The 144,179-nt window shown below is 38.3% G+C and overlaps 1 protein-coding gene across 1 annotated transcript; it reads left to right on the forward strand.

Annotated features, from left to right (window-relative positions):
* The first annotated feature begins 38,519 nt into the window (after positions 1-38,519).
* Positions 38,520-121,082, forward strand: bmp7b (bone morphogenetic protein 7b). The gene is made up of 7 exons (XM_073822847.1): positions 38,520-39,237; positions 97,305-97,497; positions 108,525-108,673; positions 112,375-112,578; positions 116,999-117,075; positions 118,787-118,897; positions 120,539-121,082. The coding sequence occupies exons 1-7, from the start codon at positions 38,838-38,840 to the stop codon at positions 120,686-120,688; spliced, it is 1,284 nt and encodes a 427-aa protein (XP_073678948.1). The 5' UTR covers positions 38,520-38,837; the 3' UTR covers positions 120,689-121,082.
* The last annotated feature ends 23,097 nt before the right edge of the window (positions 121,083-144,179 follow it).

A 144,179-nucleotide genomic window follows, 5' to 3' on the forward strand; every position in this document is an offset into this window, starting at 1 on the left:
TGGCCCCTAAAACAGATTCACCGCGATGACGACCTCTGAAGTGAGATATAAGATTGTTAATACTTGACGGCTTTTTACCTCCTCTTGGAATCCTTGCTAAACGTGTTGCAAATGGCAGTAGCATTGTCCTCCTCTGTCACCGTGAAAAACTTCCAGACCTGCGAAGGCGATGATGACGACAGATGATGATGACGTATTAAACGCGACAAAGGCCGAGAGTCACCGCAGTTTACAGCTGCAGTCACTTGACTCGGAAAGCAGATGAATCTCAGATAAACCAGACTGATTGATTGATTTACCGGCAAGAGTACTTTATCGGAATGGGTTTCATTTATTTATCGGAGCAATAAAAATGACGTAATTTTTACCCATATCGGTCGATAATTTATCTGTCCGATAAATATCGTGCATCCCTAGTTATAATAAATGTATTAATAGAGCTGTTGTGATAATCATTATTATTTGTGTCTTTTTTGTTTTATTTTACAGAACAACAGTAAACTTTTATTTTTATTTTAGCGGAAACCCGCAAGACGACCTCGCTACCACTTTTTGCTGACAGCAGCAGATTTATGAATGATTCTCATCAGCACATTTCCTTCGCACTTTGGACTTTAAACCCTAGTTAACGAACTTGTACAGCGCTGTCAGAATAAATGCAATTTGTGCGTGTATTAGACAACACAACGTTCTGTAGTTTATTTACTAATGGCTTAAGGCCATTTCGCGATTTCAGTCATCATACAGTAACCAGCAACAACCACCCCTTTCTCTTCTCATGGAAGACATGCGATGCGATACTAAACAGTCTTGCTCTGTTGGTGCTTGTAATGATTTTTGCGTCTTTCTTGGACAGTTTTAAATGCTTCCACACTGCCGACATGTTTGCTGCATTACTGCACGCCTCTATTTGATTGCGTCACGTCAATGTTCAGTATAATTTATTTGGCCTTTTCGCTTGGATTGTTAGTAGGGATGCACCGAATGTTCGGCAGCCCAAATTATTCAGCCGAAAATAACAAAAAAATATTGCGGTGTTCGGCTGAATAATTTCGGTTGCCGAACATTCGGTGCATCCCTACTAACAATCCTATAATGGATATGAATTATAGAAATGTGATAGTATGTTATAAACCAGGTTAAAGAAATGGATTTTTAATCTAGATTTACATTGACACAACAACACTAGGTAGATTGTTCCAGAGTTAAGTATGAAAAGGATCTGCTGTCCACAGTTGATTTTGATATTCTAGGTACACTGGTGGCCAAAATTATTAGAACACTAGTATTTCCACCAGCTAAAGAATGGTTTTAAACCAGTACGTGTCAGTAGAAAATATCTGTTTACATTTCAAAATATTAATTTTGCCATTAATTGTAATAATCCAGTAAGTTTCTTTTTTGTCTGACAACAGCCAGTGCTCCACACAGAGATCTGGGCCCGTATTCACAAAACATATTAAAGGAATAGTTCACTTTCAGTACAAAAATTTACAGATAATGTACTAACCCCCTTGTCATCCAAGATGTTTATGTCTTTCTTTCTTCAGTCGTAAGGAAATTATGTTTTTTGAGGAAGACATTTCAGGATTTCTCTCCATATAATGGACTTCTATGGTGCCCCGAGTTTGAACTTCCAAATAGCAGCTTCAAAGGGCTCTAAACGATCACAGCCTAAAATAAGGGTCTTATCTAGCAAAACGATGGGTTATTTTCTTTAAAAAAAATAGAATTTATATACTTTTTAACCTCAAATTCTCGTCTTGTCTAGCTCGGCAAGACGAGCGTTTGAGATTATAAATGATATAAGTTGTAAATGTTATTAGAAAATAACCCATCGTTTCGCTAGATAAGACCCTTCTTTCCTCGGCTGGGATCATTTAGAGCCCTTTGAAGCTGCATTTAAACTGCATTTTGGAAGTTCAAACTCGGGGGCACCATAGAAGTCCATTATATGGAGAGAAATCCTGAAATGTTTTCCTCAAAAAACACCATTTCTTTACGACTGAAGAAAGAAAGACATGAACATCTTGGATGACAAGGGGGTTAGTACATTATCTGTAATTTTTTGTTCTGAAAGTGAACTACTCCTTTAAGGCTGAAAGTAGCTCATAACTTGCCGATTTGGGAGAAAATCTTAAAAATAATTGGCATGTCACTCCTAAATTTAGGACTCCTAAATTTTTGCTCTAAGAGTATTTCTTAAAGCATTTTAGAGCTAAAAGCTCCTAAAGCTGTGAAAAGTTAGGAGGAGTGACCAAATCACAAACTATACTCCTTGCTGAAAAAAATAATACAACATTACAGAAATTCTACAAATACCATTACAAGCATTACAAACCATTAATTTTTAACCATTAAAACCATTAAAAAATGATTTCCTGTAGTGTGTTTTGGGTCATGTTCCATTAGGATTTAGTGCTTTTAACAAGCCAACAATAGAAGGTGACCAATTACCAGTAGAGACCAACAGGCATCATTACAGTTACCATTAAAGTGAGTACAATTTCCATTATAACCAGTAAAACCACAAAAAAATCTGTGATGGTTTCTATTTATTTTTTTTGAGCAAGGCTAAAATGGCTGTCGTCAGCAAACTGCCTTGGAACATAAACATTTTAGAAACACGCTGCATTTATTTGCACATGTTTTCCTATGCATCTTTTTTGGTTTCGGAGGTTATCTCAACTCCAAATTTTTGCCTTTGATTATATCCTTGTTTTCATTAACAAGTTGGGGAAGAAGCTGTTCTTGCATCCAGTTTGGTTTTCTTTTACGTTTGCATGTCTTACTATCAACCATGATTTTTCTCCTATGTTAAGTAAAAGGCTGTTTATATGCATATCCTCTATTTTTTTTGACAATTTGCTGAACATATACACAACCGGTCAAAAGTTATGCTCATCAGTGCTGCATTTATTTAATAAAAAAACCTGTAATATTGCAAAATGTTATTACAATATAAACTAATGGTTTCTATTGTTATATACTTTAAAATTTCATTTATTCCTGTGATGCAAAGCTGAATTTTCATCAGCCATTACTTCAGTCTGAAGTGTCACGTGATCCTTCAGAAATCATTCTAATATACTGATTTATTATTAGAATGGTCTATATTGGATTACATATTGCAACAGTTGCCCTGCAAAGTATTTATTTAGAAATTGTGATATTTTTTCAGGATCCACTTTGATGGATAAAAAGCTTAAAAGAACAGCATTTATTCAAAATATAAATATTTTCTAACAATGTAAGTATCTGCTATCACTTTTTATCAATTTAACACACCCTTGGTGAATAAAATTTCTTTCAAAAAAAAAAAAAAAAGAAGAAAAATTTACTGACCCCAAACTTTTGACCGGTAGTGTATTTGTTTAATTAGTGACACTTAGCTTGCATTTTAAAATCTTTATACCTTTAAACCTTAAACCTTTAGTTGAATATGGCAACGTAATATTGTGCTCTACAATATTTCTCTATCAGAAACCAATCACTGTGTGCATTGTTAGTAAGCATGCTGACATCATCCATAGCAACGAGGTCAACCTCGCCCTTACTCTTAGCTAAAGACTTCTTTCTATTCCTTAGTAAAAGTTTGTCTCAGCTGCTTTGCTAATAGGTTTTATAAGAAAACTCTTAGCTTTTATTTAGGAGAACTTTTAGTGGTAAGATCAAATGTTTTGTGAATACATGCCCTGATCTCATCATCGTTCAGTCTGTCTGGAATGACATGAAGAAACAGAACAAACTGAGACTGACTAAATCTAGAAGAACATCTCAAAAATGCTTCAAAGAGTCCTACCTGCAAAGCTACAGTACTGATAAAAGATGTAGGCACTTGTCCAAAAATGCTGTAAAATTATGATGCTGTCAAAATAATTTCATAAATAGATTTTCTTTATCAATTAACTTCTGTTAGCTGAATTAAATCAACATTTGGTGCGACCATCTGTGCATTTAAAGCATTAAGTGCACTTGCCTTTGCCTTAAGTGCACTTAGTTTTTCAGGTGGCTTTGCAGGTAGGTCTCTTGAAGCAAGTCAAGTCTGTCTCAGTTTGTTCTGTTTCTTCATGCCATTCCAGACAGACTGGATGATGATGATGAGATCAGATCTCTGCAGAGCACTGGCTGTTGTCAGACTCATTGTGCAAACAAAAATCTCAGTGGATTATTACAATTATTGCAAAATGAATGTAGTTAAAAAAAAAAAAAAATCTTATTCTAACATAAAAGTTGTGTTTTGGGCCATTATGCTTTGGCACAGTATCTGTCAAATGAACTGAAACCGAAAGCACAATATGGCTTAATCCCTTCATCAAGTTCTTGCCTTTCAATGCAAAGCGTGATCAGTTCATGATCCGGTGTTTTTCGCGCCTCAGAACGGCTCAGTTCATAGTGAATGCAGTGAACTCGTTTAATGCATGTGCTGAGTTTAGCATGCGTTTGAGAACGCAACGGTCACCAGTTATGCTTTATTTTTGATTACAAAAAAAATGATTACAGCATTTTTACTAGATTTGTAGTGAGACTTATTTTTGTAAGCCTGTTTTCACTGAAGCTGGAGTTTTCAGATTAAAATAAAAGCTCTACTGCCATTTCCATCAAAATAAAAGCGTAAAAGTGCAGTATGAATTGCTGACAGCAAGCGGTTTAAATGGGTAATGTTACTGGTGTCCAAATTCAAAATATCTCAATGTAATATACCTATGAAATATTCATTTTTATTTATTTTACAGTGCAATTGTTTTACAATATATGGCTATTACTGTTTTAGGAATAACAATAATATAAAATTGTTGTTGTTGTTATTATTATATTCTAATTTGTTTGGCTTCCTAAAGCACCAGTGTGAATGTAATTTAGACTGAGACAGTATACCACAAATAAAAAGAGGGTTGAGTCTCCTTTAAAGTTCAGGTATAAGTCAATTCGTGCTGACCTTTTTCTGACTTAAGTTTTCTTATCTATGAACATGGATTGGAGCTCTTAATTTTGAACTCTCAAAGTGCATTTGAATAATTTAACTTTAAAATGAACAACATTTACATTTTTTCCAAGTCTTCATTTGTCTTTTTAAAATATCACAATATCATATTGTGAGCTTAATTTTGAGGTATTATCATATTGTGAGATTTTGATTCCGTTACATCTCTATTAAATATATGTATACTTATTACACTGCTTTTAGACATAAAATATTGTTTGAGTTTAAACTAATCGGTTTAGGAAAAAAAATGGTTAATAAAAAGGTAAAACTGTATTTAAAAACTTAAAAGGTTGGTCTTGGCCCACTTTCAAATGAACTCTGGTGCAGTTCGACCGATATATAAATGCAATTCAGACTAAAAACATCAAAACGTCATGCAATTTTGGCGTAAAAGAGTGTTGAGCCCTCTTTAAAGTTCAGGTACAACTCAGTTTGCGCTGACCTTTTTCTGACTTAAGTTTTCTCATCTAAGAACATGGATTGGAGCTCTTAATTTTGAATTCTCAAAGTGCATTAAATTGAATAATTTAACTTTAAAATGGACAACATTTAAATTTTTTCCAAGTCTTTATTTGTCTTATTAAAAATATCGCAATAAATATCATATTGTGAGCTTCATATTTAGGTATTATCGTATCGTGAGATTTTGATTCCATTACATCCCTATTAAATATCCCAGCCAACACACCCATGTGGGGCCCAAACGGGCTGCAAATGGGCTGATATCCGGGGCCCACCTGGGCAACCCAACTGGGAACCCAGCTAATTTTGGCCGCGGTTTCCGTGGTGGCCCCACATGTGTTAGCCCAGATGGGTTGATGATGGGCTCTTGATGGGCTCCATGTCGGGCCCATATGGGAAAATCTAGGTAGCACCCATTTAGGGCCTACAGGAGTCTGCCCACATGGGTTGATGATGGGCTCTTGATGGGCTCCATATCGGGCCCATATGGGTAACCTAGGTAGCACCCATTTAGGGTCTACAGGAGTCTGCCCACATGGGTTGATGATGGGCTCTTGATGGGCTCCATATCGGGCCCACATGGGTAACCTAGGTAGCACCCATTTAGGGTCTACAGGAGTCTGCCCACATGGGTTGATGATGGGCTCTTGATGGGCTCCATATCGGGCCCACATGGGTAACCTAGGTAGCACCCATTTAGGGCCTACAGGAGTCTGCCCACATGGGTTGATGATGGGACACAGATAGGTCATATCTAGGGCTCTTATGGGCCACAACGGGTATATATATATATATGGGCTACCATATTTGTCTTTTTGGGTTACCTTATTTTACAGTAAACCCCTAAATACAAACATATGTAATCAATGAACAGAAACCATTACTTCATGCTTTACTTTATTAATAGAATATTTATTAACATATGTGTATTAACAGACAAGTATCAAAAGTAAAAGCTTTTGACAAACTTTATATTTCACAAACAAAACAAAAGTGCAAGAGTGCAGTTTTTCAGTCCTCTGTCAGAAAATTCTATATTTCACAAACAAAAACAAAAGTGCAGTTTTTCAGCCCTCTGTCAGAAAATTCTATATTTCACAAACAAAAACAAAAGTGCAGAATCTCAGTCCTCTGTTGTCGCTCTCCCAACGGCCCTTTGAAAAGAGAAAATAAATAAATCAACCATTTTTCAACTTTTGCAATTCCTTTTCACAGTTCAAACAGATGCGACAGGTTAGTCTTTGGCTATTTGCCGATACCGATATCAATCTGATATTTTTATTTTATTCTTTAACTAATACTAATAACAATAAATTATATATAAGCACTTTGCTTACTAGCCACCTAAAAACATCTCACTCAAATGGTGAACAAATACTTCTCCAATATAGTCCACAACAAGAGTTGATAATTAAAGACTGCAACCTTTTATTCAGAAGAACTTAAGATGAGTTTGGTACTTGTTTCTGAATGATTTTAACATTTATTTGCTATATTTCAGATCAATATATTTGTTTTCCTTAAAATTTGAATTAACTTTAACTTTATTCCAATGCAATATGATGAATGATGGGACCACCGTATACTGTTTAAATAGGGTTGGATAAATATTTTTTGCTTTTAAACAGTGTGTGTGATTTTGGTTGGGTGACAGTTGTAGGTAAGCCTACAGTTTGACAAGAGTTTATAGTTTGACAAAAGCACAATGTTGTGTTTACACAAATATAAGTAGGCTAAACACTTTTTTACAGTTTTAATGATAATGACTTTTACCCATCTTGCTCTCCACCACGTGCCCTCGCTGTACGGTTTCCTCCCCTGTCCCTGGCACCAATTAGCCACTTTGACACTGCCTTTTCAGCATCTCTTCTATTAATCTGGTTTGTAAGGGCATTTTTTTTCAAGCTTCCTGTAAAATAGATAAAGAGCATTAGAGTGAGATTAAATTCCTTATTTGAGCCCTTGCAACTAAGCAGAAATCTCCACCATGTTAATTTTCAGGTAATACAATAATGGTATTGGTCGGATATAATATTCTGTCATACACAACATTTTTGTTGCAAAAGTTTATTAAACAAACAAGGAACTGGTTCTGTACCTGTACCTGAAAACTACAGTTAATTTAATCTAAATTTGTAACTTTTGTCCAATTGTATTTACCTATGCTTGTAACTAGTGTATTTTTACTTATTTTATTTGTAGTACCTCACTTGTATTTAATAATGATTACCTTTATTATTTATTATAAACCATGAGTTGTGTGATTGCTACACCACTAATTAACAGTTACTTATCACTGAATTGGCAGTATACCTGGTCCATATTGTCATAATTAAGGTATTCTCTATCCAGGTATGGACAATTATTTGCATACAATCAAAATGATTTATGAAGAACTCAACTCTACAAAATAACCTTTGTTTGCACATTAATATGTTTAAACAGCGAGTAAACATACCATATACAACCTCAAACAGTTTGAGCCCCCGAAACTCTCGCTTTCCATGGCGGCCAAAAAAAATTGTACTCTCTTGATAGGGAGTGGTCTAAAAGGAAGGCCATCATTCTTCTGGTGGCTTCATCCAATGTTCTTCCTCCAATTTCTGCCACCACGCCAACCTAAAGAAAAATAAGATTATCATAATGGGAATTAATTACGATTATCATCGGAAGTAGTAATCTACTATTTGCATAGTGTATCGAGTACCTAAATACAACTCTGTTTTTCATAATTCCCAGGGAACACTCCCATAATACATGCAGTTGCCTCTCTAACAGATGTTTTATACTTGTACTTGAGTTATTAGCAAAAAAGCTACAGTACTGTGCAAACGTCTTATGCCACCATTATTGTATGGTATAATGACCATATGCTAATTGTGGTAAGTATTTAGTGTGACCTCCCCTTACACTTGAGCAATTGATGGGATCATGAATAAGGAAAAGTACAGACAGGTTTCAATTTATAATGCCATTCCTTCTGGAAAGTGCCATATTGGGAATGTTTTTATTTTTTCAGCATGATAACAATTCCAAGTACACTGCTAATACGGTGAAATCATATTTGAAGAGAAAAACAGCTTATCTGAATTTATAGAGGCAGTATGGGGTCAACTAGACAGGAAAAATAAAATACGGCCTAAATCTAAAGATGAACTCTGGGAAGTGCAGTAAGCAGCCGAGGTAAAATAAATATGTCAGACGATTACTTCAGAAAACTTAAGGACAGTCCCCCCAAAAGAGGTGTGAGATGTGCTCAATGCAAAGAGAGATTACACAAAATACTGACTTTTGCCTGAAGAAGCCTTTTTGTTATTATTTTGTGTACATATTTCCTGTACTTTCTGTACATATTTCCTATACTTTCTGCATCTTAATAAAGAAACCGAAAAATAAATGTGGGTGGTAATTAAAACTTTGCTAAAACAACTAAGCTTGTGGTGGCCTAAGACTTTTGTATAGTACTGTATGTGCAAAAACATTAACGATCAGCCCAGTAAATTTGTTAAATGGTCATATTAGAACATACCACTTGTTTGTGGAAGGTGGGGTCTGCCAATTTTTGCTCCATTTCAGCAACATCCGAGACTGTCCTAACAATAACATAAAAAAAATAAGAATGTTATAATATCGTACAGATCGCTTTGGTCATGGCGCCAGAAATATGGCGCGATCTGGGGGAATTCGAAATTCTAAAGTGACAAGAAGCTTTTGGATAACATCGTGTTTTGAAAACAATGTATTTTAATTAACATTTATATTGTGAAATGTAACTTTCTTACCTTGACTTAGCCTTGACTACGAAGACAGCGAGAATCTTCCAAATCTCCTCCCGAAAATTACAGCAGAGAGTGAGTGAGACTGAGTCGCGGGCGCGAAATAGACCTTTCTCACCACTTCCGTATTTTGCACCGGAAATACGTAATTGCTGTGTAAACCTATTTCGGCCCCGGTATGCCGGTAACCAAACAACGTGAAAAACGCTTAACGTGGCTTAATGTATGTAAAAAACGACCAGGAAACCCCAAGTTTCTGTCAAACCTTACGTGGAACAAACATTAACTACTATCAAAAGAACGAGCCCTTATTCCACAGATAAGTGAATTATATCACGTTAAGCGTTTTCTCCCCCATAGAAGCCCATTATAAGGAAACAGCTTAACGTGGTTTAACGTACCTCAACAGCGACCAGGGAAGACCAAACTTCTGTTACATTTTACTTATAATAAATACTTTCTGCTCTCAAAAGAAAGAGCTCTTATTCAGCATATAAAGTGATCGCCCCCCATAGAAGTCCATTATAACAAACTTTTATCAAACAAGCTTTTTCCTTAATGGAGTTCTATAGGGAGAAAACGCTTAACACAATATAATTCACTTTATATGATGAATGAGATCTCATTCGTTTGACAGCAGCAAGTACTTTTATATAAGTATTTTTTGACAGAAATTTGTTTTTTTCCCAGTCGTTGTTAAGATACGTTAAACCACGTTAAGCTGTTTCCTTATGGGTTTCTATGGGGACGCTTATCGTGATATTATTAACTTTATATGCTGAATAAGAGCTCATTCTTTTGACAGCAGAAAGTGTTTATTATAAGTAAAATTTTAAGCCACGTTAAGCTTTTTTTTTTGTATAATGGACTTCTATGGGGGGCGATCACTTTATATTATGAATAAGAGCTTGTTCTTTTGAGAGCAGCAAGTGTTTATTATAAGTGAAATTTACCATAAATTTGGTCTTCTCTGGTCGCTGTTGAGGTAACATAAGTTAAACCACGTTAAGCAGTTAAGGGTTAAGTGTCTGTACCTGTAGGTGTCTTTTTGTAACTGTTTTAATTATATTGTGAGTAAAAGTGTGCATACTTTTGACTGCACCACTATGACAGTATCTGCAGGGTCTTGATCCTTTTAATTGGCAGAAAATTGGTTAAAATGGCAATTGTGCTGGCATTTGTATAGATAAAAGTTATTTCAAAGGTGCATATGTGTGTACTATCTATAAAAAAAAAACCTTTGGGTTGGACTGTTTGCACTTCCTCTGTAAAATGAATTAGTCCTCAAGTGTAGCCCATTTTCAACCCATGCACTCATTTCCCATTAGTGAACCACCTAGGCCCCACAAAGGGAGCCCAACTGGGTTTGCCCATGTAGGACTTACTCAGTTGACCCAAGTGGGCCCCAGATAAGATGCCCATGTCCACTCTGTACCCCTGTAGCCCATTTGTAACCCATATGGGCCCCAGATAAGAAGCCCCTTTTGAGCCCATGTCCATCTGTACCCCTGTAGCCCATTTGTAACCCATATGGGCCCCAGATAAGAAGCCCCTTTTGAGCCCATGTCCATCTGTACCCCTGTAGCCCATTTGTAACCCATATGGGCCCCAGATAAGAAGCCCCTTTTGAGCCCATGTCCATCTGTACCCCTGTAGCCCATTTGTAACCCATATGGGCCCCAAATAAGAAGCCCCTTTTGAGCCCATGTCCATCTGTACCCCTGTAGCCCATTTGTAACCCATATGGGACCCAGATAAGAAGCCCATTTTGAGCCCATGTCCATCTGTACCCCTGTAGCCCATTTGTAACCCATATGGGCCCCAGATAAGAAGCCCCTTTTGAGCCCATGTCCATCTGTACCCCTGTAGCCCATTTGTAACCCATATGGGCCCCAGATAAGAAGCCCCTTTTGAGCCCATGTCCATCTGTACCCCTGTAGCCCATTTGTAACCCATATGGGCCCCAAATAAGAAGCCCCTTTTGAGCCCATGTCCATCTGTACCCCTGTAGCCCATTTGTAACCCATATGGGCCCCAGATAAGAAGCCCATTTTGAGCCCATGTCCATCTGTACCCCTGTAGCCCATTTGTAACCCATATGGGCCCCAGATAAGAAGCCCCTTTTGAGCCCATGTCCATCTGTACCCCTGTAGCCCATTTGTAACCCATATGGGCCCCAGATAAGAAGCCCATTTTGAGCCCATGCCCACTCTGTACCCGTGTCGCCCATTTGTAACCCATATGGGCCCCACATAAACGTGTTGGCTGGGATATGTATACTTCTTACACAGCTATTAGACATGAAATATTGATTCAATTTCAAACTAATCAGTTTAGGAAAAAACGTCTAGGTTACGAAGGTAACCCTCGTTCCCTGAAGGAGGGAACGGAGACGTTACATATGGGAACTCGCTTGAGAGTCCAATCATCTCTGAGCCTTATTCAAAAGGCCAATGAAAATTGGCGAGTGGCATTTGCATGCCAAGCCACGCCCCGTACATACGGGTATATAAGATGGTGGCATGCAGCCAGTCATTCAGGTTTTTGCTGAGTTTTTTGTCAATGCGACGCCAGGGTCGTGGCAGGGGATGTAACACTACGACGTTACATATGGGAACAGACCCTATGGAACAGGCCACGACCCTGAAGCTGCGTTATGCACAACCTCACAGGGATGCCAGATTTACTGAAGCATGGGTTGGGTTGGGTTGGGTTGGGTTGGGTTGGGGGGGGGGGGGGCGGAGCACATGAGATCTTTACATGTGGAAATGAGAATAATTCAATGTATCCATAAAGCTTTTAGGGATACATGAGGGAAAAAGCGGTCTTCTCTGCTAGAAAAAAAAAATCTTGAAAATTATAGCCACAACCTGCGGGGCGAAGGAGACCCAGGCAGGATCACAGTCAGGGACTACTCCGCATCTAGGCCTGACTGCGGGGCATGGAGGACCCAGGGTTCACCGGAGGGAACATACTGGGAAATGGCGCACGGATCCACGTGGGAATGGCGCAGCAAGCCGACACCAGCCATCCTCCCGCTCACCTGAAGTCTTTATGATAAGACACGGGAGGACACGGCCTCTACGCAGAGGTTGTAGAACCTAGCGAAGGTATTAGGTGTCGCCCAGCCCGCAGCTCTACAGATATCTGCTAGTGAGGCGCCATGAGCCAACGCATAGAATGAGGCAACATTCCTAGTGGAGTGGGCATGAACACCTAAGGGGCATGGCTCTCCCTGTTATAGGTAAGACAGGGAGATGGCTTCTACCACCCAATGCGCAAACCTCTGTTTGGAGAAAGCATTCCCTTTCTGCTGACCTCCGAAGCAGACAAAGAGCTGCTCAGTGCGTCTGAAGTGCCGAGTACGGTCTACGTATATATGCAGAGCACGAACAGGGCACAGCAGCGCAGAAGCTGGGCAATTGATGTGCCATTGCAGTCGAGGTCCTGACCAGGAGCCTGATGCTGCTTGCCCGTTGCATACAGCACCCCAACCCGTGGTGGAGGCATCCGTGTAAACCACGACGTGCCTGGACACCTGTCCCAGCGGCACTCCGGCCCGAAGGAAGGCAGGGTCTGACCAGGGGCTGAATAGGCGGTGACACTGCGGGGAAACGCCAATCCGGAGTGTGCCACGTTGCCATACCCGTCTCGGGACTCGATCGTGTAACCAGCGCTGAAGCGGTCTCATATGAAGCAAGCCGAGCGGCGTAACCGCGGCCGCAGCTGCCATATGCCCCAGGAGCATCTGAATCGATTTGAGAGGGACTGCACGACGCGCGCTCGTTCGTGAGGCGGGCTGCGCTTCGTCGTGAGCATCTTGAACAGCAGCCTGAGAAGGGACCGATTCAGAGCTCTGAGATCCAGGATGGGTCTTAACCCACCGCTCTTTTTGGGCACAATGAAGTAGGGACTGTAAAACCCTGACTTCATCTCGGCTGGAGGGACAGGCTCGATTGCATCCTTCGCCAGTAGGACTGCAACCTCCGCACGCAGGACAGCAGCATGTGTGTTCGAATGGACAGAAGTGAAGAGGACGCCTGGCAAACTGAATTGCATAGCCGAGACGTACCGTCCGTATCAACCACCGCGAAGGGCTGGGAAGCTGAAGCCAGGCTCCCAGCCGATTCGCCAGGGGTATCAAGGGAACGTTGACCAACGTGACCGCGGTGGGGCAGCCTGGGGGGAGAAGGGGAAGGGGACTGATCCCAGAAGGAGAAATGTTCTGGAGAAAAGTCTGACTGCCATAAGCAGTGCTTACCTTCTTCCCTGGTTCCCGCGCTGGCGATATCAGTCTCTGAGTTCGGTTTCGAGGAGTGAAAGTGCTGCTCGAAAGGGGAACTCGGGGCTGAGGCCCCAGAGGTGAGGAAATTAGCTCTTTCTGTGAGATGTTTGAGTACACAGAGGCTCCCAGCCCTCCACCGGGAGTGGGGACGCTGATATCAATGTCCCCTGAAGAGCAATCTCCGTCACCTCTGGGTTGCCCGCGTCAGGGACGTTTCGCAGCTTTCTTGTGTGTGTTTTTGGCCGGTCCCTGAGACGCGGGTGGCGCCGCTCTCCTGCGGCCAGCTCTGCGCCGGGCTGCCAGCCTGGCTTCATGAACCTCGGCAGGTGTAGGAGCTGTAGGTGTTTTTGGAGCCGCAGGGGGGGCGCCCTCGGCGATGGGCAGGCAGAGGCTGGGCCACCGGCGGCGGGATGGTAGCTTCGCGGCGAGGCAGGATGTGTTTGATGGCCTCCGTCTGCTTCTGGACTGCCGAGAACTGCTGGACAAATTCCTCGACAGTGTCGCCGAATAGGCCGCTCTGGGAGATGGGAGCGTCGAGAAAGCGGGCTTTGTCAGTGTCTGCCATCTGCTCCATATTGAGCCATAGATGTCGCTCCTGGACCATGGCCGTGGACATCACCTGACCAAGAGACCGCGCCGTGACCTTCGACACACGAAGGGCGACGTTGGTGGTGGCGCGGAGTTCCTGCATCACGTCTTGGTCAGGACCACCCTTGTGCAGTTGTTTTAGCGCCTGCGCTTGATAGACTTGAAGAGTGGCCATGGCGTGCAAGGTTGAGGCAACCTGTCCAGTGGCGCGGTAAACGCGGCCCGCAAGAACGGACGAGCGCTTACAAGCCCTGGACGGGAGATGCAGCTGATCCTGCCAGGTGGCAGCGCCGCCCGGGCATAGATGCACCGCGACAGTGCACTCAACCTGGGGAATCGACTCATATCCCCGGGTGGCATCAAGGGTGGCGAGGGGAGAGGAGCTGGAGCGCAGGCGAGATGAAAATGGTGCCCGCCATGTTTTAATCAGCTCCTCGTGCACCTCCGTAAAGAATGGCACGGGGGGGTCGGGGTGTTGGTGGCACGGCGGTGCCGCGGCAGCCCTCCCCAGGAACCAGTCATCCAGCCTAGAGGGATCGGCCGGAGGTGCCTGAGGTACCTCCAAACCAATCCCCCTGGCGGCCCGGAGGAGCATAGCCGAGAGTTCGGCATCAACCTCAGATGGAGCAGTGACCACAGCGGGGCGCTGGCCCGCCAAGATGTCAGCCTCACCCTCAGACTCTCCCTCTGATGCTGCGACGGACATCTCTTCCTCCTGTAGAGTGCCAAAGGAGATGCTCAGCCCGGCTTGTGGGGAAGCGTACTGCTCTGGCAGTTCAACGGGGTCACGCTGAAGTGCAGATGGTCGCAGGGCTTTGGGGGCCGGAGGCACGTTCTGCACGGTGACTCGTAAGTCCCCCTCATGTCTCGCCACGACGGCCGAAAAGCATTGACGGCTTAACGACATGCAGCGGGACGACGAGGGGAGCCGCCTTGCGTAAGAACAGCGATTTTTCAGCGTGACCATGGTCATGCGTTCGCAGTGAACGCACAAACCATCCGTGAATGCTGCCTCAGCATGTTCTCGGCCCAGACATGTAAGGCAGCGTTCATGTCCGTCCTGGGAGGTGAGGAAACTGCCACATCCAGTAGCGCACGGCCGGAAAACCATTCTGAAAAGAACATCTTACACAGCCATGAGAAATTGCTATTTTAGTCCCGGTCTGCCCAGGGAGGAAACCGCGGCACACTGTGCACTCAGTGGGGCTTGCTCGCTGTAGAGCAGGAGGCTTTTTATGGCCGTGAAAACTGCCGCCCGCGGGATCCCGCTGGCGGCTGCCAAAACACTATTTTTGATGTTTGCTCTTTTCGATCGGCAGCACGCCAGCGGGGGAGATAGCAAACTTGCAGGAACGTAGTATTTCTTAGTTGTAGCGGCTTGAGCATGGAGGCTCCGAAGCAAAAATCTGAATGACTGGCTGCATGCCGCCATCTTTGCAATCTGGCCTGAGCATCCTAGGCTTGACTGAGACCTGGGTTCGTCCAGAAGACTCAGCAACCCCAGCCGCTCTGTCTAATAACTCCTCCTTCTCTCACACCCTTCGTCAGACTGGGCGGTGTGGCGGTACTGGTTGCTCATTTCTAACAACTGGAAATACTCAACCCATTCTCCTCTATGCAATTATAACTCATTCGAATCTCATTCAATCACTGTAACATCTCCTATCAAACTCCATGTTGTGGTAATTTACCACCCTCCTAGTCAACTTGGCATCTTCTTAGAAGAGCTGGATGGGCTACTGTCCTCATTTCCAGAGGATGGCAGCCCACTTCTAGTCTAGGGGACTTTAACATTCACCTTGACAAACCCTATGCTGCAGACTTCCATTCACTCCTAGCTTCATTTGATCTAAAACGCATTATCACTACATACACCCATAAATCTGGCAACCAACTTGATCTCATTTACACACACAATTGTAGTACAGACAACATCTCGGTCAAACCCCTATACATCTCTGACCACTTCTTCATTACACTTAACCTACATCTTGCTACTTGTGCGCCCCCAACCCCTCTACCTGTTACTTTTAGACGAAACTTACGCTCTCTCTCACCCTCCCACCTTTCTTCTTTAGTATCCTCCTCTCTTCCCTCAACCCACTTCTCATCCCTGGATACTAATGCAGCAACCGACACCTTATGCTCCACTCTTACCTCTTGTCTAGATGATATATGCCCTCTCTCCTCCAGGCCAGCATGGGCTGCTCCTTCGAACCCTTGGTTAACTGATGTTCTTCGTGAGCATCGGTCTAAACTTAGAGCAGCCGAGAGAAAATGGCTCAAATCTAAGGATCCATCTGACTTGAGTACGTATCAGTCTCTGCTTTCATCTTTCTCAACCCAAGTCCATACTGCCAAATCTTCATACTTCCACAACAAGATCAACAATGCTCCGGACACACGCAACCTTTTCAAAACTTTTAATTCACTGCTCTGTCCCCCTCCACCACCTCCCACCACTTCTATAACAGCTGAAGATTTTGCCACATTCTTTACAGACAAAACTACATCTATCAGTAATAAGTTCTCAGCTCCACACACACAGGAACTAAAACTGACCACACCCATGGCTGAAACTCCCCTCTTCTCCTTCCGTCCCCATTCTGAGGCAGAAGTAACCAAACTTCTCCTCTCCAGCCGTCCGAAAACATGTCCTTTCGATCCTATCCCCTCACACCTTCTCCAAGCAATCTCTCCTACAATCCTACCAGCGCTCACACACATCTTCAACACATCTCTTCTCACAGGCACTTTCCCCACTACATTTAAGCAGGCCCGGGTAACCCCACTGCTCAAAAAACCTACACTTAACACTTCATTCATAGACAACTACAGACCTGTCTCTCTCCTTCCATTCATAGCAAAAACATTGGTACGAGCTGTTTTCAACCAGCTATCTTTATTTCTCTATTGGATGCTAACCAGTCAGGGTTCAGGAGTGGCCATTCAACTGAGACTGCGCTACTGTCTGTCACTGAAGCCTTGCGGACTGCAAAAGCTGATTCCAAATCATCATTGCTCATCTTGCTGGACCTATCTGCAGCTTTTGACATGGTGAATCATCAGATCCTCCTGTCCACCCTCTCATCGCTGGGTATCACAGGGACTTCACTTCGCTGGTTCAAATCCTACCTCTCTGGTAGGTCTTTCAGGGTGGCCTGGGAGGGGAGGTATCCAAAACTCATCAACTGGTCACTGGGGTTCCTCAGGGATCAGTTCTTGGACCCCTCCTCTTCTCCATATATACCACATCTCTGGGCCCCATCATACAGGCGCATGGCTTCTCCTACCATTGCTATGCTGATGACACACAGCTCTATCTTTCATTCAAACCAGATGATCCATCAGTTGCTGCACGGATCTCAGGCTGCCTGGCGGGTATCTCTGCATGGATGAAGGAACTCCATCTACAGCTCAGTCTAGCTAAGACTGAGCTCCTTGTCTTTCCTGCCACTCCAACTTTACAACATGACTTCTCCATCCAGTTAGGTTCATCAACAATTACCCCATCGACTTCAGCCAGAAATCTTGGTGTAATCTTTGATGACCAATTGACTTTTAAAGACCACATAGCTAAAACTGCTCGATCCTGCAGGTTTGCATTGCACAACATCAGAAAGATCAGGTCCTTCCTAACAGAGCATGCTGCACAACTCCTCGTCCAGGCCCTGGTCATCTGCAGGCTGGACTACTGCAATGCTCTTTTAGCCGGTCTTCCAGCATGTACAATCAGGCCTTTACAAATGATTCAGAATGCAGCAGCACGGCTGGTCTTCAATGAGCCCAAGAAGGCCCATGTCACACCTCTCTTCATATCCCTGCACTGGCTACCGGTTACGGCTCGCATCAAATTCAAGACACTGATGCTGGCATATAGGACAGCCACCGGCTCATCACCTGCTTACCTCCATTCACTACTACGCATCTACACTCCCTCCAGAAATCTGAGATCCTCTCAAATGCCACTCGCCAATTTTCATTGGCCTTTTGAATAAGGCTCAGAGATGATTGGACTCTCAAGCGAGTTCCCATATGTAATGTCATAGTGAAATGACTGAAGGGGAACTGGTTAATCAAAGGGAAAATCTTATTTAAAAAAAAACTTAAAAGGTGGGTCTCAGCCCACTTCTAAATGAACTCTGGTGCGGCTCGACCGATATATGAATGTAATACAGACTAAAAACATTTAAACATCATGCAATTTTTGCATGAAAGAGTGTTGAGCCCTCTTTAAAGTTCAGGTACAAGTCAATTCACTGACCTTTTTCTGACTTAAGTTTTCTTACCTAAGAACATGAATTGGAGCTCTTAATTTTGAACTCTCAAAGTGCATTAGATTGAATAATTTAACTTTAAAATGGGCAACATTTACATTTACAAGTCTTCATTTGTCTTATTAAAAATATTGCAATATCATATCATGAGCTTCATATTGGGGTATTATCGTGAGATTTTGATTCTATTACATCCCTATTAAATATATGTATACTTCTTACACAGCTTTTAAACATAAAATTTTGATTTGATTTGAGTTCAAACTAATCGGTTTAGAAAAAAAAAAAAGGTTAATAAAAAGGTCAAATCTTATTTAAAAACTTAAAGGTTGGTCTTGGCCCACTTCCAAATGCGGTTTGACCAACATATGAATGTAGTATGGACTAAAAACATATAAACATCTAAAATCAAGTCCATTACACACACCTGAGTATTTAGGTAATAACAAGGACAATAAACTGGTTAATTGATTAAGCACTCTTTTTTTTTATTAATTTGATAAATGCTTTTAAAAAGCAACAAAAATAAGGAATGATACAACATAATGTAAGCAATTTGTCAGCAATGTTTAAAGTATTGCAAAACAAAGTAGGCTAGAAAGAGATAAAAGTGCAGAGTTCAGACACAAGAACGAGTATACAAAGTCCAAATGGTTTTGTAGAAACTGTCAAAGCATCAAAGCATGGGAAACTAAAGATCAGAGGCCTAATGCAGTAACATACAAACACATGAGCGGAAACAAGAATCCCTCCAAGCTTTCAAACAGCTGCCCGAGTGGCCATCTTGCACAAATATGTAAAGCACACGGCAGAAATGCAACACTCCAGTCGTTGCATGTGAGAAACCCAAAGGACAGAGATCTGAAGCCCCGTTTTTTTTTTTCTTCTTTCCGCTTTTTACAGCTGTGTCTCATATGTTCGCGCGGCCTCTCGCTGTGTCAGCTTTGCTATCGCTCAGTTCCCACCTGGCCGCCAGTGTTTTAACAGCCTGCCGTGATGCTGGGTGCTCACACCCGGGTGTCCCGAAAATCTAGACAGGACGTAGACTAGATCTAGACTCAACCCTCCCCAAATCTTCACTGCTTCATTTGAGGGTCAGTTTACCCTGAACGAGTTTTACTGTATCCTTCACAGGGCCGCCCCACTGTTTCCCATCCCGCTGCCTTCAAAAGGCCGCCCCCCGCCTTGAACCAGACAACATGCGAAATAAATATTACTCTGACCCATGTCTCCAACTCTTGGTGCCAGAGTCAAACAGAGCGAGTGAAAAGGGGGGAAAAAAGAAGAGAAGCTTCAGAAGGCCTTTGAGGTGGTGTGGGATAGTGTGAATGCAAACGTACGTGTCAGCTTTTTCAGACTGGAATTAGCACGTCTTTTGATTTCAGCGTCATGCTCCAACCTGCAGGAGCTAAAATGATTATAACTTAGGCGGACGGATTCAACGGATTTTGAAAAAAATTAATGCTGTATTCAACAAGGATAAAGTAAGTGACAGTGAAGACATTTATAATGTTACACAAGATTTCGGTTTAAATAAAGGCTGTTCTATTAAACTTTCTATTCATCAAAAGTACTAAAAAACTCAACATATCAGTTTCTACAAACTGTTTTCAACATTAGCTTATTAGAATGATTTCTGAAGGATCATGTGACAATGAAAACTGGAGTAATGATACTGGAAATTCAGCTTTGCATCACAGTAATGAATTAAATGTTAAAATGTATTCAAATAGCCACCTGTTGGTCAAGAGTAATAACCGTTCATTAACTATTAATTATGAAATTTCCAAAAATGTTAATAACTGTAGATTTCATTAGCCTATTGTAATGAAACTGGTCATGCGACAACATAGATACCAATTATGCCACAGTTGGCCAAACTTGCTGTCCACCATTTTGATTTATGTTGAAAACCTATTTTTTTTAACTCGTCCTAGACTGTTCATCTGATATTCACCAAAATCGAGCCAGATCGTCTTCAGACTGTGCTGACAGAAAGTTACGGATTTCATGTTGATAGATGAAACCGTTTTCGTACATCTACAAATTTAAGGCATGATGCCAAAATGCCAAATAGAAAACAGTTATTTTAAATCACAAAAAATAAACTACCAGTCAAAAGATTTTTGATGTTTTTTAAAGAAGTCTCTTCTGCTCACTAAGCCTGCATTAATTTGATCCAAAGTACGCAAAAGAGTAAAATTTAGATTTTTTTATTATTTAAAATAACTTTTAAAAAATATATATTTTAAATGTAATTTATTCCTGTGATTTTAAAGCTGAATTTTTATTATCATTACTCCAGTCACATGATCCTTCAGAAATCATTCTAATATTTTGATTTGCTACTCTAAAAACATTTATTATTATCATTATTATGTAATATTATTATATTTGATGAATAGAAAGTTCATACGAACAGCATTTGTCTGAAATAGAAATCTATTGTAACATGATAAATATCTTTATCATCAGTTTTGATCAATTTAAAGCATCCTTGCTAAATAAAAGTATTAATTTCTGTAATTGGATCTTTCTATCAATTAAAGAATCCTGAAAAAATGTACTTGGAAAAAAACTGTTTTTAATATTGATAATAATAATAATAAAAATAAATGTGTCTTGAACAGCAAATCAGAATATTAGAATGATTTCTAAAGGATCATGTGACACTGAAGATTGGAGTAACGCTGCTGAAAATTCAACTTTAATCACAGAAATAAATTACATTTTATTATATATTTAAATAGAACACAGTTATTTAAAATAGTAAAAAATATTTAAAGATTCTACTGTTTTTGTTGTTCTTTGGATCAAATAAATGTAGGCTTGGTGAGCAGAATAAACTTTTTTTAAAAACATTAAAAATCTTTTGACTGGTATTTCACAAAATTACTGTTTTTAATGTATCTTTTTTATATTATTAATATGTATTTTTGCTGCGGCTCTGTGGCAGAGTTTCACAATGACTGTGGAAAAACTGCCTTTCTTTCTTCACTTGATTACCCAAATTTATATCACTCAACAGTTTGCAGTGTGGTTTGAGCTTGTTTAGACTGAGCAGGACTGTGACCTTTTTTTATCTTGCTTTTAAGACATGGTGCAATGTCAGTCCTCCATAGTGTGTAAACAATCAGGAAAGCTTCATTTTTGTTTCTTGTGATGAGGGTGGCTAAGTTACCCAGCACTGTCAGGAAAATGCTTTGCAACAAGAAGTAATCACTTTTGTATTTCTCCTCTAATCTCATTCACATGTTCATTTAGAAAAGTTGTATACAATCCCCAGCTAAATACAGTTGAAGTCAAAAGTTTACATACACCTAGGAGAATCTGCAAAATGTTAATTATTCTACCAAAATAAGAGGGATCATACAAAATGCATGTTATTTTTAATTTAGTGCTTACCTGAATAACAAATTCCACATAAAAGACGTTTATGTGATCTTCAAATTTCAAAAGTTTTCACCCCCTGGCTCTTAATGCATTGTGTTTCTTTCTGGAGCATCAGTGAGCGTTTGAACCTTCTGTAATAGTTGCATATGAGTCCCTCAGTTGTCCTCAGTGTGAAAAGATGGATCTCAAAATCATAGTCATTGTTCAAAAGGGTTCAAATACACAAAATTGCTAAAAAAAAAAAAAAAAAACCTGAAGAATTTGTGTGACCTGAAGGTTTTTTCAAAAGAACAGTGGGCAGTTTAACTGGGACTCATCTTGTTTTTGCCTGTGTTTTTCAAGCTTGCATGTCTTTTGGTCAAGTGACATGCAACAACCAGTACTATTTAAATGAAATAAAACCTGGTGTGAAACCATGTTTTTCTCTCTTTTGGACCTTGGCAGTAAAGTAACCATCATTACCACTTTCATTGTACTGAAAAGAGCTGCTCTGAAGTTCGGCCAAACCATTTCCTTTTGTGTTTCACACAACAAAGAAAACTTGTAGTTTACTCACAGTGATAGTTTATTTTTCTACTAATCTTTGTTTGTGTTTATCTGAAGAAGGAAAGTCATATACAGAGGTTGGACAAAATAATGTGAACACCTAGCAAAGGGGCAATATTTCTTTATTAAGTTGTTTCACCACTATTTTCCTTTGATAAAGCTTGCAGTTTTCTTAGAATAGGTTCATACAACTTTCAAATGATTTTTAGGAAAATATTGTGTATAAAAACAACTGCCAGTTGCTTTTACAGATGTTGGAGTAGGGAATCTGTTTCTCACTCAATTCTCTAAATCTGCCCAAAGCTGTTTGATAATATCAAGTCAGGTGACTATCAGATGATTTGTCTGGTCAGGGCAGATATTAAAGTTCATCTTGATGCTCCAGCTGTCCAGGTTTTTTGATCATGACTCCATTATTTATTTTAGTATTAGTGTCTGCCCTTACGAAACATGCTTTTTATATTACTCAGAAATATACTTCAAATGATATCTAAGTATACTGTACTTGACTTATACTTAGAAAAATTATATTTGAGTTATACTTGTGCTCTGAGAATCTGTGTTTTCAGTGTTTTACGCAAAGGCCGCTATTAGTATTTCCAAAACACAAGTGAAGAGGAAACTGAAACAACAGATGCTTCCACATGTAATCTAACACAATCATCTGAACGGTATAGGGCCTTGAAAATCTAGATTCCGAAAGAAAAGTTTATTATGAACTAGAATCTAAAATTGTCATGATCTGGGCTGGGGGTTTTCCCTCAGCCACCTGAGGTCACTGTTTCCCTTCATCTTGCACTGCACTTCCCTGATTGTCTACACCTGTCTTGTTGTCTTTGATTATGACACTCGTTTCCTCCACAGCTGTTCACTATCACCACAGACTTTATAATCTCCACTCTCCCACCACTCTTGTGAGTCTGCATTGTTTCCTGTAACCTGTCTTCATGTGTCTTTAAGTCTGTCTGTGTGCTCCCGGATCCTGATCTTGACCGTGTTTCAGTTCTGTTTATTTTTATATTATATTCAAGTTGTGTTGTGCCGTGTTGGCCTTTTGTTTGTGTTTTGTTTGTTTATTTATATTAAAACTCCTTCCCTGCATTTGGACCCAGATCTCCCTTCTTACACGTGACAGAATGCAGACTCCACAAATGGGTCCAGCAGGGAGGAATCTTTCTTTTGAGGAGGCGTCGGCTGCTCGTTTTGAGGTCATCTACGCTTACCTGGCCGAGATGGATGCCCTTAATGCTGAGGCGGCGCGGAAGCGCCCCTACTATAGGGCGAGGGCGGAGGCGTTTTTTCGAGAGAGGGCGTCCGCTCAATCTGTTCCGGACGCAGCCGTGACCGTGCTCTCTGTTCCGGAAGCGCCTGTGGCCTCGCTCCCGGTTCCTGACACGACGGTTACCGCTATCTCTGCACCTGACGCGCCGGAGACCAAGACCTCTGCTCCTGACGCGGCGGTGACCGCGCTCTCTGTTCCTGACGCGGCGGTGACCGCACTCTCTGTTCCTGACGCGGCGATGACCGCGCTCCCTGTTCCTGACGCAGCGGTGACCGCTCTCTCTGTTCCGGACGCGGCGGTGACAGCTCTCTCTGTTCATGATGAGGCGATGACCGCTCTCTCTGTTCCTGACGCAGCGGTGACCGCTCTCTCTGTTCCGGACGCGGCGGTGACAGCTCTCTCTGTTCATGATGAGGCGATGACCGCTCTCTCTGTTCCTGACGCGGCGGTGACCGCACTCTCTGTTCCTGACGCGGCGGTGACCGCGCTCCCTTTTCCTGACGCAGCGGTGACCGCTCTCTCTGTTCCGGACGCGGCGGTGACAGCTCTCTCTGTTCATGATGAGGCGATGACCGCTCTCTCTGTTCCTGATGCGGCGGTTGACCGCTCTCTCTGTTCCTGACGCGGCGGTGACCGCACTCTCTGTTCCGGACGCGGCGGTGACCGCTCTCTCTGTTCCTGACGCGGCGGTGACCGCTCTCTCTGTTCCTGACGCGGCGGTGACCGCGCTCTCTGTTCCTGACGCGGCGGTGACCGCTCTCTCTGTTCCGGACGCGGCGGTGACCGCTCTCTCTCTTCCTGACGCGGCGGTGACCGCGCTCTCTGTTCCTGACGCGGCGGTGACCGCGCTCGCTGTTCCGGACGCGGCGGTGACCCCTCTCTCTGTTCCTGACGCGGCGGTGACCGCTCTCTCTGTTCCTGACGCGGCGGTGACCGCTCTCTCTGTTCCTGACGCGGCGGTGACCGCGCTCGCTGTTCCGGACGCGGCGGTGACCCCTCTCTCTGTTCCTGACGCGGCGGTGACCCCTCTCTCTGTTCCTGACGCGGCGGTGACCGCGCTCGCTGTTCCGGACGCGGCGGTGACCCCTCTCTCTGTTCCTGACGCGGCGGTGACCGCTCTCTCTGTTCCTGACGCGGCGGTGACCGCGCTCTCTGTTCCTGACGCGGCGGTGACCGCGCTCTCTGTTCCTGACGCGGCGGTGACCGCTCTCTCTGTTCCTGACGCGGCGGTGACCGCGCTCTCTGTTCCTGACGCGGCGGTGACCGCTCTCTCTGTTCCTGACGTGGCGGTGACCGCTCTCTCTGTTCCGGACGCGGCGGTGACCGCTCTCTCTGTTCCTGACGCGGCGGTGACCGCTCTCTCTGTTCCGGACGCGGCGGTGACCGCTCTCTCTGTTCCGGACGCGGCGGCGACCGCTATCTCCGTTAATGACGCGACAGTGACCGCTCACTCTGTTCCAGAAGCGGCAGCGACCGCTATCCCGGTTCCCGAAGCGGCGGCGACTGCTATCTCCGTTCCTGACGCGGCAGTGACCGCTCGCTCTGTGCCCGAGGCGGCGGCGTTCGCTATCTCTGTTCCTGAAGCGGCGGCGACCGCTATCTCCGTTCTAGACGCGGCAGTGACCGCTCACTCTGTTCCAGAAGCGCCGGCGACCGCTATCTCTGTTCCCGATGCGGCGGCGTCCGCTATCTCCGTTCCTGACGCGGCAGTGAACGCTCGCTCTGTGCCCGAGGCGGCGGCGTCCGCTATCTCTGTTCCCGAAGCGGCTATGACCACGCACTCTGTGCCAGGGGCGGCGGTGCCCGCTAGCGTTCCTCTGGCGGCGAGGCCAGCTCGCCATCCCTCCCCCTGATTCGCCTTCCCCCGTTCCTCCTCCCTCCAGACTTATGGAACGTCTGGGAGCCGTTCCGTAGGGAGGGGGTTCTGTCATGATCTGGGCTGGGGGTTTTCCCTCAGCCACCTGAGGTCACTGTTTCCCTTCATCTTGCACTGCACTTCCCTGATTGTCTACACCTGTCTTGTTGTCTTTGATTATGACACTCGTTTCCTCCACAGCTGTTCACTATCACCACAGACTTTATAATCTCCACTCTCCCACCACTCTTGTGAGTCTGCATTGTTTCCTGTAACCTGTCTTCGTGTGTCTTCAAGTCTGTCTGTGTGTTCCCGGATCCTGATCTTGACCGTGTTTCAGTTCTGTTTATTTTTATATTATATTCAAGTTGTGTTGTGCCGTGTTGGCCTTTTGTTTGTGTTTTGTTTGTTTATTTATATTAAAACTCCTTCCCTGCATTTGGACCCAGATCTCCCTTCTTACACGTGACAAAAATCATATTGAGATATCTTTAATACTTCTTGAGTTATAGGAACGCAAACTTTGGAAAAAACACTTAGACAGGTATGTTCTATGCAAATTGTTTTGATAGAGGGAAACAAGATACAATTCTAACTTCAACATTATTTATTCTTTAGTCATTGTTCTTTCAATAAAATAAGTATTGGCTGTATACAAAGTGACCAACATTTGGTTTCCAACCACTGAAAATGGCTAGTATTCAACAATCTGGACACAGGACCTCATTGAGATCACCATATCTCTGGGCCTGAATTATGTAGGGCCTTGAAAATGTATATTTTAAAAGAAAGGTTTATTATAAACCAGAATCTAAAATCATATTGAGATATCTTTAATACTTCTTGAGTTATAGGCACGCAGACTTTGGAAAAAGCAGGTATGTTCTATGCAAATTGTTTTGAAAGAGGGAAACAAGACACAGTTCTAACTTCAACATTATTTATTCTTTAGACATTGGTCTTTTAATAAAATAAGTATCGGCTATATACAAAGTGACCAGCATTTGGTCTTCAACCACTGAAAATGTGTAATATTCAACAATATGGACACAGAGCCTCATTGAAATCACCATATCTCTGGGACTGAACGATGTAGGGCCTTGAAAAGATTCCAAAAGAAAAGTTTATTATGAACTAGAATCTAAAATCATATCACTCACTTCTTGAGTTAAAAGCACACAAACTTTGGAAAAAGCACTCAGACAGATATTTTCAATGCAGTTTTTTGACAGAAGGAAACCAGATACATTTCTAGTTTTAACATTATTTGTTTTTCAGACGTTACCCTTTTAAATAAAAAAAAAAGAAGCATCATGTTTTTGCAAAATGACCCACATTTGGTTTTTGACCATTGAAAATGTGTAAAATTTACTCTTGGAGTCATATTACAATATCTCTGTGTTTGAGTCCAGGTTCCTGAGAAACTTTTCTTTTGGCATCATGTTTAACGCCCTTTGTGGTTTAATCCTAGAGATGTCAACATTTGAACTCTTTGAACTCTTGGTAGCTTCAGAAGCTGTTAAAATTAACAAAATCTCTTCTTCCAAATATCCCTGAAACTGACTCAAATATAGAATCTTATGAATAGACTAGAGACCAAGATAATGTGCCTCAACTTGACCATTTCAGCGCATGTTTGCTCTCAGACAGGTATGATCTATGCAAATTGTTTTGATAGAGGGAAACAAGAAACAATTCTAACTTCAACATTATCTATTCTTTGGTCATTGTTCTTGTAATAAAATATGTATTGGCTGTATACAAAGTGACCAACATTTAGTGTTCAACCATTGAAAATGGGTAAAATTCAACAATCTGGACACGGAGCCTCAGTGAGATCACTATATCTCTGGGACTGAATGATGTAGGGCCTTAAAAAATGTAGATTCCGAAAGAAAAGTTTATTATGAACTAGAATCTAAAATCATATTGAGATATCTATAATACTTCTTGAGTTATAGGCACGCAAACTTTGGAAAAAGCACTCAAGACAGGTCCATGTACGTTTTATTCATTTCATTTTCAATTTGAAACGAAATAAGCAGAAATAAGAAAACGGCTCATTAATTCGTTTTTTCATTTGTTCACAAAACGAAAAAACAAGATTTCGGCTCGATTTTTCGTTTTTTGATTCACGGGTAGAAAACGGATAAAGGACTTCGTTTTCAAAATTCGTTTTCCACCTGTGGGCGGTCACGAGACGCCCCTTTACGCCGATTGGTCAACCAAATCTGGACCGTTGACGCCTTCCATTGTTCATTCAACAAAATAAATAACCATTATTTATTTATTTTCATTCTTTATTTTCATTCTAATTGCAGTCTTTAAAACAACGAACGTATAAGGGCAATAACATTAATTGCATCAAAATATAATAAAATAAGACACTTAAAAATAATAAAATAGAAAAAACAATAAAAAAACTCACATGTGCATATTTTGTACAAATAGTTTTACAAACACAACAATTTAAGCTTTCAAATAATTTAAAGCTTGTGTCACGTTGTTTATTGTAAGATGTAAAAATAAGATGATTTTTTTTTTCAATAAAATTACGGCTTTCTTCTGTTCAACCTAACTCGTTTCACAGAAATATTTATTTCATAGTTATTAATCTGCACCCAGCATGTTTTATTTTGCTGTATGGTTTATAATCTGAGAATCATGCGCAAAGAAGAACAGATATTCAGTCAAGTGTGTAAATGCACAGCAGTCATAACTTTTCTTTTAGACATTATACTCAGTTTTGTACAAGCGATGGTAAGTGCAAATACTGTAATGCAAATTTACGTAAGGTTACGTAAGGAATTAAATTTTTATTGTAGGCTATATCATAGCCACGGGAACGTTTCATTTCGCCAGGATTTAAGTTATTATAAGTGTGCACAGCCTTGATGCTTAAATAAAATGTTGATATTAGCAAGACAAAAAAATGAAGCTTAGGCTTGCAAAGTCGGTGTTTCACGGTGTTCGGCCATCCACCGATTAAATTAATTGTCCACCCCCCACCTTTCGTTTTTTTATAAAAATGTTATAAAGAAATATTTTTTTTATAGAAATAATATCAATGTAGTTATACAATACAATTGTCCACTTCATACAGCATAAGCAACAGCGCAAGAGACGAGTGATTCAGCGAGATGACTGACACGACGATTAAGATAAATAAAACGCTCTAAAAACCCTGGGATAAATAAAACGTTCCTGTGGCTATATACCTACATATTATGCACCTATATATTTTTTCTTATTTAACAAAAGTTCACTTTGCGCTCTTGTGCTCCTGCCTCCGCTATGGTCCTGTCAATCATCTCGCTGTTGCTCCTGATGTATTTGAAGCAGACGATTGTCTGTTGTCCCGCTGAACTACCTTGATATTATTTCTATAAAAAAAAAAAATCTATATAATATTTTAATAAAAAACGACGGTGGGCAGTAATTTAATCGTTAAATGGCCGAACACCGTGAAAAGCGACTTTTTAAAGCGTTTCTTTTATCTAGCTGATATCAACATTTAACTTAACCATCAAGGCTGTGCACACTTATAGTAACTTAAATCCTGGCGAAATTAAACATTCATGTGGCTGATATACAGTGCAGTAAAAAATTAAATTCTAAAAAAGTTATGACTGCTGTGCATTTACACACTTGACTGAACACTGATCTGTTCTTCTTTGCGCTGTCTGTACCGCAGATACTCAGATTTAAAATCAGTCAGCAAAATAAAACATGCTGGATGCAGATTAATATTTGTGAAATAAATATTTGTGAAACGAGTTAGGTTGAACACAAGAAAGCCCAGTCAGAGGACTATCATCTTGTTGACTCTCATTTTAATAGAAACAGCCAGGTATGCAATCCTTAAAAGAATCAAGAAATAACGCGACACAAGCTGTAAATTATTTTAAAGCAGTAAATCTATTGTTTCAATAATTTACAGTATTTGTATTTCTTGTGTACATGTGATTTTCTAATTGCTTTTCCAATGTTATTATTATTACAATGTTTTTAGTTATATTGTATTATATTTTGATGTAATTAATGTAATTGCACTTGTATGTTTGTTGTTTTAAAGGCTGCAAAAGAATGAAAATAAATAAATAATAGTCTTTTATTTTGTTGAACAAACAATGGATGGCGTCACCGATCCAGATTTGGTGGACCAATCGGCGTAAAAGGCCGTCTCGCGACCGCCCACATGTGGAAAACGAATTTTGAAGTCGTTTATCCGTTTTCTACCCGTGAATCAGAAAAACGAAAAATTGAGCCGAAATCTCGTTTTTTTGTTTTGTGAACAAATGAAAAATAAAAAACGAATAAATGAGCCGTTTTCTTATTGCTGCTTATTTCATTTCAAATTGAAAATGAAATGAATAAAACGTACACGGACCAAGACAGGTATGTTCTATGCAAATTGTTTTGAAAGAGGGAAACAAGATACAATTCTAACTTCAACATTATTTATTCTTTAGACATTGTTCTTTCAATAAAATAAGAATCGGCTGTATACAAAGTGACTAACATTTGGTTTTCAACCACTGAAAATGGGTCATATTTAACAATCTGGACACGGAGCCTCATTGAGAGCACTATATCTCTGGGACTGAATGATGTAGGGCCTTGAAAATGTAGAATCCGAAAGAAAAGTTTGTTATGAACTAGAATCTAAAATCATATTGAGATATCTTTAATACTTCTTGAGTTATAGGCACGCCAACTTTGGAAAAAGCACTCAGACAGGTATGTTCAATGCAGTTTTTTTGACCAAAGGAAATTTTAAGAGAATAATCATTTTTACTTTCAACATTATTTGTTTTTCAGACGTTCCCCTTTAAAAAAAAAGAAGCATCATGTTTTTGCAAAATGACTCACATTTAGTTTTTGAAGATTGAAAATGTGTACAATTCAACATTTTTTTTGAAGTCATATAGAGCCATAGTGCCTTTAAAATGAAGACACCAGAAGGAACGTTTGTTAAGACACAATGTCTAAAAGGGCATTACGATATTTTAAATACTTCTTGCGTTACTAAGATGCAAAACCTTGGAGATAAAAACTTGAAAAGTGCTGTTTCCCCATTTTTGAATGGTCACCATTGGCATATAATGCAACAAACATTGCTAAAGTCAACAGATTTTTCTAACAGACCTATCAATCTCTCTGGAAAAACAACATTATGATGCTGCCAGTTTTCCAAAGTCATTTTTACCCCCTCATAATTTGGCTCTGAATCTCAGGTGAAAATGCCATTTGACTCTACAAAATAGTGGATTACTCAGTAAATATTCATCCAGGAAATTTAATATTTTGTCTTTCATCACTATACATGTTGATCTTTCTTCATAAAAAATAATAGCACAATCAAAAATTTGAGTTACTTTGTCCAAGCGCTGTATATCCCTTTAAGTGTTATTCAGCAAATGAGTGGCGGTGCCCTTTCAAGCACATGCATAAACACTCATGCATTGTTTTTCTTGTTTCCCCATCTCCTTTCCGTAAATGCCTGGCTTTTGTGTACATTCCCTGCTAATAAAAGTTTGTTTTCAAGAGGCTGAGTGAGGCTAAAAGAGAGATTGTACTTGAAAGAGAGAGTCATTGGGAGATCTCAGGGTGCTGTTCTGCTTAACTTCCCCCGGTCAAAAGCTCCTCAGTGTGGCTATCCAGGCCGGCAAATCAGCCTGTGCCCGCTGTTTACTGTGCCGGTCACAAGGGCCACCAGAGCTGGAACAAAGGGGGGTCTGTTCCTATTGTCCTTCCCCAGAATGACAGCTCTCTGTTGGGCTGAAAGACAGACCGGGGGGCCCTGGCTCCCACATACAAGGACATAAGACAGTTTTAACCGAAACCATGTCATTCTCTTTTAAACTCTCAATCAGACACTGCCTCAATGTAAACACCTGCGGCCATTCGCTGATTCTATCCGATGGAGGCGGAAAGCGATGTTTACATGGTTCAAGCTACTACTAAGAGGCATTTAACACTGATCGAGGTATAAACGGATATTCTGGATTAACTGCATTTATTTTCATTGCAAATCAAAGGACTGAAAGTATTCCTAAATGAACACAATAAGGGGCGTAAAACAAAGACTGACTTCCTCTCCATCCATCTTCCCAAACCCTAAATCAAAGCAGCTGCTGTTCACATCTGGGACTGCCCTGTTCCCTTGGTGCTGAAGGCACTTTAATGAGAGTACCTGACACCTGTGCTCAAGGCAAAGCTGTTTATGAAAACAATATCTCTGGCTCAGTCATGGCTCTTGACTGTTCAGAGCGTCTGGAGGTTAAAGTGTCGGGGTGACAGAATAAACAGCTCAGGTGAGCTTCAGAAGCTTCATGTTAACTGAGTGTTTAAGAGGTGCTGAGCTGTAAGGGGCAGGTGGGATTGGCCTCACACAACAGCTGTCCGCCATCTGAGTCCCTACATCTGGCTGTTTTAGTCATTATGAGCATTTATATATCACAAAGGAGTTCTCTGTACCTTCATTGTTTCTCATCAATGAGATTAAATGGAGACCAGTAATTGCAATCATTTTGTGCTTTGTTGCTTTTGATATAACAGCTCAGCTTTCAAATTCTGTCAATTTTATCACAACATACAAATTATAAATGTGTTTTTCCTCTTCATTTCAAGTTTATAGCAATATATAAAAGTAAAGGAACTACAAAAGGCATGGGTATAGCCTAATTTAATGAAAAGGATGTCCCATTATTGTAATCGGAAAGATGATTCAATCACATGCCGCTTAAACTGAAGCAAACACAGTGATCTGTCACGCCACATTAAAGAGTATCACTATAAAACTGACAGATTATGCTGAGATTTATAATTCCAGGTGCTCCCAATCTGGACCATTTGCATGCACAATAATATACCCTCAAAATAGTAGGCTATAACTTTAATCTTGTAATTTCTACTAATTAATTCTCGAAACATTTTGACTTTATTCTCGTAATATTTTGACTTTATTCTCGTAATATTTTGACTTTATTCTCGTAGTATTTTGACTTTATTCTAGTAGTATTTTGACTTTATTCTTGTAGTATTTTGACTTTATTCTAGTAGTATTTTGACTTTATTCTAGTAGTATTTTGACTTTATTCTCATAGTATTTTGACTTTATTCTTGTAGTATTTTGACTTTATTCTCGTAGTATTATGACATTATTCTTGTAGTATTTTGACTTTATTCTAGTAGTATTTTGACTTTATTCTTGTAGTATTTTGACTTTATTCTCATAGTATTTTGACTTTATTCGTGTAGTATTTTGACTTTATTCTCATAGTATTTTGACTTTATTCTCGTAGTATTTTGACTTTATTCTTGTAGTATTTTGACTTTATTCTAGTAGTATTTTGACTTTATTCTTGTAGTATTTTGACTTTATTCTCATAGTATTTTGACTTTATTCTTGTAGTATTTTGACTTTATTCTCGTAGTATTTTGACTTTATTCTTGTAGTATTTTGACTTTATTCTCGTAGTATTTTGACTTTATTCTTGTAGTATTTTGACTTTATTCTAGTAGTATTTTGACTTTATTCTTGTAGTATTTTGACTTTATTCTTGTAGTATTTTGACTTTATTCTCGTAGTATTTTGACTTTATTCTAGTAGTATTTTGACTTTATTCTTGTAGTATTTTGACTTTATTCTCATAGTATTTTGACTTTATTCTTGTAGTATTTTGACTTTAATCTCGTAATATTTTGACTTTATTCTAGTAGTATTTTGACTTTATTCTAGTAGTATTTTGACTTTATTCTAGTAGTATTTTGACTTTATTCTCATAGTATTTTGACTTTATTCTCGTAGTATTTTGACTTTATTCTTGTAGTATTTTGACTTTATTCTCGTAGTATTTTGACTTTATTCTTGTAGTATTTTGACTTTATTCTCGTAGTATTTTGACTTTATTCTAGTAGTATTTTGACTTTATTCTTGTAGTATTTTGACTTTATTCTCATAGTATTTTGACTTTATTCTTGTAGTATTTTGACTTTAATCTCGTAATATTTTGACTTTATTCTAGTAGTATTTTGACTTTATTCTAGTAGTATTTTGACTTTATTCTAGTAGTATTTTGACTTTATTCTCATAGTATTTTGACTTTATTCTCGTAGTATTTTGACTTTATTCTTGTAGTATTTTGACTTTATTCTCATAGTATTTTGACTTTATTCTCGTAGTATTTTGACTTTATTCTTGTAGTATTTTGACTTTATTCTCGTAGTATTTTGACTTTATTCTTGTAGTATTTTGACTTTATTCTCGTAGTATTTTGACTTTATTCTAGTAGTATTTTGACTTTATTCTTGTAGTATTTTGACTTTATTCTCATAGTATTTTGACTTTATTCTTGTAGTATTTTGACTTTAATCTCGTAATATTTTGACTTTATTCTAGTAGTATTTTGACTTTATTCTAGTAGTATTTTGACTTTATTCTAGTAGTATTTTGACTTTATTCTCATAGTATTTTGACTTTATTCTCGTAGTATTTTGACTTTATTCTTGTAGTATTTTGACTTTATTCTCGTAGTATTTTGACTTTATTCTTGTAGTATTTTGACTTTATTCTCATAGTATTTTGACTTTATTCTTGTAGTATTTCGACTTTATTCTTGTAGTATTTTGACTTTATTCTCGTATTTTGACTTTATTCTTGTAGTATTTTGACTTTATTCTCGTAGTATTTTGACTTTATTCTTGTAGTATTTTGACTTTATTCTCGTATTTTGACTTTATTCTTGTAGTATTTTGACTTTATTCTAGTAGTATTTTGACTTTATTCTCGTAGTATTTTGACTTTATTCTCGTAGTATTTTGACTTTATTCTCGTAGTATTTTGACTTTATTCTCGTAGTATTTTGACTTTATTCTCGTAGTATTTTGACTTTATTCTCGTAGTATTTTGACTTTATTCTCGTAGTATTTTGACTTTATTCTCGTAGTATTTTGACTTTATTCTCGTAGTATTTTGACTTTATTCTCGTAGTATTTTGACTTTATTCTCGTAGTATTTTGACTTTATTCTCGTAGTATTTTGACTTTATTCTCGTAGTATTTTGACTTTATTCTCGTAGTATTTTGACTTTATTCTCGTAGTATTTTGACTTTATTCTTGTAGTATTTTGACTTTATTCTTGTAGTATTTTGACTTTATTCTCGTAGTATTTTGACTTTATTCTTGTAGTATTTTGACTTTATTCTCGTAGTATTTTGACCAGTGGCGGCTGCTGACAAATATCTCTGGGGGGGCAACTGTTCCGATTTTGGCAAAGATAACCGCTTTAATGGGTAAAATTATGATAAAATTCAGATAGCCAACTTTACAGCATTACATTACATTGTTTGATTTGGTTTCCCTGTTCCTAGATGGCAACATCAGGCATGAATTGTACAAACTGTACAGTATTTTGAATAGCTATATTAAATTTATCGCAATGGTCTCAAATACACTGAAACACTTCCACCATGGCCATCAAGAGACACATTGTCATCAACTAGTTAGCCCTCTAAGAGTAAAAAAAAAAAAAAAAAAAAAAAAAGCCATACTGCTTTACAATTAAAGACTTTTTATTTCTCATATTAAAACTGTAATTAATCAAATCTTTCCAGAACATATTCAGTATAAATTTGGCTGCCAATATGCAATCAATACAACTATTTAAAATTCAACATTTGGAGAATACAACATATAACATACAAGGCCGTAACCAGGGTTTGAAAATTACTGAGGTGTTAAGAATTGTGCTATAATAACACCCACAAATGCACTACATATAGCCTAAACTTCAAAATAGACAGACATGTAGATGATTGTGAAAGATTTTTTTATTCAGTATAATGTTTTACATGGAAAGTTCGTTTTTTTTAGCTGAGGGAATTATAACAAGTTATAAAAATAACGTTAGAATAATGACACTGACATAAAACTAACGTTCAACTTTCCACTTTATAAACGTCCCAAAGTGTCACACTAAATTGGACAAACGAGTCAAAAAACACGTATAATAGGTGGATCTGGCAACAAACGGAGGCTGCACCCGCGCTCTCACTCAACGCGTTCTCAAGCCCCGATCACTGCAGCTTCTTGCAGCAACATGAATTGCAAACACTCATGTGATATGAGGTGGTTTAAACGGCTAAATAATCATTCAAAGAGCTTGACATTTTATTTTTGAATATAAAAAAATGACCGAGGTCCGGACCACGGTGACCTCATAGCTGGCTACGACCGTGATAACATAAACAATTCACCATTTAATAACACACATCACTTGTATTGAAATTTTGCTCGCCTCTCTTTTAAGCAGGCAAAGTGATCAATTACCCTCTCATTAAAATCAGGCATGTTCCTGACAAGTTCCCTCTCCATTGAAAGCATGGCCAATGCATTCAGACGTCTCGCTACACGCGTGCGTGCTGTACATCTTCGAGCACGCATCAGTGCGTATTACGAAATCACGTTGGGGCGAGCCCTCCCGGTGCCCATTGAAATGCATTGTAGGGTTCAAAATTAAAAAAAAAAAATCTCACAATATAACTCTATGAGACCGGCTGGGGCGATTTTTAATCTGACTGAGATCGCCCCAAGGGGGCGGGGTTTTAGGTTGGAAAGTGACATTCAGGCTGTTGATTGTACAGTAGTATGCAGACTAGGACCAGCAAAATAAGAGTCTTTTTCTCCTCTCTTTTTTCGTGTGGCTCAAGGAGGGCGATGCACTATCGCCCACCATGGGCCAGCCGCCCCTGATTTTGACTTTATTCTCGTAGTATTTTGACTTTATTCTCGTAGTATTTTGACTTTATTCTTGTAGTATTTTGACTTTATTCTTGTAGTATTTTGACTTTATTCTTGTAGTATTTTGACTTTATTCTAGTAGTATTTTGACTTTATTCTTGTAGTATTTTGACTTTATTCTCGTAGTATTTTGACTTTATTCTAGTAGTATTTTGACTTTATTCTAGTAGTATTTTGACTTTATTCTTGTAGTATTTAGACTTTATTCTTGTAATATTTTGACTTTATTCTCATAGTATTTCAACTTTACTCTAGTAATATTTCGACTTTATTCTCATAAATTAGACTTTATTCTCGAAATATTACAACTTTAATCTCATACTTGTAATTTTTTTTTTTTTTTTTTTTTTTTTTTTTTTTTACGTGGCTCTAAAACACCATCGTACATAAATTAACTATAGTGTCCTGCACCCACTATTAAAAAAAATATAAAAAATTATATCTGATGTCTGAATAATTTTTGGTTTGACTGTACATCCATGTGTCACAGGTTGGGACTTGGTTCTATGCATTGACTGTTGGTTGGATTTTGTGGGAATTTTTGTTGCAAATTTGGGAATTTTATCATTAAATTTAATGACAAATTTTAATAATGTGTTGTGACAAGGAGCTATTTTAGTGATATTTAATGATGATTTTTTTGTGATAAGCAGACAAGGAATAAATAAATAAATAAAATAGGCAGACATGCTGTCATTTGTAACATTTTTCTCTGTTCTCTAGTTATCATGTCACATGTAAATATAGCTAAAATCAAGTTATGCGTATGGTCATTTTGTCAGATAATGTCTGAATTTTAAAGGGCTAGATCACCCAAAATGAAAATCCAGTCAATAATTACTCATCCTCATGTCATTTCCAAACCCGTAAGACCTTTGTTTATCTTTGGAACACAAATTAAATTACGAGAGCTTTCTGACCCTGCATAGACAGCAATGCAACTGACATGTGCACAGAGAAAACAAAAATAACTTTTTTTCAATACTTTTTCCTGCGTCAGCAACACCACGCGCATACGTTGTGATATTCTCGTAAACACTCGACAAAGACTGACACGGAAGGTTTTTTTTTGTGCACAAAAAAAGTATTATCATAGCTTCATATAATCAAGGTTCAACCATGGACTATTTTAACGATGTCCTTACTACCTTTCTAGGCCTTGAACGTGTCAGTTGCGTTGCTGTCTATGCAAGGTCAGAAAGCTCTTGGGTTTCATCAAAAATATCTTAATTTTTGTTCTGAAGATGAACAAAGGTCTAACGGGTTTGGAACGACATGAGGATGAGTAATTAATGACAGAATTTTCATTTCTGGGTGAACTACCCCTTTAAGTGTCATTTCACTGGAGGGTCCAGTTATGACAGTTATGACATGCAATTTGCATTCCATGCCAGGTTTAACATCATAAAGAGACAATATTTAAAGCAAAACTTCTGCTACAACAGTCCTAATACTTAAATAATCAATGTTGCTGTAGTGTCATCAATAAACCATTCAAATGTAAATCTCCACTAGTCCAGTTTGTTTTAGAATATATGAATAAGGTGTTCCCAAGCTGTAAAGGCATGTATATGCTGTCTAACAAGTGTGCAAATTATTCAGTAGCTTTTAGCCTATAGTCAACTTTTTTAAAGGAATTTCTGTTGAGGTTTATCTTTAAACCGTTTTATCAGTTCTTGCTTTCCTTGGGAATGGAACCCATGACCTTTACTTTACTTGCGGCATGCTCTGTTTAAACTACAGGAAGGGATTTTGAAAAGTTGCGATATATTGAGCTGTGTGAATCTACATGAAAGTGATTAATAATAATAATAATAAAACAGCTAGTGGGGCTACTGTTTCTACATGGTTCTTCTACAATAGTGTTTGGTCAAATCAATCAACGCGCAATACCACTTTAGTTTTGTTTAATCTACTTACACGTTTGAAACTCAGGGTCAGACAAACCTCCCATAATTTACAGCCAGCGTGTAACTAATGTTTTCTCCATGCTTTTGAGATGCTCTGATTGTAATCTCTACCCTCAGGTAGGATCTCCAGCACTACAGATAATAACAGCGGTATAATTCACTCTCCTTGACATGTTGCAATATCTTTACACAGCGAGACGCGCGTCAGGGCAACATGTTGTCGCCGCAGGTGCATTTCTGAAAACGGGCATCCATGAAGCGCGTAAGCTGCCTCCACCCATCATTACAGTTCAGCGACAAGCATCTTCGGAGATAACCCGACGGCCCTGCCGTTATCAGTCGCCTGCGTTGTTCTCATACCTCCCACTCTCTGCTTTGTTAGCGGAGTTTATGCGGCTCCGCTTCGCTCCTCCTCCTCCTCCAGTTCTATTCGGAATCCGCATCGCGCTCTGTGCGTCTACAGGTTGAGGAGCGCTCTAAAAGCGCAAAGGATTGACTTCAAACAAACGCAACAGGTTACAAGTGCGTTAATGAATCCGAGAGCGTTCTCGAGTGGGCGACAGGTGGGAACAAAATAACTAGTTATACCAGAGAGATAACGTTTCAGTCATCACCTATTTGGATTGGCTCATTTATAGCCTATTTGTGTGAAACTCTGCGCGAAAGTTCATCATGGTTTCGTTGCTGGATTTAAGCGCTCTTGTTCTGTTGCTCGTTTGGGGATATTGCGTCCTGGCAGACACGGTCTTTACAAACTTTACTCTGGACAACGAGGTCCACTCTAGCTTCATCCACCGGCGCTTGAAGAGCCAGGAGCGCCGGGAGATGCAGCGGGAGATCCTGTCAATCCTCGGGTTACCGCACCGGCCGCGGCCGCACCTCCACGGCAAGCACAACGCTGCGCCGATGTTCATGCTGGATCTGTACAATGCCATGTCCACTGAGGGAGACGAGGAGGGCTTCTCGTACCCGTACAAGCCCGTTTTCACCACTCAGGGACCGCCAATCGCGACTCTTCAGGACAACAACTTTCTGAACGACGCGGACATGGTCATGAGTTTTGTTAATCTAGGTAAGATGGTCACGCGTGGCACTGACAGCTCTAGGATGTCAAATGGCACATTTTGACCCTTTTTACGTTGCAAAGTGAAACTTTACCCACATATGATGTTTATATTGAAACCAATGCGACCCTGGACCGCGAAACCAGTCATAAGAGTACATTTTTGGAAATTGAAAGATGGAAAATAAGCGTCCCATTGATGTATGGTTTGTTAGGATAGGACAATATTTGGCCAAGATACAACTATTGGAAAATCTGGAATCTGAAGGTGCAAAAAATATAAATATTGAGAAAAATCGTCTTTAAAGTTGTCCAAATGAAGTTCTTAGCAATGCATATTACTAATCAAGAATTAAGTTTGAATATATTTACGGTAGGAAATGTTCAAGATATATTAATGAAACATCTTAATATGCTAATGATTTTTGACATAAAAAATGATAATTATGACCCATACAATGCATTTTCGGCTATTGGTACAAATATACCTTTGCTACTTAAGACTGGTTTTGTGGTCCAAGGCCATATATTATATTAAATCCATAAATTATTGTTTAGAATGCATGCACACTCTTATTTGCTCATAAAATGACAATTAAATATTAATGGAGTCACATAACTTACGTGAAAAGAAGCACTCAAGAACAATTTTGACAAAAATGTCCATTTAATGAACTTTATTACTCTGTTGATTCTGATTGGTCAACTCATTAGTGAAAAATCTTTGTTTATAAAACGAATAGTTCTGGGTTTTGCTTCTGATTGGTCAACACAGCCATCCAGCTGTGTTATTTTCCACAATCTATTGAAACAGCTGTGAGGCGAAACACCTGTTCACCAATCACAGTGTTTTATTGTATTTTGTTGAGGCCCCTTCATGAATTTGCTTCGTTCTAATAACAAGTTGTGTCTTCTGTATTTTTATGTTCGTACCGTTTGATAAATTCAATCAGACTATGCTACGCATATACTTGCTGACGGAAAATGACATCCTTGAGGTTGTTAAGCCACATTGTACTCTACCATTGAGAACATTAAATGGGTCAAAACTTAGCAAAACAACATTTTTGGGTCAGATTTGATTGATAGTTTTACAAAAAACAATTACATGCCTAACTGTGCTTTTTAGTGTTTGTTTAGACGTTCTTGACAATGTCACAAAGTCTGGTTCCAATAGCAAAACTGATGTGGTTTGTTTTGGAGGACAAACAGCGGCTAATAAAAGTGTGAAACATCACGACGGGGTTACGTTTCTATTATATCTGATAGTCAGTTCAAATACAAGTCAAAACTCAGATTGATCCTCTGTCTCTTCATGTTTTGGCATCGACAGGAAGGACCTGCCACAGAAATCAGATAATAACAGGGCTGAGTGAATAATAACTGGCCGGAGAATGGGGATTTTTTCCCCCCTGAGAGTCTTAGATGTTTCATTTGTTCCCAGGCCAAATAGCACGCATAGTTCTCTCCTTCATTGTTTGTTTGATTTTATTAGGCCACTTATCTGCGCAAAGTCTTAACCTCGGCGTGATTTCCAAGCCCCTAATGCTGGTGAGCGCAAACCTGTGTGTTTTGAGCAGTGATAATAAAGCGCTGTCGCATTCCCAAGCGTCTGCTGTCTCAGCGCCAGCTGTGTCCTCTGCTAATGTTCAGGTGTTCAGAGCTGGCTGTCTGGGAGCTCAACGGTCTCTTTATCTTCAGTTTTTTTTTCTCCACAGTAATGATATCAGCTGACAGAGGCACAAGTGTTTTGCTAAGTGCAAAGTACGTCTCATGACTCGTTCGCTTAACTGTGGTGAGAAAGCCTACGGGGCCGTTCACATAAATGACCCTTAACTATGGAAACCAGTAACATTTATTGTTGCTACTGTAAAAACCATGATACATAATATATACATGTCAGTTTGATTAATGCCTTTTCTAAAGCAGCTGCGGTTCACTGCTTTATTATAAAAACAATAAGTGTAACAACTCTGGTATTTTGGCAACACGTCTTGTATGAACGCTCCCAGGTCACCTTTCAAGTAGCTTTTAGTCATCCACCTTCACCTCCACCTAAGGTGTAATCGACGACACCGCCTAACTTTGCCTGTCTGCGTGTTTCATAAGAACCTGACTTGTCTTATCTGCAGGCCTGTTAGTTTCCTCATTAAGGCGTCATCATCTGCACGCAAGCACAACACTGCCATGCAAAGTGTGATTTATTGTCTGATAAGAGCAATTATGTTGTTAAGGGTGTGATTTGTATCGCTGCTTATTGGTAAGATGGGTTGGATGTGATAGTTATGTGGTGATCTGAATTCTTCTGAAGCTATAAAACCTTTATGATGTTTCAAACCTGTATGACTTTCTTTCTCATGCGGAGACAAAAGTAGAAACTTGTCCTTCAGGGTGAGAATTGCATTTTTGGCTGAACTGGCCCTTTAAATACTGATCAAGAATTACAAACAAATTTTTGTGATTACAGTGATTAATCTGAGAAAGGTTAATGTGTGTGTGTGTGTGTGTGTGTGTGTGTGTGTGTGTGTGTGTGTTTGTAAGTATGACTACAGACAGGGAGGTGACAGAGTTTCTTATTCTGAAATGTGTAATTATCCAGAGGACGGCTGTATTGTGCCTATTTTGGACAAGCACTGACACAGATGGATTTGACCACAGAGGCTCGCATGAATCAAGGGCCTCGCTCTCTCTCTTTCTGCTCTGCTTTCGCTCTTCCCGCCAGCTTTAAATGAAACAACCTGCTGTACGCGCCCTATTCGACCAAGCTGAAGTGGCACAGCACACCTTTTATATTAAACACAGCGTCAACAGAGACTTTCTCCTTGGCATTTTGCAGGAAGAATGTGCAGATAGGTGTATATGTTTACTTAATTTTCACCGGGGTGGCTACATAGTTGCTATATTGCATTAGGCCCACGGATGCCATACGATACGAGGGTTTTGCTTTCTTCTGTGAATCTGCGATCCATAAACCCGACAGTTAATCATAACAAAGATGTTTTACATAAGCAAAATGAACGCAAGGAAAACAAAAAGAGTTCACACAGAAACCATATGCGAATCCAATAACATCTAAAGAGTTTTTAGTGTTAGTGTTTACTGGAATATGTTTTTCCGCCAAATCCTTTCAAATTAAGAAATGCCTAATTATGTTTCCAATGGCTTTTTTGACTTTTAGAGATCATTTTGGTGAAGAAAAGCTCATTCAGGTGTAGCTTTCAAAGTTGAAATCGTAAAAGCCAATTTTCGAATCAAAAAACATTCTTCATAAACCATTTTCCTAAAAATGCTGCTTTATGAGTCTAATCTCTGAATGTTTGGAAAAGTACACTGATTCATCTAGAGATTTTTTTTTTTAAAGTGAGTGATTTACAATTATGAACAGATTCTTTTTTTCAGAAGCAATGGAAGAGTAAATATCTGTGTCCTTGCTATTTTAGGATCAAGCGATTCAGTGGCTGGCACCGTTTTTGTATGAATGTCATCATGTCTAGAGATCTAGAACAGATTCAAATTGTTAAGAGATAAATGAACAGATATTTAATCCTTCTGTTCTGTTGAGGTCAATTTTTTTTTTTTTCCAAAATGCTCAAAATACTGGCTAAACAATTTATTTCTTCTTGAAATTTGGTGAATATTTCTAATTTAGGGTCATGAATGTTCATGCAAAGTTTCAGCGCATAGATATGTTTTGGAAAGGCCCTTGGTTGCCATGCGAATTGCTTAAAAGCAGCACTTTGAAAAATGCTGAAAAGTCAAGTAAAAGACTGAGAAACTTTATTGTTGCTTGTCAAACACAAAAATATAAAATACATGAGAATTTATAAAATGTCAGACTCTAAGTTTACTTGGAAAGGAGATGAGCAATACATTTGTAACTGTATTTACTAATCTTCATTAACGTTAGTTAACGGAAATACAGTTGTTCATTGTTTGTTCATGTTAGTTCACGCTGCATTAACTAATGTTAACAAGATTTTAATAATGTATTAGTAAATGTTGAAATTAACATTAACAAAGATTAATAAATGCTGTATAAGTGCAGTTCATTATTAGTTCATGTTAACTAATGTGGTTAACTAATGTTAACTAAAGAACCTTATTGTAAAGTGTGACCAATCATTCAAGAAAAGTTCACTTTATCTAGTTGATTTTCAAAGTCAAAAAATTGGTCAAAGGATGTTTTTGGTTGTTTAGTTTGCAGCACTGAAACAGTGTAAGAAACCAATGCTATTCCATGGCCAGTGCATTTGTATTTTATGAGGTGACTACGCTACCAGTCAAAAGTTTAGACACACTTCCCCATCAAAGAGAACGGAGTCCAAACGTGAAGTGTGTCTAAACTTTTGACTGGTAGTGTATGTAAAATAATAATAATAATTCGACCTGACTTGTATAATTTTGTAGGATTTCTGCAATGGTTAAGTTTAGGGGTGGGGTTAGGTGTGGTCCTTTGTACAAATTCCTAAGAATTCCTCGTGAAATATGTACGATTTTTCACAAATCGAATGGATTTATATGATTGAGGTCTAACGAATTCATACGAATTAGCCACCTTGTCAAATATGTCCGAAATACTGTAAGATTGGGTTGGAGAAACCCATTTTACCCTCAGAAGGGTTTGAAGAACAGACAAAACAAAAAGGCAGTACCAATAGCAATAAAAACCATAAACCAAGTACAAATAATGCAAGATACTATACTTGTGGTTTTTTGCACCTAATAGTCACTACAAGCAGTCATGAAAAAAGCTAATTTTGGATGTAAAAATACAGTATGTCGGTCAAATTGTAATATTTTATATTTTATATTCTTGTTTTGTGTTTTTACATAAATCCTTAGTAGTTTTTAGACTGCTTATTTTTGGGAAATCAACCTTTTGCCAAGAGAAATGTTGCTTTGTGAGGCCAATCTCTGAATCTTTTGAAAAATACACAGGTCCATCTGAAGCATTTTAAGAACAAGTGATTTACAATTATAAACATATCTTGTTTTTCAGAAGGAATGGACGTGTCTGCATTGTTTCTTTGCTTCCTTAGTACCAAGCCATTCAGTGACTGGCAGTGTTTTTGTATGAACGTCATCATGGCTAGTGATCTAGAACAGATTCAAGTTGTTTAGAGATAACTGAACAGATATTCAACCCTACTGTTGTGTCTGGGTCAATTTGACCCACACTTGGGGCCACATTTACTAACAGCATGCACTAGTGCAACCCTTCTTTTGGCATTAAAATAGTACTGTCAAGATTTACTAAAGACATGCAGTGAAGAATTAGCCTGAAAAGGCAAGGACACAGTTATTTTGGTGCCTGACCTCATTGAATATGCATTTGTAGGACTTTCACTTTCAGACGCAAAATGTATGGGTATTTGTGGAATTATTTAACACCCCAAAAAGCATGTCTTAAGGCAGGCAGTAATTTGTGCTGCTCTTGGTAAATTGCGCTGATCATTATAGAAATGATCTGGCTGCATCTGTGTTCATTAAAGTGCGCATTGTCAGTATATCACACAGAGGGATGGAATTGCGCTCTAACGCAAATTTGCCCTGTTTAGTAAATCTGGCCCTAAACTGCTCAAAATACTGGCTAAATGTATTTTTTCTTGACGTTTTATAAATATTTCTCATTTAGGGTCATGAATGTGCATGCAAAGTTTCAGCACATGTTTGTCGTTTGGAAAGGCTGTACAAAAAAAAAATTGACCTCCATTGGTTTCCATTTGAATTGCTAAAAAGCAACACTATGAAAATTCTGATAAAAAGCTCAAAACCTGTTTTTGCTTGTCAAACTCTAAAATATAAAATACATGAGAATGTATAAAATATAAGACTTCTGTTTACTTGAAACAGAGACTTGTCTTTTGAAAAATCCATTGAAAATTTGCTTTTTCTGTATCTACTTGACTTTCAAAGTAAAAAAAAAAACCCTGTCCAATTATGTTCTTGGTTAAGTTTGCAGCACTGAAAATGTGTGAGAAACTAACGCTATCTCACAACCAATTTATTAGTATTTATGAGGTGGCTAAATTGTACAAATCCATACAACCTCATTTGTCCAATGTTGTACAATTTCTGTAGAATTTTAGATGCAGGGTTTGGTTTAGTCCTTCGTATGAATTCCTACAAATGTTCCACCTTGTAAAATACACATAATTTTTCACAAATCGCATGAATTCATACTATGAGATGGGGTTGAAGGAACCTATTTTTAACCTTTTAACCTACTAAAATATCTTTACAGTACAAAAAGATAAAGAACTGCATTAAAAAATTTGCTAATTTTGACCCATACAGTGTATTTTTGGCTATTTCTGCAAATATACCCGTGCTACTTAATACTGGTGCACCTCAGTGTTCAAATAGTCATGAAAAAACACCTAAAATGCAGTATGTGAGTCAAATTGACCCGTAACACAATAGAAATAACAATAAAAATAGAATGGAATTATTACATTTGTCTAATATTTCATATTTTTAGTCTTTGACAAGCTACAATAGAATTTGTTTTAGCATGTATCTTTAGTCATTTTTTATAGTCCCGATTTTTGGTAAATTCAGACTTCGTCAGGAGCTTGATTGACAGGCAGACTGACCAATCAAAATGCAGAATCTGCCTTTTTTCCAACAAACAAATCAGACAGGAGAACTTAAAAAATGTTGTGTATTAACGTCCTTCCACGGTTCAAACAAGATACTTTCTGATGTTCATTCATGTTTATTTTGTGCTATAACTAGTAAAGAAAAAGAGATGATTGGTTTACATGAAGCTTGAACTGAGGCGCTACAGCGATCTGTTGTGACACATTATTTTTTGAATTTCTTAAAAAATGACAGAATTTGAAAGCTGAGCCTTTGTTTCATACCTAAATTAACCTGCTCTGTTTTGTCTGTCGTCGTCAGTTTTTTTTTTTTTTTTTTTTCGTCTGCTCTGCGTTGTCAGTTTCCTCCTTACTGTCACTGTGTGAAAACATTTTGTGTGGTGTGAAAGCACCTTAGCTTTGTCAAGTTTTCTCATTTTTAAGCGGCCCGGTTCTTTGTGATCGGCCAGTTGCAACCAAGGGTTTTGAATCAAGTTTATGAACTTCCAAAACAGAGGTTTTTGAACACAACAGGAGGGTTTATGTCTACAATTCTTATTTTTCTCTGAACCTTTTCAACACAAGGTCATCTTCTTACCTACATATGCTACCTGAAGTTTTTTTCTTTTTTTTTTTTTTTTACTTTTGAGACAAATACAACATTTTCAGACAAAGCGTGTTTCTCATAAATGACGAAAAGAAAGTGTACTTCTTGTGCCCTCCGTCTTAATCACTTGTAGTCTTTCCTTCTGAATGAAGCTGGGTGGCATTCGCTCCTTCTAAAATATTATGACAACACTTGTGGATCTGATTTCACAGATACTCCTCTAAAGCGCGTTGGGGAGGTCTGCTGAACGACAGGCTCTAAAGAAGCTTTGTTTGGCAAAGCCGGACCCTCTTTATTCCAAATGTTTCATAAGGCTGGGACACAATTTACGACAGACATGTGGGTGTCTTTCTGCTCCAAAAGAATTAATCTTTTGGTTTGTCAGATGAAGTGTGTTTCAATTCCAGCGCAGGTGTGACTCACTAAAACTGTTTGTAGTAGCACTGGAGGCAATGGCTTTGTACTTAAGTTCAGAGTTTTATAGAGCCAGCTGTTTCTGAGTTACACATATGTGACTTGAGGAATGTTTTAGATATTGTTTTGGTGATATTTAGTGTCTGTTTATGTGTAATTCATTTTTATACTGAGTATGTCTTCTAGCTCATTCCGATACTGTATATCATGTCATTATGCCCCTTACAGGGTCTCATTTTCGTAGGTTTGATGATAACAGAGATGTTGGTATGCCTGTGTGTAGAGTAAGTGGGTGGTTCTCTGATTTCTTTGGACCCCAGGGCACCAGGACATTTTGTCTCTGAGTCACCTTAGTAAAAAGCCCAGCTGTGTAAATGGCTTACGGCATGTATGTAAAATGTAAATGCAACACGACGCACGCAACACCGTGGAACGCTCCAGGGATCTAGAACATGCTTTTTAGTGTGTGAAATGCAGACACTCGGCAAGACACTCAGCAAGATACTACTTAAATAAAACCACATGAAGGAGGAATAGTTTAACAAGTGGATAGTGACTGTCAAGTGCCTTAAAGGACAAAAAGTGTTAGATTATAGATTAAATTCATATTAAAATGGAATTAGTTGAATTTTAAAGTGTTTTTTGACCCACTTAAAGGATAGTGCATCTAAAATTTGAAATTCTGTCATGATTTACTAATGCTCAAGTTATTCCAAACTTGTATGAGTTTCTTTCTTCTGTTGAGCACAAATGAAGATATGTTGGTTACCAAAGTCAATGGTTGAGCCAGCTTTATATTTGTAATTACACATTTAAAATGATGCAGTACACTACAGTTCAGCTACATATAATCAAGTACTTTACATGCTTTTATAGAAGCCCATTTCCACCACTGAATAATTAAAAAACAGGTAATTACGTCTTTTTCTTACAATTCTTTCTTTTTTTACAACTGCGAGTTTATATTTTGCAATTCTGACACTTTTTCACGGATGTGACATCTTTTTGCAAAATGTGAGATATAAACTCTTGATTAAGAGTTAAAGTCCAATTCTGAGAAAAAAAAGACAATATATCTCACAATTCTGACTTTATTACTTGGAATTGCGACTTTTTGCTCTATTTTATAGGTTTGCATGCAATTCTGGGGAAAAAAGTCAGAACTGTGAATTTATATGACACAGTCCTAAGAAAAAAGTAAGGATTGTGAGTTTATATCATGTAAATTCTGAGAAAAAAAGTCAGAATTGTGAGTTTATATTACACAAATTCTGAGAAAAAAGTTGGAATTGTAAGTTTATATCACGCAGTTCCGAGAAAAAAGTCGAAATGGTGAGTTTATATCATCCAATTCCGAGAAAAAAGTTGGAATGGTAAGTTTATATCATGCAATTCCGAGAAAAACGGTTGGAATGGTAAGTTTATATCATCCAATTCCGAGAAAAAAGTTGGAATGGTAAGTTTATATCATGCAATTCCGAGAAAAACGGTTGGAATGGTAAGTTTATATCACGCAATTCCGAGAAAAAAAGTTGGGATTGTGAGGTTATATCACTCTGTTCTGGAAAAAAAAAAATTATAATTGTGAGTTTATATTACACAATTCTGAGAAAAAAAAAATCTGAATTGTGTGAAAAAATTCAGAATTGTGAGTTTATATGACACAATCGTTAGAAAAAAAAGTCAGGATTGTGAGTTTATATCACGCAATTCCGAGAAAAAAGTCGGAATGTTGAGTTTATATGACACAATCCTGAGAAAAAAGTCGTAATGTTGAGTTTATATGACAATTCTGAGAAAAAAGTCGGAATGTTGAGTTTATATGACACAATTCTGAGAAAAAAGTCGGAATGTTGAGTTTATATGACACAATCCTGAGAAAAAAATTGAGATTGTAAGTTTATATAACACAATCCTGAGAAAACAAGTCGGGATTGTGAGTTTATATCACTCAATTCTGAGAAAAAAAGTCAGAATTGTGAGTTTATATGACACAATTCTGAGAAAAAAGTCAGAATGTTGAGTTTATATGACACAATTCTGAGAAAAAAGTCGGAATGTTGAGTTTATCTGACACAATCCTGAGAAAAAAGTCGGAATGTTGAGTTTATATGACACAATTCTGAGAAAAAAGTCGGAATGTTGAGTTTATATGACACAATTCTGAGAAAAAAGTCGGAATGTTGAGTTTATATGACACAATCCTGAGAAAAAAGTTGAGATTGTAAATTTATATGACACAATCCTGAGAAAACAAGTCGGGATTGTGAGTTTATATCACTCAATTCTGAGAAAAAAAGTCAGAATTGTGAGTTTATATGACACAATTCTGAGAAAAAAAGTCAGAATGTTGAGTTTATATGACACAATTCAGAGAAAAAAGTCGGAATGTTGAGTTTATATGACACAATCCTGAGAAAAAAAAGTCGGAATGTTGAGTTTATATGACACAATTCTGAGAAAAAAAAGTCGGAATGTTGAGTTTATATGACACAATCCTGAGAAAAAAAAGTCGGAATGTTGAGTTTATATGACACAATTCTGAGAAAAAAGTTGAGATTGTACATTTATATGACACAATCCTGAGAAAACAAGTCGGGATTGTGAGTTTATATCACGCAATTCCGAGAAAAAAGTTGGAATGTTGAGTTTATATGACACAATTCTGAGAAAAAAGTCGGAATGTTGAGTTTTTATATGACACAATCCTGAGAAAAAAGTCGGAATGTTGAGTTTATATTACACAATTCTGAGAAAAAAGTTGAGATTGTAAATTTATATTACATAATTCTGAGGAGAAAAAAATCTGAATTGTGAGTTTATATGACAGTCGTTAGAAAAAAAAATCAGGATTGTGAGTTTATATCACGCAATTCCGAGAAAAAAAATTCGGAATTGTGAGTTTATATGACACAATTCCGAGAAAAAAGGCGGAATGTTGAGTTTATATGACACAATTCTGAGAAAAAAGTCGGAATGTTGAGTTCATATGACACAATCCTGAGAAAAAAAGTTGAGATTGTAAGTTTATATTACACAATTCTGAGGGGAAAAAAAGGGAGAAAAAAGTTGGAATTGTGAATTTTCATCACTCAATTCTGAGACAAAAAAACCTTAATATACTTATACAAGGTTTGAGGTACATTACAAGTGTATGTAATACCATCAAGCATGCTTTTTTCCACAGGGGTTGTTTTTCAAGAAAAGCAGAGCGGGTATCAAGGTCTTTAATTGAGTCTGTCAGACCACTTTGTATTTCATTCCTTTAAAGACATACACATACAGACATGTCCAAAGGGAGAACGTCTAGGTTACGAAGGTAACCCTCGTTCCCCGAAGGAGGGAACGGAGACGTTACATTGGGATCTCGCTTGAGAGACCGATCATCTCTGAGCCTTATTAAAAAGGCCAATTGAAAATTGGCGAGTGGACGTGCGTGCCGGCAAGTAGCAAAATCTGCCACGTTGGACTCCATGGGAGCAGATGGGGAGGAGCTGTAAGCCTCTGTCGTACATGGCAACCCAACCCGTGGTAAGCCACGGGCTGACTTGTCGGCAATACTGCGGGAAAACGCCAGTCCGGAGTGATCCGAGATGCCATGCCCATCATGGGACTCGATCGTGCTGAAGCGGTCTCACGTGAAACAAGCTTAGCGGCAAGCGGCTAGAGCTGTCATGTGCCCCAGGAGCCTCTGATTTTGAGAGGACCGCTGTATTGTGCCTGATTAGCTCAGGGACTACAGCACTGACTGCGCGCTCTTGGTAGCAAGGCGGGCCGTCTTGTGGACCGAGTCGGGCTCCCGATCGAGGAAAAGGATTCCCTCGGTTGGCCTGAAGGACCAGATGGCGGGGGTGCCGAAGCACCAGGTCCCTGTATTCGCACAACGGAACTCACGAGTGGGCTGGTAAAGCACCAGTCGAAGAGACGGTTGAAGACGCGAATTCCTGTCTGCCGAAGAGGGGACAGGGGAGCTCCCATGGCCTAAAGAAGGCAGGAAGAGGGGGACTGGCCAAATGGAAGCACTTCGCGCTGAAGTGCTCGATCCCCGGATCAGACGGGGGTTTGCGTCGGGGAAAATCGAGACGCGACAGCGGGTGCCCTTCAGGCAGATGGCTGCAACCCAGCCCTGGTGACAGAAACATAAGCCGCTTTTCCACTATCGTGCCGAACCGTTCTTAGAACGGTCGGGTACGGTTCCAATTGTGTTTCCACCTGAGCCTGGTACGGCACGGCACGATTACAAACCGTTCTCGGCCCGGAATTCTCGGCACGGTTAGACAACCATGCTGAGCCGGGCTGGTAAAATGCGTGTGCATGACGTCGCCACTCTGTTGCCTGGCTACCAGTTTCTCTATGGCAAAGCGGGAGCGCAGTAAACAGATACGGTAAATATAAATACAAATGGCTGAGACACTTTGGTCTGTGGATGAAACATTTGCTCTTATATTGATATTTGGGCAGAAAGAAAAATTCAACAACAGCTGGAGGCTGCAAAGAGAAACGAAAAAGTTTTTTTTTAAATTATAGCGCAGTGTCTTGCAGAGAAGGGCATTAAGAAAAGTTCAAAACAGTGCCGGGTAAAACATAAATAAAAAAACTCAAACATACATATCGCGTCCAAAAGGACAATAACAGTAGAAGCGGGACTGCCTACTCTTGCGTTACCAAGGCAACAACTGACGCATTTGTATTTACATTCCAAAGAGTTCCGTTATCTGCACCACAGTGGAAAATCAAACCATATCCGTGCTGACTGGCCCGGAACGGCACGGAACAGAACGGTTATGCATTGAGAACGGTTCAGCCGGATCAGCCCGATAGTGGAAAAGCGGCTATACTTGTATGTGCGTCGTTGTGAGCATGTGTGCCGACAGCCTAAGAAGGGATCGGAACAGAGCTCCATCCAGGGCGGATGTTAACCCACCACTCTAACTGGACACGTGAAGTCGGGACTCTTATCAAATCCTGACCTCGTCCCGGCTGGAGGGACAGGCTGGATCGCGTCCTTCGCCAGTAGGAGCGCGACCTGCGCAGGCAGAAGAGAGGCACGCCTGCCGAATAAAGAATGTAAGGGGTACCTCTGAGTCTGGGCGGACGCCTGGAGCCGGGCCGTACCGTCCGCATCAACCAGTGTAGTGGTATCAAGGGAATGTTGACCGACGTGACCGTGGTGGGGAAGCCTAGGGAAAGACAGGGAAGGAGACAAAACCCAGAAGGATGAACGTCCTGGAGAAGTGTCTAACTGCACTAAGCAGTGCTTACCTTCTTCCCTGGTTCCCGCGCTGGCGACATCCGGTCCCGAGTCTGGTTCCGAGGAGTGGAAGTGCTGCTCAGGAAGGAAACTCGGGGCCGGGGCCCCGGAGGTGAGAAAGTCGGGTCTTTCTGTGATTTCAAATGAACGGCTACGTCCCGCTTCCAGCGGGAGTGCCGACAGAGTAGCTCTCTCCACCTCCGGGGTGCTCGCATCAGGGACGCTTCGAGGCTTGCCTGCGAGGCGAGCGGCGTCCCTCTCCCACGGGCAGCTCGACGTCGGGCTGCGAGCCTGGATCGTGTGGCTCAGCAGGGGACGGAGCTGCAGGGGGACGCCCTCGGCGACGGGCAGGCGGAGGCGGGGGCCCAGGTGGCGGAATGGTAACTTCGCGGCGGGGCAAGATATGTTGGATTGCCTCCGTCTGCCTCTGAACCGTTGGAGAACTATTTTCCTCCTGTGGAGCGCCAAAGGAGACGCCCAGCCCGAATGGCGGGGAGGCGTACTGCTCTGGCATCTCGACGGGGGTATGCTGATGGGCGGAAGATCGCAGGCTTTTGGGGCCGGCGGTACGTTCGACGCCGCTGAGCAAAACCCTACACGGTGTCGCCGAATAGGCCGCTTTGGAAGATGGGAGAGTCGAGAAAGCGAACTTTGTCGGCCTCCGCCATCTGGGCCAGAGTCAGCCATAGGTGGCGTTCCTGGACATCACCTGACCAAGGGAACGCGCCGCGAACTTAGTGGCCCGAAGGGCGAAGTCAGTGGAGGCGCGGAGTTCTTCAAATACCCCCTGGTCAGGACCACTCTCGTGCAGGCCTTTAAGTGCCTGCGCCTGGTACACTTGCAGTGTTGCCATGGCATGCAGGGCGGTGGCAGCGTGTCCAGCGGCGCGGAAGGCCCAGCCGATGAGGGCGGAAGAAAATCCACACGCCCTGGAAGGGAGACGCGGACGGCCCTGCCAGGCGGCTGCGCCCCGCGGGCAAAGGTGCACTGCGACGGCGTGCTCGACCCGGGGGACCGCCACGCACCCCTTGGCTGCCCCGCCATCGAGAGTGGCGAGGGGAGAGGAGCTGGAGTGCGCTTCAAATGAATAGGGAGCGCGCCATCGATTTTGTCAGCTCCTCATGCATGTCCGGTCAGAACGGGACCAGGGGGGAGCGTGGCGCTGCCGCCGGTGCCCCCCCCAGGAACCAGTCGTCCAGCCTAGAAGGATTGGCCGGAGGCTCCTGGGGAACCTCCAAACCGATCCCCCCCGGCTGCCCGGAGAAGCATAGCCGACAGTTCGACATCAACATCCGGAGGGGCAGCGACCGCGGGTGGGCGCTGCGCCGCGGGAAGAGAAGTGTCACCGTCTGACTCTCCCTCTGATGCTGTGACAGACATCTCATCCTCTGCAAGAGCACTGAAGGAGACGCTCGGCCCGCCAGGCGGGGAAGCGTACTGCTGCGGAAACTCAACGGGACCACGCTGAGACAGAGAAGTCCGCAGGGCTTTTTTGAGCCGGCGGAACGTTCTCTACCATAATTTGAATGTCCCCCCCCGGGCCTCACCGCGGTGGCCGAAGCGCATTGGCGGCTCAACGGCTGACCGCGGGAGGGAGGCGGGGGGAGCCAGCTCGCGAATGAGCGGCGGGACTTCAGCGTGGCCATGGTCATGCTTTCACCGCATGAACCATTCGTGAGCGCCACCCCAGCGTGCTCAAAGCCTAAACACGTGAGGCAGCGCTCATGTCCGTCTGCTGAGGAGAGGAAACTACCACACCCAGAAACGCACGGCCGAAAAGACATTCTGAAAAGAACGTCTGAAACGGCTGCTAGAAATTGCTCTTTTGTGATCCTGGTTGCCCAGGGAGGCGCCGCGGGGCAACCGTGCACTCGCCGGGGCTGCTCGCTGGAAATGCAAAGGCTTTATATGGCCGTGAAAACGGCCGCCCGCAGGATCACGCTGGCGGCTGCCAAACAATGCTCTTTCTGTGAAACACTCTTTTAGTTTTGGCAGCGCACCAGCCGGAGGGAGCATAAACTCTGAAAAACTCTTCTTGAAGTCTTATCAGCTGTTTAGAGGCTCGACACATCGGCTCTGAAAGCAAAAGTCTGACTGAGTGGTGCGCACGTCCACTCGCCAATTTTCAATTGGCCTATTTAATAAGGCTCAGGTGTGCAGGTCTCCTACCCTCTTGATGGAGGCCAATGCAAGCAGGAGCAGAGTTTTCATTGAAAGAAACTTTAGCTCTACTGTCTGCAAAGGCTCAAAGGGAGCCTGCTGTAGTGCTGTAAGCACTAGAGACAGGTCCCAAGAGGGTACAGAGGGGGGCCTAGTAGGATTTAGCCTTCTGGCGCCCCTAAGAAACCTGGTGACCAGGTCGTGCTTCCCTACCGACCTTCCCTCTATGAGGTCATGGTTAGCGGAAATAGCAGCCATATAAACTTTAAGGATTGAGGGGGACAGCCTACGCTCCAACCCTTGCTGCAAGAAGGAAAGGACGGCTCTGATCGGGCATCTTTGGGGGTCCTCTCCATGGGAGGAACACCAATCAACGAATAGATTCCATTTTAAGGCGTAGGCATGTCTGGTAGACTGCACTCGCGCCGAAGTAATAGTGTCAACTACCCCTTGGGGTAGGTCACTTAGAACCTCCGCGTCCCGTCCAGGGTGCCATAGGTTGCCCCGTCTCTGAGTCAGTAGATCCTTCCTCAGAGGAACTTGCCAGGGAGGGGCTGTCGCGAGGAGCATAAGTTCAGGGAACCAGGTCCGAATGGGCCAATAAGGGGCTACCAGAAGGACCTGCTCCTCGTCCTCCCTGATCTTGCACAGTGTCTGTGCAAGAAGGCTCACTGGGGGAAACGCATATTTGCGAAGGCCCCGCGGCCAGCTGCAAGCCAGCGCGTCCATGCCGAGTGTTCCTTCGGTCAGGGAGAAGAAGAGCTGGCAGTGGGACGTCTCCCGGGAGGCGAACAGGTCTACCTGAGCCTCGCCGAAGCGTCTCCAAATCAGCTGGACCGACTGGGGATGGAGTCTCCACTCTCCGGGAAGCGCAGCTCGTGAGAGCTCTTCGGCCGCACGGTTGTGCAACCCGGGAATGTGAATGGCACGAAGCGACCTCAGATGCTTCTGACTCCACAGGAGGAGATGACGGGCGAGTTGCGACATGCGACGGGAGCGTAGACCACCTTGTCGGTTGATGTACGCAACGGTCGCAATGTTGTCCGTACGGACCAGCACGTGCTTGCCTCGTAAGGGCCCCTTGAGTCGGAGCAGGGCGAGACGTACTGCAAGCAACTCGAGGCAGTTGATGTGCCAAGTTAGCTGGGGGCCCGTCCAAACCCCTGAAACTGCCTGTCCGTCGTACGTGGCTCCCCAACCGGTGGTAGAGGCATCCGTGTGTACCACAGCATGCCTGGAGACCTGTTCCATGGGTACTCCTGCCCATAGGAACGAGAGGTCTGACCACGGGATGAAGGTTTGGCGGCAGGCCGGTGTCATTTGAACCCGGTAAGAGCCGCGTAGCCACGCTCTCCTCGGGACTCAGCCATGAAGCCAGTGTTGAAGCGGTCTCATATGGAGCAGCCCTAGCGGTGTAACTGCTGCTGCTGCTGCCATATGCCCCAGGAGCCTCTGAAACTGTTTCAGTGGGACCGCCGTCCTGCTCTTGAATGTATTCAGGCAGTTCAACACAGACTGAGCACGTTCCTGTGTGAGGCGTGCTGTCTGACTGACCGAGTCCAGTTCTATACCGAGAAAAGAGATCCTCTGAGTTGGAGTGAGTTTGCTCTTTTCCCAGTTGACCCGAAGGCCCAACCAGCTGAGGTGTGTGAGCACCAGATCCCTGTGTTCGCATAACTGACTCTGAGACTGTGCCAGGATAAGCCAGTCGTCGAGGTAGTTGAGAATGCGAATGCCCTGTTCTCTGAGGAGAACAAGGGCCGCCTCCGCGACTTTCGTGAAGACACGGGGGGAGATGGACAGCCCGAAGGGGACAGACACATCTGAAAATGTGTTTCAGTGTGAGCATCTTGAACGGTATCCTGTGAAGGGCCCGGTTCAAAACGCGCAGATCCAAGATCGGCCGTAACCCGCCGCTTTTCTTGGGTACTATGTAGTACGGGCTGTAGAAGCCCGACCTCATATCTGCTGGAGGGACCGGCTGTATCGCTTCCTTCACCAGCAAGGTAGCGATTTCTGCACGCAAAATGGGAGCATCTGTGGCCCTCACTGAGGTGAAGTGAACACCTCTGAATTTGGGAGGGCGCCGGGCGAACTGAATCGCATAGAGTCTGATGGTCCGGAGGAGCCAGCAAGATGGGCTGGGAAGCTCTGTCCAGGCTCCCAGGTAGTGTACAAGCGGCACCAGGGGGACCACCGACGTATCCGCGGGGGAGCAGCGATAGGGGGCGCAGGGACCCCGGCCGGGCGTCTCGTTGCCAGTCCCACAATGGGGACATGACTCATCCACGAACGCTGCCTCAGCGTGTTGAATGCCCAGACACGTGAGGCAGTGTGCGTGGCAGCGGCGCCACAGGCCGAGTAGGCACTGCCGATCAGCGCCGACGAGTGCCTACAGGCCCGGGAAGGGAGCGACGGGTTATTGCCCCGCCAGGTGGAAGCGGCGCCAGGACAGAGCTGCATCGCGACAGCACGCTCCGCCGGCGGGACACCGGTATAGCCCCACGCTGGTCCGCCATCGAGGGTGGTGAGGGAGGAAGTCCCACTCGAGCGGTTTCGGGCAGTAAAAGGTGCCGTCCACGTTTGGGTGAGCTCTTCATGCACCTCCGGGAAGAAGGGCACTGGGGTGGAGCGCTGAGAACCAGTGCGGGCCACCCCGAGATACCAATCATCCAGCCGGGAGGGATCGGGACGTGATGGAGGGTTCCATTCAAGCCCTACCCTCTCGGCGGCCCGGGCAAGCATAGCCATCATCTCCGGGTCGGTATCCGGCACCGCTGACCGCCCAGCGGACGACAGTGTGCCGTCATCCTCCCCAGAGAAGTCTGGCTCTCCCTCCGATGCCGCGACCGACATCTGTTCGTCGGGGGGAGCCCCAAAGGTAACGGGTGGTACCCCTAAGGAAGGTCCAACCCGCTCCCTTGAAAGCTCCGGTGGCGACGGAGCGTCGGTGGAATTCCTCACCGTCACCGTCAGACCGGGCAGCCCCCTGCTTCCAGAGGTAACGCCTCCCCGGCGTTTGCCTGGGGGAACGCTTGATCTGGGCAGAGGGACTGGAACCCCGCCCCTTTGCAGGAAGCGGAGTCTGGTCCGCAACTCCGTTATGGTCATCTTCCCACAATGGGGACATGACTCATCCACGAACGCTGCCTCAGCGTGAGGCAGTGTGCGTGGCCATCACCCGGCGCCAGGAAACGGCCACATCCAGAAACGCACGGGGAGAAAGGCATGTTGCCTCGTCTTTACGCTAAAGACGCTCACCCATGGAGCTCCTTTAGAAATTCACTCTCTTAGGAATTTGCTCTTTTAGTGCTGAGGCGCACAGGGAACATAGTACATAGTACATAGTACAGACACTAGAGAGCTGGTTCTAGATTCTTCCTCCTCCTGCTATTCATTGCCATTTAGCAAAAATAGCCTGTTTGTGAGTTTGCGTGCATCTCTTAAAGCGACAGAACATCGACATGCTGCCGATTGTCATTAAAGTGACAGTTCACCAAGAAATTACTCACATGTTGACCTCTATTTTTTTTTGTGCTAAACACAAAATAATATATTTCGAAGAATGTGGATAACTGTAGCTGGTCCCCACTGACTTTGGTAGTGGGGAAAAATAAATCAAATACTGTGTTCAACATGGCCATCTTTGAGGAGAGCAACAATTCTAATTCTCAAATCCTCAGAGAGTTCTTTGCCATGAGATGCCAAGACTATTAGAGGTTCAGTAACACCCTGAAACCATGTTACATTACAGTGGTCAGGGTCACACAGAGGTTTTCCAAGATGATTGCAAGGGTCGATCGTTGAAGTTGAGTACTTGTTCTGTGCATCAGGTGCAGAACCTGGCTTCAAAAAACAGATGCATGAGTGCTTTAAAGGTTTTAAGAAGTAGTAGTTCAGCTTGCCAGTGCTCAGACCATACCCCGCACACTGCAACAAGTCGGTTTGCATAAGTATCGTCCCAGAAGGAAGCTGCATCTGAAGGATGCTCACAAGAAAGCCTGCAAACAGTTTGCTGAAGACAACCGGTCCAAGAGCATAAATTACTGGAACCATGTCCTGTGGTCTGATGAGACTATAAGATAAAGTTGTTTAGCTCAGATGGTGTCCAGAATGTGTGGCGATTCCCTTGGTGAGGAGTACCAAGAAAATTGTGTCTTGCCTACAGTCAAGCATGGTGGTGGTAGCATCATGGTCTGGGGCTGCATGAGTGCTGCTGGTACTGGGGAGCTGTAGTTCATTGAGGGAAACATGGATTCCATTATGTACTGTACATTCTGAAGCAGAACATGATGCCTTCCCTCCAGAAACTAGGCCGAATGGCAGTTTTCCAAAATGATAATGATCCCAAACACACCACCAAGATGACAACTGCCTTGCTGAGGAAGCTAAAGGTGAAGGTGATGGAGTGGCCAAGTATGTCTCCAGACCTGAACCTTATTAAGCACCTGTGGGGCATCCTCAAGCGTAAGGTTGAGAAGCACCATGTGTCTAATGTCCAGCAGCTCTGTGAGGAGTGGAAGAGGATCTCAGCAACAACCTGTGCAGCTCTGGTCAATTCCATGCCCAGGATGATTAAGGCAGTAACAGAACAATGGTGCTAACACAATATATTGACACTTTGGACAAGTTCACTTAGGGTGTACTCACTTTTGTCAGTAGCTATTTTGACAATAATGGCTGTGTGTTGAGTTATTTTCAGAGGACAGTAAATCTATACTGTTATACAAGCTGCACATTGACTACTCTAAAATATATCCAAGTTTCATTTCTATAGTATTGTCCCTTGAGAAGATATACTAACATGTTTGCTGAAATGTGAGGGGTGTACTCACTTTTGTGACAGACTGTATATAGTCGACTAAAACTAAAACAATTCCGATGACTAAAATATGACTAAAACTAAATGGCTTTATAGTCTAAGACTATTACTAAGACTAAATCAAATTAACATTGCAGTTCAGTCAAAAACCAGACTTCTATAAGGAATGAGTCCTGAGGATCTAACAGGATCTCATCTTTTCTGAACTGAACCACTTCTCTCTGTGAGCGCTCAGACGTCCAGCAGTCTCAGAGTAAGATGGAGAGGGGTGAAATGAGTTTGACCTGACTTGACCCCCGCCGTTAGCTCAACCACACCCCAACACTTTCCACACGTCAGCCCGACCCCGTGCTGAGCCTCCCGTCGGGTGAGGAAATGGCCTGTCTGCTACCTGCCACGAGAAAGAGACGTCATTACCCCATCAATTTTTTTATGGGTCTGTTTTCCGTCTCTCAGCCTTGCTAATGCGCTATTGAGAGCGTTAGTCACAGCTCTCTCTCATGCGATCCTCTGGCTAGCATGCAAGTGGAATCTCTGATAGATAGATAGAGGAGAGGGAGGGTTGAAGAAAGACTTAATACAACACTTGTGCGGGGGATTCTTAGTTATTAAGTCTCTAATTGATTCCTGCTCTTGTAATAGGTCACATTTACATCACAGTCTCTGAGGATTCATAAAAATCAAACAGCGCTCCTGGCATCATGAGCCACACATCCGAATATGGTGAATAAAGGTGAATGGACTTGCGTGCTTTACTATTAATACTAAGCAGATGTTTAGAGGAAACAGACAATTGTTATTAACAAATAGTCAAAAGTCATGTCACATTTATTTATATAGGGCTTTATGCAATACAGATTGTTTCATAGCAGCTTCAGAGTAATGAACAGGAAAAATAACAGTATTATTAAAGGTTATTCAGTTATGAAACACATTTAATTTCAGCTGTAAAGCAGCTCTACAGAAGTCAGTTCAGTGTTGATTCGATTCAAGTTTTATTAACAGTATTAATATTGTTGATCATTGATCATATGTAATGAATTCAAGCTCTATAGAATCACTGTCAGTATTCAGCTCAATGTATTTAAACATTTGCTCTCATCCAATAGTGTCAATGCGTCAAATTGGTATTACTGAATATAAAGTATTTTAAACAAAAACAAAAAGTACATAATGCAATTAAAAATTATACTTTTAATTGCATTATGTACTTTTGTTTTACATAATGCAATTAAAAATTATACTTTTAATTGCATTATGTACTTTTTGTTCATTGACAATGAAAATTGTCATCATTGAACACAAAGATTAAAATTACAAAAAAATATTATGTAATATATTGAAAAATAGTTTTTATTTTTATTATGCTTGAAACTAATTTAAATTATTTATTTAATGTTTTTGAGGAGTTGCACCACGTGACGAAAAAATCACTTAAAAATGACATCACTAATAAAAGAAGTTATTTTATAAAACTTAATTTTCACACATATCCATAAGGATATACATGAATGAGGGTCATCTCTATGAAATAATTAAATGTTTGATGTTTAAGGGTTTAAAATTACTTAAAATAATAATAATCAGCAAAGCAGGTTGTTGAAATATTATTATTATTATTTGGCATAAAAAAAGATTATACCAAACTGCTTAAAACTGTTTTTTTTTTTTGTCAGACCACATGACATTTTACAATTTAAACAGTTTGTTCATAAAAAAATTCTGAAATTTGAAGAAACATATTGACTTATTATAATTTGGCATAACAAAAGAAAAAATTATACCAAATTGTTTAAAGGTTTTGAATGTAATTTTCAAGAAGTTTTTTTTTAATTTAGTCAGACCACATGACATTTTACAATTTAAACAATTTAATCATACAAATTTGGACATTTGAAGAAACATATTGACTTTGGCCTTGTTGTTGTTATTATTATTATTATTTTAGTCACACCACGTGACATTTTACAGTTTAAACAGTTTGTTTATAAAAATTATGATATTTGAAGAAACATATTGACGTTTTATTATTTTTATTATTATTAATATTTGGCATAACAAAATAAAAGATTATAAAATTCTGACATTTAAAAAAAAAACTGATTGACTTTGACCATTATTATTATTATTATTATTATTATTATTATTTGGCACCACATGACATTTTACAGTTTAAACAATTTGAGCATAAAAATTCTGACATTTGAGAAATGAATGGACTTTGACATAAAGCAGAAGACCAGAAGTCTTCTTCATTGTCCAGGTGAGCATTTGCAAAGGCCAAGCGGGCTTTTGTGTGCCTTATCTGGAGAAGTGGTGTCCTCCTTGGTCTGCGTCTGTGAAACCCAGTGGTGTGCAGTGTCTGTGGACTGTCTGCCTTGAGATGTTGCCACCAGCAGAGCCCAGATTCATCAGGATGGCCATGGTGGTGATCCTTTTTTACCTCTTTCACTGTCCTCCTGGCCAGCACAGGTGTCACTTTTGGCTTCCGACCACATCCTCTGAGATTTTTCACAGTGCGGAACGTCTTGTATTTTTTAATAATACTTTGCACTGTAGCCACTGGAACTTCAAAACATTAAGATATGGTCTTAAAGCCCTTTCCTGACTTGTGAGCAGCCACAATGCGCAGCCGCAGGTCCTCAGTGAGCTCCTTTGTCTTAGCCATGACTGTCCACAAACCAACAGCAGAGAGCTTCTGTTTTTCACCTGTTGAGTTGATTAAAACAGCTGTTCCCAATGAATCAGGGTAATTAGGATGCTTTAGAACAGCTTGGACTATTTGGAATGGTATAGAACTTTGGATTTTCCCATAGACTGTGACAGTTTGCAAAGGGTATGAATAATTTTGGACATGCCACTTTTTGTTCAAATGTAAATAAAAGCTGAGAAATATTTTTTCCCACAATGATGCCTCTTGTACATCATCTTATTATCTTTTGGGAGAAGCATGTGCCATTTCTGGTCAAAAAAACCTTGCTGATGAATAAAAGTAACTTTAAGTCAAAATTTGCCAGGGGTATGAATAATTTCAGGCTTGACTGTATTTGTATCACTGATATATATTTCAGTCAGCCTCTCATTAGTGCTCAAACTCTCTCGAGCCTCACTGCAACATTTGGTAATCCTCATAGACGTTGCCTTCTGCCTCCACACACACACATACACTTACAAACGCGCGCACACACACATTCACACAGATCTCTGTGGACATTCAGGCTCATGGCTGGCAGTCAGTAATGTTTTATAGTGGCTAGGTAATGAGAAGCTTTGTTGGCGAAGCATGACGTAATAGGTCAATTTGTTAGGATTAGCAATGCATTATCATTAAAAGGTGTCTGACTCATTGCACATTTACAAGTGAACACATCATACCATTGTTTTGCTGTTTTTACACGGTGTGTTTGCGTTTTGGAAGAATACACTTGTATTTATCATTTAATAACAATCTCTGTAATGGAAAATAAATGACGCCCTCCATTCAGGAGAGATTCTAGGATTTCAGACCAAAGGAGGCCTTAGTCATTTAGTGATCATGAGTCGATGTGGCATAGAGACATGTCACAAGTTTGAATGATGGTTGAATGACAATTCAATTCTTAAATTGTTTTTAACTAATTACAGCACCTGCTTTGATGTGTCAGTTGTCTGCAGCTGTCATTATTTACTCATCTTCATGTTATCTTAAACTCATTTGACCTGAGTAAAAATACAAGTTAAGTCATACTGTTGAGCTTCAAAAGGTGAAAGATTTCTGAGAGGAGAAGGCTGAAATTGTACTTCAAATTCTTCAAATTCTCTTCTACATCAAATTTGTTTGCACTTCTTGTATGATGTTTTTATGGTGCTTTTTCGTCCCTTTTGGAGCTCAACAGATCATTCTGCTAAAGGTTTGTTTTTGTGTCTCATAGAAGATAGAAAGTCATGCAGGTTTGGGACATCATGAGGGTGAGTGAATGATGATAGAAGTTTCATTTTCAGTTTTTTTTTCATCACTTTAAAGATCTGGGCTTGTATCCAATCTAAAAAAAGAAAAAGAAATGCACTTAATTCTATTGAATGTACTTGTATTACACTTATAATGTACTTCAAATCTTAAAAATTGTACTTGCAGAAAAAAAAAGTTCACTCAAGTGCATTTAAAAAGAGTTACCTTTCATGACTATTTCTTAACACACTTAAGTATTTGTGTTTTTAAAAAGTGCAATTTGTGATAATGTCAGAATAAAAGATTCACCTTAAAGTACATTTTAAATCATTGTTTTAATAATGTTTTGCTATTCTTTAAATTCATATCACGCTTATATCAAGTTTATATCACGGAATTCAGAGAAAAAAAGGCTGAATTGCAAGTTTATATCACGCAATTCTGAAAAAAAAAAAGTTGAAATTACGAGTTTATATCACGGAATTCAGAGAAAAACTAGTCAGAATTGCGAGTTTATATCATGGATTTTGGAGAAAAAAGTCAGAATTGTAAGTTTATGTCATGCGATTCTGAGACAAAAAGTAAAAATTACGAATTTATATCACGGAATTCAGAGAAAAAAGTCTGAATTGCAAGTTTATATCACGCAATTGTGAAAAAAAAGTTGAAATTACAAGTTTATATCACGGAATTCAGAGAAATAGTCTGAATTGCAAGTTTATATCACGCAGTTCGGGGAAAAAAAAATCTGAATTGCAATTTTATATCACGGAATTCAGAGAAAAAAGGTGAAATTACGAGTTTATATCACGCAATTTTGAGAAATAGTCTGAATTGCAAGCTTATATCACGCAGTTTGGAGAAAAAAGTCAGAATTGCGAGTTTTTAATCAAAGAATTTGGAGAAAAAAGTCAGAACTGAAAGATATAAACTCGAATATATCCTACAGTTTTGACTTTATATCTCACAAGTCTGACTTTATAACTCGCAATTGTGTATATATCAGATAATTGTGGGAAAAAAGTCAAAATTTTATATTAGAGTTTTATATTTTGAGTTTATATGCAATTCGAGAAAAGAAACCCCTCAGAATTACAAGTTTATAACACGCAGTTCTGAGAAAAAAGTCTAAATTATGAGTTTATATCACGGAATTTAGAAAAAAGTCAGAATTGCAAGAAAAATGTCAGAATTGAGAGATATAAACTGTTTATATCAAGCAATTCAGAGAAAAAAGTCAGAAACACGAGTTTATATCACGGAATTCTGAGACAAAAGTCAGAATTGTGAGTAAAAAGTCAGAATTGAGAGATATAAACTCACAATTCTGACTTTTTTTCTCACAATTGCAAGTTATATCCTGCAATTTTGACTTTATTTCTCACAATTCTGACTTAATAACTTGCAATTGTGTATATATCAGACAGTTGTGGGAAAAAAAGTTTATATATTTTATAAATTCTGAGTTTATATGCAATTTGAGAAAATAAACCTCTCAGAATTACAAGTTTATATCACAGAGTTCTGAGAAAAAAGTAAAAATTACAAGTTTATATCACAGAATTCTGAGAAAAAAAGTCTAAATTATGAGTTTATATCATGGAATTTAGAGGAAAAAAGAATTGCAAGAAAAATGTCAGAATTGAGACATATAAACTTACAGCTGAAGAAAAAAGTCAGAATTGTGAGATATAAACTGTTTATATCACAATTGTGAGGCAAAAAGCCAGAATTATCAGTTTATATCAAGCAATTCAGAGAAAAAAGTAAGAATTGTGAGAAAAAAGTCAGAATTGAGAGATATAAACTCCCAATTCTAACTTTTTTTCTCACAATTGCAAGTTATATCCTGCATCCATATATGACTTTATTTCTCAAAATTCTGACTTAATAACTTGCAATTGTGTTTATATCACACAATTGTGGGAAAAAAGTCAGAATTACTCATTTATATCACGCAATTCTAAGAAAAAAAATCAAAATTACAATTTAACGGAATTTAGAGAGAAAAAGGTCAGAATTGCGACTTTAAATCATGCAATTCAGAGAAAAATGTCAGAATTACGAGTTTATATAATGCAACTGGAGAAAAAGGTCTTTCATGTAAAGATGTTCCTAAGTCCTACTTAATTACATCGCTTAAGTAAACTTTCTTAAGTTTAGCTAACTGCATTTAATACAATATTAAACTATAATTAATTTTCCTTTAATTGCGATAAACATGCAGTTAGGTGTCTAAAACATTTCATCCAGTTATTATTTTAAAGTACATTATTTTCATAAGTACTCTTTCCAATATTATGTTAAAGTGTACTTCTTTTTCACAAGGGAAGGGCTGCACGTCTAAATCAGTTGTGTGTCAATAAATAAAGATTCCAGACTGACAGATCCATATTTAGTTCAATATTTGCTTATGTGTCTCTTGCGCTTCACTGACACTGAAATGTAGGACACTTTCAGCACAGAATCATGCGGGACCATTTAAATGTGATTTTCCATTTTTCCACTTAAAAGGATTACAAATGTTTTAAACCCAAGCCCACTGGATAAAACTTTAAAATGCGTCACTTTTATATCAGACCAGTCGGATATATCCCGTCTAGCCTTCACCGGTCAGCTGGCTCACCGTGTGCTCATAAATGTTCAAAGCGATCATTAAAATGCCTTGTGAGATGGTCAGTTGTGGCACAGCTGTTGTGACTGAATGCTAAAACACTAAGCAGAGTGTCTTCCTTTCTAATTCCTTTCCTCCTTGTTCCATGTCTTTCTGTTCTTTCTCCATCTCTGGCTCTGTGGAAGGGCCTTCCTAGCATTCCTGCTCTCAGCAGGCTGCCCTTGGGACTCTGCCAGAGGTTAATACAGATGTTTCTGTGCATCTGCTGGCCAAAGCAGCTGTGCGGGGAACTTTATCTGCTCAAAGTCCACACACACACACACACACTCTCTTACCCCCCACCTCCTTCTGTCCCTGTTTCCTCACACACACAATCTAATTTGTTACACTGCTTTTCCAACACTCTTTTCTAAGCGTGCAAACTGTAGGTCTAGACATGTCAGTTCCTTCTTGTGTTCGCTGTTTGTTGATGTGACTGGCGCAGATGGACAAGTCTTGGAAGTTATAACAAACAATAGAGAGTGAATGAGAGGAAGATTACCTCTTATTAGGAGAAAATTTTCCCATCGGCCTGCTTGGCACCAAATAAAAGGGAGGTTTTTGACAGAATTTGTTTCCTCTTGTTGAGTTTGATTAGTGCTCATGCCTTGACATGTTACTTTTATACCGCTTGGAGATCATAATTGCTGCGCTCTGTTCACTATTCACTTCTTTTTGCTTTTGTTTTATCACTTCTGTGGAGAATCAAGCACAACCTGCCGGTTTGTTGTTGGTCCGGGCGCAGTTTTCTCTCTTACCCCCTCACACAGCTCCAGAGCATCAACATTGTGTAACATTGTTTCAGAGAAGCAGGCCACAGATCTTGCTGTGCTGGGAAATATCAGAAAAAGGACAACAAAAGATTCCTCAGCTGTTTTCTTTAGTCCAATCGACACAATATAAAAAAGGGCAAGAAGAATGTGAAAAACAACTGAGAGGAATATCAGTGCATTGATGTAAAACTCGAGTCATTTGAAAAGCTTGACATTATCTTTAAAAAGATAATTCACCCCAAAATAAAAATTCATTGTTAACTTGGCTTGTACTAGAACACAGAGTCTATAACTTTATATGTATTTGCATATATTTACACTTTTTGCAATGGCTATTATTTGCATTGAAGCCCATTTTATCCACATAAAAAAAAAACATGCTTATGTGAATCATAATAATATTCATATTAATTATTTGATATGTTGAGGCAAAAGTATGAAAGCCCATTTTTACACGCATAATTATGAAATAAACAGTCAGAATTACGGTGTTACAATAATGAGATTAAAAACTCAATATTATGAGATGCATAATTATTAAATAAAGTCAAAATTGTAAGAAAATGTTGAAATGATAAGATACCAAGTTACAATCATGCAATAAAAGTAAACAATCCTGACGTAAAAAGTCAATATGTTGCAATTTTTGTCATAATTGTTTTTTTAAATCTCATAATAATTAAAATTTTAATAATTTGAGTAATTTTACATTTTTTATCTTTTAAATGTTACTTTTCATAATTTAGACTTTTCATGTCATGAATATAACTTTTTATCTCACAAATCTGACTTACAGTATCTCTCAAAAGTTAATACACCGCTCACATTTCAGCAACCATTTTAGTATATCTTCTCACATATATTTTAGAGTAGTCAATGTGCAGCTTGTATAGCAGTATAAATTTACTGTCCTCTGAAAATTACTCAACATACAGCCATTATTGTCAAAACAACTGGCAACAAAAGTGAGTACACCCTAAGTGATAACAGCAGTATGTTTATTCATGCAAAGCCACATGTCCTATTCCTCATGTTTATGTATTTGTCTTCTTGACAGGACCATACAAAGTTGTGTATCTTGTATTAGAGCAGTACAATTCTCTCATACTGATCACTGGATGTTCAACATGGCATCTCATGGCAAAGAACTCTCTGAGGATTTGAGAATTAGAATTGTTGCTCTCCACAAAGATGGCCAAGGCTATTAGAGGTTCAGTAACACCCTGAAACCGAGTTACACTACAGTGGTCAGGGTCATACAGAGGTTTTCCAAGATGATTGCAAGGGTCGATCAACAAAGTTGAGCACTCATTCTGTGCGTCAGGTGCAGAACGTGGCTTCAAAAAACAGATGCATGAGTGCTGCCAGCATTGCTTTAAAGTTTTAAATAAGTAGGTCACCTTGTCAGTGCTCAAACCAAACGCCACACACTGCAACAAGTCGGTTTGCATAGGTGTCGCCCCAGAAGGAAGCCTCATCTGAAGCAGGCTCACAAGAAAGCCTGCAAACAGTTTGCTGAAGACAACCAGTCCAAGAGCATGAATTACTGGAACCATGTCCTGTGGTCTGATGTGACTATAAGATCAACTTTTTTGGCTCAGATGGTGTCCAGCATGTGCGGTGATGCCCTGGTGTACCAAGAAAATTGTGTCTTGCCTACAGTCAAGCATGGTGGTGGTAGCATCATGGTCTGGGGCTGCATGAGTGCTGCTGGTTCTGGGGAGCTGCAGTTCATTGAGGGAAACATGGATTTCTTTATGTACTGTACATTCTGAAGCAGAACATGATGCCTTCCCTCCAGAAAGCAGGCTGAATGGCAGTTTTCCAACATGATAATGATCCCAAACACACCACCAAGATGACAACTGCCTTGCTGAGGAAGCTGAAGGTGATGGGGTGGCCAAGTATGTCTCCAGACCTGAACCCTATTAAGCACCTGTGGGGCATCCTCAAGCGTAAGGTTGAGAAGCACCATGTGTCTAATGTCCAGCAGCTCTGTGAGGAGTGGAAGAAGATCTCAGCAACATCTGTGCAGCTCTGGTCAATTCCATTCCCAGGATGATTAAAGCAGTGCCAGATAACAATGGTGGTAACACAAAATATTGACACTTTGGACAAGTTCACTTAGGGTGTACTCACTTTTGTTACCAGCTATTATGTCCAAGTTTCATTTCGATAGTATTGTCCCTTGAGAAGATATACTAAAATGTTTGCTGAAATGTGAGATACTGTAAGTCATAACATTTTACCTCATAATTTTGATGAATCTTAAATTTGACTTTTTATCTCATAATTATTTATCTCATAATTTTGACTTTTTATCTTAAAATTATAACCCAAAACATGACTTTTCATTAAATAAATATAACTTTTTTAAGTTATAATAAATTTTGATTTCATTATTATGACATAACATCCCATAATTTAGATTTTTTTTCCAATCTCATAATTGAATTAGTATCGCAATTCACAACTTTTTAATCTCATTATTATGACATAGCATCCCATAATTTAGATTTTTAAAAATAATAATTTTGACTTTTTGTCTCATAATTAATTGTAAAAAAATTATGATTGTTTTTATCTCATAACAATTCAACTTTTAATAATTTGAATACTAATTTTGACTTTTCATGTCATAAATGTAACTTTGAGATATCTCATAATTGACGTATCTTATAATTTTTAATTAGTCAATTATCTCATAATTGAACTAGTATCACAATTTTGATTTTATTATTATGACATAACATCCCATAATTTTGACTTTTTAAAATTATAATTTTGACTTTTTATCTCAGAATTTTTTATCTCAGAATTTTTACTTTTTATCTTATGTGGTGCAAAATGAGCTTCCATACATTTGGTAGACCCAACACAGAAAAAAGACAAGAGATTTTAATCTCAGTCTGACATGGGCTCCTTTAGTTTCCAAACAGACTTACAGACTTAAGACTCACTCAACACTGCAGAGTCCATGGCTAAAACCCAGCCAGTGACCTGATAACCGATAACAGGCATTTCAGAAAATAAACACAGAAATAGATACACACTCACACATAACTCATCGACTCTTCACAGCTGAAAGGAGAAGAGAGCCAAAGATAAAGGATGTATTAGTAGCAGTGTTTGTGCTCAGATGCCTGCCTCCCTGAACCGATGCCAAACCAAACCCTGAGATCTGTACTTAATTTAGAAGAAAAACTTTTTAAAATGAAAAGGCTTCTACAAAGAGAAACGTTGTTATGCCATCAGCGCAAAAACCCAAGAAAAGATCATTCTAAGTCTAAGCGTGACATGTTGTGACAGAGCATCCATGTATTTGAATGTATTCCTGCATGTGTGTATATACTGTAAACAGGATCTTTTTGTACACAGAACCCCATAATGCATCACATGCTAATGAGCCAAATGAAAGCACATTACTCTAAAACTGAGCAATAACTGCAAACCATAGTTTATGAGGACCTGAAACGTGTGTCAAATTAGTCTGAAGAATGAAAACGGCAAATATTACATCAGTTTATTTTGGAAATGCTTAAACCACAGGCAGCTCGGAGCTAAACAGGATTCTTTCATTAATTCACTAAGAGGTTCTGGATCTAATTAAACTAAATAAACAAGAGTGCAACAGTACAGTGCCAACGGATTGTGATGTGTGTGATGGGCCTTTGCTAATGTGGATTGTTGTTTATTTTGCATTTCTGTGTTAGCTTATGTTATTCATCTGTACATTTGTGTGTACATTAATGTATATTGGTGGTCTCCGAAAAACACCTGCTGGTTTACAGCATGTAATTATGTCGCTTTTTATTATTTCAGAACTTGATCTGCAAGGTGTTTAACTAAGTGATTTCAGTGGCTGTGGCAAAGATGTTCTTTATGTTGTTAATCTTCTCTGTTGATTATCACAGATGAGATCGGCCTAGGATAATTGTTTATCCTAGGCAGTAATGAGATTAAAGGGATGGTTCACCCAAAAATTAAAATTCTGTCATTAATTACTCATCCTTATGTCGTTCCAAACCTGTAAGACCTTTGTTCATTTTCTGAAGGCAATTTAAGGTATTTTTAAAATCTAAGCGCTTTCTGACCCTGCATGGACAGCAACACAACTGACACGTTCAAGTCCTAGAAAGTTAGTAAGGACATCATTAAAATAGTCAGGATACCAGGATGCATGCATATAGTGCTATTTTTGTTTCTTTGCGCACAAAAAGTAGTTTCCCGCAGCTTCATAACATTACGGTTGAACCCCTGATGTCACATGGACTATTTTAATGATATTTTACTACCTTTCTGGGCCTTGAACGTGTCAGTTGCGTTCCTATCTATGCAGGGTCAAAAAGCTCTCAGATTTCATCAAAAATATCTTAAATTGTGTTGTGACAATGAACAAAGGTCTTATGGGTTTGGAACGCCATGAGGGTGAATAATTAATGACAGCTTTTTAGTTTTAGGGTGAACTATTCCTTTAAATGGGGAGCAATAAAAAGGGCAATGCCATGTGAATTTGATTTTGTGTAGGTAGAAGTACTTCAAAAATATTTCCACACAAAAAATTGTATAAAATATAATGTTTAAAAATGTACTTTAAAGTAAAACTTTTAATTTTGAAATTATTACAAAACACTTCAGAAGTGTAATTAAGTGAGCTGAGTGGCCATTATCATATCTGCAAGTTTTAAAAAACATACTTTTAAGATTTGAAGAGTACAAGTTTATACAAATACGCATTCAATAATATTAAGTGCACTTATTTTTCACGAGGGGACTGCCTAGCTTATATTAGGCTTTTATCTTATACTCTTTTGGCGCTTTTCCACTACACAGTACCAGCTCGCCTCACCTCGCCTCGGCTCGACTCGACTCGGCTCTGTTTGGTTTTCCACTGTGTAAAAGTTGTACCTGTACCGGCTTCCAGGTACTTTTTTTCGTACCACCTCCGGAGAGGTTCCAAGCGAGCTGAGCCGAGCTGAGGCGATACTAAATGTGACGTGAAAACACAGTAGACTGCTGATTGGTCAGAGAGAATCGTCACTATTCACTGCATCATCATTGCACGCGCCAGCAATAGTATCCAGAATAACCCCGCCATTTTTAAAAAGTTTGGCCAGAGATTGCGTGACATATCCAATCCATTACATATTATGGCAACTCGGAAGAATACGCCGTGGTCAAACGAGGAGGTGCAGACAGCGGGTGTGTGTCGCGTAGAAGATTACGTCACGGCAGTTTCCTGCAGCGTCGCTATGACAAACCAGGTACTATTGTGGAGGTACAGGTACAACTTTTACACAGTGGAAAACCAAACAGAGCCGAGCCGAGTCGAGCCGAGCCGAGTCGAGTCGAGCCGAGGCGAGCTGGTACTGTGTAGTGGAAAAGCGCCATTTGTACCTTAGAATTTTGAATTGATTAGATAAGATTGTGGATCAGTAGGAGATGCATTCGATGACAGAGTTTAAGTGTTGTCAAGAATTGGGCTACTTTTATACTGTGTTTTTTTTAAGCCTGGTTCAGACTACACGATTTTAACCTGATTATGGCACAATCTGCTTGACATAGGTTGTCTTGGGATAAACAACAATGAACGTCAAGGCGCAAGATTTAGTTGTTTTTCTCAAGTATTGTATCATAGTGGACAACAAGCAATGCCACATCTGCGATACTTCACCATGTCACCACAAAAACTAGCATGTTTAATTTTTTTCACTAGGCTTTGACGAGTACCATCACATCTGTGACACTGGCCAATAGGAGCACAGAAGCACCTTCGTATACAGTGAGTGAAAAAAATATTTGATTCCTTGCTGATTTTGTACGTTTGCTCACTGATAAAGAAATGATCAGTCTATAATTTTAATGGTAGGTTATTTTACCAGTGATAGACAGAATTGATTTGCATTTTAATGAGTGAAATAAATATGAATCAGCAAGATTTCTGGATCCCAGGGGTCTTTTATGCAGGTAACAAACTGAGATTAGAGCACTCTCTTAAAGGGAGTGCCCCTAATCTCAGTTTGTTACCTGTATAAAAGACACCTATCCACAGAAGTAATCAGTCAATCTGATTCCAAATTATCCACCATGGCCAAGACCAAAGAGCTGTACAAGGATGTCAGGGACAAGATTGTAGACCTACACAAGTCTGGAATGGGCTACAAGACCATCGCCAAGCAGCTTGGGGACAAGGTGACAACAGTTGGTGCAATTATTCACAAATGGAAGAAACACTAAATAAATGTCCTCCTTCAGTTTGGGGCTCCACAAAAGATTTAACCTCATGGAGTTTTAATGATCTTGAGAACAGTAAGGAATCAGCCCAGAACTACACGGGAGGATCTTGGCAAGGCAGCTGGGACCATAGTCACCAAGAAAACAATTGGTAACACACTACGCCGTGAAGGACTGAAATCCTGCTGCGCCCGCAAGGTCCTTCTGCTCAAGAAAGCACATGCACAGGCCCATCTGAAATTTGCCAAGTTGAACTGGGTGAAAGTGTTCAGTGGTCAGATAAGACTAAATTCAAGCTCTTTGGCATCAACTCAACTTTGGAGGAGGAGAATTGCTGCCTATGACAGGACAACTGCACTGCATCAAAGGGATGAATGACGGGGCTACGTACCATCAGGGCCAGGTCTTTGAAACCAGCCAAGGGATTGAAAATGGGTTGTGGATGGGTATTCCAGCATGACAAAGACCCAAAATACATGGCCAAGGCAACAAATGAGTGGCTCAAGAAGAAGCACATTAAGGTCCTGGAGTGGCCTAGCTAGTCTCCAGACCTTAATCCCATGGAAAATCTGTGGAGGGAGCTGAAAATTTGAGTTGCCAAACGTCAGCCTGGATAGGATCTGCAAAGAGGAATGGTACAAAATCCCTCTTGAGATGTGTGCAAACCTAATGGCCAGCTACAAAAAAACATCTTACCTCTGTGATTGCCAACAAGGGTTTTGCCACAAAGTACTAAGGCATGTTTGGCAAAGGGGGTCAAATACTTATTTCACTCATTAAAATGCAAATCAATGTATAACTTTTTTGAAATGCATTTTCCTGGATTTTTTTTGTTATTCTGTCTCTCACAGTTAAACTAAACCTGCCATTAAAATGATAGACTAATCATTGTTTGTCAGTGGGCAAACGTACAAAATCAGCAAGGGATCAAATATTTTTTCCCACACGGTATGCTTTCAAACAAGCCGAAATGAAAAAGAGATAATGGTATCGGCCCTGCTAGGTGGTATTATACAATGTTTGTGGAGCTATGGCAATAATACTCCTGCATTTATGATGTTTCCTTGGGTGACTACCGCAACAGAGTAAAAAAAAGTTAAATAAACACTATTTTACCTCAGTTCTCTTTGACAGTCCATACTGTCATCTTCAAGCAATCCAGATATGTGTCCACTATCAGGTTTTCTTTCTTTTTTGGGGCTTTTCTGACAACAAGACACTGTTTGCTAGCCATTGTTTGTTTATGCACATGGCTCATGGTCTAGTTCCGCCAAATTGATGACAGCACGCACATCTTTAAAGATGGCAAGCAATGAATGGTTGGGTAGAAACATCTTGTTCAGGACACAGTTATCAGAGTCAAAATCGCATAATCTGACACAGTGACTGTTGTAACCAACAAAAAGAAAATAGTGTAGTCTTGAAGTTTTTGACGAAGTTGAAGTTTTTTGGGGATTTGACCTTCTGGAATGCAGTTTTGAGCCATTTCCCTCCAGAACACGATTAGGCTATTTATAGTATGTGTACCAATTGGGCTGGTTTTGTTATGAAGACCTGGCAACCCTGTTGAACATACAGCTCTGCAAGAGGAACAAACAAGAGCAGATGAATGTAGCATGGATAGAAGGACTGTAAAGGACAGGATAGGGAGAAGCTGAGAAAGAAAGTTTTAAGGTGTCCTGCTGAGAAGAGGAAGAACACAGGTTGGGGCGGCGGGTGTGAAGGGGCTGATGGGCATGTGCACTAATTTGTTGTGTCACCGCGGCCTCTCCTCTCATCCTGCCTCAGAGGTGTCAACCTCCTGAAACGTGTCACACATTGACAAGGATATTTTTTGCCCAGCCTAGTTTATATCCCACAATACACCACTTACTCATTCCCCTACACTCTTAAAAATGAAGGTGCTTCACGATGCCATAGAAGAACACTGTAAAAAAAAGTCCTGTAAAAAAACGGTCAAATGACTGGCAGCTACGGCTGCCAAACAAAAACCGTAAAATTAAAGTAAAATATCCTAATTGAAACAAGGAAAAATCTGTAAAATAATGTTTTTTTTTTCTGTAAAACCTTTAATGAAAATTTCTGTAAAATTATTGTTTTTGCACTTTATTTCCATTAAGATATTTTACTGTAATATTACTGTTTTTGTTTGGCAGCCGTAGCTGCCAGTCATTTGACCGTTTTTTTACAAGATTTTTTTTTTACAGTGAACCTTTTTTGTCTAAAGAACCTTTAACATCTGAAGAACCTTTCTGTTTCATAAAAGGTTCTTTGTGGCGAAAGAAGGTTCTTCAAATTCTAAAATGGTAAGAAAAAAGAACCTTTGACTGAATGGTTCTTTGTGGAACCATTCTTCTATGGCATCGCTTCGAAGAATCTTTTAAAGCACCTTTATTTTTAAGAGTGTATACTGGGAATGTCACATAGTTCAATTGTAAGTCAAGATAAGTTAATACACTTGAAGTTTGCATTACCAATATGGTAAAATGCAGTATATAGGGAAAGAGAATATTTGAAAGAGCAACTTCTGTGCTGAACTACAGTGAATAAGACACAGGTTAGATCTTAATGCCTTGCTACGAGCTAGATTTGAAATACAGTGTGTTGTTGGGCAATCAGGAAGATGTTGGTGAGCTGTTTGGTGTAGGTTGTAAGTGATGAAGAGTGACATCATCTCTGTGGTTATTCTGTGTGTGTGTGTGTGTGTGTGTGTGTATCAAGAGCAGCTGCGCTCCGTTTAAATGTGAGAGGTCCGCTCGTAATCCCACAACTAAACAGGGTGTGCGTGTGTGTGGAGGAAGTGCTTGGTGAGATGCTCAACAGCTCCAGTGCTTCTTTCCTGTAGCCAACACATGTGAGAGACTGAGAGTGCCTGCCAAATTGAGCGGTTTGAGCATGTGCCCTTTAGAACAGCTTATTACAGAAGAAAAAACACAGACAGGAAATGTACCTCATACTTTATAGAACAAAAACAATGTAGCGGCAGTAATTCAATAATAACGACGAGATGAATGTAAATGTGTGTATGAACAAGAGACAAAGCGAATTAGAAAAACACGAGGGATAAATAATGCGTGTTTTCATTTGTCTATGTTTGACGGTGTGTTTCCAATTAGAGGTCACATTCATCTCATAATGGCTCTGCGCGCGCACACATACACAGTGTGTGATGAATCAGTGGGTTTTGGTCTGGCTGTATTGATGTGGTTCAGTGGAGGAAGGAAAGCTTGATTTCTATAGTAATTAAGTGCAGCACATTACAGCAAAATTAAATTTGTAACATAAAACAAAAAGAAAAGGTTTCTGTTGCAGATTTTCTCTTCAGTACATTGAAAAAGAATGAAAGCCATTGCATGAGTAACAAATAAAGATAACACAAGCATATTTTTCCAGCAAAAAAGAAGTTAATCATATAATAATCATATAATAAATAAAAAGTATTACAGACTCTTGTATGTGCTTCTTTTGAATACATAATTTCATTACTAACTGTTAAAAAGTATCTTCTAAATAGTATGAGTGTAATCTGACTTACAGTGTCAGTTGTGTCGCTTTTAGTGCCATTCTCATGAGATAGTAATGTGTCAATTGGAAACACACTTCAGAATCATACTGGACCTAGTAGGTCATCTGGGTACTTTTCGTCTACTGTTTCGTCAGTATGTATTTGGATATACAGTATCCCACAAAAGTGAGTACACCCTCTCATTTCAGCAACCATTTTAGTATATCTTCTCGTGGGACAATACCATAGAAGTGAAACTTAAATATATTTTAGAGTAGTCAATATACTCTGAGGATTTGAGAATTAGAATTGTTGCTCTCCACAAAGATGGCCAAGGCTATTAGAGGTTCAGGAACACCCTGAAACCGAGTTACACTACAGCGGTCAGGGTCATACAGAGGTTTTCCAAGATGAGTTCCATTGCAGAATTGCAGGTCAGCTTGTCAGTGTTCAGACCATACACCACACACTGCAACAAGTCGGTTTGCATAGGTGTCATCCCAGAAAGAAGCCTCATCTGAAGCTGGCTCACAAGAAAGCCTGCAATCAGTTTGCTGAAGACAACCTGTCCAAGAGCATGAATTACTGGAACCATGTCCTGTAGTCTGATGAGACTATAAGATAGACTTGTTTGGCTCAGATGGTGTCCAGCATGTGTGGCGATGCCCTGGTGAGGAGTACCAAGAAAATTGTGTCTTGCCTACAGTCAATCATGGTGGTGGTAGCATCATGGTCTGGGGCTGCATGAGTGCTGCTGGCACTGGGGAGCTGCAGTTCATTGAGAGAAATATGGATTTCATTATGTACTGTACATTCTGAAGCAGAACATGATGCCTTCCCTCCAGAAAATACAGTGCCTTGCAAAATTATTTATACCCCTTCATTTTTTTGTTGCAGCATTATGTTAAACTGCTTTAAATTACTTTTTTAAACTGAGTTAAACTGTGGCAAATTCATTTGAATGAGTATGATTTAGAAAGGCACAAACCTCTCAGAACAGGTCTAACAGCTGAAAATGCATATCAGAGCAAAAACCAAGTCCTGAGGTCAAGATAACTGCCTGTTGAGCTCAGTGACAGACTTCCGTTAAGGCAATGATCTAGGGAAGAGTTCAGAAAAAAATCTGCTGCATTGAAGGTTCACAGAAGCATGTAGCCTTAATTATTCATAATGGAAGACGATTGGAACAACTAGGACTCTAGAAAATGTCTGGCAGCCCCCATCCAAGCTGACAGAGCTTGAGAGATGAAAAGGTGAGGCAAAGAATGGCAGATAATTGCTAAATGCAGATGTGCAAAGCTTGTCACATCATACCCAAAAAGACTTGAGGCTGTAAAGGTGCTTCAACTATGTACTGAGTTAAGGGTATGAATGCAATGTACTTATTTCAGTGGGTGGCCAAGTATATCTCAAATTTGATTGGCTGAGCCGGTTCCAGTTGCGCTTTTCATTTGTGCATAGTGATGGGGAATTTCAGTAATTCTTCCTGCGGATTATATATAAATCAATACACCAGCAGGTGGCGACAACAGACTGTATTATGAATGAGTCATTGAATCATTCTCTCAAAAGATTCATGCCAACACATTGATTTATTGAACAAAGCGCTACTACCGTAGTCTTCGTTAATTTTGTTTCAATCTATTTTTTGAAAAGAAAACTAGTTGAAGTCGCAATTGACTTTTTTCCCCTCAAAATTGGACTTTTAATTCACAATTCTGAAATTTTTTCTAGCAATTGTGACTTTTTCTTTTGAATTATAAAGTCTAATTTTGAGGGGAAAAAAGTATGTTCTAAGAATTGCGAGTTTATTATCTCACAATTCTGAGAAATAGTCACAATTCTGAGAAATAAACTGACAATTCTGAGAAAAAAGTCTGAATTGTGAGTTTATATTTTGCAATTCTAAGAAGAAAAAATCACAGTTATGAGATATAAAGCAATTTTGAGTAATGAAATCTCGATTCTGAAAAATTACCTTGCGAAGTCACAATTATGATTTAAAGTCACAATTCTGAGAAAAAAAGTCACAGTCAGAATTGTTTATTTTGCAGTTCTGATTTTTTCTCAGAATTGCAAGTTTATTTCTGATTTTATAACTATAAATTGCAAGTTCATATCACAATCTGAGATGAGAACAATCTGAGAAAAGAATAATTGTGAGGTAAAAAGTCAGAATTACCTTTTTGTTTATTTTTTATTCAGTGGCTGAAACAGGCTTCCATAATTATGTAACATAATAGTAATATAATAAAAAAAAAACTGTATAAAAGAGGAAAAGGTACTGTAATTAAAATTTTTTGAAAGCATCTTTGAAAAATCAGTACGAAAAAATTCCTTCATTTTAACACAGTAAATTATACCCTATTATACCCTACAGACCCAGATTTTTTTTTTTAAATATAAAGATACAAATGAACTATAAATATACAGTTTTTCCTAAATAAAGTGTTGACCTGTTTGTGGTTGTCAAACGATAATTTAACATTTTCCTAAGTTCTGTATGAACTTGAGGAGGACTGACTTCATACATCTACTAAAAATGAACGAGTTGATTATACGTTATGTTCAAAATTTGTTGCTAAAAAGAAGTTGTGGTATCTTCACACAGCCGAGTTAAGGCTGGTTAGTGCCTTAACTCGGAATAAATACACAATGCCACATCAAAGCCAGACTAAATTATGCCTGCTCTGATTGACCTCAGCCTCTAGTATCAATGTATACAATTGCAATTGCTGTGTAAATGCATTCATGCCACATCTGAGCAACATTAAACAATCAGTGTAAAGATACCTAAATGCCACTTCAGAAGTGCTTCTGTACCACCTTCCAGTGTAAATTTGCCACTAGCTGTGGAGCATCATTTGTTTCGCTGATACATCTGTTCATTTTTTAATCTAGTATGGCAAATTTACATTGCAAAATGGCATAGAATTACTTCTGAAGCGACATTTAGGTTTCTTTTCACAGATTGTTTAATACTGCTCAGAGGTGGCATGAATGCATTTTCACAGCAATTACAACTAATATACTTTCATACTAGTGGCTGAGATGGGTAACAGCAGGCATAAATAGTCTGGCTTTTATCTGGCATTGCATCTTTATTCAAAATTTTGAGCAGGCACCAAGCAGCCTGTGTAAAGACGCTTTTAGTCCAGTCTAAACCGTATCAATAAATTACAACTTTTTTCATTTGTGACTATTAGCGACATTTACAATGACAGAATAATGAAACCATATTCACAGCTATTACATTTACAGAACTATGCACATCTTTTACAGTGCTCTTTAGGTATGAAATGTATAAATGTTATAGGAATGGAGCACATGTGCTCAATCTGCAGAGCTCCAGGTGGGCAACAGGTTCAGCAGGCCTCCAGGGTCACCATCATTACCTCTCCCACAAACACAGCGTATGCTGTGCACGTGTGTGCGACTGCAGAAGCAGGAGTGATGCAGGGCATGAGTGCTAATGGGATTGTTTGTGTGTTTGCGTGTATTGGAATAAAAAGGAAAAGCAGTGGAAACAGGCAGCTGTTCAGATGCCTGTGGATTGAGTTTCCCTAGCTGCTCATATAAATGCTGTCTCTCTCTCTTTCTCTCTCTCAGTAATGTTTATTTAACACAGGTAGGGCGAACATGCCGTTAGCCACTTGTTTCCTCCCAGAGGAAGTCATAAATGTGCCCGCTTGGGTTTAACTGCGCCCAGCCCGGCCGCTAATGACTGCCATATATGTGTAGAGGAAGAGAGATAGAGAATAAGATGGAAATGCAGGGATGATAAAAGTGAAGAGGTGATGTTTTAGAAGCTGCTGCCATCACGGAAAGGTGAGGAGATTATTCAGACGGATTTATTCTGGTCACCATCCAGAAACAACATGATTTTCAGACCAGTTTCTCATTCAGACTTTCTACCCTGTCTACAAGAATGTGAGGAGTTTGCCCAATCCACAAAAAAACATTCAGTTTACCAAAGGCAGATGAAACATGCTAGCTAGATGGAAAAGACACTAAAGGCTCTGATATACTTTAAGCAACCCCTGTTGAAAAAAAACAGCATATTGTATGCTGGTTAGGTCCTAAGCAACTAGCTCCTACTCAAGGCCAGCATAGGACCAGAACGTGGCAATCCTAAACCAGTTTATGACCAGTTTAAACTAGATCATGACCAGCTAAAGACCAGCTTAAACCAGCAACCGTGCTTCAAAACATACCTAACTAACATATACTGTTTTTTTCAACAGGCAATTGAAGAATGGAGTTTGTTTCAGTCTTTCGGATCTTAGCAAAGGGTTAATTACAATAAAGGGGTCAAAATTACACCTAAACACGAAAATTACAGCATGAGTTACTCACCCTCAAGCCATCCTAGGTGTATATGACTTTCTTCTTTCAGATGAATACAATCAGAGTTATATTAAAAAATGTCCTGGCTCTTTAAAGCTTTATAATGGTAGTGAATGGGTGTTGAGATTTTGAAGCCCAATAAAGTGTATCCATCCATCATAAAAAGTACTCCACACAGCTCTGGGTGGTTAATAAAGGCCTCCTGAAGCGAAAAATATCCATATTTAAAACTTAAAACATATATACTATATATTTCACCATAGCTTACTGTACCTTAAATATGAATATTTCTCTAAACAAATGCATCAATTCACTTTAGAATGACTTTATTTAACCCTCTGGGTCCTGAGGTGATTTGTGGACCCTTGAGATGTTTTGACATGCCCTCACATTTGTGTTTATTTCAACTACTTATAACATGCTATTGGCTTTTTTTTTGTATTCAGCACAAACTGTGCTACAATAATCTGTAAGTTTTTTTTTAGAAGAAAAAGACTATGCGTGGGTATCGAAAATTGATTTCAATTCCAGAATCAGATACTTAAGGTTAGGAATCAGATACTTCTTGTAAAATTAAAATTTCGATTCCGCCTATCAATTCCTATGTGCGGTTCTTTTCTTTTTCATCTGTGAGGACCCCACTTAGTGATCTGCAGGACCTTGCTCGCTAATCTAAGCGCTCCAAAGTTTGGCTACACTTGCGATCAGAAGTTGAAAAAGCAAAGTATAATATTTGTGATAAGCTAAACATGTTGCAAGAGAGGTGTCACCACCAACATGAAAAAGCACTTTAACAGATCGTTAAAGATCACGAACATGATTTAAACACCAACGTGATTATTTTTATTTTTTTTTGTCACAATGAAATCGAAAAGAATCGGAATCGATAAGAAGAATCTGAATCGGAATTGATCAAATTCAAACGATACCCAACCCTAGTGGTTAGTACGTTTTGGCAAAAAGTAGCTGAAATAAGCCATACTAAATAGTTCTAAATGAGACTTTTGAGTAATCAGTCTTGTAGGCTAGAGCGCTTACTTCGAAATGATGTGAAAATCATCCTGCTTATTTATTCACAGAAAACAATGTATTGATAGAACTTTTCTAAGACATGTTTTGTGATAGAAAGCCATATGCGAGGGAGTGACAATGGCCATGAATATTGAGTGATTCACACCTGAGGGACAAAGGGCCCTCCCCTAATGAGCCATCAGTCAGTAATGAACATGAGGAGAGTAAAATAATAGGGGTTTTTAGTTTATTAGTATTTTATTTACAACACAGTATAATCAAAACATACATAATGAAGGTCAAAGACACATTATTAGGCACACTGATCTAACCACAGAGATGTGAACAGACTTTGTGTCATTTCTGAAAACAGATTCAGTTCAGCAAGTGAAACAACTAAACCATACCTGATATTTAAGTGATTGCTGCTTGTTTCTATTGATTCAAGACAAAAACCATCACCAGTAGTCAAGAAGCTTATTTTACTGTAGAATATCAATGTAGTTGAACATGTGATGCTGGTACAACGCACTCAGAGGAAATCAGTTTAAGTTTGTGGTGTAGGTATCAGATCACTGAAAAACAAAACAAAAAACATCTGTGAGCATGGTAATATCAAGAACATCTGTGTTATGTATGTATATATACCCCCGGAGCCGTGTGGAGTACTTTTTATGATGGATTGATGCATTTTTTGGGCTTCAAAATCTTAACACCGATTCACTGCCATTATAAAGACTGGAAGAGCCAGGATGTTTTTAAATATAACTCCAATTGTATTCATCTAAAAGAAGAAAGTAATATACACCAAGGATGTCTTGAGGGTGAGTAAATCATGGGGTAATGTTCATTTTTGGGTGAACTATCCCTTTAAACCAAGACCAAATCTATTAAGTTTTGTATCTTTGGGTTTAGTTCAAAAATGACAGCGTGAACGCTAAGTGAACCAGGATTAAATGTGTCATTTTGGTTTTTTTTTTGGTTTGGACCAAAAAAAACAAGAGTATCGAACTACAAGTGTGTACACACCCTTCGTCAAGATGTTATGAATTGCCAAATTTTAATTCTGCTGCTTTTGATGTCAATTTACAATCCTCTTCTTTTTGGAAAACTGACTAAAAATGTGGTTGACTCATCTTGGGCTAATCACACATGCATATGATTTCATGTACATGAAATTTCATGTAGCAAATCACAGTTTTAATGTACACAGTTTTAGGCTATTGTTTAAGGACAAACCCTGTAATATGTCCTCAGACGATCAAATTATTTTATGGGGTATTTGAAAATGATACAAAAGAGCATCACAGGACTTCTGCGAAAGAACTGAAAGAGGGCTGGAGCTTCACATCTGCTCCACACAGTCCATAAAGTCCTCTTTAAAGTGGACGCCTTGTCAGAGAGATGAAGGGCCTGCCGCGGCTCAGCAGGGTGTGTTTGTCCGCAGTGGGAGCGCACCTGCACCGGGACGTGGGTTTGGGGTACAGGCTTGATTCTGGCTTTTGAGGGCTTTATGGATATGCGACGCACGCTTACTTGTGTCATCACTTCTGGCTGCTCTGAGCCTGGAGATCTTATTTATTGGTTACAGGGTGGAACAGAACAACTGCTGCAATCATTCACTCTTTCTGTGTGTGTGTCCACGTTTGCAGATGTTTCTTAGAGTAGATTTGCCATGATGTATCTGTAGCCACGTGCATTGTGTTTGTAGCCATGTGTTGTTTTGAGTTCAAGTGTGTGTGTGATCTCATTTAAGCCTCACATGTGCGCAGACAATGACGCCAAATGAACTGGGGGAAAATGCGAAGAGGCTCTTATTAAATAGCTCAACTATGACACTCCTCTGGTCTCACTCTGCTGATGCCATTGATGAACAGGTGGCCGTTTGAATCATTTGTTTCTGGTTTGGTCGAGAGCATTCGGAACACTGTGTAATTTTGAAGACGAGGCCAAATTGCTGTCACCTAGATTCCAGTTCTCTTGGGATCTTCTCTAGAAATCCATAAACACAGTGGATCCGAAAAGTATTTGGCCACACTAAAAATGAATAGAAGTCATTGTATTCGATGACAAAATGTGGCGTCTGCAAATGATTCTCAGAAAAATGTCATGTTTTTCAGCTGATGTCAAGGAGATTTTTAGTGAATAGGCCTATGAAGTCAGTTCTCCATAAGTTCACAAAGGTGTCCTAGTAGTCATGCTGCCTTTATTCTATCAAGTTTCCTAGTACACTCTTAAAAATAAAGGTGCTTTTGAAAGGTTCCTCACAGAGATGCCATAGAAGAACCATTTTTAGTTCCAGAAAGAACCATCTTTAAAGAACCATCTCTTTTTTACCATTTTATAATCTGAAGAACCTTCTTTCGCCACAAAGAACCTTTTGTAAAACAGAAAGGTTCTTCAGATGGAACCATTCAGACGAAAAAGTTTCTTCTATGGAATTGTGAAGCACCTTTTTTTTAAGAGTTAATTTGTTAATAAAAAATGGTGAGGAAAAATGTTTGTTGACGAGGTTTTTCCCAATAGAGTGTTTTCACAATGTGTCATCAATTGGCCATATTGGCACTGAATGCAAATGCCACTGAACCGAATGAAACTTGCATATTTTGCTGATTATTGCTGCTGAAAATGGTCAACTATTGTCATGTTTCGGGCTGTACTAATCGGTCAGACCAGGAAAAACATTTGGAGTACTATAGACGTACGTATAGATGTAAAAGTTATAACAAATCAAGGAAAAAAGACCCATTATTGGGTATTGACTATGAGAAAGAGAGTGAAATTTTTACAGAAAGAAAGAAAATATTATTACTGATTATTCCTGTAAATTTAATCATAGAAAAAGGAATATGGTCCCATGGATAAATGCAGATGTGAACGCTAAGTGAATTTGATGAAAGAAAGGGACCATGCTTTAAAAACCTCACTTAAAACTAAATTGAGTAATGATAGATATCGATATACTATGTCAAACGGATACTTCACCTAGTGAGGAAAAAATCTGCTTTAGCTTTTCGCAATTTCTTTACCACCGAGTTACTTAAAGGGATAGTTCACCCAAAAAATTAAAATTTGATGTTTATCTGCTTACCCCCAGAGCATCCAAGATGTAGGTGACTTTGTGTCTTCAGTAGAACACAAACAAAGATTTTTAACTCAAACTGTTGCAGTCTGTTAGTCATATAATGGCAGTCAATGGTTACCAAATGTTTAAGAGTAAAAAAACACACAGACAAAACCAAATTAAACCCTGCGGCTTGTGACGATACATTGAGGTCTTAAGACACAAAACGATCGGTCTGTGCAAGAAACTGAACAGTATTTATATCATTATTTACCTTTGATCCATCGCAAAGTTGTCCTGTCCTGAGCGCGTTCACCCCGCCGGCACGATCTGTCACGCGTATACGTCACTCGTTGTTTACATTAGTGCATATTGGCTTTTCAAAATAGTAATCCTGATTTGGCAACCAATTAAAAACTAAAAGATTATGTTTCTATGTGCAAACTCATCTGGGAGTGTTGACATTTCACTGACTACGTTGCCAGAGCATGTTGACATGTCGCGCGCTTACTGAACACGCTCCATACAGCTAAATGTTCTGGTGGATCAATGGTAAATAATGACATAATTACTGTTCAGTTTCTTGCACTGATCGTTATGTGTCTTAAGACCTTAATATATCGTCACAAGCCGCAGGGTTTAATTTGGTTTTGTCTGTGTATGTTTTTTTACTCTTAAAGATTTGGTAACCATTGACTGCAATTATATGACCGACAGACTGCAAAAGTTTGAGTTAAAAATCTTTGTTTGTGTTCTACTGAAGACACAAAGTCACCTACATCTTAAATGCCCTGGGGGTAAGAAGATAAACATCAAATTTTCATCTTTGGGTGAACTATCCTTTTAAGGAACTCGGTGGTAAAGAAATTACGAAAAGCTAAAGCAGATTTTTTCCTCACTATGATAGAAAAAGCCAGAGGCAATCCTGGAATCATTTGGAATCAGTTGAAAAATAAAACAGGACGACAAAAAGAAGATAAGAAAATTCTAGAACTTAAAGTAAAGGGAAATCCATAAACAATCCAGCTGATCCAGTGTCTTAAAATCTTAAAAATAAAGGTGCTTTGAAAGGTACTTCAAGCGACGCCGTAGAAGAACCATTTTTGGTTCCAAAAAAAAAAAAAACATTCAGGCAAAGGTTGTTTAAAGAACCATCTCTTTACCTTTTCATAATCTGAAGAACCTTCTTTCACCACAAAGAACCTTTTGTGAAACAGAAAGGTTCTTCAGATGTTTAAGGTTCTTTATGGAACCGTTTAGACAAAAAAAGGTTCTTCCATGGCATCGTGAAGCACCTTTATTTTTAAGAGTGTAGCAGTGGAGCCTGTTTTTAGCATAAGGCCTGTTAGTGACTCTGATGTTATGAGAACAGTTAGATCTCTTAAATCATCTAGAGCAAAAGATAAATATGGTGTCTAGAGTCTAGTTTGACCCTAATTAAACCTATTACTAAAGTTATTAAAGGAAAATTCCCAAGTGTATGGAAGTTGGCGATTGTTGTTCCAATATTCAGAAGTGGAGATCCCCGTTCTATTGATAATTATAGGCCAATTGGTATTTTACCCACTGTAAAGTTTCTCCAAGGTTATGGAGAAACTAGTTGCAGAACAGATTAGCAGTTACTTGAGTAGTAGTTCATTTTCATTGCATCCAATGCAGTTTGGTTTTAGAACAAAATATTCCACGGAAACCGCAAATTGTTTTTTATAGAAAATATGAACTGGTTTGTTTCCTATCAATGAAATCACACTTCAAAATCAATTTTGTCATTGTGGTTTAAGCGTGTTCCAGTGCTTGTATTGGTGTACACATGCATGCATTTACATTATCAGGAGTGTGTGTATGTGTGTCTGTTGTTTAAGCACATTCCTGGAGGTATGTTTAAATGGTGTAAGGATGAAGCAATGACAGCTTTGTGCACGTCATCCATTAAAATCTACAGAAAATGGAAAAGCACTTAGACCAAACCGTTTGATCTTCCCTGACAAAAGTACAGAAAAACTCAGGGAGATACAGAGAGAGGAAAACAGGAAGAGATGTGTGTTTGTGTGTGTGTGTGTGTGTGTGTGTGTGTGTGTGTGTGTGTGTGTGTGTGTGTGTGTGTGTGTGTGTACCTGGTATTCATCACGTTATGGGGACCAAATGTCCCCACAAGGATAGGAATACCAGTAGATTTTGACCTTGTGGGGACATTTCTTAGGTCCCCATGAGGAAACAGGCTTATAAATCATGCACAATGAGTTTTTTTGAGGAAGTAAAAGTGTGCACAATCTCCTGTGAGGGCTAGGTTTAGGTGTAGGGTGATAGAAAGTACGGTTTGTACAGTATGAAAACCATTACGCCTATGGAATGTCCCCATAAAACATGTAAACCCAACATGTGTGTGTGTGTGTGTGTGTGTGTGTGTGTGAGAGAGACTTAAAGAGATACAGAGCTGTCAAAAAAGTGTTGCTTTGATACACAAAGTCCCAAGTTAGTTTAAAAAATGAATTTAAGCCATATAAATGAACTATACTTTTACTTTTAAATACATGAATCATATGTGACCCTGGACCACTATAATTAGTCATAAGGATCGACTGTTGTTGTCTATTGCTATAAATATACCTGTGCTACTTAAGACTGGTTTTGTGGTCCAGGTTCACATAAAGTATTTCCCTGCTCCTTGGTTTAAGAGATGCTTAAATCTGCATGCACCTACTAGATCTGACTCATCTGACTCAGATTTTTCTGAACGTTTTCTCTCTCTTAAATTTGCCATTATTCAAATTATAATTAAAATATTTTGACTTATGGAAGACAATGTGAGTGCAGTACTTACCGCCACAATGTTAAGGAGTTCCGGGTGTTTTTGTGCATTGCTTTTTGGTTTCCAAAATGTTCTTATTGCTTAAAGGTAAAATGAGCACACTCTTACTGTAAGTCACTAGAATATTCTGGGTCTTCCTAGTTATGAAAGTCCTTAAGATAAATTCTAAGAAGTTTGTTACAATGTTTATAAGATGTGAAATTCTTGAGAAGTTCTTAAGTAATTTCTCGAGAAAATCTTATTCGTTTTTAAGAATTACTTGGCGGGCTTTGGTGTTGTCTGATTGTATGGCAGATCTTGCTGATAATACACGGCAGTTCTTTTTTTGTTGCTCTGCCCACAGATTGCCATAATTATCATAATAAGATTGCATACTATTTTTGTCTCAACTGGCTTGACCAGAGTTTAGCACTGTCATGATTTTACACTGTCATGTGTTATGATTTTAATTCAGCTTGTTATCAATTTAGGTTAGATTAGATTAGATTAAACTTTATTGTCATTACACATGTACAAGTACAAGGCAACGAAATGCAGTTTAGGTCTAACCAGGAGTGCAATAAGCAGCAAGTGCAGGATATAGGTATAATTTATAAGTTATAAGTGCACTAATGGGAGATATGTACAGGGAGAAACTATGGAAATTATTTACAGATGAAAGTATTGTGGACATAATTTACAGGCGCTATTAACAAGTAGAATGTACAAGTAGAGGAGCATAGTATGCAGGTTGTTGTTGCAACCTGCATACTATGCATACTGCATACTATGCAATGTAAGAGCTAATCTTAAAATGATTTGTTTACTATTAGTGAGCTAATCTCAAGATGCAGATGTCTCAAAAACAATCTTAGGGAAAGAAAGATATGAACATTCTTAAAGTCATAGTTCACCCGAAAATAAAAATTCTGTCATTAATTACTCACCCTCATGTCGTTCCAAACCCGTTAGATCTTCGTTCATCTTCAGAACACAAATTAAGATATTTTTGATGAAATCTGAGAGCTTTTCAAGGCTCAGAAAGGTTAGCAAGGACATTGTTAAAATAGTCCATGTGACTTTGTGGTTCAACTCTAATGTTATAAAGCTACGAAAATACTTTTTGTGTGTAAAGAAAACAGAAATAACAACTTTATTCAACAATTTCTACTCTACCATGTCAGTCTTTGACACGTTCATGAGAGTAACACAATGCATATGTGTGGTGCTGCTGAAGCAGGAGCCAGCATACTGACGTAATACGTCCATCTCTTTTTAGTTCATCATTTGTATATTCTGGTTCAAATAAGTAAAGCTGGGTAAAAATTTCAAGTCAGCCTTTCTGTCGCAATCTTCAGACATGTTTACGAAGACTGTTTTATGTAAAGCGTGAGTCTTCCTCTGCTTGTAAACAAAGTGCAGTACATAAAAGTCATTATTTTCTTTTTGCACACAAAAAGTATTCTTGTAGCTTCATAACATTAAGGTTGAACCACTAATGTCAAATGGACTATTTTAACGATTTCCTTTCTACCTTTTTGGGCCTTGAAAGTGTCAGTTGCGTTGCTGTCTATGCAGAGTCAGAAAGCTCTCGGATTTCATCAAAAATATTTTAATTTGTGTTACGAAGATGATTGAAGGTCTTACAGGTTTGGAACGACATGAAGGTAAGTAATTAATGACAGAATTTTCATTTTTGGGATAGTTTTGGGAAACTATCCCTTTAAGAGGTTTTGGGAATTCATAATATTGTAGTCAAAGCTCTTTTTCTTCTTTTTTTTTCTTAAAAAATTAGATGAACTTTTTTTTGCATTCACATCAGTAGATACAAGTGTTTTATTTACTATATTTTGCTTTAAATCTGGTTGTCAATGTTTGTATCATTTATCAGCAGAAAACAAAATCTAAAAGCGATTCCACTGATATAATTTCTCTGTGAAATTTTTTGCTGTGTTGGAAGCTGCATCCTCCGGAGGTTGCATGTCCCAGCCACATACGTCTTAGAGGCAGGTGCCCTTGAAAAAGAAACTGTGGTATTTTATACCACACTATGAATATCAGTCATTTTAATTATGGTTACTTTTCTTAAATGAGTCTTGATATACAGCATGCAGCCAGAGTTGTGGACTCGAGACGCATGACTCGAGACTTGACTCGGACTCGAGTCCCAAATTTGATGACTTGTGACTTGACTTGACATAATCAAAGAAGACTTACGACTCGACTTAGACTTGAGTCTAAGACGAAGAGTCTTAACGAGACTTAAGTCTTAACGAGACTTAACTTGGACTTGAACCCTGTGACTCGGCAAGTCTTTATGGCCAACCTCCTTAAAAAAATAAAAACAGAGTTCTGATGCAGAGGCCCTGCTGAAAAAACAGCCAGAACCAGCTTAGGCTGTTTGGCTAGTTTTAGCTGGTCAGCAGGCTGGTTTTAGAGGAGTTTTGGCCACTTTCCCAGCCTGGTAGACCAGTTAAAACCAGCTACTTCCGGCTTAAACCAGCTAAGACCAGCCAACCAGCCTAGGCTGGTTTTAGCTGTTTTTTCAGCAAGGAGACTCACTAAGTGAGCACTTGTATTGTTTTTATCTACATAATGTTTAGGATATAGAATTTTTTAGACATTTAAATTACACATAATCACTATAAATTACTTATAAGAAGTAATGGCGATGTATGTTGAAACAGCAGTAGCCTAATAATTGGCCAAATCATTCAAACATATATATATATTTTTTTTTTTAAATTCACGTGTAAACACTTGTATGTAGCCAACATATAAAGTTCACTCTATTCTTACTGTTTACAGCTAATAATAATAGACTATTATTGACATATATTTACTGTAGTAATTAATACGGAGACACTAATTTAGGCAAACAGCACTAATGACTTGTTTAGGACTTGAAGCTTAAAGTTGAGGACTTGGACTTGCCCGTCTTGACTTGGGACTTGTCTGTTTTGACTCGGGACTTGACTCAAGACTTGAATGCAAAGACTCGAGACTTGTGACTTGTAAAACAATGACTTCCCACCTCTGCATGCAGCCGACAAATGCAACCTCTGCAGGACACAGCATCTGACTGAAATGAGATGCACCAATAACGATAACTATGTAAAGATAACTACAGGTCCTTTTCAAAAAATTAGCATATTGTGATAAAGTTCATTATTTTCTGTAATGCACTGATAAACATTAGACTTTCATATATTTTAGATTCATTACACACAACTGAAGTAGTTCAAGTCTTTTATTGTTTTAATATTGATGATTTTGGCATACAGCTCATGAAAACCCAAAATTCCCATCTCAAAAAAATTAGCATATTTCATCCGACCAATAAAAGAAAAGTGTTTTTAATACAAAAAAAGTCAACCTTCAAATAATTTTGTTCAGTTATGCGCTCAATACTTGGTCGGGAATCCTTTTGCAGAAATGACTGCTTCAATGCGGCATGGCATGGAGGCAATCAGCCTGTGGCACTGCTGAGGTGTTATGGAGGCCCAAGATGCTTCGATAGCGGCCTTAAGCTCATCCAGAGTGTTGGGTCTTGCGTCTCTCAACTTTCTCTTCACAATATCCCACAGATTCTCTATGGGGTTCAGGTCAGGAGAGTTGGCAGGCCAATTGAGCACAGTAATACCATGGTCAGTAAACCATTTACCAGTGGTTTTGGCACTGTGAGCAGGTGCCAGGTCGTGCTGAAAAATGAGATCTTCATCTCCATAAAGCTTCTCAGCAGATGGAAGCATGAAGTGCTCCAAAATCTCCTGATAGCTAGCTGCATTGACCCTGCCCTTGATAAAACACAGCGGTCCAAAGTACTTTTTTCGGATGAAAGCAAATTTTGCATGTCATTCGGAAATCAAGGTGCCAGAGTCTGGAGGAAGACTGGGGAGAGGGAAATGCCAAAATGCCTGAATTCCAGTGTCAAGTACCCACAGTCAGTGATGGTCTGGGGTGCCATGTCAGCTGCTGGTGTTGGTCCACTGTGTTTTATCAAGGGCAGGGTCAATGCAGCTAGCTATCAGGAGATTTTGGAGCACTTCATGCTTCCATCTGCTGAAAAGCTTTATGGAGATGAAGATTTCATTTTTCAGCACGACCTGGCACCTGCTCACAGTGCCAAAACCACTGGTAAATGGTTTACTGACCATGGTATTACTGTGCTCAATTGGCCTGCCAACTCTCCTGACCTGAACCCCATAGAGAATCTGTGGGATATTGTGAAGAGAAAGTTGAGAGACGCAAGACCCAACACTCTGGATGAGCTTAAGGCCGCTATCGAAGCATCCTGGGCCTCCATAACACCTCAGCAGTGCCACAGGCTGATTGCCTCCATGCCATGCCGCATTGAAGCAGTCATTTCTGCAAAAGGATTCCCGACCAAGTATTGAGTGCATAACTGAACATAATTATTTGAAGGTTGACTTTTTTTGTATTAAAAACACTTTTCTTTTATTGGTCGGATGAAATATGCTAATTTTTTGAGATAGGAATTCTGGGTTTTCATGAGCTGTATGCCAAAATCATCAATATTAAAACAATAAAAGACTTGAACTACTTCAGTTGTGTGTAATGAATCTAAAATATATGAAAGTCTAATGTTTATCAGTACATTACAGAAAATAATGAACTTTATCACAATATGCTAATTTTTTGAAAAGGACCTGTATAACAGTATCTAAATTAACATCCACACCAAAGGATGTTAACACTTTATTTATTTATGAGCATGTTATAAAGTTATGTCATCTGCTGCCTTAACCCTCATGTTGAGCTCCAGTCATTTTGACCAGGAAAGAATTTTCTTCTTCCCGAAAATTCTAGTTAATGTTATCACATTGGTTACAATTGTGGTTGTTTCCGGTCGGAAATAATAAAATTGAACACAAATCTTCTTGTTATGGTATATTATTACCAAATATTGGATTCAATCTATTTGTGACCCTGGGCCACATGGGCATATTTGTAACAATAGCCAGCAATACATTGTATGGGTCAAAATTATCGATTTTTCTTTTATGCCAAAAACCATTAGGATAAGTAAAGACATTTTGTCAATTTCGTACCGTAAATATATATAAACTTAATTTTTGATTAGTAATATGCATTGGCAAGAACTTCATTTGGACAACTTTAAAGGCGATTTTCTCAGTATTTAGATTTTCTTGCATCCTCAGATTCCAGATTTTCAAATAGTAGTATCTTTCATGATGTATAAATCATATTATAAATGGTTTTGTGGTCCAGGTTCACATTTATCAACTTGTTTACCTTCAATTAGCACAGGTTTCGTATTTATTTTTGGAACTGATTAATCGTAAACCTTATTGATATGAGCTTATGCACCTCAGTTATTAAATGAATTTTGCCCAAATTATCCATAAATATGTATTTTTGACCAGAAACACCAAATTAGGTAAAGGTTTTTTTTTTTAGCACAGCACAGGCGTTAAATGCTCAAGCTCTTTAAAGTTGAGTGGAATCAATGTTTTCAACAACACCTTTTTCAAGTTTCTAAATAGCTATCATCCTTGGTGTTAACAGGCCTTGAATGATTTATGAAACTTTTTTCCAGGTGTGAACTGATGAACTATGGGAAATTAGTAAATCCAGTCTCTTAGAATTCATTTCAGCATGTGTTGAATGATCCAGGTTAGTGCAGCTGTCAGATGTGTGTTTTCTCCTGGCTTTGAACCCATAAAGTATTGCATAATAAGAAAGAAGCATGATTGTTACGGAGCTTTAGAGCTGCTGTAGAGGTCTCTGTGAGAGGCGTTGCTGTGTGCCAAGCGGGCACAGGTGGCCCTGGTGTTGCGTCTGCCCTGTGAGGGGGCACCCAGGGGGTTCAATGGAAGGGCAGCTCTGAATTAGAACGGTGTGTAAACAATTCCAGTCCTCTGAGAAGAGCGGGACAATGAGACACGGAATGCCCCCTGCTAATCGTCACTGCTGGGTAACCAGATCCATGCGCGCTCTCCCTCGCTCTCTTTCACCTTTCTGCACAGTAGGGCCTTTGTGCTGTTTGCAGCCATTCTAAAGGCACTGTGAAAGGAGGATGAGGAAAGGTAGTGCTGGTGGATGGAGAGGGCAAAGGATGGGTGGAAAAGATGATGAAAAGACCTGGAGGAGGAGATGAGAGAAAGGGATGCAGGGATAGAAAGTCAGGATAAATGAGGTGAGCAGGTGATTCACAACTAGAGGGTGATGAGCTGAAAATGGCAGAAATAGCAATCTGAAATGCAAATAAAGTGCAACAATAAATGCATGGGTAGGATAGCAAAACAGACTTATCAGCTGTCATATGTTTTGTTTTTGATATCAAACGCTGTGTGGACTGAGATAACCTTTGCCTTGCTCCTCAAATTGTTTAAGTCTTTTTTCAGGTTATAAATGTCAGAATGTGATTTTAACATTTAACAATTGTTTTGTTTACTTTGAATCAATAAATGGGCCAGTGACAGTTGTCATCAGTGATAGGTCATTTATTATTTTGATCTTTTAATTTACTGAAAGACGCATACAGATAAAAAATACAAATGCAGTACAGTGACTTTTACCACCTTTATTTGCATGCTTTTCATTTCTTAAAAAGCAATCAGAATGAAGAATGAAGAAAAAATGTTTAGGATGTAAAATGCCATATGATAACTTTAAAATTATAAAAAAATATACTTATGCATTAATAATTCATTAACAATACTGTTGCCAAAAGTTTTCATACACCTTGCAGAATCTGCTAAATGTTTTTTTTTTGTTTTTTTACAAAAATAAGTTTTTTATTTAGTACTGACCTGGATAAGATATTTCACATAAAATATGTTTACATATAATCCACAAAAGAAAATAATAGTTGAATTTATAAAAATGATCCTGTTCAAAAGTTTACATACTCTTGATTCTTAATACTGTGTTGTTACCTGAATGATCCACAGCTGTGTTTTTTTGTTTCTGAAAGTTGTTCATGAGTCCCTTGTTTGTCCTGAACAGTTAATCTGCCTGCTGTTCTTCAGAAAAATCCTTCAGGTCCCACAGATTAATTGGTTTTTCAGCTTTTTTGTGTATTTGAACCCTTTCAAACAATCACAGTATGATCTTTTCACACTGAGGACAACTGAGAGACTCGTATGCAACTGTTACAGAAGGTTCAAATGCTTCAGAAGGAAAAAACATGCATTAAAACCGGGGGGTGAAACCTTTTGGAATTTAAAGTTTAGGGTAAATATAACTTGTTTGTTTAACATGTAATATCTTATTTAGCTTCTGAAGGGTAGTACTAAATGAAAAAAAAATATATATTTAGGCAAAATAAGAAAAATGTACACATCTTCGTTATGTTCAAAAGTTTTCACCCTCCGGCTCTTAATGCATTGTTATTCCTTCTGGAGCATCAGTGAGTGTTTGAAACTTCTGTAATGGTTGCATATGCAACAAAAGCATACAGTCATTGCTGGAACGGCATTCAAATGCACAAAAATGCAGAAAAACCAAAGAATTTGTGGGACCTGAAGGATTTTTCTGAAGAACAGCAGGCAGTTTAACTGTTCTGGACAAACAAGGGACTCATGAACAATTATCACTACACAAAAAACAACCCTTCATTCAGGTAACAACATAGTATTATGAATCAAATGTATGTAAACTTTTAAAAAGGGTCATTTTTGTAAATTCAACTATTATTTTCTCTTGTGGACTATGTAAACATCTTTTATGCTAAAAATCTTATTTAGGTCAGTACTAAATAAAAAATAACATGCATTTTGTATGATTATTTTGGCAAAATAATTAACATATTGCAGATTCCGCAAGGTAATGACCAAAGAAAAATCTTGATTCTGAAGCAAAATCAGCTGAGAATCACCAGAATAGACCACAGAGTCTGGCACTCACTAAAGAGAAACCAAGTAACATACAGCTTCATTTTCACACAGTGGAGTCTCTTCAGACCATGATTCATGGCTCTCAGTAGAGGTATGAGGATGACAGCTGCTCTCACTAGCTCTGATGCACTGACTGAAGAGTCAACAAGGCTGCTATTGTATGTGTGTGTGTATGTGTGTAGCACTCTCACACAGTGATAAAAGACAGAACAAGAGCCAGAGAGACACAGAGAGCTATCTTCGCTCCTTGACAGAGCTTATCAATCACTGAAAAGTGAGAGTTCAGCACATTGTTCTTCATACATCTTCTTATCATGTATCTGAAATATTACTGTGCATGTACTGTAAACACATTACACACCAAAAATATTTTAAGCCAGTTACTGTACAGCATATCAATCAGTAAAGATCATTATATCTCCAAAATATCTTCTTTTGTGCTCAACAGAAGAAAGATTAGTTTGCAACAGTGTGAGGGTGAGTAAATGACGACAGAATTGTTTTAATTTTTGGGTGAACTATGCCTTTAAGTTCCAAGTTGTTATTTAAAGAAACAATTCACATCAAGATTCTTTACTGCTGGAAATGTAGTAGGAAAAGGTTCTTCAGATTATTAAAATATTCTTCACACTTTGAAAAAAGATTGTCCTTTTAAAGGGATAGTTCACCCAAAAATGAAAATTACCCCATGATTTAATCACCCTCAAGCCATCTTAGGTGTATATGACTTTCTTCTTTCAGACAATACAATCAGAGTTAGGCCTATATTAAAAAATGTCCTGGCTCTTCCAAGATTTATAATAGCAGTGAATGGCTGTTGAGATTTTGAAGTCCAATAAAGTGAATCCATCTATCATAAAAAGTGCTCCTTTTGGCTCTGGGGGGTTAATAAAGGCCTTCTGCAGTTAATCGATGCATTTGTGCAAGAAAAATCAATTGTGAACGTCATATTTTTTACAAAAACACATCCATTCACTCCAAGAGGCCTTTATTAACCCCCCAGAACCATGTGGAATATTTTTTATGATGGATGGATGCACTTTATTGGACTTCAAAATCTCAACAGCCATTCACTGCCATTATAAATAATGAGCCAGGACATTTTTTAATATAACTCTGATTGTATTCGTCTAAAAGAAGAAAGTCATATACACTTAGGATGGCTTGAGGGTGAATAAATCATGGGGTAAGATTTATTTTGGGTGAACTATCACTTTAAGAACTGTTTCTTCTATGGCATCATTTTCAAAAACCCTTTTGGGACATTTATTTTTAAGAGTAAATAGTGAAAATGAAGATGTGATATAAAGAAATGACATGGTTTTAAAGGTAAATGTCACCCAAAAATTAAAATTCTATGATGATAGATTTACAGAGGTGAAAATTAACTAAGTTGTATGGACAATTTTCTGAGGCTGAGTTTACTATGAGCTTTAGTGGAAAAACAACAGTTCTCAAAACATCTCCTTTTGTCTTCAACTCAAGAAGTAACATCTCATAGGTTTGTAAACAAATGAGGGTGAGTGAATGATGACAAAATTTTCATTTTGTGTTGAATGATCCCTTTAAGTCAAGCCAAGTCCTTGGCTACCAAAACATTCCAGGCTCAATGTCAGAATCTGCCCTCTTTGCGAAAAACATTCAGTTTTCACGACGATAAAATGTAAACACAGTTTGGTCAGCGAGTTTGAATCAAGTCCCAAGCTCACAAAATGTGAGAGATGCCTTCTGCCTCACAGAGTCCAGATGATGGAGGAAGTAGTGAAAAAGGGCTTGAGAAAAAGACACACATAAAACTGTCTGCGGGACTATGTCTCAATCAGTGGCTCTGGAGAGTTCAAACATCTGTCTAGAAATGTGCTCTGTGTTTATGCATGAAAAACCAGAAAGGGGCGGCTTGACCCGCTGTGGGCAACAATAGTGCAAATGAAGGTGACATATGAGTTAACGGTGTAAATGTCAAGCTGACCTATCACTGCTGTGGAAATGTTTTGACATTATTTAGAAGCAATGATATAAAATGGATGCATCTTTTTCACTGTTTGTCTTATGCAGTTGAACACGATAAGGAGTTTTTGCCTGTGAGGCGCCATCACAGAGAATTCCGATTTGACCTGTCTAAGATTCCGGAGGGCGAAGCGGTGACTGCTGCAGAATTCCGCATCTACAAGGACTTCATTCCGGAACGCTTTGACAACGAGACATTTCGCATCAGCGTCTACCAGGTGCTGGAAGAACATTCAGACAGGTACATCTACACTCTATATCATGGATATACAGTATCAATTATATTTAGAGCTCTTGGGTAAGTGAACACATCTGTTGGACACTAGGTGGCGCTATAATAAAGTCCTTTGCATATTCTATTTAAACTCTAGAACCATAAGGGCTAGAATCTTATGTTCTTTACTCTGCATCCTTGGGTCAAAATCTTTTTGGCAGTTTCATTTCCAGCCTCAGAAGAGACAAAAGAGAAGTGGATTTATTGATTTATTTACTGCTGCCACAAAGATCTAATATAAACATGTTCCCAGCTGTTTACCTTCACAGACATATCCAACTGTTTTTGTAACTCCTGTAAGTTTTGTAACATAAACTTGTGTGTATTTGACAGTTTAAGCGCAATAAGACATGAAAGAGAACTTAGTTTAGTACTCACATGCCGAGTGACAGCCGCTTTCTAATATGGCCTTAAAACGCATCTGAGGTATGAGCTGTAAAGGCACAGCCCTATTCTGTCAAAGGGGGTGGGGAGCAGCAGCTCATTTGCATTTAAAGAGACATGCACGAAAACATGGTTCAAAATAGGCATTTTCAAAATGATCTGTGGGTATTTTGAGCTGAAACCCGTTCTGGGGAGACCTGAGACTTATATTACATCTTGTAAAAAGGTGCATAGTAGGTGTCATTTAAGAAAACTTTATACACATAGACCACATTGAGGACACACATAAAGTCACGCCAAAACTGCAACAACTATAAATTCTTGGTAACACTGTAACCATATTATCAGTGAAGTTTAATATTGGCATACATGTTCTTTGGTAGACATCCTGACATATCCTTTAATATGACTGGGCTACATTAAAAATGTCTACCAGAAGCCAATCGGATTTCGCATAATAACATCAAATCTGAATGGCCCACCATTACAAAACAGGATGTCTTTGTACATTCTGTGAAAACTATTATGTACACCAAATTTTGTGACAATCTATAAATCTAACAGCTCTGGAACTGTAGTCTTTCTTCTGAATCCTAAAATGGCCCCAAATCAGTTGATTGTATGTGTATCCATTTTTCTACCTGATCTCATGACAAAGATGTACCTGTGGGAAGTTTCTAAGTACCATATTGACCTGAAGAAGTTTTTTTGCTTAAAAATACATCTGAAAAAAAAAGCAGTCCTCTTATATTCAGGGTCTACACTTTGACGTCAATAATACACCCACAACAATAGGTGGCACCAAATATGCGTAAAACGAGTGTGCCAAGAAATACATAATGTAATGTGTTTGTTGTGATTTAGAACATCGTGAGTGAAAACAAAAGAAAAAAAAAGTTTACAGCGGCATGAGTCATGACTAAAATGTTAGCTTGATAGGACCAACTTCCTCTGTAAGTGATTGTAATCGTAGGACAGTACCCAAATTTGAAGACTACAATATTTCACTTCTACTGTTAATTAAATTTTGGTAGGCTACGTATTCATTTTACGTTAAGATGTGTAAATAGTAGTGCTGTCAAAATGAGTGTGTTAACGCAAGTGATTCATTTTTTCCAGTTTAATGGCGTTAAAATTATTAACACAGGTTTGTTTGGTGGTTATTTTGTAGTAGAAGTAATATTGACAGAAATTTGGACGTGTGACAAAAAATGCATCAAAAAATGTAATGGAGTTTGGATGGCACCAGTGGCTGTTTGTTGTATAACGGCCTCATTTATTCATCAACTTCAAATTTGGAACATAACTTTTGTAGAGATAAGGCTTTGTTTTGGATTCAAACTATTTTTAAAAATATTTATTATATATAAAATAAAAACAATTAGTACAGTGCATGTTCTTTACAGTAAATTTAAACTTCTTTAACTTTTTGATACTTTAATTATTTAAATGATTAAACTTCTTCTCAAAAAAAAAAAGGAGTCCAACTTTAGGTCTGTATCCAAAGCATTCATAAATAAAACTTATTTAAGTTTTTAAATTTAAAACTTATTTAAATTTAAGTTTGGATAGTTCACTTTTCACTTCATCTGTTCAAAAATGGGGGGTGACACTTAAAGGGTTAATCATTGTAAACCACCTGTCAAAATCATTAATAGATTTTCAAGAATCATAAACTTTGATAACATTTGTAAGCATTTAAATTTACATAAAATAACAATCTGTAAATTATTAGCTTACGTTTGATAAGTTTATTAGCACACATTAACAAGCACATTATCTCACATTTACAGCTATTTGGATATATAGTAACTAATGATCTGTTAAGCGTTATGCAATGTTTGTTAATGATTTATTAATGGAAGTTACCAGATACAATTAATTGTTTAGCAGATAGAGGCCCGATATGTTTTTGGCTGAGGCTTACAATGACCAATTAGCCTATACCTCATGATAATATCATCCAAACTTCAGGAAACTTTACACATATGGACAAAAGAATGTGTCGAATGTCCTTTAAAAGACAAAAATGTCTTCATAGTTCATATTTTTTGACGATGCAAACAAGCCACTCCAGCATCTACCAAGCGACAGATGAATTTGCACTAGAAAAAGTGAGTGGACTTAACAACCTTTGACGTCAACAATAAAATTCAGCATATTTTTCCTCCGAATAAGCACTAAAAATATGGAAAATGTCTGCAGATTCGTTGTTGGCCTGGATAGTTGACTATTTTTTATGGTGGGTGTTTCTTGCCGGTGACTTTTTTCCAAGGAAAATCCTTTCCTCTCGAGGGCTGTAATGCTCTCAACCCCTCTGGTCTGTAAAAGCTGGACACATTTGATTTGTGTTTCCTTTCCTTTTGCCGCACACACAGTGCTCACTCTATCTGACCGTCCCAATGCAAACTTTACTGTTGCACCACACCATGTTTCCTATTCCGACTCAGCGGCTCAGCTCTCAAAGAATCGGTTGTGCGCCACAGGGCTTCCCTTCACCGCACGTCCGGGACCTTCTAGAATATCGGCGTGACCCGCGCTGTGAATTGGGTTCAAGAGCGTCTGGCTCCTCCTACGTGCTGCTCGACCCCTCCTGAAGGCCTCAGTTGCCTCGACAGGTCTGTGGGGAACAACACACCCCATTGTGCTCCCATCAGGGAGAGAAAAGAGACAGAAACGAGAGTGGATTAGGCCGAGGCGGCAGATGTTGAGCAGAACAGGTGTTTGGATCACACACTGAGCACCTGAACTGAGTCTTTGAAACATCTGAAGTGTATTCATGTGGTTTTAGTCACTCCGCTTTCTCTCCCTTCAGCGATTTTCCTAGTCGTTTGTTGTATACTGTCTTTCAGTCTCGTTCTTACGCTGTCGTCTTGTCTTGCTCTAAATTCCTCTGTTTGATTTAGTGCAGGGCAGCCACACTGTGAGATCAACAGCCGTTTATAAAGCCATTATTGTCAATTAAGGAAATGAAGTGCTCCCCAGGGCCTTGCCATCTGGAGCAAGCGCTCTGTTTTTCACTCTCCCATTTCTTCAGTTAATTCACTCTTTCCCACTGTTTCACTTTATCTGTCACCTTTCAATGTAAGGGTCATTTTAGTCAGTGCCTTATCAGTGGTTTACTGTACAAAATCAAGAGTTCATGACAATTTGTTAATGCTGTATGCTGGAGTTCAAAACGTTTCATGATTTTGCAGTTCATCAACATGTATAATATGTTTTTAGACCTGGATAAATTTTTGCTATGACAATTCTGTTTAAATCATTTCCGTTGTGGTAAGACTTTATGATGTTATTGTATGGAAGTTGTCAGGTAATATAATATAATATAATATAATATATGGTAGTCAACATTTGAACTGGATCAAAACATTTAATCAAAGTTGTCCTAAAACCAAAACAATACCCGTTTTTGTCTTAGGACAACTTTTATTCATTTTTTTAATCCACTTCAAATGACATACTGTAATATAATATAATATATAGGGCCGGGACTCGATTAAAAAATGTAATCTAATTAATTAGAGGCTTTGTAATTAATTAATCGAAATTAATCGCATTTTAATCGCATATAAATATTTGACCTGAGAACAGTGAGAAGTAAGATTTTTACATGGATTTTTAGTATACCATTGAATAATGACTGAATACATAAGCTTAAACAACAAAATATTGTTTATTTTTGTTCAACCAAGTCCAACAGACCAGTGCAATATTGCCATTAAGTGTAGCAAGAGGCACGTTCTTTAACGAGTCTTTCATGTCGAGAACTCTGCTCTTGTGTTTGCTTAATTATGCATTTAAACGTTAATGACCAAACCTATCATTATAAATGTTGCTGCACATGGAATATAACGCAGATAACATTTAAAAAATATTTTTTATCAGGTTACACACTGATTATTTATCACTCAAACCCCTTTCTCTAGCTGTCCGTTGGTCGTGCATATCCTCCATGTTTGTAGTTTTTTAACACTTTTTATGCGTGTTTGTAGTTTTAATCGAATCCTCGTTCACGGCGCAGTGTGTTGTGGGCAATATTAGCCGTTAAGAGTGTGCATTGATCGTTAAGTAGTAGACCATCCGGGAATCTTTGGAATACTTTTTTAAACATACTACGATTTGGGACATACAATACTATTTAGGACGGACGCAGCTTGTCTGAACGCTAGTTGGTGCTCCAGTATAATCGGTCCGCCGAATCTCATCCAGTGAGAAACGTTCCGCGGTGCAAAACTAAGTGCGATTAAAATGTGTTAAAAAATTTTAACGTGTTATTTTTGTGTAATTAATTAATCTAAATTAACGCGTTAAAGTCCCGGCCCTAATAATATAATATAATATAATATAATATAATATAATATAATATAATATAATATAATATAATATAATATAATGTAATATGTAAGGGATAATCAACGGTTTGCCGTACATTAAAGGATTTTAAATGCACGACGTGGAGGCTAATAACCGCCCGACGCGAAGCGAAGTGCATTTTAAATCCTTCAATGCACGGCAATCCGTTGATTATCCTGCTTATTCCATGGTCATTTGCCAAGTTATAGACAAGTTAAAACTAGGATTGATGTTTGCAGCGCAAAATTTGACGTATAGATAAAAAAGACGGTTATTTTCGTCAGTTATGACACGCAGCTCTAGCATTCTGCCCGCTTCAAATCAGACACAGAGATGAAATAGTCCGGTAAGATCACATTTATTTGAATGAATTATAGCATTTGTTTCAGTAAATTATCGATCGACCGAGAGAGAGAGAGAGAGAGAGAGAGAGAGAGAGAGATGACAGTGTGTGTGTGTGTGTGTGTGTGTGTGTGTGTGTGTACCTGCCTGCATGCTGTGCATCTCTCTCTACAAACAACAAATTCATTCAAAAACAGCAGCTTTACCACCTCGTTGTTGAGGAATATAATGTAGAGATGTAGATGTAGAGGCTATTTTAATAAGAATCGCGGGCAAGTGCTGACAAGAAGTTTATGTATGTGCGCGGCACAACGCGATCTCAGACCTCTCTCTCTCTCTCTCTCTCTCTCTCTCTCTCTCTCTCTCTCTCTCTCTGCGTTTACGTGCATCAGTTAAAGCAGCGCATTAATATAGAACGGTGATTAAACTGATTTGGAACTACCTGTGCATTAAACGGTTTTACTGCATACCTGCCAGCCAATCAGAAGCCAGTATCCAGACATTCCATGGAATAAAATAATTTCTGATAAAATAAAATAAATAAAAAATAAATAAAATAAAATAAATTCTGATTGGTTGAGAACCGTGAGATATTCTACTGGTATCGCTACAGGAACGCCCTTTCACAATTTTGTATCACTCCGCGTGTTCTAGCCTGGTCCGTTTTTTTTTTCCGAGTGTCATTACCAAATCCCGTATCATTTTATAAATATTACTCTTTTTGTGTCATGGAATGTAGTTTTAAGAGATTTTCAGACGAGAATGTACTTGTTTATAGTTCAAATATGCAGTTTGTTAATAAAGATAACGTCTATTTGAAAGTTTGCTTCGTCGTTTTCGGACGTGTGAGACCCATATCGTCAGGGGGCGTTCTGCACTCATCAATCCGCTCAAGAGCGCTCTCACCACGGCCAGATCTTCAGGAATTTACCGCTGACTCTGATGTCTCTGTAGTGGTTACACATGACATGTAATTCATTGTGGGTAAATCTAACGGGCAGTCTTTGATCTCAATAATCTATTATTTGTTCCAGAGAAGAAGATAGTTCATGTAGCATGTTTATGTAAATTCAATGCTGAATGCTGCTTGACTGAATTGCCTAGCAACTTTTTGATGCCTGTTTTTGTTGTTTTGTTGTTTATTAAATATTATTCCATGGAATGTCTGGATACTAGATTCTGATTGGCTGGCAGGTATGCAGTAAAACCGTTTAATGCACAGGTACTGTAGTTCCAAGTCAGTTTAATCACCGTTCTATATTAATGCGCTGCTTTAATTGATGCACGCAAACGCAGAGAGAGAGAGAGAGAGAGAGAGAAAGAGAGAGAGGTCGGAGATCACATTGTGCTGCGCACATACATAAACTTCTTGTCAGCGCTTGCCGGCGATTCTTATTAAAACAGCCTAGATACTAGATCGCTACATTATATTCCTCAGCAACGAGGTGATAAAACCGCTGTTTTTGAATGAATTCGTTGTCTCCGCTTCGCGTCGGGTGGTTATTAGCCTCCACGTCGTGCATTTAAAATCCTTTAATGCACGGCAAACCGTTGATTATCCCTTACATAATGTATAAACAAAATATACAGTATAGAGTTAATCAAATATTATGTTCATTATTAGATTATTACCAATTATATAATGGCAATTAATATGATTATCCACTTAAAGCTTAAGATATATTCAGTGAAAATATTCTAAATATTTGTTCTATTTGTTTTTTCTAAGTAAAATATGAAAAATTGTTAATGCAGCAAGCTGAAGTTGTATAATTTATTAAATATAAGATGAGATATAAGATAATAATGGTAGAAGCATTCACAACCTATAAGAATGAGAATGAAGATTTATGTTTTTAATTTATGGAATTTAAAATAATTTTATGCAGAACATGTGGATACAACTTTTATTTGAAATATTATGTTAATTATATTATATTTATATTTACATTTATATTATAATTATTACTAATTATATAATGTGAATTAAATTTTAGAATATTATTAATAATATTATTTATTTATTATTATTATTATTAAATATTAATCATCTAAAAGCCAAACATACAGTAAGTTCAGTGAAAAAAAACTAAATATTAGTTTTTTATTTGCATATACACTACCAGTCAAAAGTTTTTGAACAGTAAGATTTTTGATGTTTTTAAAGTATCTTCTGCTCACCAAGCCTGCATTTATTTGATTCAAAGTACAGCAAAAACAGTAAAAAATTAGATTTAAAATAACTGTTTTCTATTTTAAATTTATTTTAAAATGTAATTTATTCCTGTGATTTTAAAGCTGAATTTTAGCATCATTACTCCAGTCACATGATCCTTCAGAAATCATTCTAATATTCTGATTTGCTGCTCAAAAACATTTTTTATTATTATGTTGAAAACAGCTGTGTAGAATTTTTTTCAGGTTTCTTTGATGAAAAGAAAGTTGAGAAGAACATCATTTATCTTAAATAGAAATCTTTTGTAACATTATAAATGTCTTTATCATCACTTTTGATAAATTTAAAGCATCCTTGCTAAATAAAAGTATTAATTTCTATAGTTTCTTTACAAAAAGAAAAAAAAAATGTATACTGACTCCAAGCTTTTGAATGGTGTATAGCAAATCAGCATATTAGAATGATTTCTGAAGGATCATGTGACACTGAAGACTGGAGTAATGATGCTGAAAATTCAGCTTTAATCACTGAACAATAGAAAGCAGTTATTTTAAATAGTATGTTATTCACATCTATTATATGAGTAGAACAGCAGCTTGGCTGTATTCTTTGTTCATACAGACAGCATTCGAGCTGCTCATATAAACTGCTGTACAGTATGGTTGTCAGAATTCATGGTTGTCAGTCCCAAACGCTGCCTGTGTACAACAGTAAATGACCGCTGCCCTGTCCTGCTGTAGTCACAAGTCAATGCATCAATGTATCTTTGGTGACTGTGTATCAGGATTCCACTGATTGTATTGTATACAAATGACATTCTAGGCATTTGTCAGTGTGATTCAGTTGTCTCACACACACATAGCGAAGCTACAGCTGGCCCCAGATCTTCCCAGAGGCATTTCTTAAAGTGTTTGCTTGGCAAATACAGAATTTAGGGTTCAAATCCTTGGGGAAAGAGCTGGATGAAATTCAACTGACACATGCAAGATAGCATCATCTGAACACAATATTCAAAGCTCCCATTCCAAGATATTTCTGGTATTTCTGCTGTAATTATGACAAAGTTTCTTGTTTTAAAATGTTTTTATTGATTGATTTTATTCTATCATGACAACTCTCTGAAGATTTTAGTATGGTAATGGATATGACAATGTTAGGGTATTTGGCCTTGGTGGAATAGATCTACTACTCTGCTGAATTGCTGTTATTGTAGGTTAATGCTGCTGCTGCAAAGCATGTAGCCTACAGAAACTTGAGTATGCTGTGAGTATTTAAGACATACCGCTGCTGCACAAGTAGCATATTTAATAACCGGTGATCTATACAGGTGGAACTGGGGAGGTGGAGGGTTTCAGAGGAACTCTGGGAGCATGCTGTGAAATGATCTAGTGAATGCTAACCATCCATTTTAATGTAAAGCAGCAAGTTTATTACCTGTGTATACAATATGAGCCACTCAGCCTGTGCCAAGTAGTTTAACGCTGTGAATATCATCAGTTTGCATTTGTCACACTTATGTTTTATGTTTTTTATGTTTATTTGTTTTTCTCCCCATGGGCTCCTCATGACCTAGTTTGCCCTCTTGTTGATTAGTCATTTGATTTGCCTGTGTCCTGTTAATTATCCCCTCATTTAATTTAGTATTTATAATGTTGAAATGTTTATAATGTTATAATCTTAGCCCAGAGAGGGCTCCTGTTTCCATGTCCAGCACAGAGAGTGCTCCTGTTTTCCCATCCAGCCCAGAGAGGGCTCCTGTTCCTGAGTTTAGCCTAGAGAACGCTTCTGTCTCCCTGTCCAGCCCAGAGAGGGCTCCTGTTCCTGAGTTTAGCCTAGAGAACGCTTCTGTCTCCCTGTCCAGCCCAGAGAGGGCTCCTGTATCCCCCATCCAGCCCAGAGAGGGCTCCTGTTTCTATGTCCAGCACAGAGAGTGCTCCTGTTTTCCTGTCCAGCCCAGAGAGGGCTCCTGTTCCTGAATTTAGCCCAGAGAAGGCTTCTGTCTCCCTGTCCAGCCCAGAGAAGGCTCCTGTCTCCCCCGTCCAGCCCAGAGAGGGCTCCTGTTTCCATGTCCAGCCCAGAGAGGGCTCCTATTTTCCCGTCCAGCCCAGAGAGGGCTCCTGTCTCCCCCATCCAGCCCAGAGAGGGCTCCTGTTTCTATGTCCAGCACAGAGAGTGCTCCTGTTTTCCTGTCCAGCCCAGAGAGGGCTCCTGTTCCTGAATTTAGCCCAGAGACGGCTTCTGTCTCCCTGTCCAGCCCAGAGAAGGCTCCTGTCTCCCTCGTCCAGCCCAGAGAGGGCTCCTGTTTCCATGTCCAGCCCAGAGAGGGCTCCTATTTTCCCGTCCAGCCCAGAGAGGGCTCCTGTCTCCCCCGTCCAGCCCAGAGAGGGCTCCTATTTTCCCGTCCAGCCCAGAGAGGGCTCCTATTTTCCCGTCCAGCCCAGAGAGGGCTCCTGTCTCCCCCATCCAGCCCAGAGAGGGCTCCTGTTTCTATGTCCAGCACAGAGAGTGCTCCTGTTTTCCTGTCCAGCCCAGAGAGGGCTCCTGTTCCTGAATTTAGCCCAGAGACGGCTTCTGTCTCCCTGTCCAGCCCAGAGAAGGCTCCTGTCTCCCTCGTCCAGCCCAGAGAGGGCTCCTGTTTCCATGTCCAGCCCAGAGAGGGCTCCTATTTTCCCGTCCAGCCCAGAGAGGGCTCCTGTCTCCCCCGTCCAGCCCAGAGAGGGCTCCTATTTTCCCGTCCAGCCCAGAGAGGGCTCCTATTTTCCCGTCCAGCCCAGAGAGTGCTCCTGTTTCCACGTCCAGCCCAGAGAGGGCTTCTGTTCCCAAGGGCAGCCCTGAGAGCCCGGAAGCACACAAATACCCGCCCACTCCTGCCTGCTCACCCTTAGCCCATTATTTGTGTGGTGGGATCACCACATTTCTGCCAGTCTCCAGTCGCCCCTGTCTCTGTCTCCAGCCTCCGAGTCCAGGTCTCCGCCTCGGCCCGTCGACCCAGCAGCTCCACCATGGCTCCTAGCTCCTTTCTCTCCAGCATGGCCAGCAATCTACTGGCTCCACTGGGCTCCCTCATCCACTTGCTCCACTTTGGTCTGTCGTCGACCATCCTTCACCTCCGAACTCCAAGCTGTGACCTGGGTCCCACCTGGCACCACCTGCTCCGAGCCCCTCCTGTCTCTGTTTGGTCCACCCTGGCTCCTCTTGTCTCCTCCCTGACTCCTCCCTTCATCATCACCACCCTGGACTCTGTCTGCTGGCCCCCTCCCAGGTGTTGGTCCCCTCCCGAGCCTCCTCCCAAGGTTCCACCCATCCCTCCCTATGTTGTCCTGAGGCGCGAGGACACGCCTTCCGGGAGAGGGGCAATATGTCAAGCCCACGTTTTTTTTTTCGCCATGTGCTCCACATGACCTAGTTTCTCTCTTGTTGATTAGTCATTTGATTCACCTGTGTCCTGTTAATTATCCCCTTGTTTAGTTTAGTATTTAAAGTGTTGTCTGCCCCATGTTTCCTGTCCAGTGTTATATGTCTTCTGCCTGTGCCATCTACAGTTTCATGAAAAAAAAGGTCAAATGACAAATTGAACATTGTGTAGTGTCTAGCTCCTTTTACCCCACTCTTGCACACTCTCTTATTCACTTGTGTTTGAGATGTGTTTGTTGTGATAGGCTGGTGTTTGCAGCAGGCTCATATGCTCTCTCTCTCTCTCTCTCTCTCTCTCTCTCTCTCTCTCTCTCTCTGTCAGGGATTCAGATTTGTTCCTGCTGGACTCCCGGGTGATCTGGGCAGCAGAAGAGGGCTGGCTGGTGTTTGACATCACAGCCACCAGTAACCACTGGGTGCTGAACCCAGGCAGGAATCTGGGCCTGCAGCTGGCTCTGGAAAGTTTGGACGGTGAGTGGACACACACGCCGGAGGTCACAGGGGTCACAATATGAAACATGTACATTGTGTTGCATCACAGAGACTGCGGAATGAAACCATTTGTGGGCCACACTGCAGAGCAGTCGTTTTTTTTTTTTTTTTGTACTTGGTTAAGTTCAGTGCAGTTCAGTTCAGTAAATGTTTACAGTGTCTTTGAAGGGTGATTTATTACAATGCATTTACAGGCCATTCAAAGAAAACATCTTCAGCGGGGGTCCTCAAGTCTGAGACAACTATAGGAATGCTTCTATTGTGCATTTTTTTGGTTTGCAATGCATTTTTTTTGTCATTAGAAAATTATATTATCAAAGTAACATCTTGATTAAACAGTTGAACTAAAAAACGAGCATGAATCTCATAACATCTTAGTATTTTGCCTTGTCTCTCTTTTTCTTTAATGGCAGCAGCACTAGAGCTAAATGAGTTTGTGTCAAACCTGATGATCATGTTCTCCAGCATGATTTGAGATCCCAACTTGTGAAAAAAATGCACTTTAGTGTAATTTTAAAAAGAGTTATTACAGAAAAAATGTACTTTATATCTTAAATGAAAACTAATTGTAATGTTTTCTGAGACTTAATTGCATGATATTTGCAATTAAATGAAAATACAGTATGTATTATAGCCTAAACTTATATTAAATGCAATTAGCTGAACTTTAGAGTGCTTGTTTGAGCCAACTGAATAAGATTTAAGTACATCTTTATATGTAATTTTATAATTACTTCTCTTGACTTTGAAATATGGTTAATGTGAACTACTGAATGCACTGACAAGCTTTGATGAACCAAAATATACTTGAGTGTAATTTTTGTTAGTTCTTGTCTTTTATTTAAATGCAAAGTACATTGCAAATATATTTAAATTGCAGTTTACTACATTTAAAATATATTTACTTTAAATGTAATAACACACAGCAGTTTAAAAATAATCAGGTGCTTTACATGTCCTTGAGTATGTTAGTCAACACATCAAAATAAATAGACTTCCTTAAAGCATGATCAAAAATTATTAAAAGGTGATGATTTAAAGTACTTTAAAGAAAATATTTTAATTTGACATTATTACAAAGTTCAGTTAGGAGTACTTCAAGGATTAGTTCACTTCCAGAATAATTTTTTTTTTCTGATAATTTGCCCACCCCTATGTCATCCAAGATGTTTATGTCTTTCTTTCTTCAGTCGAAAAGAAATTAAGGTTTTTGAGGAAAACATTTCAGGATTTTTTTCTCCATATAGTGGGCTTCAATGGTGGCCAGTTCTGTTAAAGGTCCAAATTGCAGTTTCGCTGCAGCATGACATGGCTCTACGCAATCCCAGCCAAGAAATAAAGGGTCTTATCTAGCGAAACATTTTCTAAAAAAAAAAAAAAGTTTATATACTTTATAACTTTATAATTTATATACTTTTTAACCACAAATGCTCATCTTTCACTAGCTCGACCTCTTGTATGATGTAATAATGCATACGTGACGTAGGCGGAAGTACCAACCCAATGTTTACATAGCGAACGTGCAAAGAAAGTCAAACACCCATTACAAAAAAAAGTTAAAACAACAATGTCGGACAATTTTGAAGTTTTTTGCCCTACAGTACCTTTTGAAACGAAGTACACAGACGAAGAACTAAGTCGCGTGCGTTTTAATGAGTGAAATAAGTTTTTGACCTCTTCGCAAAACATGACTTAGTACTTTGTTGGCAATCAACTACATTTCTTGTAGTTGACCACCAGGTTTGCACACATCTCAGGGGGGATTTTGTCCCACTCCTCTTTGCAGATCCTCTCCAAGTCATTAGGGTTTAGACGTTTGGCAACTCGAACTTTCAGCTCCCTCCACAGATTTTCTATGGGATTAAGATCTGGAGACTGGCTAGGCCACTCCAGGACCTTCTTCTTGCCTCTTCTTGAGCCACTCTGTTGTTGCCTTGGCCATGTGTTTTGGGTCATTGTCATGCAGGAATACCTATCCACGACCCATTTTCAATGCTCTGGCTGAGGGAAGGAGGTTCTCACCCAAGATTTGACAATATATGGACCCGTCCATCGTCCCTTTGATGCAGTGTAGATGTCCTGTCCCCCAAAAACACCCCAAAAGCATAATGTTTGACGGTGGGGATGGTGTTCTTGGTGTCATAGGCAGCATTCCTCCTCCAAACACGGCGAGTCAATGCCAAAGAGCTCGATTTCTGACTCATCTGACCACAACACTTTCTCCCTCCTCTGAATCATTCAGATGTTCATTGGCAAACTTCAGACGGGCCTTTACATGTGTTTTCTTGAGCAGGTGGACCTTGTGGGCGCTGCAGGATTTCAGTCCTTCACGGCGTAGTGTGTTACCAGTTGTTTTCTTGGTGACTATGGTCCCAGCTGCCTTGAGATCATTGACAAGATCCTCCCGTGTAGTTCTGGGCTGATTCCTCACCGTTCTCATGATCATTGAAACTCCACGAGGTGAGATCTTGCATTGAGCCCCGGACCAAGGCAGATTGACAGTTATTTTGTGTTTTTTCCATTTGCGAATAATCGCACCAACTGCTGTCACCTTCTCACCAAGCTGCTTGGCGATGGTCTTGTAGCCCATTCCAGCCTTGTGTAACTCTACAATCTTGTTCCTGACATCATTGGACAGCTCTTTGGTCTTGGCCATGGAGGAAAGTTTGGAATCTGATTGATTGATTGTTTCGGTGGACAGGTGTCTTTTGTACAGGTAACAAGTTGAGATTAGGAGCACTCCCTTTAAGAGAGTGCTCCTAATCTCAGCTCCTTACCTGTATAAAAGACTCCTGGGAGCCAGAAATCTTGCTGAATGATAGGGGATCAAATACCGTTTAACTTTTTTGAAATGCATTTTTCACAGTGGGAGTGTGTTTTGTACTGTAACTGCGTGAGTAGGATGGTGTGTGTGTGTACAGGATGTTACAGGTTTTAAGTGTTAGCATGAAAACAGGTGCAGTGTATTATGGGGCTCGCGTAGATCAACGAGCTTGTCGAGACATGCTTGCGGGACGCCTACCCTGTCGCCGTAGGCAACCGGCAACCCAGCTTTACCTCCGTGCACAGACAGAGAGAGCATTCCTTCCTCTTTGTAAGAAACACACCTACACACACACACACACACACACACACACACACACACACACACACATTAAAGCCGGTGTGTAGGTAAAAGCAGTCCAGAATGGCACAGAAACAGATGTAAGTGCAGGAATTTTCTGAATAAACAGGGAACTAAAAGCGCTCATGAGAGTGGGAGAGATTACACAAAATAAACATCAGAAATGGCATATTCTTGGAGAACACACACTCTCTTGATTTATAATGCTGAAGACACAAACCAATCATTATATAATGCATATTACACGATTTAGTAGGCCACAAAGCTCTGACAAAGTAAAAGATTGCTAAACTGTCCCGTTGAGTGATATGTGGGAACCGATTCACAGAAACACAAACGGAAAATGTTTTTTTCTCCTGCTACACAGGTGAAAAACGTCTTTCAAGGGGCCTGTGTAACGTCTCTTGTGGGATTTGTACCTGTCAGCATTTCCACTAACAATTTCAAGATGTATTTCTTTCCTCTCAGATCTCAGAGAAAAAAGAAACGAGTAATTATTTGTAAATGAATGATGCACTGTTTGTGTGTGCTGAAATGTCTCTGTCTCCCCCTGCAGGTCAGAGCGTGAACCCATGGGTGGCGGGGTTGGTGGGTCGCAGCGGCCCCCAGAGCAAACAACCCTTCATGGTGGCCTTCTTCAAAGCTACGGAGGTCCACATCCGCAGCATCCGCTCCGCACAGGGCGGCAACAAGCAGCGCAATCCCAATCGCTCCAAAACCGCCAAGGGCCAGGAGGCGCTGCGTGTAGCCAATATTGCAGGTGTGTGTGTTTTAAATAAACTGAGTATAGAAGTGTGAAAGCAGGTGAAAAAAGACAAATGCGGGGAGATATATTTAAGGTTTTTGAGGAAAACATTCCAGGTTTTTTCTCCATATAGTTGGGGATCCACAGGTTGAAGGTCCAAATTGCAGTTCCAGTGTAGCTTCAAAGGGATCCCAGTTGAGGAATAAGAGTCTTATCTAGCAAAATGATCTGCCATTTTCTACAAAAAATTACATTTATATACTTTTTAACCACAAATGTGATGTAGGCAAAAGTACCAACACGTTCTCACTCCCAACTCGGTTGGTCAGGACCCCTTGGCATCACTTTTTGACACTCGGGTATAGCTTCACTTTTGGATGCAGGGTCCTTCATTGCTTTTAGTTTTTTTGCATGCGTTGGCAAAACAAAGAAATATTTGTATATAAATTTATACTTTCATAGATATTTTGGAGCACCTAGCCATACCCTAAACCTGCCCACTTCTGAAAAATATGTGACCCTGGACCACAAAACCAGTCTTGAGTAGCAGAGGTATATTTGTAGAAATGGCTAAAAATACATTGTATGGGTCAAAATGATAAATGTTTCTTATATGCCAAAAATCATTAGGATATTAGGTAAAGATCATGTTCCATGAAGATATTTTGTAAATTTCCTTCCGTAAATATATCAAAATATAATTTTTGATCATTTTTGATAGAACTTAATTTGGACAACTTTAAAGGCGATTTCCTCAATATTTCAATATCTCAAAAATCGGCCCTTATGACTGGTTTTGTGGTCCTGGGTCACATATAAAACACGCAACAGGCAAATAAAATTACAGTGACAGGTATTTATTGCAAAAGCTGACCATAAAAAGCAGGATAGAAGTATAACACTTCTATACTGTCACGTTGCATTCCAAGTCCTCCAATATCTTCATGCAAAGAACAGAGTAAAATCATAAGGTTTTATTCACTGAAAATGATCTCGCTCATGCACATATCACATTCAAAAAGATAATCCCAAACTTGTTTAGCACAATGCATTTCTCAACCAAAGCTGATGTAACGCTTCTTCTGGTGGCAATTTTTAAATTTGCGCACAGACTGCACTTTGTTTCTATTCCTCACAGAAATCAATTGTTTTGCCTAGGAAGACTTGGGATGTTAAAATGGCCCTATTATGCTCTTTTACAGAGTCTTTATTTTGTTTTAGGGGTGCACTAGAACATGCTCTCATGCTTGGTGATTTGAAAAACACATTATTTTTCACATAATTTACAATATTTCAATAGCTTTCTCCCCAGCCTGGAAAAATTGCTCGATTAGTTCCAGGTTTGATGAAGGTCTGCCTTCCGAAAAACGAAATGTGTTGTGCACAAGCTAGATTAAAGTGATTCTTACATTTTAAATATGGATATTTTTCTTACAAAATCACATCAGATTGCTAAAGGAGGCTTTTACTGACCCCCTGGAGCCATGCGAGGCACCTTTATTCATCGGCTGGGATTGTGTAGAGCCCTTTGAAGCTGCATTGAAACTGCAATTTGGACCTTCAACCTGCTGATCCCCATTGAAGTCCACTATATGGGAAAAAATCTTGGAATGTTTTCCTCAAAAACTTAATTTCTTTTTGACTGAAGATGGCATGGTGGTAAGTTAATGATCAGGATTTCTTTATTCTGGAAGTGAACTAATCTTTTAACAGGATGGCCCACCCAAAAATGTAATGTCATTTTAAACCTGTATGCTGAGACCTTTTACATGGAAATAAAACACAAAATCAAATATTTCTAAGAATCGTCACAGCTCAAGCTCCATTAAACAGTCTTCTGAAGCCTGTATGAGAAACTTGTCAAAATATAACAGCATGCAGGTTTGGTCCAACATGATTTGAATTTTCAATTTAAGGTAAAGTTTTCCTTTAAGGCGAAAGAGAAGCAGAGCTAAACTGTGTGTGAGTCAGTGTGTGTGTTCATGTGGTTCTTATTACTGTGTAATTCTCTGCAGGTCATTTTGCACAGTAATAGCATTACAGTGTTAAATGGATATTAAATGAATCTGGGTCGATGTTCTGCATAGGTATGAGGGTTATAAGGATTCCAAGCAACTTCAGTGACCTATTCCTCATATTTCTCTGTGTCACTCACAGTTTAGTGTTAGCTTCAACACCCCTTCACACATTTTACTTTCAGCTGTTTGAGCAGTTAATGTCTGTGAAAAACATTCTTCTAATTGCATGCGCTCTATACAACCAATATTGTTAAAACATCAAATAGCCTTTCATTTATTATAATAACTTATATACATTTCTTTAAGTAACTTTACTTTACAACCAGCAAGTTTTTTTGACCAGAAATGGCACAGGCTTCTCCCAAAAGATAATAAGACAATGTACAGGAGGCATCATTGTGGAAAAAAAAAAAATTCTCAGCTTTTATTTAGATTTGAACAAAAAGTGGCATGTCCAAAATTATTCATACCCTTCTCAATAATCAATACAAAAGCCTTTATTGGCTATTACAGCAGTCAAACGCTTCCTATAATTGCTGAGCAGCTTTTTGCATGTCTCCACTGGTATTTTTGCCCATTCATCTTTAGCAATGAGCTCCAACTCTTTCAGGTTGGAGGGTCTCCTTGCCATCACCCTGATCTTTAGCTCCCTCCACAGATTCTCAATTGGATTTAAGTCAGGACTCTGGCTGGGCCACTGCAAAATGTTAATGTTTTTGTCTGCTAACCATTTCTTCACCACTTTTGCTGTGTTTTGGGTCGTTGTTGTGCTGAAATGTCCACTGGTGCCCAAGGCCACCAGTTTCTCTGCAGACTGCCTGATGTTGTTGTTGAGAATTTTGATGTATTGCTCCTTTTTCATGGTGCTGTTTACTGTGATTAGATTCCCTGGTCAGCCGGCTGAAAAATAACCCCCAAAACATTAGGTTCCCACCACCATGTTTGACAGTGGGGATGGTGTTCTTAGGGTTGAAGGCTTCTCCTTTTTCATGCCAAATGAAGGCTACATAATTGTGGCCAAATAATAAAATTTTTGTTTCATCTGACCATAAAACAGAAGACCAGAAGTCTTCTTCTTTGTCCAGATGAGCATTTGCAAAGATCAAGCTCTTTTACCTCTCTCACTATCCTCCTGACCAGCACAGGTGTCACTTTTGACTTCCGATCACGTCCTCTGAGATTTTTCACTGTGTGGAACGTCTTGTATTTTTTAATACTTTGCACTGTAGCCACTGGAACAAACTCGAACAAAACATTTAGATATGGTCTTATAGGCCTTTCCTGACTTGTGAGCAGCCACAATGCACAGCCGCAGGTCCTCAGTGAGCTCCTTTGTCTTAGCCATGACTGTCCACAAACCAACAGCAGAGAGCTTCTGTTTTTCACCTGTTGAGTTGATTAAAACAGCTGTTCCCAATGAATCAGGGTAATTAGGATGCTTTAGAACAGCTTGGACTATTTGGAATGGTATAGAACTTTGGATTTTCCCATAGACTGTGACAGTTTGCAAAGGGTATGAATAATTTTGGACATGCCACTTTTTGTTCAAATATAAATAAAAGCTGAGAAATATTTTTTTTCCACAATGATGCTTTTTGTGCATCATCTTATTATCTTTTGGGAGATTGTGTCATTTCCAGTCAAAAGGAAACTTGCTGGTTGAATAAAAGTAACTTTAAGTCAGAATTTGCCAGGGGTATGAATAATTTCGGGCTTGACTGTATGTTGTTAACAATTAGGAGGATACTAGCATAGTGTTTTGTTTTTTTAATTAAAGGGATATTTCACCCAAAAATAACAATTATGTCATTAATTACTAGTCGTTCCAAACCCATAAGTCCTTCATTCATCTTCAAAACACAAATTAAGATATTTTTGATTAAATCTGAGAGCTTTCTGACCCTGCATAGACAGCAACACAACTGACACGTTCAAGACCCAGAAAGGGAGTAAAGATATCTCTAAAATAGTCTATGTGACATTAGTGTTACAATGCTATGAGAATACATTTTGTCTGCAAAGAAAACAAAAATAAAGACTTTATTCAACAATTTTACTATTTTAACAATGTCCTTAATCCTTTCTGGGTCTTGAACATGTCAGTTATGTTGCTGTCTATGGTCAGACAGCTCTCGGATTTCATCAAAAATATCTTAATTTGTGTTCTGAAGATGAATAAAGGCCCCATGGGTTTGGAACGACATGAGGATGAGTAATTAATGACAGAATTTTCACTTTTGGGTGACCTATCCCTTTAATTGCTGGGAGAACCACTGTATTAGCATATTGATGACCTTAAAACTAAGACACATTTGATCATGCAATCTTTGGATTTCAGTGAGTTTTGCACATTTTCATAAAATGATCATTTCTGTAAAAGGTTTCTATACAGCAGTCCTCTCTTTTTTTGTTTCCAGAAAACAGCAGTGCGGATCAGAAGCAGGCCTGTAAGAAACATGAGTTGTACGTTAGTTTTCGAGACCTTGGATGGCAGGTGTGTTATTCCTCACCTCTTCATTTCTCTCTTTTTTGTAATTGACATCTCTCTCTCATTCATATTTCATGCTCATATACACTCTTTTGGGCAAGAAACATACTCTACCCAAAGAACACAAACATAAGTACTTGACCAACACATTGCAAATATACAGTTCTGTTGTAAACTACACACTAATATATATTTTCCAGCTGGCCTAGTCTGGTAATTTTGCTAATTTTTTAAATTAAAAAACTGAAATAAGTACATTGCATCAAATATTCATTCAGCCCTTTTATTGAGATGTGTGTGCCTTTCCAAATCACATTTAATTGAATTTGCCACAGGTTAACTTTACTTGAACTGTAGTAACATCTACAAGCAATATGAATGCTCCTGAGCTAAATTTCAATTGTCCCAGATAAGGGTATGAATACTTATGCAACGGAATCATTTCAGTTTTTTATTTCTAATAGATTTGCTAAATTGTTACAAACCTGCCTTTTGCTTTGCCATTATGGTGTATGAAGTGTAGATTGATGTGGGGAAAAAAGCTATTTAAAGCAGTTTAACATAAGGCTGCATAAAAAAAAAAAAAAAAAAAAAATTAAGGGGTATGAATACTTTTGCAAGGCACTGTATATAAAGTACAATTCAAAAGTTTGAGGTCAATAAGATTTTTAATCTTTTTGAAAGAAGTCTCAAGGCCACATTTATTTGATAAATACAGTAAAAACAGTAATATTATGAAATAGTAGTAACATTTAAAATAAGTTCCTATTTGAATATGTTATTTATTTCTGTGATCAAAGCTGAATTTTCAGCATCATTACTAAAGTCTTCAGTGTCACATGATCCTTCAGAAATAATTTAATATGCTAATTTGCTACTCAAAAACATTTCCTATTATTGTCAATGTTAAAAACAGTTGTGCTGCTTAATATTTTTGTGGAAACCATTATACAGTATATTTTATTTTTCAGGATTCTTCGATGAACAGATACGTTCAAAAGAACAGCATTTTTAATCTTATTGACCTCAAACGTGAAAAATTCATGGCCGATTGCGAGTTGTCCATCAAACTGAAATTATGACTGAAAAAGTAGATCATTTCAGTCTGCTTAGAACGATGGACCACCAGCCTAGAACCAGCAACAAACCTTCTAAAATATTCCAAAAACCTGTCAGGTTTAACCTGATTTTTTTCCCCATTAGATTTCCTCTCTCAGCTCTGTTCCGTCTCTTTCTCACTCGACATTCCACTTTATCTCTCACTGTGTTTATGGCTCAAACCGTTTTATGAGTCTGCATAGCACAAGTCGGTCGCTCCATTAGGCTGCATTACCTCAAGAGTACGAGCAGCAGCAGTCAAGCAGAGATAGGAGAGCCTCGTTTCTGTTTACACACCCGCAGTCCTGCCACCTGTAGCATATCTGTCTCTCCTACTGGATCACGGCACATAAACACTCACTCAGAGCAGCTGGCGAGGACTCGGAGACCCTGGCTCTAGCATGTGGGTTTACAGTATATTCACCTCAAATTCCCTTTTGAATCATAACATTTTACACATACTTTAACATACGATTACGCTTTGTTGTGATCTCTTCGTTCACAATCGGAGTGATCTGACGTGCAGAACGCATTATGAAAATGAAGACCATCTGGTTGGGAAAGAACTAGCTGAAAGTGGATGTTGTGTTAACAGATTTGTGTTCTGTTCATCTTTCAGGATTGGATTATAGCTCCTGAAGGATACGCTGCATATTACTGTATGGGAGAATGTGCTTTTCCACTCAACTCCTACATGAATGCTACAAACCACGCCATCGTACAGACATTGGTAAAGCATGTTGCTTATCTGAGTGCAAAATGTACTTTTTTACCACAGCTGTCAATCATAAATACCATATTTTTAAAGCTGTATCTTGCTTTCTTTTATTCAACTATAAACTACCATTCAAACAATATTTATTTATTTATTTTATTTTGGAAAGAAATTAATGCTTTTATTCTGTAACATGCATTAAATTAATCAAAAGTGACAGTAAAGGCATTTATAATGTTATAACAGATTTCTATTTCAAAGTTATTTCATTTCTATTTAAAATTTTTTGAAATAAAAAATCTTTTGTAATTTTAAATTAAGTTCTAAATGACAGTAAAGGTACTTGCTATGCTAAGAAAAAATATTTTATTTAGAATAATTATATAATATTTATTAAGACCACATATTAGATCATTTGTTTTAGAATCTACTACAGTTTACATTTCTATCTTTACAATTTGTAATTGCAAACTAGTTATAAAAGTCATACATTTCTTGCAACAGCAATATTAGTATCATCAACAGTCATGCAACTTGTCAAATCAAAGAAATTAATATTTTTATTCAGCAAGGATGCATTAAATTGATTAAAAGTGACAGTTAAATCATTTATAATGTTACAAAGTATTTTTATTTTAATTAAATGCAATTTTAAACGCCATATTTATTTTATCACAAAAATATTAAGCAAATTAAAAGAAAAAATGTCAACCTTGATAATAATAATAAATGTTTTTGAGCATTAAATCAGCATATTAGAATGATTTCTGAAGGATCATGTGACACTGAAGACTGGAATAATGATGATGAAAATTACATTTGATAAATTAACAATAATAATAATAACAAAAAATACATTTTAACATATTCAAATAAGAATTAGTTCTTTAAAATTAACGTAATATTTCACAATATTTCACTGTTTTTACTGTATTTCTGAATAAATAAATGCAGCCTTGGTGAGCATAAGAGAAATCATATATAAAAAAAAAAAAAAAAAAAAATAGTTATGTACCCTAAACTGTAGTTAAGGTCAAAAGTTTATATACACCTTGCAGAATATGCAAAATGTAAATCATTTTACCAAAATAAGAGGGATCATGCAAAATGCTTGTTTTTTTTTTTTTATTTAGTACTGACTTAAATAAGATATTTCACATAAAAGACGTTTACATATAGTCCATAAGACAAAATAAGAGTTGAATTTCTAAGAAAGAAACCCAATGCATTAAGAGTCGGGGGTGAAAACTTTTGGAATTTGAAGATTGGGGTAAATTTAACTTATGTAAGTATCTTCGGTAGCTTCTGAAGGGCAGTACTAAATTAAAAAAAATGATATTTAGGCAAAATAAGAAAAATGCACACATCTTCATAAGGTTCAAAAGTTTTCACCCCCGGCTCTTAATGCATCGTGTTTCCTTCTGGAGCATCAGTGAGTGTTTGAACCTTCTGTAATAGTTGCATATGAGTCCCTCAGTTGTCCTCAGTGTGAAAAGATGGATCTCAAAATCATAGTCATTATTCAAAAGGGTTGAAATACACAAAAATGCTGAAACCTATAGAATTTGTGGGAATTTCTTCATAAAACTACTGTCTACCATAAATAAAGTACTTTTGATTTAACCTTCATTTTTGACCTTTGTTTTTCTTTCTCAGGTTCACTTCATCAACCCTGAAACGGTTCCAAAACCATGTTGTGCCCCTACACAACTCCACGCCATCTCCGTCCTGTATTTCGACGACAGCTCCAATGTCATCCTGAAGAAATACCGCAACATGGTGGTCAGAGCGTGTGGCTGCCACTAGAGTCCTACCACACACAAACACACAAACACACACACATATAGACAAACAGTCACACATCTGACTGCTCTTCATTTGCTTAAAAAAAGAGCACCCACAAGTTCTCAGCCAAACCATATGAAGATCTCAGGCCAATTCCAGGATTGCGTTTACCAAGGACAATGGGCAAAACTGTCATATATGTACAATTAATGTTTTTAACAAAAAAGTGAAAGGAAATTTCCACAAGTAACCTCTCTCTTACACAAACACCAACATATGTATGCACACATATACATGCTCACATGTACACACTTCTATATGATACTTGTGCTTTCTACTGTGTAAATAGTTTTTCAATGAAAGAAACAAAAGTGTATTTATTTTCCTGGTCTTCCAACATGGAGTCTAAAACATCCTTGTCATCTGGTCTGTTTTTTTTTTACGTGTCCTCCATACTGTTGTTTAAAAAAAAAGACCTTTTAAAAATAATTCAGGTGAAATAAGACATTTTTTTTAATTCTGGCATCATTTACACTACCAGTCAAAAGTTTTTGATTTTAAATTTTAATGTTTTTTTTTTTTTTAAATAAGTCTCTTCTGCTCACCAAGCCTGCATTGATTTGATCCAAAGTACAGGAAAAAAACCTGTTTTCTATCTGAATATATTTTAAAATTTCATTTATTCCTGTGATTTCAAAGCTGAATTTTTAACATCATTACTCCAGTCACATGATCCTTCAGAAATCATTCTAATATTCTAATTTCCTGCTCAAAATATATTTATTATTATTATTATTATGTTGAAAACAGCTGAGTAGAATTTTTTCTGGTTTCTTTGATGAATAGAAAGGTCAGAAGAACAGCATTTATCTGAAATAGAAATCTTTTGTAACATTATAAATGCCTTTATTATCACTTTTGATTCATTTAAAGCATCCTTGATAAATAAAATAATTAATTTCTATCATTTCTTTCCCTTAAAAATGTGTACTGACTCCAAGCTTTTGAATGGTATAGTCTATAATGTTACAAAAACTTTTTATTTCAGAAAAATGCTGATCTTCGGATATTTCTCTTTTCTCCGAAAATTTAGCTTTGATCACAGGAATAAATTACATTTTAAAATATATTCAAATAGATACAAATAATATATTAATTAGTAAAAATATTTCAAAATTTTACTGTTTTTGCTGTACTTTAGATCAAATAAATGCAGGCTTGGTGAGCAGAAGAGACTTTTCTCCATACTATGGAAGCCAATGGCTACCATCAACTGTACCTTAAAAATATCTTTGTGCTCAGCATTTTCATTTTTGGTTGAACTGTCCCTTTAAGAAAATGTACTGGTCATAAATACTTCTTTATAATAAGAGGATGAGATTGATTGGTCTTTCAAACCTGGTTCCTGCCATTTCATTCGCTTGCGTTAAGTTGAAGGCAGAGTACATTCCCTTCCTCTTATTTCCACAGAGGGGCATTTATTAGGAGCATGTGAGGTGAGGATATCATTCCAGACTTTGATAGTGTTTTACTGCAGGCTTAGCCCAATAAATAAGTTTGAATAAACACAGGCTGTTCTTTCAGTACAGCAAGCACCTCATAGCCCAGCGGTGACCTGAGACCTGTGGCCTCCACCGAATTAGTGAGGACACGCACACTGAACATCTCTCAGTTTATACTGCCCACCTTTTCCCTTGAAAAAGGGGAAAAAATCCTCAAGGAATGCTAATGGCATTTCTATCCATATATAACTTACAAGTAACTCTTATAGGATCAAAGCAGAATCCTGTTGGATAAACCAAAATGAGGAAAATCTGTTTATTTAGGATAATCTTTTAGGATTGGTTGAAATTACATTTGTATTTTCTTCTTGCTCCCTACTTGGGCAAAAAGTGGTGTACAAATGGTAAAGAAAATTGAAACAGTAACAAACATGTACTACTAATGGTTACAATTTAAGGGGAAAGTGAGAACTCAAGTGTGCCATTTGCAGGCAAGATGTTTTCTGTGCTAATCACTAATGCATGTTTGAGAAGCATCAGGAGAACTGGCTAATCTGGCCTTGTCACCGTAAACTTGCTCCAGCAGTGCTTTTGTGTGGCTTTATAGCAGTTGTGCTGACAGCAGATTGCGCACATGTGTGCTGTCTGTGCATTAGTAAGAAAGCTAACTACTGCTAAACGTGTGAGGGGGAAAAGTTTGTAATTTTAACTGAAAAAAGTAAGACTACTACAATAGGGCTGCCCCCTAATAGTCAACTAACCGTTAGACGAGAAGAGGCTTGGCCGACCAAAATTTTATTTGTCGCTTAGTCGCAAAAAAAAAAAAATTCACAGGAAGTGGACAGGAAGTCACGCAGTTCGTGACAGACAGATCGTTAAAGGAGTAGTTCACTTTCAGAACAACAATTTACAGATAATTTACTCACCCCCTTGTGATCCAAGATGTTTATGTCTTTTTTTCTTCAGTCGTCAAGAAATTATGTTTTCTGAGATAAACATTTCTGGAAATTTCTCCATATAATGGACTTAAATGGTGCCCCGATTTTTGAACGTTCAAAATGCAGTTTAAATGCGGCTTCAAAGGGCTGTAAACGATCCCAGCCGACGAAGAAGAGTCTTGTCTACCGAAATGTTCACTCATTTTCTTAGAAAAATATATTTTTATATACCTTTTAAGCACTGAAACTCGTCTAGCACTAGGGCTAATGCGCGTTCGCGTCTATACGTTCTACGTAATCACAGCGAAAGGTCACGCGTGACGTATGCGAAACTACAGACCCAGTGTTTACAAAGCAAACTTGAGAAGAGAGAAGTGCAACGCAATCAAACATTCTTTAGCAACAAGGTACAACATAAAGTACAACGATGTCTGACGATTTTGAAGCTGGAGGAGCACATGAGCTGGAGTTTTTCGCCGTTCCCTACCTTTTTGAGCCTGAATACACAGACCATAGATATATACACGTAGATGCCTCATTAGCGACTGTTTCTATGGGCCGTTCCAATATGGCGGATGCATCTACGTGCTTGGGGAGGTCCAATGAGGCATCTACGTATATATATCTATGACAGACGATGAACTCAGTCAGAGAGAGAATACTGTGGCGGCGACACAAGCCTCGGGCAGACCGCGTTCAAACGAGACGAGATGGTGGTGCAAATGCCCACATTTCCAACGGAGCAGGAATCTCAGTGCTGTCACGACTGGACCAAATTAAATTTGTGTCATTCCACACGCAATAACTCTGGAACTGTCTTTCGTCTCCAAGTTACGCGAACGCGCATTAGCCCTAGTGCTAGACGAGTTTCAGTGCTTAAAAGGTATATAAAAATATATTTTTCTAAGAAAATGACCGAACGTTTCAGTAGACAAGACTCTTCTTCGTCGGCTGGGATCGTTTACAGCCCTTTGAAGCCGCATTTAAACTGCATTTTGAAGGTTCAAAAATCGGGGCACCATTTAAGTCCATTATATGGAGAAATTTCCAGAAATGTTTATCTCAAAAAACATAATTTCTTGACGACTGAAGAAAAAAAGACATAAACATCTTGGATCACAAGGGGGTGAGTAAATTATCTGTAAATTGTTGTTCTGAAAGTGAACTACTCCTTTAATGGCTGGTCTATATATCGGGCAGGACATCCAAACCTATCATTCATCGACCTCAAATATGGCTTTTCATCTGAAAGATGTACAGTGGTGTAAAAAAAGTTGGCCCCCTTCCTGATTTTTTTGTATGTTTGTCACACTTCAATGTTTCAGATCATCAAACAAATTTAAATATTAATCAAAAATAACACAAATAAACACAACATGCAGTTTTTGAATGAAGTTTTTTATTATGAAGAGAACATGGCCCTGTGTGAAAAAATGTTTGCCCCCTAAACTTAATAACTGGTTGGGCCACGCTTAGCAGCAACAACTGCAATCAAGCGTTTGCGGTAACTTGCAATGAGTCTGTTACAGCGCTGTGCAGGAATTCTGGCCCACTCATCTTGGCAGAATTGTTGTAATTCAGCCACATTGGAGGGTTTGAGCATGAACCACCTTTTTAAGGTGATGCCACAGCATCTCAATAGGATTCAGGTCAGGACTTTGACTAGGCCACTCCAAAGTCTTCATTTTGTTTTTCTTCAGCCATTCAGAGGTGGATTTGCTGGTGTGTTTTGGATCATTGTCCTGCTGCAGAACCCAAGTTCGCTTCAGCTTGAGGTCACCAACAGATGGCCGGACACTGTCCTTCAGGATTTTTTGGTAGACAGCAGAATTCATGGTTCCATTTATCACAGCAAGTCTTCCAGGTCCAGAAGCAGAAAAACAGCCCCAGACCATCACACTACTACCACCACCATGTTGTACTGTTGGTATGATGTTCTTTTTCTGAAATGCTGTGTTACTTTTACACTAGATGTAATGGGACACACACCTTCCAAAAAGTTTAACTTTTGTCTCGTCAGTCCACAGAGTATTTTCCCAAAAGTTTTGGGGATCATCAAGATGTGTTCTGGCAAAACTGAGACGAGCCTTTATGTTCTTTTTGCTCAGCAGCGGTTTTCGTCTTGGAGCTCTGCCATGCAGGCCATTTTTGCCCAGTCTCTTTCTTATGGTGGAGTCATGAACACTGACCTCAACTGAGGCAAGAGAGGCCTGCAGTTCTTTAGATGTTGTTGTGGGGTCTTTTGTGACCTCTTTTTGAGTTGCCGCTGCACTCTTGGGGTAATTTTAGTCGGGCGCCCACTCCTGGGAAGGTTCACCACTGTTCCATGTTTTTGCCATTTGTGGATAATGGCTCTCGCTGTGGTTCGCTGGAGTCCCAGAGCTTTAGAAATGGCTTTATAACCTTTTCCAGACTGATAGATCTCAATTACTTTCTTTCTCATTTGTTCCTGAATTTCTTTTGAGGATCTTTTGGTCTACTTCACTTTGTCAGGCAGGTCCTATTTAAGTGATTTATTGATTGCGAACAGGTGTGGCAGTAATCAGGGTGATGGCAGTTACTGTCTGTATAAATCTTCTCGTAAATAAACTACCGGTGCTTTTTCTGAGTTCTCAATGTCTCGTTTTAAATGTCAGGGCCCTTGGAAGTCTACCAATGAAGTGTGGAGTTATTTTGTGCCTCGTAAATGGCATAAAACAGTGATTTATTTACATGGCTACTTCGATGCCCTATTGACTCTCATTGACAACCTTTTGTGAGCATCGGCTAACTGACCCCAGATTTCGGACTGCAGTGGACAAGACGAGATGAGATATACAAGGTACGTTCACACTCGGTATCATGATTCAATACACTTTAGGTCAATATCACACCGGAGTTCTCCTTTAAAATGAACGACTACTAGTTGACCAGAAACATCTTCAGTCGAGGACAGCCCTAACTGCTACTTAATTATAAGATATAAAGTCAAAAATTTTGAGAAATAGTTGTAATTTTATAAGAAATTATATGATTGTGAGATATAACATTTGTAATTGTGAGAAAAAAGTGATTATTGTGAGACATATTCACACAGATATAGTCAAAATTATGAGAAAATAAAGCCACAATTATTAGAACTGCACTTGTGAGAAATATGGTTGCAATTGTGAGGTACATTGACAGTTATGATAAATAAAGTCAACACTGTAAGAAATATTTGCAATAATAAGAAGTGATAATTGTGAGATATAGTCACAATAACGAGTCGCAACTGTAAGCAATCATAAGATTGTGAGATAAAATTTGTAATAGTGAGAAAAAAGTGATTTTTGTGAGATTCACACTGGGAGAAAAAAAGTCAAAATTATGACAGTTGCACTTGTAATAAATATGGTTGCAGTCATAAGATAAATTGACAGTTATGAGAAATAAAGTTGCATATGCAAAAACAGTCATAACAGTGAGAAATAAAGTCACAATGTGAGAAACAGTTGCAATAATAAGTTATAATTGTGAGATATAAAGTCACAATTAAAAGAAATATTGTGTAAGATTGTGAAATATAAAATTTGTAATTGAGAAAAAAGTGATTATTGTGACATATGCACACTGTGACATACAAAGTCACAATTATGATAAGTGCACTGCAGTTGTGAGATTGCATAAATTGACAATTATGAGAAATAAAGTTGCATATGCAAAAAAGTCATAACTCTGAGAAATAAAGTCGCATTGTGAGAAATAGTTGCAATAATAAAGTTATAATTGTGAGATATAGTCACAATTACAAGAAATAGTCGCAATTGTAAGAAATCGTAAGATTGTGAGATAAAATTCATGCTAGATATATTCATGCTGTGAGATATTAAGTCACAATTATGAAAAATAATGCCACAATTATGATACTTGCACTTGTAAGAAATATAGTTGCAATCGTGAGATAAATTGACAGTTGCATATGCAAAAAATAAAGTTATAACAGTGAGAAATAAAGTCACATTGTGAGAAACAGTCACAATAATAAAAACTTATAATTGTGAGAAATAGTCACAAGAAAAAGTAATTATCGTAAGGTATAAAGTATTATGAGAAATAATTATGAGAAATAATTGCACAATTATGATAATTGTAATTGCGATAAATTAACTTGCAGTTACAAAATATATTCACTTTTCTGAGAAATAAAATTGCAGTCACAAAAAAAATCAAACTGAAAAATAGATGCATGAAAAAGTAAAAATTACATTCGTAACATTCGTACAACTCATTAGATTTGCATAAAATTGTGAGAAGTCATTCACACTACCAAGTGAAAAAAAAACCAACTAAAATGTATTTGAAATACATTTATTTTTTATTATACTACAAATACATTTACATATTTACGTACTTAATAAAATAGCCTGAAATTATTGTTATAGTAAAATTCTATAAGTCTGCTAAACTGAAACAACTAATTTTGTGTTTAATCCACTTTAATTGTGCCAGAGTAGTGCTGAAGATATACTGAAGTATATTTGATTGTGCTAAAGTGGAACTATTGAAAGTATACTTTAGGTATACTTTAAATATCTTGCTTTAAAAGACCGATATTATACAGAGATCATACAATTCTTACTAATACTGATATTAAAACACATTTTAGGCATAATTTTAAGAAATGTGCACTGTGCGGTAAAGAAATACTCCAAATACAGTTCAACTGTAATTTTCTATCAGTAAGTCTTAAGTGATATGTCAATACATATGTTAATGGATTTGAAGTATACTTACTAAATAAATGATAACACTAGGCCTGTGAAATACAAGGTCACAATTATGAGAAATAATGCCACAGTTAACTGTAATTACTAAAACCAAAACTGCAATTGTGAGAAATAAAGTTGCAATTGTAAGATATAAAGTCACACTGTGTGATATAAAAGTCTAACTTAAAAGCGCTAACATTTAAAGGAACACTCCACCTTTTTTTGGAAATAGGCTCATTCTCCAACTCCCCCCCGAGTTAATAAATTGGGTTTTACCGTTTTGAAATCCATTCAGCCGTTCTTCTGTTCTGGCGATATCACTTTTAGCATAGCTTAGCATAGATCATTGAATCCTATTAGACCAATAGCATCGCGTTCAAACATGGCCAACGAGTTTCGGTATTTGTCCTATTTAAAACTTGACTCTTCTGTAGTTATATCGTTTACTAAGACCGGCGGAAAATGTAAAGCTGTGATTTTCTAGGCCGATAGGATTAGGAACTACACTCCCATTCTGGCGTAATAGTCAAGGAAGTTTGCTGCCGTAATATGGACGCAGCAGACGCAGTAATATCACGCCGGTCACATTGGAAGTTACCTAGCTGGGAACTAATTTCAGCCGCTGCGTGATATTACTGCGCCTGCTGCGTCCATATTACGGCAGCAAAGTTCTTAGTTCACAATATAGCTACAGAAGAGTCAAGTTTTAAATAGGACAAATACCGAAACTCGTTGGTTATTTTTGAACGCAATGCTATTGGTCTAATAGGATTCAATGATCTATGCTAAGCTATGCTAAAAGTGATATCGCCAGAACAGGAGAACGGCTGAATGGATTTCAAAACGGTAAAACTCAACTTATTAACTCGGGGGGAGTGGGAGAATGAGCCTATTTCCAAAAAAGTGGAGTGTTCCTTTAATACAGAGACAGACAGATTAAGACTGTTATGCCGAGTTCAGACTGCACGATTTTCAAAGCAATCGCGTCACAGATGTTTTCACACTGCATGACTATCTGGGGTAGCATTCCGTCGCTGCTGTGTTCACTGCATGATGGATCGGCGACAGGGGGTTTCACACTGCATGACTTTACAATAGGAAGAATCGCCGACAACTTTGTCCCGGTCCGCAAACTACGTCTCACAACCAAACACACGCGAGAAATGACATGGAAACAATGTGAGGTCAGGCGTGCAAGTTCTCATGTGACACTGGTATTATTATAAAAAAAATGGTAGCCCGCAAGAAGCTTGTCATACAAATTGCATGTGCACTCATTTGCAGCGAAAAGAAAAGAAGCCAAAGCTATGCTTGTTGATACTGTGGTCTATACCTTCATAACTCCTCCCCCAACTTCCCGCTGGCCTGGATGTTGCTGTCTCATTGGCTGAAGGTAATCGCCGATGTTATTTTTAGTCAGATCACCTTTCACACGGCATGATTTTGAATCGCCGACAGGTCCAGATATTTAGCATGCCAAATATCTCATGGGTGTCGGCGACACGTCGGTGATTCTCTCAGACCGCGTTTTTGATAGTTCACACTGTGTGATTGTCACTCACGTGAACGAACACCGATTTGCCTGTGATTTCGGGCATTTGTCGGCGATTTCTCAAAACCTGTCGGCGAGTCAAAATCGGGGCTAAAATCATGCAGTCTGAACTTGGCATTACAGGAAAACTCAGCACAGGTGGATCACCTTAAAGTCTCCTCAGACCAAACCAACACCTTTATCAAGATGAGCTCTCACCTTCTCTCTCCTTTCTCTCTTGCTCATCCACTCTCCAACATCCTGTTTATAGCGGAGGCTGTTTCAGATTAGCGCTAGCTCCGTGCCACCCGCAGACATCCAAATGCAGACCATGTGTGTGTGCGCGAGGTCACGGGCCGCACTCCCACTTTCTCTTTCTGAGGCCGGGGGCACAGGCCGCCCGAGAGGCCTCTTCTTCTTCCTCTCATCTCCTTCTCTCTGAACCTCTGCTCTCGGCAACACGGGGTCAGAGGTTAATGGGGTGGTAATGTGGGACTAAAAGGGAAAATCTCTACGTTGTCCCTCCCTCCACTCGACAACTCCCAGAAACCATTAACATCGCAGTCTCGCAAATACTGTCATCTTTCAGCACGGCTAACGTGGACTTCCTCTCGGTGTCATGTTGTTTTATGACCTCCTCTTCTGCAAACCCATGGGTCTCCGGCTCGCTCCCGAAACTGATGAGGAGAATGAGAAATGGTGGGTATTTGTTTTCACCTCAAGCGCTGATCCTTGACCTCTAATGGTCACGCACACATACACACAAACATGTGGCTCAGAAACACAATGTTTTATGTACTGATTATTAATCTTTAGCCAGTTTGGAATTTTTTTTTACAACTTTGTCAAATGAACTGCCACCTACTAGTTAAATCATAAAAGTGTTTGATTCTTCTGTTTCTAGGGTGTTTTGAGGTGCTGCTATGGAAAAATTCTCTCTTCAACGATTCTGAATATTTCAGAATTTGATTCCAAGCTTGTTTTCCCGCATATTTCACGTGTGCGCGCTAGAGATGCGGCAGACTTCATTCCACAGAATTTGCACTGTGAGACACGTTCGCATTGCTTTACAGTGTGTGCTTCCACCCACCGTGTTTTACTTTAGATATGCTTTCATTTATGCCTTTTGGAATGCAGTACTATTAGATGCACGACACGACACTCGCGCACTGACAGACTTTCAGGTGCGCCTTGTGTCTGTTCATCCGGCTGCGGTTAAATGCACTTGCATTTGTGAATACTTTTATACGAAATTGATGTACACACAGTGAGTTATGTTTTCAGAGCAGGACAAAACATCTGATATATCGAAATAGATCTGTGTATTAGTTTGAACGCAGCCTGTTAAAGCTGCCACTGTCTTATAATCAAACGGCAGTAATGCTGAGGAAAAAAGAAAAACCAATATCTATTGTCTGTAAACTTTCGGATACTTAAAGAACACTTATTTTAAATTAGTAATTGTTTTAAATAGTAGCCTGCTCATATAATAAAAAAATAAGTATATTTTGCATAAATAAATTTGATATAAAATGTATATGAAAATGTGGCAATGTGCAGTAGCCTAATATTGAAAACTGAGAATGTGACGCATCGTAATATTTAGTTGATAATGAAAATCGTAATTAAATTGAAACGTGAAAATAAGATTCACATCCCTACTTTTAAGATGGCGGTAGGCTACTGACATACAGAGATTCTGACTATAAACAAAAATAATAGAAATGACAATTACATTTTGTTAAAATGTAAGATGTATTTGCACAGCAGATAAATCAATTGGGGAAAAATGTAGATCAAGAATCGTTTTGGAATCGGATTGTGACTCCCAGAATCGGAATCGGATCAGATCGTGAAGTGCCTGAAGATTCCCACCGCTATGTTTTTTTGTGGTTGTTAGCACATTGTTTGGTGGTTTTTAAAGAAGAAGTTCACTTCCAGAACAAAAGTTTACAGATAATGTACTCACCCCCTTGTCATCCAAGATGTTCATGTCTTTCTTTCTTCAGTCGTAAGGAAATGATGTTTTTTGAGGAAAATATTTCAGGATTTCTCTCCATATAGTGGGCTTCTATGGTGCCCCCAAGTTTGAGCTTCTAAAATGCAGTTTAAATGCAGCTTTAAAGGGCTCTAAATGATCCCAGCCAAGGAAGAAGTGTCTTATCTAGCGAAACGATTGGTTAATTTCTAAAAAATGTTTACAATTTTATACTTTTTAACCTCAAATGCTCATCTTGTCTAGCTCTGCGTGTACTCTGTGTATTCCGGTTCATGACGATAAACTTACATTTCATTTTTTCCTCCAACTTTAAAATTGTCCTACATCGTTGTTTTACTTTTTTTTTTTTTTTTTACAATTTTGTAAAGGGCATTTGATCTTCTTTGCACTTCGACTTTGTAAACTGGGTCGGTACTTCTGCAGCGATGTAGGGCGATTTTGAAGTTGGAGGAGAAAATGAGATGAGAGTTTTTCGACATACCCTAACTGTCTTGAACCGGAATACACAATGTATATGCAGAGCTAGACAAGACAAGCATTTGAGGTTAATTAGTTTATAAATTGTAATTTTTAAAAGAAAATAACCGATTGTTTCACCAGATAAGACCCTTCTTCCTCGGCTGGGATCCTTTAGAGCCCTTTGAAGCTGTATTTACACTGCATTTTGAAAGTTCAAACTCATAGAAGTTCACTATATGGAGATAAATCCTGAAATGTTTGCCTCAAAAAACAATTTCTTTACAATTAAAGAAAGAAAATAATGAACATCTTGAATGACAAAGTGGGGGAGGTAAATAATCAGTAAATTTTTGTTCTGGAAGTGAACTTTTCCTTTAAGGTGTTATGGGTGAATTATGTGTGGTTATTTATTGAGTCAAAAGATGTTTAAAAAGATGTTAAAATTCTGTGTTTATTAGCAAGTAATTACTTACAAAAGTAATTTTATCTGAGAAAGAATATAAATATACTACAGTACAAAACTGGTACTTTTTTCATCCAAGGTAAAAAAAAAAATAGAATTTTAAACTAGTGAAAATATATTAACTGTTGTTCAAATGTTTGAGAGTGGTAAAATGAATAATGTTTTCAAAATAAATTTCTTCTGCTCACCATGGCTGCATTTATTTGATCGATAATCTACGGTAAAAACAGTCAAATTGTAAAATATTATTACAATTAAACAAACAGTTTTCTATTTAAATATATTGTAAACTGTAATTTATTCATGTAATGCAAAGCTGAATTTTCAGCATCATTACTCCAGTCTTCGGTGTCACGTGATTCTTTAGAAACTATTAATATTCAATAAAAATCTGCTTAATATTTTAGTATATATATATATTTTTAAATAAATAGAGTTCAAAAGAACAGCATTTATTTGAAACTGAAATATTTTGTAGCATCATAAATGTCTTTACAGTCACTTTGGATGAATTTAATGTATGCTTAACCTTTTTTCTCCTTAGTATAAAACAAAAAAGAATAAAGAGTTTTGTCATGCATGCTTTTTTATGATCTGTAGGGTGTCTCATGATGATAGTTTTATTTCTGAAACTCATTTAAATGAGTTTCCTACTTGCTACTTGCAGTCATACTATGCTATAACCAGACAAATCATTAAACAAGGTCATGTTGCCAACAATTTGTGTTTGGAGAGATTAATGCTGTCCTCTACTGGTCAACGTGTGTCACTACATGAACTCTAGGATCATGTTCTTGTGCTTCACTTAACAAAATACAGCAGTAAATGGGTCATTCCAAAAAAAAAAAAAAAAAAAAAAAAAACTTTTTGCCTTTTACAAAGAAAATTAGGATTCAAAATTTAAAGAAATCTCAAAAATTACACTTGAAATATTGTTAACAATGTAATTGTTATTGATTTACCTCTGAATTTTTTAAATAGAATTCGTAATTTTAACTTCATTTGTCATAAATGTAAATGTTTATCTCATATTGTTTACTTCTATCTAATAATCACTGATCATTATTTTCAAAAATTATTTTCATTTTTTAGAAATACACTACCATTCAAAAGTTTCTGAACAGTAAGGTTTTAAATGTTTTTAAAGAAGTCTCTTCTGTTCACCAAGCCTGCATTTATTTGATCCAAAGAACAGCAAAAACAGTAAAATTTTTATTTAAATAACTCTTTTCTATTCGAATATATTTAAAATGCAATTTATTTTTATTTTTTATATTTATATTTAGTTTTTTATCAGCATTACTCTAGTCACATGATCCTTCAGAAATCATTCTAATATTCTGATTTGCTGCTCAAAAACAGTATTATTATTATTATTATTATTATTAATATGTTGAAAACAGCTGAGTAGAATTTTTTCAGATTTCTTCGTTCAGAAGAACAGCATTTATCTGAAATAAAAATCTTTTGTAACATTATACATGTCTGTATCATCACTTTTGGTCAATTTAAAGCATGCTTGATAAATCGTATTAATTTCTATAATAATAATTTAAAAAGCATGAAATTTGCAAAGCTTTATATTTCAGATAAATGCTCTGACGGATTTCCGAAGGATCATGTGACACAGAAGACTGGAGCAATGATGCTGAAAATTTTGTTTTCATCACATTAATTACATATATTAAATATATACAAAAAAAAAACTAAACAAAACAAATATATATATATATATATATATATATATATATATATATATATATATATATATATAATAGTAACAATATTTTACAATATTACTGCTTTTGCTGTATTTTGGATCAAATAAATACAGGCTTGGTGAGCAGAAGAGACATCTTAAAAAAACATAAAAAATCCTACTGTTCAAAAACTTTTGACTGGTAGTGTAGCAATTTAAAATATTTTTACAGTATATTTAAATGTTTTCTTTAATGCAAAGACAGAGAGAAAAAAAGGTACAGCAATTAAAAGAATGAGAAAAAATACAGAAATTGAAATGAAAAACACTCAAATTATTGTCTCTATAAATCACCTTGTTCATGTATTTCTAAAATATACTTTCATCCGGATAAAACGAGCATCATGTGAGTCATGACAAGTCTCTATGCTTGTAACTCTCAGTCAGTTACAGTTTGTTCTGTCCTACTGCTATTTAATCTCCTCCCTTGAAAGTCACTGTATCCTGTGTCCTGTCTCTCTCTTTCTCCCTCCCTCCCCCTCTGTCCATCCATCTCTCCCTCTATCTCTTTCTCTCTTCTCATAACGGCTGCAGTAGTCTCTCTCCTCCACAGACATCATCCTCATCAGCTGGAGCGGTGCAGTATCAGACTGGATGATGCAGGACTGTCTGCTCAGGTACAGTATTCAGCCTGATCTCATCTGCTTTATCTCCCTCAAACAGCTGCATGCTCCTTCTTTATCATCGCTGTTGCTGCTGTTCGCTCTGCTGTATCTGTGGCCTTGAGGAATCAGTGGTGTCTTTAATACCTGGCTCTTACCAGGAGTTAAGACACTTTCCTTTAGCTGCATGTTTTTACAGTACTTCTCTGGTCTGAGATGAAGTCTTACAGGACAGATAAAGTCTCTTAGAACTTTTTGAAGACTTGTGGAGCTCTGAGGGAGCTGGTATTCATAATGATAAAAATATGCCATAATTAACACATAAAGTTACATTCTTTTTGCCTGTGAGCAATCTGAATGGTCAGTTTAGCATGAATGTTAATCAGACTGCTTACATTACATTACATGATTTATTTATTATTGTGAGGGTGTGAATGTCATTATGATGCACAGTATATTAGTGACCATTTCATCAACATTACTGGACAATATATCCTTTTTTAATATCAGAAATGCCATTGTACATTATTATTATTAGTCTGATTAGGGTGATTACATTATTTTTGCAATGTTTGCTATTATATTTGTAGATTAGACATGTATATATTGTGTATATACTGGACAATATTGTTTATTATTATTATTATTAGTCTGATTAGGGTGATATTAAACCAGATTAAATATTTTTTAATGTTTGCTATTATAATTGTGGATTAGAAATTCATACATTTGTATATATACTGGACAATATTATTATTATTATTATTAATATTAGTCTGATTAAGGTGATATTAGAAGCAGATGATATCATTTTTGCAATGTTTGTTTATTTTATATAATAATAATAACAACAACAATAAAATATTATATTATTTTTGCACTTATAATTGTAGATTAGAAATGTATATATTGTGTATATACTGGGCAATATTGTATATTATTATTATTATTATTAGTTCGATTAGGGTAATATTAGAACCAGATTAAATTATTTTTGCAATTTTTGTTATTATAATTGTAGATTAGAAATTCATTGTGTATATACTGGATAGTATTGTTAATAATAGTAATAATAATACTAATAATATTAGTCTGATTGTATAATTTTTTTTTTAAATGTTTGCTATTATAATTGTAGATTACAAATTAATATATTATGTATATCCTGGACAAAATTGTTTATTATTATTATTATTATTATTATTATTATTACGATTATTAGTCTGATTAGGGTGATATTAGAACCAGGTAAAATCATTTTTGCAATGTTTGCTATTATAATTGTAGATTAGAAATTATTAACATAACATAAATTGTGTATTTACTTGCCAATATTATTATTATTATTGTCATTATTATTATTATTGGTCTGATTATGGTGATGTTAGAAGCAGATGATATCATTTTTGCAATGTTTGTTTATTTATTTAATATATTATTATTATTATTATTATTAGTAATAATAATAATAATAATAATAATAATAATAATAATAATAATAATAATTTTAATAATAATTATTATTATTATCAGTATGATTAGGGTGATATTAGAACCAGGTAAAATTATTTTTTCAATGTTTGCTATTATAATTGTAGATTAGAAATTATTAACATAACATAAATTGTGTATATACTTGTCAATATTGTTATTATTATTGTCATTATTATTATTATTAGTCTGATTAGGATGATGTTAGAAGCAGATGATATCATTTTTGCAATGTTTGTTTATTTATTTAATATAATTTTATTATTATTATTCTTATTAATAATAATAGTAATAATAATTATAATTGTAATAATTTTTATTATTATCAGTATGATTAGAGTGATATTAGAACCAAATTGTATTATTTTTGCAATGTTTGCTATTATAATTGTAATTATAAATTCATAAATTGTGTATACACTGGACAATATCTTTATCATTATTATTATTATTATTAGTCTTATTAGGGTGATATTAGAAGCAGATGATATAATTTTTTAATGTTTGTTTAGTTTAATAATAATAATAATAATAATAATAATAATAATTATTATTATTATTATTATTATTATTAAACTAAACAAACATTAAAAAATTATATCATCTGCTTCTAATATCACCCTAATAAGACTAATAAATTAGTCTGATTAGGGTGATATTAGAGCCAGATTAGATTATTTTTGCAATGTTTGCTATTATAATTGTTGATTAGAAATTCATAAATTGTGTATATACTGGACAATATAATAATAATAATAATAATAATAATAATAATAATAATAATAATAATTATTATTATTATTATTATTATGATTAGGGTAATATTAGAAGCAGATTATATTATTTTTGCAATGTTTGCTATTATAATTGTTGATTAGAAATTAATATATTGTATATTTAGTGGAAAATATTGTTTATTATAGTTATTATTATTATGATTATTAGCCTGATTAGGGTGATATTAGATCCAGATTAAATTATTTTTGGAATATTTGCTATTACTGTATAATTGTAGATTAGAAATTCATAAATTGTGTATATAATGGACAATATCGTTAACGTTTTATAGTTTTAGTATTATTATTGTTATTATACTTATATATATATATATATATATATATATATATATATATATATATACACTAAAATTGAAGTGTGTTTTTAGAAACACATTTTATATACATTTTACATAATTTGTAATTAGATGTAGGTTCTAACTGTCAACACATGCAGCTAAAGTATGAGCAGATGGCAGGTACATTGTTTGAATGAAATTGAGTGAAAATGAATCATCACATCAGTAATGTCCTGATACGGTTCTCTGGTTGAGACTCATGGCCACATGTCGATCGATAGCTCTGCTGGATAGGAAGGGTGGGGGACATGCGGAGTGCTAAGTGCTCTGATTCGGCCATTAGTCAGATTCAGAATGCTAACTCATCTCTTTGTGCTCATCTCAGAGGGACAGTATGTCGTCTGGCCTCCAATGCTTTCAGTGGGGAAATTCGACACTTATAGATATCGATCTTCTTGTGCAGCATAAAACATCTGTTGAGAGCACGGACATCACTAGATAAATCTCACAAATCCTGTCAAGAACATGTCCAGATTGTATTTCTGCCCCAAAATAAATTGGGTAGGGTTATGGGACTAGAATATGGTCATACAGAATATATTCTTCCCGCATCCTGACTCAGGACACACATGATCCCAGTGAGGGATGAGGAGGCCGAGTCTCAGAGGAAGGCCAAGTCACGACAGGCCAGACAGACTCGACGAGCCACACAGGTATGATGGAAAAAGACACAGTCACACTCACAAAACAGCAAAGCAAAGGAAGAATACACTTTTGTATGCTTTGATGGAGGACATATTTGCTAAAATAAGGGTTAATGTGCAGTAAGCTGATGTGCAATCATAAAATAAAACAAGATATGACCTCAACTCAAAGCTAAAATTACAGCTGTCTTAAATGCTTAAATCTTACGTTTTTGTCTTGTTTCCAGCCCAAATATCTAAAAATTCTTGAATCAGGAAGGATTTTCTAGATAAGTCAAAATTATTGTCTTGTTTTTAGTAAAAACAAGTCAAAATTAAGTGTGTTTTTGCTTGAAACAAGCAAAATAATCTGCCAATGGGGTAAGAAAAATAATCTAGTTGTCTGCTTGAAATGATTGTTTTTCTTACCCCATTTGCAGATTATTTTGCTTGTTTTAAGCAAAAACTCACTTAATTTTGACTTCTTTTTTTTTCCTGAAAACAAGACTATAATTTTTACTTGTCTAGAAAATCCGTCTAGGCTGGAAACAAGACAAAAAAAAAACCTAAGTAAGAAAAGCATTTTTTGCAGTGTAAGAAAGATGACCCATAATTACAATGTAAAAAAATCATGGGCCTAGCGGCAAGACAAACACCGCAACAATATATATAAACATTATTAATTTGCAATCTAATTTAAAATTTGGCATTTTTATCTCAAATTTAACATGGCTTATGCTCACTAGAAATTAAAAGTCAGTCTTTTGAAGCCATTTTAAGCAAGTCAGTAACTATTATGAATCACAAGATGGTGCCAGTTTGCTAGTTTAACTTAAGTTCAAGAACAATGGGGAAAGTTGCGCGGGATGTTGACAACAGTGACTGTTTAGTGTTGCATTTGATCATTCAGAATCAATGTACACTTGCTTCATGTATATTTTCTCATTTTTGATCGTCTTATTTTTAGGGAGTTACCCTCTCAGAGTTGATGGAGGCAAAGAGAACCTTCAGCCCGTCCAAACTCGATCTGCAAACAGGTGAGGTGTGTAGATCCACAGAGGGACTGTGTCTCCAGAGAAGAGTCCCTGAGGACATGACAGAAACCAGCCTGTCTCTGAGGGAAGAACAGCAGCCTGAGAAACACCAATGTGACCACCTGGATGAGGTGAACATGTGACAGCACAACCACATGCAATTTACTCACATAAAATAGCGGCAGGTGTAAATAATCAGCTTTATCAAATATACACAAAATACTTAAACCATATTTAGTTACTCGAAAAGTATTAGAACACATAAGTCATACTTAAAAAATTAACGAATGTTATTGTATCCAATTCAAAATACTTTTTACTGTAGGAGGCGTCATTAAATAATTTACTCAACCTATAGAGGGAAGAAGAAACATGTGGAAGCTGTTAAGTCATAGCCTAGAAGGACTTAGAAAACAGGATAGGGCGCAATATTTTGACGAAACTAAACTTAGTTAGCTGTAATAGGTGTTAAAGATACGTATGAGCAATATTAATTAAGAAGTTAGCCAAATATTTCACCTACCTGACCAGAAACGATAAGAACAAACATGAATGTTGTCAAAATTCTTGCCCTGGAAATCCTGGTTCAGTTTGGCCAACCACAAACGACAGTTTTTTGCACTCTTCTCCTTGATTTGTTATAACTTACTGCAGTCTATAGTACTCCAGATGTTTTTCCTGGTCCGACCGATTAGTACAACCCAAAACATGCCAATTATTGACCATTTTCAGCAGCAATAATCAGTCAAATATGCGAGTTTCATTTGGTTTACTGCCATTTGTTTGCGTATTGGAGCATTTAAAATTAGGTGCTTTAAGTACAATTCTCTCATACTGACCACTGGCTGTTCAACATGGCATCTCATTGCAAAGAACTTTACTCTCCACAAAGATGGCCAAGGCTATTAGAGGTTCAGTAACACCCTGAAACCTTGTTACACCACAGTGGTCAGGGTCATACAGAGGTTTTCCAAGATTGGTTCAGTTCGGAACAGGTCTTGCAAGAGTAGATCAATGAAGTTGAGCACTCGTTCTGTGCGTCAGGTGCAGAACCTGGCTTTAAAAAAACCAGATGCATGAGTGCTGCCAACATTGCTTTAAAGGTTGCAGAAGTAGAAGGTCAGCTTGTCAAGGCTCAGACCATACGCCGCACACTGCAACATAAGTTTGCATAGGCGTCGTCCCAGAAGGAAGCCTCATTTGAAGCTGGCTCACAAGAAAGCCTGCAAACAGCTTGCTGAAGACAACCTGTCCAAGAGCATGAATTACTGGAACCATATCCCAGCAACAACCTGTGCAGCTCTGGTCCTGGTCCCTGAGATCTACCATCCTGCAGAGTTCAGCTCCAACCCTGATCAAACACAACTGAACCAACTAATTAGGATCTGAAGGACTACTTGATAATTACAGACAGGTGTGCTTGATCAGGGTTGGAACTGAACTCTGCAGGATGGCAGATCTCCAGGAACAGGGTTGAGCACCCCTGTACTAAAGCATATATAAAGTACTTGATTATAAGTTTACATTAAAAGTTAATATATTTTAAATTTACTAAACTGCAACTTCATTATGGATGTGCAATTACAGATATTAATACAAGGCATACAAATTACAGTGTGAATTATATTAAACTGTATTTTAGGTAATCATAAATATATATTTCAAAAGACAATTTAAGAAATTATGAAATAACATTTTAAGATATCATTTCGACTAATTATGTAAAATATAAATGTAAAAAACACACCTAATTGTATTCTTTTATATTGTGATTTTTCCCTAATAATTATTCTTTTTAAGTATGCTTATGAAAGTATGTTTGTATGCTATTGAAGAAAAGCTGTGACACTAAAGTGTGAAATTAAATTCCAAATTGTAGATTTATTTAGTTTTGCTTTAATCATGGAGGTCTGGTTTTGATTCATTTATTGCTTCATTCATTCTCTAAGCAAGGAAACTGGAAAAGAAGACCAGGAACCAAACCTGAAAGGTCATCTTTTTGCCTCTCATCAGTTAAAGGAGCGTGTGGATTCACTCCCAGTCTGAAGAGTCACAGCACTCCCATAGGTACTATTGCACATTAGGATCTGACAAAATTTGCAATTTAAAAGCATCATAAATATACTGATGTCTTTTCTTGTGTTGATTTCAGAGTCTAAGTGGACAGATGAAAATGACAACATCCTTTATGGTTCCTCTGATGCCTCTCTGACACAGCAGCTGACTGAAGACCGTGATCTCAATGCTGAGCTGACAGGCCCGCTCACTGAGGTACCACTAGTGTGTTTAATTCATTGCTGTTTCAAACTTTTACTTTTATATTTTATACATTGCTAATGTGAGAAGCACAAGAATGGTCATATCAATAATTCAATTACTAACTTAGCATTTACTGCAGCAAAAATTATACGTTTTACTCTCTTTACCTTATTTTCCCTACAAAAGTGGGCCAAGTTTAATGTGTCTGGTGTTGAAAAATGGAGGATATGGTGGATATAGCTCATTAGAAATCTTTCTACTTTTTACCCCTTTTACTGTACATTCAAATTGCTGAATTTTTACAGGCAGTTTCAGCTTTACGTTTACTGTTACGAAAGCTGTATTTGGATTCAGCTGGGGTCATTTGTTCTTGTGAAGAGACGTCCCATTAGTCACCACAACACAGTCTGTGACCTAAAATGACAGTTTTAAGTTACAGACCTTGCTAAAAATGGATGAACTTCACTTGAACATCAATATGGTCAGCGAACAACCTATTTAAAAACTATATTCAGATGTCAAACTATAAAATCACCAGCCGTAGGATTTAAAGTATAAGAATGTCAGGTATTATATCCGGAAATTGGATATTGGACTGGATCCTATAAAGATAATAAATAAATCAAAAATAAAATAAATCAATCAAACTACACCACAGTTTGGGGTCAGATTTTTGGAAAAAATGCCTTTTGCTTGCCAAAGCTGCATTTATTTGATCATAAATGCAGTAAAAGAGTAATATTGTGAAACATTATTGCAATCTAACATTCTCTCAAGAGTCCAGAAACTGAGCTTTAGGCTGTGTGATTCCTCCAATAAAATTAAGATTTCTCTATTAGTGAAACCTCACCGAAAATAATCCTCTGTAATCTTTTCTATTTTTATAGAATATAGAAAATGCAATCCTAACGTCCAAGGACACGTCTTTGACACTCTCGTGAAGGTCAATCTCAGTAACAGGAAACTAGTTTGTATCTGTTTGTAATTGTAAGATAAAAAGCCGCAATTCTGATTTTATAACTCGCAATTGTGAGTTTATATCATGCAATTATGACTTTATTTCTCAGAATTGCAATTCATATGTTACAATTATGACTTTATAACTCGCAATTGCACTTTTTATATCACAATTCTTATTTTATTTTACAGAATTGCAAGATATAAAGTCGCAATTCTGACTTTATAGCTCACAATTGCAGCTTTTTATCTCACAATTCTGAGTTTTTTTTCTCGCAGTTGCAAGTGCAAGTTTAGATCTCGCAATTCTGACTTTATAACTCGCAATTGCGAGTTTGTATCATGCAATTCTGAGAAAAATAGTCCGAATTGTGAAATAAAAAGTCGCAATAATTTTTTTTTATTCAGTGGTGGAAACGGGTTTCGATACTCTATTCTATTGAAATATATGTTAAAATGTAATTTATTTCTTAGATCAAAGCTGAATTATTCCAGTCTATTATGTCACATGAGCCTTCAAAAATTTTCTGTGTTCTTTGATGAATAGAAATGTCAAAATAACAGCATATATATGAAACAGAAGTATTTTGTAACATTATTAATGTCATTATAAATTATACAATTATTTTTTCTTGAATACAAGTATTAATTTCTCTTAAAGTAATCTTACTGACCCCAAACTTTGTAATGGTAACATATTCTCCAATACTATTTTTGCTACTTTTAAAAACATTTAACATGTTCTTTTGTACTTTCACTCAGACAAAACTAAACGTGGATACGTTTGTACTTTCACTCAAGTATATTTTTAAAGTATGAAGTAGTCATGACTGATTTTGGTTAGAGAATTTCTACAGTGGGATCAGTAAATTCATCAAAAGTGCATCCAAACAACTAGTTGACAAGATAAATCCAAGACATCAGCAAAAATGACCAGCACAGCTGAAACAAATAATTACTGAATTGAAAGCTCTAGACTATTCCAATTCTGACTTTTTTTCTCGCAATTGTAAGTTTAAATCACCCAATTCTAACTTTATAACTCGCAATTGCGACTTTTTATCACACAATTCTTTTTTTCTCGCAATTGCAAGTTTATATTTCACAATTCTGACGTTATAACTCACAATTGTGACTTTTTCCTCCTAATTCTGACTTTTTTCTCGCAATTGCAAGTTTATATCACGCAATTCTGACTATATCGGAATTGCAAGTTTATATTTCACAATTCTGACGTTATAACTCACAATTGTGACTTTTTCCTCCTAATTCTGACTTTTTTTCTAGCAATTTCAAGTTTATATCACGCAATTCTGACTTTATTTCTCAGAATTGCACGTTTATATTTCAATTCTGGCGTTATAACTCGCAATTGCAACTTTTTCTCATAATTCTGACTATTTTTCTCGCAATTGCAAGTTTCTATCACACAATTCTGACTTTATTTAAGTATTTTAGTAAGTTTATATCTTGCAATTTTGACTTTATAACTCGCAGTTGTGGCTTTTTATCCTACAATTCTGACTTTTTCTCAGAACTGCAAGTTTATATCTCGCAATTCTGACGTTATAACTCGCAATATGTTCTTTTTCTCACAATTCTGCCTTTTTTTCTCGCAATTGCAATTTTATATCTCTTAATTCTGACTTTATAACTCGCAATTTGTTCTTTTTCTCGCAATTCTGACTTTTTTTCAGAATTGTTTTTGCACTTTTTTTTTGCAAGTTTATATCTTGCAATTCCGACTTCATAACTGTGAGTTTATATCAAGCAATTTCAACTTTTTTCCTCGCAATTGTGAGTTTATATCATGACTTTATTTCTTAGAATTTCACAATTCTGACTTTATAACTTGCAATTGTGAGTTTATATCACGCAATTTCAACTTTTTTTCTCGCAATTACGATTTTATATCATCTTTATATTGCGACTACTCCATCCCTGTGCTTCAAGTACACACTTGGGTATTCAGTGTGTGCCTCTATCCTAAATTGGACAAAAGTGAGACACAGAGTTAATGAGACAATCTC

Source organism: Garra rufa, chromosome 18 (assembly GCF_049309525.1).
Source record: "Garra rufa chromosome 18, GarRuf1.0, whole genome shotgun sequence".
Taxonomy (NCBI): Eukaryota; Metazoa; Chordata; class Actinopteri; order Cypriniformes; family Cyprinidae; genus Garra; species Garra rufa.

Excerpts from the sequence above, each read along its gene's own strand:
- bmp7b (XM_073822847.1), top strand. The coding sequence starts at position 38,838 with ATGGTTTCGTTGCTGGATTTAAGCGCTCTTGTTCTGTTGCTCGTTTGG. Across the intron at positions 39,238-97,304 it reads CATGAGTTTTGTTAATCTAG|TTGAACACGATAAGGAGTTT; the intron begins GTAAGATGGTCA and ends TGTCTTATGCAG. Across the intron at positions 112,579-116,998 it reads GCGTGTAGCCAATATTGCAG|AAAACAGCAGTGCGGATCAG; the intron begins GTGTGTGTGTTT and ends TTTTGTTTCCAG.